Source organism: Trichosporon asahii (assembly GCF_000293215.1).
Source record: "Trichosporon asahii var. asahii CBS 2479 unplaced genomic scaffold scaffold00056, whole genome shotgun sequence".
Classification (NCBI taxonomy): Eukaryota; Fungi; Basidiomycota; class Tremellomycetes; order Trichosporonales; family Trichosporonaceae; genus Trichosporon; species Trichosporon asahii.
In genome coordinates, this window is record NW_014040868.1 from 41,691 (window position 1) to 158,484 (window position 116,794).

The following is a 116,794-nucleotide window of genomic DNA, read 5'->3' on the forward strand; positions in this document are numbered from 1 at the left end:
CCGAGGTCCACGGTCACAATCCGTTGGATGCCGATGTCGTGCCCTTGCGATGCGGTCATACTTTCTGTAATCGATCGTCCACATACCACCGCCATCCGTTTGCATCTTCGTCTGCGCATTCATTCAGTCAGCCTCAAGCACACACTCATCTCTTCTCCAATTCTCCACATTCTTTTCGACACATTGTTTCTCATCCTCACCCCTTTCTGCTTCACACGTCACTGCATATTACCCAAGGAACACTTTCGCTTTATCGTCAATCTCTCCGAGTCGTCTCCGTGAGGTGAGTATCACTTCGCCTCTCAGCTACGCAATCCATCTCGCTTCCAGCGGCGACGCGATTTTCGATTTTTGAGCACGTACAGCTGCCCGCCCATCACCCCACTATATCTTGCCAGATTCCGACCGGCGATCGACCGAGCATCTCGGCAGCCCTGTGTGCACGCCTGAGGTGGCCTGCTACAGATGCACAGTCGTCGTCATCCGAGGACTGCTTGGCACTGGAGACCATTCCTCTGGCTACCAGCCTGTCCCCCTGCCTTTCGCTTGACTGAATGCCTCGGCTGGCGCCGCCTCTGGATCTTCCAGACTCGGAAATCGTTAGCGATGGCGGGAAGCGTTTGAGTCGTCGCCACAAAATCTCAAAAGTCGATCTCGGACACACGCCGATGTGGACAGATCCCCCGCTAACCGCCTCCAGACTCTGCTCACACAGTCACTTCGACCTCGCATTCCCATCTCTCAAAGACACACTCCACCGCACACTGAGACTCGACACTGCCCACCGTCTTAACGATGGCGGCCCCGACAGCCGAAGTCAACCGCACTCCTGTGAGCAGCTTCCGCCGAACTGCAGCTGATAAGCTAGCTTCCCCACCCTAAGGGCGTTGTGTACATTGACTCGGACATCGCCTCGCCCACTGGAAATGGTGGTGGCGACGCACCTCAGGTCCGGGCGGTCAACGCCGAAGCCGCCGAGTACTATGGTGGACAGCCTGTGCACAGCCGTGCCCGCACGCTCAGCACAGTGGGTACTCCCGGGTCGGCGCAACAATTGTTGACTAGCAGGCCGGGCTCAGAGCTTCGAAGCCTCTGACTATGGACGGCGAGGTCATTCCCCGCAGCCGCCGTCTCTCGCACGGTGGGTGCGACAGGCTCAGACGATCCGCTGATTGTGACAGATGAGGTCGGCTCCACTCCCCGCAGGTTCCTTGTCGATGTGGAGGAAACGATGCGCATCGTACTTGCGCAGGAAGACACGGACAACAAGTGAGCTGCCAAGACTATGTTCTCAGAAGCTGACAGACAGCTGTCAGATCTCCATCTTCGACTCGGGTCCCAAGGTTATCTCTCTCGGAACTGCGAGCTCCAATGCCTACCGGAAGTGGGATGTTCGCGTACGTGGTCTTGCGGTGTGCGTGGGCTGTCGGCTGATGTCCAGGGAAACTACATGCTCTCCAACCTCCTGCAGGAGCTGGCGCTCGCGCGCGACTACGGTCGCCGCTTCATTGTCCTCGACGAGGCGCGCCTCGCGGAGAACCCGCTCGACCGTCTGTTGCGCATGATCAAGCACTCGTACTGGAACACTCTCACTCGTCGCATGGATGCCCAGGGTATTGAGATTGCCTGCAACGACCCCAAGAACCGCTCTCGCCATAACACGGCTCGTCTCTACGTCCCGCACGGTGAGACTGAGATGCTCGAGTACTATGAGCAGATTGCCAAGGAGCGACCCCACCTCAAGTTGAAGGTCATTCAGTTGCCTAAGGAGTGCGATGACCCCGAGTACGTCAAGTCGCTCAACGAGAAGCCAGGAATTCTGGCCCTCGCGATGAAGAAGGGGACAGACGGAAAGCTGGAGGCTTTGCCGTTCGCCGTGCCGGGAGCTCGTTTCAACGAGATGTACAACTGGGACAGTGTAAGTTGCATCCAGGTCCTCCAAGCTGACGCCCAGTACTTCATGGCACTCGCTCTCCTCGTTGACGGACGGTTGGACCTCGCCAAGTCCATCGTTGACCACTATGCCTTCCAGATCAAGCACTACAACAAGGTTCTGAATGGCAATCGCACCTACTACCTCTGCCGATCACAGCCCTGCTTTGTGACCGACCTGGCGCTGCAGGTGTTCAACCAGCTGGACCGCACCAAGCCTGAGGAGAACAAGGAGTGGCTCCGTGGAGCCATCAGCGCAGCAATCAAGGAGTATCACCGCTACTGGATGCAGGAACCGTCGCTCGACGTTGAGACAGGACTGTCTCGCTACCGCCCCAAGGGATCTGGTATTCCCCCAGAGACCGAGGCCACGCACTTCACGCACATCCTTGAGCCGTACGCGGCTAAGCACCGAATGTCGATCAACGACTTCATCGAGCACTACAACGACGGCACGCTGAAGGAGCCGGAGCTCGACGACTACTTCCAGCACGACCGCGGAGTGCGTGAGTCGGGCCACGACACCTCGTACCGCCTGGAGAAGAAGTGTGCGGACCTTGCGACCGTCGACCTCAACTCGCTGCTGTACAAGTACGAGATCGACATCGCGTCTGCGATCGAGTGTGTGTTCGGCGACGAGTTCGTGCTCGAGGAGGAGTTCGAGCTCTCGCCGTGGCCCATCACTCACGAGAACTTCGAGGCAGGCGCACCCCGCGTCAAGTCGACCGACAAGCCGATGAAGAGCGCCGAGTGGTTCGAGCGCGCCCGTGCCCGCAAGGAGCGCATGGACGAGTACCTCTGGAACGAGGGACGCGGCATGTACTTCGATTATAACACGAAGAAGGAGCGCCAGACCAACTACGAGTGTGCCACGACGCTGTGGCCGCTGTGGGCGGGCTGCGCTAGCGAGGACCAGGCGCTTAAGCTTGTGTAAGTGCTGCGAAATGCCTCACGATTTAGCTGACGTCAGTCACCAAGGTCTCCCGAAGATCGAGGTTGCGGGTGGTGTCGTCGGCGGAACGGAGGAGTCGCGTGGTCCCATCTCGCTCGACAGGCCTAATCGGTGAGCCGCTGATTCATGACGGCGACACTAACCTGCAGTCAATGGGACTTCCCGTACCTCTGGGCTCCGCACCAGATCATGGCCTGGGTTGGTCTCGAACGCTACGGCTTCATGACGGAGGCGTCGCGCCTGGCGTACAGGTGGCTGTACATGGTCGTCCTGACGTACTGCGAGAAGGGTGGAGTCGTGGTGGAGAAGTACGATGGTGTCGGCCTCTCGCACCTTGTCGACGCGGAGTAGTAAGTTTTCTACCAGCTGTTGTTCCAATCCAGTAGCTGACCATCAGCGGCAACCAGGGCGTCGGATTCAAGTATCTCTCCCGCGAGGGCTTCGGATGGACGAACTCGAGTGTCTCGATCGGCGTCCAGTTCCTGACGACGGGCATGCGCCGCGCCGTGTCCAACCTGACCTCGCCGTGGGAGTACTTCGACCTGCCTGTGCCCGACGAGCCGGCGATCCGCTCCCGCGAAGATAGGGCCAAGTACGAGGCCGACGCCGAGCGCAACAAGGAGCGTCCCCGCCGCTCCTCGGGCGTCTTCACCAAGACGTTCGAGCAGGCCGTCCAGGACCTGAAGAGCATGAAGATGTAAGCACCGCGAGCGAGGGAGCGCGCGCTATACCCGTTAGGAGCCAGCCCCAACTATCGGTGCGCACTGCCAAGGACAGGCACCGGAGAACCGAAACGCAGTGAATGCGCGTCGAGCTAAGGCGGTAGAAGCAAATCGTGTAGTCATTGTAACTCGCAAACAATAACAACAACAACAGCAACAACTAGAAATGTGAGAGCATTGGAATAGACCGTGAGCATGGAGCGTCCATGGATCTTATGGATGGCACTAACCACTGACTGATGTGGAGGTGCCGGACGACGTACTAGCATGTCGCTACTAATAGATGAAACGCCGTCACAGTTCGCGTCGGAGCCGAGTTGTCGTCGAGCGGCACATGGTGCGGCACGGAAAGATCCTGCTTGTCGTCGAGCGGCACTGATGTCGGACTGGGGGGGTTCTGTCTGCCGATGAGTGGAACACGATCGGTCACGGTATGCTTTGCGACACCCGGCCGATGTGCCGTAAGTCGAGTGTCATCGTCAGTGCTCGCCAAGTCATCCTTCAGTTCTCTGTCGGCCGTCCGGCAGTCATCAGTCCCCAACGTTAGGCCAGTGTGGTGTTCGGAGAATTCGTGAAGGTCGATCGACCGTCAACCTACGACTCCCTCGGAGGTGAGAGGGGCCATCGGCATGCTTCCGCTATCCAACGAGCGGCCGCGAGTCGGACAACGTCGACCAATGTGGTGTTCAAGAGGGACCTTGTGGTGCTCAAACGACCGTGTGGTTATCATTCGCCGCGGCCGGCCCCCCGCAGCATGCACTGCCATTGCATTCAAATCATCAATCGCGAGATCAAGTATTCTATAGTCCACATGGGTTCCAGATGACCAGGTGGGCAAACCGGCCAGTCATCAACAAGCCACCAGCCACTCTATTACCATCGCTGCCATCACATTCAGATCTCCTCGTTAGCGTCGATAACGAGTGCGAAGGACGCGCCTCCTAATCACCCTCGTTATTACATTCAAAGTCTGCATGTTGACAAGCCTGGAAGTCAGTAACCACCCCAGGGTGGTAGAGTCCAGTGTCCTGTACGTATCCTGCACGCTATCCTGCAGGTTTCGAAGCAAGCGCCAACCGATCCGAAACCGTCACGCACCCGGCTTACGACGATCGCTCCTGGGCAGTCCTGGAGGTCAGGCAGGGAGATCTAAGGTGTCTCACACATCCGCGAAGCGCAACCCTGCAGTGTTGCAGGATCTGGAAGAGAACGAAGGACTGAAACAAGACGAGGCTGAGGAAGAGTACGACGACGACACCGAAAAGAGCTCGGTCGGGTTCGAACTGTCACTCCTTCCATTCCGGCGACGCCGAGGTGACTAGCAGCAGCAAGGAGTCTCGGGAGGCCTCGCCGCACTGCGGGCAGCGGATCACACTGCGGTTGTCACCAGACCATGGTGACTGATCGCCGAGTAAGCTTCCGAAGACTTGCGGCGGAGTTGGCAGGAGTCGTAGACTACAGTGGCACCGAAGTCGTCACCGAGCCAGGTGACCACGACCAGGCGTCGTACTTCCAGACGTAAGCCAGTCGTACTGCTAAACGTACGCCCGTCGTGGTCGCGTCGCACTCACTGTCGTACACCTACAAGTCAACCGCGCTACGTCCACTACATCCATGCAGCCGCTGTCGTAGGCGAAGCGGAATATGTGGCAAAGCTGCGTTCTAGCCTCCTCTGCAAATCGCTCTCCACTGAATCGCCCATAGTACAACCTCTATGACCACCACCGACAAGTCTGGGCACACGGGCCATAGAATATGCATGTCGCCGCAATGGGCAGTGACTAGACCACATGGGGTGACCCAGTTTTCTCCACCCCACTCTGTGGTTCCTAAACGGCGATCACAGCAGCCCACGGACGCAACTCTAGGAAGGACAGAAAGGACGTAAAGGACTTTGGAAGCAAAGGAAGCTTTCCTCGACGTCCCTGCTGGGGTCCTGCTGGGGTCCTGCTCCTGCTAATGTTAGCCTCGGCGCCCAGACAGCGATCGGGGAACGCAACGTCGGAGAACGAGGTCGTCGGAAATCGAGGCTCGAAGGTGCGCTATCGGGTTGGAACGACCGCATGACCACGAGTTCGAGCGGGCACGGTGTCAATGAGCATGTCCGCAAGCTCTGGGCTGCCACTGTAGTTGCTGTCGGAGAGTTACAGCACGTCGGTTCGGGCTTCGCGAAACTCCAGCCGAAGCCTGTTGTAAATCCGACATTCTCTCAGGCTACATGCAAAGAGTATTACGCGATGTTCACGCTAGTGCTTCACCAGGTGCGCTGACATGGTGTCAGGTTCAGTCGTCGCGTCGCGAGAGAGCGATGCTCTAGCGACCTCGTAAGTTGGCCAGCAGGGCTTGCAGGACGATTTATGCGTAATCGTCCCTCACCGATGTCCCGGGAGATTCTTGGAGACATGACAACCCGTCGCTCTCGTGTGCGCGTGCGGTGCGTGTGCAGTGTATCCTGACCGCTGCCCGTCGCCGTAAGTTGTACGTTGACGAGAACCCAAAGAAAGTTGTGCAAGGATGCAGAACGGTGCAAAGGGAGGACAGAGGCAAGGGTCCGTCGCGATAGGGACAAGGCGACCCTGGGTCGACAACTCGGCGTCCTGCAAGGTACAAGGCATGGACACGAGGGATCGCGAGGGACATTTGATCAGACGGGTACTCACCTCTTTTCGTTCGAAAACTTCCTTGACACTCCCTCAAGGACTCGAACAGCCGCGGCAGCGGCTCGATCAGTGTCAGTGCGAGCGCCGCGGCGCGGCAGATAAGCACATGTGGTACAATGCGCCGCCGGTCCCGTCCTTCGCTCGGCGAATCGAAGACGAGCCCGATCAAGGCTTCCAAGCCGTATCAACAATTCATTAGGGCCCGACAGGGCCGACAAGCTTACGAATGTCTAAATATATACAACTCATCGCGGGGAGGTACGTTAAAAGCAATGTGTAGAAGACAGATTGGGGTGTAGCGAGACAAGCAGATGGAAACGACGTCATTGTTGAGTTCGGCGTGCAGGAGAGATGTGAGCCGCGAGGCACGCGGCGCAAGAGGGTGTGGCGTGATGAGTCCCGGGCGCGGGAACGGCGCCGGGCAGTCACCCTCCCGCGGCTTACATGGCCACAGCGATGAGGGCGGCGACGGCGACACCAGCGACAGCGACAGAGGCAGTCAGCGCCGATGCGGTGCTGTTGGCGGCCGCAGGCGAGGTCTGAGGCTGGTTCTGGGCGGGGGACTGGGTCGCGTTGCCTTCGGGGGTGGGGCTTGCATGAGTCTGGTTCTGGCCAGGCTGGGCGTTCTGAGGCTGCTGCTGGGATCCATTCAGGTTACCCCCGTTCGAGCTCGGGGGCGCGTTGGTCTGGTTCTGTCCGTTCTGCCCGCCTGTCTGCCCGCTTCCAGAGCCGGACCTGTCGTCAGCCCTGTCTTCGTCATTAAGCGGGCTCCGGGTTGCCCTCCCTAGTTGGCGGAACTCAGGCGGCACCTCGCGTTACTTACGTCACGTTGACTGCCTCGGAGAGACACTTGTCGTCGAACCCGTCCTGGACCATGACAGGGGACGAGTAGGCGGTCGTGCCGGTTGCATCGGTGATGCGGATCGTAACGTCGGTCCCCGAGCGCAGGTTCACGACCCACGTGAATGCAGTTCCCTGCTGCGGGGGAAACTTGGCCAGCGGCGCAGCACTCGCCTGCCCCGCAGGAATGGCAGAGGGGTAATACGGCGCCTTACCGTTCGCCCACGAAAGCTGCACCGGCTGGCACTGCACGAGGGACGCCTAATGTTAGCTTCGATTTCTTGTGGATGGTAGCAGGTGAGAAAGAGGCGAGGACTTACGGGAGTGTTGATAGTGAGCGCCTGGCCGCTCGCGACGGCGGCCAGGGTAGTGACGACAGAGAAGACGAGCGAGAACATCATAGGAATGGATCTGAGCAAGACAAGTGAGCAAGGGCGTGTGGAATATGGAGGAAGAGGTGCCGGACGTCATGAGAGGTCTGATGAACAATGCCTTTTATGCTGTCACCGCCGTCATACACAGCGGTGGCGATGAGAGGGGCACTCTCCGATGAACAACGGCAGCTCCATTGGCTAACGACGTTTCCTGCTGTTGCACACTTCCAGGAGGGCGTCGTTCACCGCGTGCTGCGCATCCGGAAGGGGCAGGAAGAATGAGCAAGTGACCTGTCTGGCTCATCGCCTCGCACGGGGAGACCGTAAAGACAGATAGTCAGTCTGGCCATCGAGTCATGGTGAGAACGGCATCAGCCTCATCTTCACCGGTACGTCAGCCTGTTCGTCAGTCAAATCCACACAACTAGACACACACAACTAGAGGATCTGCCACACAGCGTGTCGCGGATGTCCCCTGGAATGGCTGCTCTTATCTTCATGACATCACCCTGCATACGCGAGCAAGCTCGAGTCAGCTGCCGCAGGGCGAGGCCAGCTGTAACCGTGCGCTCCGCGAAGGTCTAGGGGGAGTATGCCGTGCCTCTCGTGGCAATGGACACCGCATGGAAGCGATCGGGTCGGCTTCATCCTGCATCCCCATCAGTAGGTCGTCAGATGGCCCCAGACAATTGAGCGATGTCGAAGCACGAAACGATCGCGCCGCATAGCTGGTCGATCACGAGCGGCTGCTTGTCCCATGGCACCACCCTCAAAGTGAGGACCGACGTAGTCGACGCACGGGGCGCTTGGGCGCGTGGGTGTCTCGATCTCGTCAGCGAAGTTGTCAGCGCAGCACCCCATCGGACGGCAGAAGATGCTCTGATCGCCCGATCATCCGACACAGCGCCCTGGACCCAGTAGTGCTGCGCTATCTCAGTCGTAATGTGGTGGAACTGCTCGAAGCCTCCTGCCGAAGCACAGAAACCAGTGCGTAGCGCCCTTTGCGTCCTTCTGACGGGCCTATTTCCACGCTTGAGCTGCTGAGACGATTCAGAAGAGGGCGACGCGCTGTGTGGATGAGATGCATCGAATCTGATCTAGTGAGTTCCGAGCACTGAAGCAATACAACGCAAGTCCTTCCGAGAGACCTAGCGGCCGCCAAGCAGTTCTACACTCTTCTAAGCCCGCTGGCGGCCGCGTCCGAAACGCCGTCTGAGCTCGAGCACGAGCACACACCATCTGCTGCCAAGACAGCGAAGGCCCGCCTTCTGCGGCGTTCTCGACGTCTGCTGTCTTCTTCTCGTCCTCGTGCTTCGCAGATCTCACAGCCACTGAACGTGTTCGGTTGCTTCAACCAACAGAAGCATGTGTGCGGCGCCGACCGCCAGCCATGGCCCTTGCGCACGGTCCGCTTGGTCAGGTCTGTGGCACGGGTGGCGCCGGAGGCCGAGCGCCCAGCGCCGCCGGCGATAGGCTGAGCCGGCGGCGTGCCCTGCTCAGCGGACCGGCGCGTAGAAGACGGCATGAGACGGTGCGACGGCGGTGAGTACCCGACCGTTTCTCTACATTGTCATGGGGAAGAGCGATGCAAGATTCGGCCCGTTAGAAACTGGGCCAGCAGTGCCGCCGGAGAGTGACACACCCCAGATCTCACCGTGCGCCTTCTGAGGGGCGCGTGAGGGTGTGGATCTGGCAGAACACTGATGGTGGCGCTCTGCAGGGCACCGAGAAGACGCCTTCACCGTTTCACAATTTCACGTTCTGTGTCGCGAACTGGCGCTCCTACAGGCCAGCCTCGGTGGGGGATCGTGGGGAACTGATACCCCACCCACGCCGTACGAATGCCCGGACAGCGAGCGAGCAGGCGGACAGAAGGGTGTGCTCGAGCGCCTCAGCTGATTCTGTGGGGGCGTGGGGATGAGATAGTCCGCAACCCTCTCAAGGGATGAGGCGTGGACGCGTCGAACCTACCACTAGCAACATTGCTTGCATGGGCATTAGGCCGCCTTGGCATACTGATCCGTACATGTTGCGCCGTTAGACACTGTCGGAGTGTCGGCACCGTTGCCGCCGCCGAGGGCGAGCGCTACACCAGTGCTGCACGAGGTCGACAGGTTAGTGCCCGATCTCGATTGAGGCTGGCTCTTATCATGTGTGCATGAATCGGCACGAAAGGGGTCGCCAGGTTCCCGGCTGAATAGAGAGCTCACTAATGCAGCTAGACGCTCCAGCCTCGTAGCCTCGTGGTCGTACCCGCAGCAAATCGGCCATGCCATATCGCCATAATCACAGGGTCCCTGGGCCATGCGAGGGTGTGATTAGTCGATTAGGCTTGATCACGGCGCGTGAATACAGCACTACGCGCACTAGCGTGCGCTAGATCGCGCTAGAAAGCGAACCCAAAGTTGACAGAAGAACCGATATCCCCAAAAGTACTGATTCGCATTTGCGCTAAGTCTGGCTAGCTCCCGGCTGGCTTGATTGAGATGCCGAGAAACAACTCATCAACTAGTGCTGCAATGTACGCTTGCCGCTGCCAAGTTCGGTTCGCTGCGTGCCTCTTGGCTCTTCATACGTGATGGCGCTGCGCCAGCGTGCACCAGGCCGGACAAGCCGGGGGGCGAGACCGCGTAGGCGTAGACAGGTCCAGGCTTCTCCGCGGCCATCATTTTGAGTGATGGACCAGGATGCTCAGCAAGCCCAGTACGCCCAGCCGGCCCAGTCGCACCCGAGGCACCCATCGGCGTTCAAAATCACCAAAAACTCTGCAAGCAGCCTGGGCAGGGACCAAACGCAGCAATTAGAGGAGCAAGCCAGGACCGAGACCAGTGTCTTACCTGTCTGCATTCAACAAGGCGTGCCTGCAGCTAGCCCGGGTTGCCGGGAAGGATCGAAGGATGGAAGAGAAGAAAATCAATTCAGTGTGGCGTCGTCCTTTCGATCCTGCAATCCTGCAATTCCTGGCAGCGTCCTGGAGAGCACCGTGCACCGCAGGACGGGGAGGTCTGTCCCTGCGGCTTCAGAATGCAAGAATGCACAAAGCAGGCGAGCAAACACCACTCACGCTGCGGCATTCACTGCACGCGCTCACTGCATTCCGCTGCATCACGACTCAGGCACCGCTGAACTGTAGGTCCGCAATCCGCACCGCTGTACACATCAGCAGAATGCAGACACCGGACGCCGCCCGCCGGCACACTCTGAGTACACAGAGGGCAGAGTGTCGGATATCGCCATACCGCACCGCCGCCGGGTGCTCGCCGGGAGCTCCGGGCCGTGCCGAGCGACGGGGTGCGAGAGGTGACTGCGAAGTGATGCCATTCAATATTTTTCGAAGACCTTGACTCTTGCCGTGCCGCGGACATTCGGCACGCACGGCTGGGCACTAACAATCACTTTAATATAATGTGGCGCTTCCCTCCATTAACCCCATCAAACGCTGTGATCCTGTCAAGGACATTTGCGAGATGATATATGCACATGTTGCACGTCCGTCGGCCAATCCATTCCTTCCTCTTGGTCGGAGCAAAGGGCCAGCGTTGCGCAGCGCGGGTCCTCAAGGGGAAAGACGAACCCAGAGCCTGAAGGGTGCTTAGAATAGCAGCGCGGCAGTATCTGCACTCGTACTCAGTCGCAACAGACAGACTCAGACAAGAATCCGATTGCGTATCGACGTTCGGCCGCGCCGAAAGCGACGCACGTCCCTCCTCATCAGACCTCTCCGTCAACCGAAATACTGGGTGCAGCGGCATGCCGCTGCGCTAATCGCAAACTAACCTCCGGCATCCTTCAGGTGTTCGGGACGATTGCCTCAAGATTGTCGAGGAATCGAGGATCCGAGCGGCGCTTTCCCCAAAAACACTCGCGCGTAGCTCAGCATAGCGCGCAGCTCGCCTTTACAATCTCTCCTAATCATACCCTGGAGGGAAAGGTTATGCACACTTTTCTGAGGATCTGAACGTCTATCTAGACCGCCAGGGCCGTAGCCAAGGGAGAGTTACAACCCCCGTGAGGGAGTGAGGCGCGATGATGGTGGTTACGTTACCAACGGCGATTAGGTTTGAATTGCGATCGCTTTGCCCCTCATTCGCTGCGATCGATGTACGTACAGTGCTCTACGGGAATCAGCTCGCAGTAAATCCACGCCCTGCACCGGATCAGGTCTGGAACAGGTAGGAGCAGTTAGGTACTGGTAGCAGTTGCAGCGTAACATGGTACAGGTCAATTGATGAAATGGATGGGTGAGACATCGAGCTCGGACGACCGGGGTTCTGGGACGGGTCTGGGACGGGCCTGTGACGGGCCGGCGGGTCTGACTGGTCTGACTGGTCTGGAAGTACATCGGTGTCCGTCTACTCCGTGCGCTCCTTGCGAGCTCGTCAGATGTGCCGTGCTGGACCGCGTCACTCAATTGACACGAAAGCTGACACAAGGAGCATGACCACATGCGTCCAACTGATAGTGTCGGCTTGTACATTCCAGTGGTGCGGCGTCGCATCACGACATGACAAATGTAGAACACGGGAGCGACTCGGCATGTCGGCTCGAGGTGAATAATGATGGAGAAATCAAGGAGAAATCGGAGAATGTAAGATTGTAACACCACGAGTCCTGGTCCCACCAGTCCCTCGTGTCTGTCCCACTATGGCCACTAAGCCGCGCGACGACGGGATCATCATCAGGATTGTCAGGACGGCGACTAGGTCCGTCGTGCGAGAGTGATCTTCAAAGAATGCTGGGCGGCAGGAACAGGACTGGGGAGCAGGATAGGTTTGTAACGATCGCGGATGCACGATCCGCACACCTCGCGAGAGGCGGATGCCTAGAAGACGCTCAGCTGTTGGTCACCGGACACCATCGTTCGCATTCGCCCTGTCGGCGCGTCTATTACTGCATCCCAGGCTATAACGTTACGAGATACCGAAGCTGATCACGCATTGCGCGATTTCGAAACTGTCCAACCCAAAGTCGGTCAAAAACGAGCGGCCACTATCCCGATGCAGAGCCTGCAAGCCGAGACGCATCGGGCCAAGAGACGAAAAGGACGCAAACATCTAGGTAAAGGAGCAAGGTTTGGGCGGATATGCCGGCATGCGTGCAGCTGCAGACTGGAACGGGGACATGAATCGCTGGCGGCTCCTCCCCGTACGCCTCTAATGTGCGCAGGCGGCGGCGGAAGTGTGGGTCAGAGGCTGCAGAGTGACAAGCGGCTGACGTCGGTGGGTGCGGATTATCAGGCAGCGAAACGCAGACCGCAGACGAGCAAATCAGGCGGCCTACTATGCTTACTTGCCGACGGCTACCCATACCGGTCATATGGATCGGAATGATCAAGGACCCGGATGCAGGATGCACGATTGATTGCATTGTGCGCACGCCCTCCCGCCTGGCGTGCCCGGCCCGCCCCTGGTAGTGGGCGGTTCGATTCTGCATTGCGTCTTGTGCGGCTACCTCTTGTTGACTGTCGATGTCACCGGCCCCAAGCTCCGGCCCTATCGTTGACAGCACAGTGCTTCCTCTGCTCTTCCTTGGGTGAGGATGACCCTGTGCGCGCGATGCAGTAACGGGCTGGGCGGCTCTGCGCGAAGAACATAAGCGCGAACAAGGCACTGCCTGCGACCCCAATATTACAAGACAAAGGTCCCAGGTCCTGAGCGCGTCCTGACGCTCCTGGCCGTGTAGGGTTACCCCAGCTTTCCCAGCCCATTCGGGACCTCGACCAGAGCGCAGCACATCGCATGGCAGCAGTCATGGTGACCAGGGCCAGGGCCGGGCATCTTGACAGCGCGAGTCAGCTCTGACCAGAGACCCGACGAACCAAGCCACGGCCATGAACCCTTAACTCCTCTGCTGACCCTTGGCATCCCTTGCTCCTGACTCCTGGCTCCTTCCTAGCTCCGTCCTGACTCCTGGCAGAATGATACCCGAGCCTTTTGAGCCTTTCCAGCCTAGTCAGCCCGCACGCTGCATGTGCTGCGCCTGCACTGCCGGCGCTACGCTACCGCGCTACCGGCCATAGCCATGTTGCCTCCTTAGCTCCTAGATAGCTCAGATGCCGCAAAGACAACCCAGGACACAGGACCAGGCCGGCGTCATCGAGACCTGAGGGTAGAACCTAGAGCACCTGCAGCCCGTGGCCTCTCCGACCCGGGTGGTCGTCGAGCGTTTGCTCGCGCGCGCGACACCTCTGCCTCTGCCGTGAAAAGCAGAGAAGGATATAGTCCAGAGTGGGTGTCGCATCGCAGTGCACAGGCCATCGACTCTTCTTTTCATCTCTTCGATCCTCCATCTCATCTCCAGTCTCTCCCTCATGCTTCACCCCTTTCCATGACAGACAGGTACGCAGCCGGTCGATAGCTCCAAGCCGCCAGAACCCATCATCGCCTTGGCCTCCGCTCACCAACTCTCCAGTCGTCGTCATCATAAGCCCGCCGCCTACTCGACTTCTGTCACTCGACGCTACAATCATTAAACTCGGGACCGACCCTCTAGAAGCCAGGTCGCCCTCTATCGACTTTCACATTGAGCGCTTTCCAATATAGACTCACCACACTCCCTTCTCGCCTTGCAAGTCACCCCTACCCCTCGAACTCATCTCTCACCTACTCAATATCCTGTTTCGATCTCCTCAACGTGACAGCGTCGTCTACCCACCTCCCCTGAGTATAGGCCTGAGTAGTCAACCTTGTTGGCCGTAGGTCCTTAATACTCTCCGCCTGTCGCCGCCCGCCCGTCACCGACCACCAACACAGATTATCGATCGAGCTCCGACGTCTCCCCTCAGCGAGTCTCGGCCTCGAACCCCTTACCCTCTCGGAGACAGCACATGCAGTTCACACTTGCCCCTTCCAAAATGGCGCCAATCAACGCAAAGGTCAACTCGACCAACTCGCACAACATGCACCAAACCTTCAAGTTCAACTCGATCCCCAAGGCGGTCAAGACCAACGTCACGAAGAAGGGCAGTATAAATACGACAGTGGTCATGGGCCCGGACGGAATGCCGCACCACCGATCAGTCGTCTCTGTCTCCTCTACCACGCCGCGGTCACCGCCGATTACCGCCTCTCCGACCACTGCCAGCTTTGAGAAAGTCCTTGCCGAGTCCCGAGAAGAGAGGATGCGAAGAGTCTCCGGCAGCACGAGCAGTGACGACCGGGGCTCTCGGAAGTCGTTCCGTCTCGACACCAAGGCCGCCCGCCGACAGACGATCCGCGACTTCACCTCCAGTATGCGACGAAAGGCTTCAGAAGCTGTGTCCGTCTCTGTCTCGCAGAGGAGCGACAGTATGAGCCTCGCGAGTGCTTCTGGACCAATGTGCACATCCCCCATCGAAGCGTCCGACTTCGGAGAATGGGTCTACCCGACGTCCCCCTCATTAGCCAAGACAGCCGGAACCTGGGGCCCGGGATCGTCGTCGCCCGTTTCGCCCACAAGCCCTGCGCTGAAGCGGGCTCCGCCAGTGTCTGTCGCTTCCCCGACGTCTCCCTTCCACAATCTGCGGGGGAGCACGGGCACTCTGGATGACATTGCCCCTTTCGCAGCGCCTTCTGGACCGCCACCGGCTCCTTCTGACCTTCCGCAACCGAAGAGTCCTAGGAGCCCCGTACTTGGAATCAGCCGCGTAGTCTCTGGCAGCAGCGCTAGCTCGACCCCGAGCGGGGCCAGCATGCCTCAAACCCCAACAGTTCCGGGATGGCACGACCTTGCTCGCCCGACTGGCGCTGTGGGAGCGAAGCGCGTCTTCTTTGATGACAATGGAGAGGTGCGCTCGGTGTACAAGGTCGGATGGGAGAGCCCTGTGCTCGACCTGGAAGCGCGACTGCACGAGACCATGTACGACATTGCCGGCGGACGCCACACTTTCATCGACCTCGACGAGAACAGCGACGCCCCCGCCACTGTGCTTGATGTGAGTATCTGTCTGTGCGGCAATGGTGCCCCATGCGCGTCCCACACCCGCCCACATGAACATTCCTGCGCCATGTCGCGCACGAGCACCACCCTTGGAATGTCCTCGGCTAACATGCCCAGCTTGGAACCGGCAGCGGTCTCTGGCCCATCTCGCAAGCGCTTGCATGGCCAAAGGCCCAGTTCGTCGCCGCCGACCTCGTTCCGTGCCACATCGACCTGCAGACGCTCGCCGCCGCGACGGCATGCATTGACGACGGCACATGGGAGAGTGTGGCCGACCGGATTGATTTCCAGCAATACAATTTGTGAGTGGCGCAACGCGCTCATTACTCCCCGGCTGGCTCCCCGACGGCTAGCTTGAAGCTGTTGTTCGGCATGCCACGCTAAAACGTGCCGTCTTCGGCGCCTTGCGGCAAGCCTAAGCCCCATAGGCACAGTAGCGCAATTCATTCATTGCTAGCCAACATGCTGACGTACTCCAGCCTGAATGGCCTCCCCTACGACACTGGCTCCTTTGACATGGTCCACCTGCGATTCGTTGGCCTCGGTGTCCCCGAGCATCAGTGGACGGCGCTCCTGGACGAGGCTGTCCGCGTGCTTCGCCCGGGTGGTGTCCTCGAGGTCGTCGAGATGTCAGCTGAGCCACCGACTAGCACGCCGGGCGCCGTCAAGGCCGCGTGGTCTTCGATGCTCCAGTCCGACTACATTCATTCCAACCCCGTCTCTGTGCTCCAGAGCTATCTCCCCTCGACCCCGCACCTCGTCAAGTCGACCCGACCTGTTCTCAATGTCTCGTGGGACATGGAGTCGCCCAGCAACGCGCCTGGAGCGCTTGCCGATGCTTCCATGACGTGGATTCGGTCTGCGCTCGCGTACCGTGACGCCCGGCTAGGCATGGACGAGACTGGAGCTCGCGCCATCAAGGCCTTCGCCAAGGCTGCGCCTGGCAAGTGGATCAGTGTCCGGCCGCACGGCGAGCAGCCAGAGGAGGACGAGGAGCGGAGCCCGCGGACACCCGTCAACCTCGCCGCTTGGGTCGTCGTCAAGGAGAGCCGGACGATCGCCAAGGAGAAGCCGTTGATCACCTCACCACCGGCCACGGCTGCCATCTAAAAGCCTAAACCAGCACCATCAGCACCCGCCAGCACTGCCTTCATCTTTTTACCACCATCATTTCGAAATCCTCAGCGCGACACGGAGCAGTAGCGGAGGTGCCAGTGCAAGAGCGGAGAGAGTGTAGAGCGCGTGCGCAAAATTAGAAATCCCAGCTATCCATACCAGTCTTCTTGGCCGCCAGTTATCTCTCCCTCACCCAACTTTCTTTTCCAAACTCCCACATTCTTGTCATTGTGTTGTCTCATAGTTCAAATTCATTGTAGTGTATTGTATCAGCATAGACTTCGTCAACTATGTCATCTAATCAAATCTGAAAGATGGGTGGGTCGGGCCCACTCGTTGCCCGTCCCTTGTCGCATTGTGAGAACAGGCGACGTAATGGGCGGAAATAGTGGGAGGCCGTTGGTCGCGCTGAAACGAACATTGCGAGGCGTGTCAGGCATCAGACAGGCGCCAGGCAGGCGTCGCAGACATGGAGCAAGCTCATTACGTCTATTAGTGGGCGGTCATTACCCCCGCCCTCCTCGACATGAGCGGCCCCTGGCGCTCTGGCATGCTGGCACACGCGTAGCTCTGGCGTACCTGTACCTATTCTGTGCCTAGTGTGAATCTGAGCATCAAGCTCAGCAGAATGGACGCCGTCCCGGTATTAAACTCAACGGAGGCGTGCCTTGGTCCGAGCTTGTTGCGCCTCGGCGAGCGCAGCGAGCCCATCGAGCGCCGAGCCAGGTGCATGGCGAGTAGAGAGCCCAACGAAGTTAGTGTCCGTCACCGAGAGCCAAGCGTGCTGGAGCGGGCACACCGAGAGATGGGCTCTGCACCGCTTTCGATCTCCATATCTAGACGCACGAAGCGTGCGACGTGACGTTTCGAGGCGGTATGCTTGCGCGCATGGAGCTTAACATCAATTCACAGTTTCGAAACCACAAGCTCGTGGGCGGTGCTTTGGAACTCTGAAAGACTGGGAGAGCCACACGTCCAAGCGGGCATGTGGCTCAAAGCCCCTCACTCGCCGTTATGCACAGAGCGAGCGCCGAAGCACGGTGGGCGGGGGTGAGGCAGTCCCCGCGTTCGTCGCGCGCCGTAACGAAGACCGGAGCGACGTTGATTTCCACGGCCCGTTCGGATCTTTCGGTGATCTCAACTCTCTCCCATTCGGCGAGGGCACGATGAGAGAACGGCGAAGCGGCCCATTTCGACCGCCATGTCATGTCCATGCGCGGCGTCGGGCCGTTTCGAACATCTCCACCCCCCACGCCATTGAATTCAGAGATGGGAGAGATCTTCTGCGCCACTCGGCCCATGTTCTGATCGCACGACCGGTCTCGCATTCACACGACCGCGCCACGCAGTGCTTAGCGCGACGGCCACGGCGCACCACCGATGTGCACCGAGCACCCCCGAGGAGGATCGAGACGCTGGGGCAGACTAGTCGAGATTCTGCGAAACAGGTCTACTCATGGGTTGAGAACGAGATGGGGACTGGAGGGGACCGGGTATCGACCTCGACTGGACCGGTCGCGGGTCGAGTGCTCGCTGAAGAGAATCAGCGTCGGTTGGCGTCGCCGGCGCCACCGCCACGCCGCAGGCCGGGCTCCGGTCTGACCGGAGCGTCCGCGACAGGTGACAGGACGGTGAATTCAGAACTGAGGGTAGCGACATGGGCGGCTGCCTGACACACCATTCCTCGCTTCTGCTGGAGCTCCCCCGAGACTTCCTCCCCCACGCGCCCCACGCGTGCTTGAATAGGCCGACTTCGAAGTTTTGGGTCTGGAGACGCACACGACGGAGGCACGTAGGAGTATGGCTTGCTCTTCGACGCCATCGTCGGTGTTGGGTCCCATTCTAGGGCCGTGGATACCAGAGAGAGGAACGTGAGGAACGAGGCACGGCGCAAGGACGTTGTCATTTTCGAGGTTTCGAGGGTTTGACTTGTGAGGGATTTTCTGCGCAGGCACGCACCCAGGGCTGTCGGCGATGTACGCACTTCGTCCTGCACATCGCACACGCGGCTTGGGCTTGTGTTCGGTTGCTAGGTGGGTCAGTTCGTCGGCGTTGGCTGTCAGTTGGTTGTGAGTTCGGCTGGACCATCATTCACTCTCTCCCAGACTAGTAAAAGAGGGGATGGTGTTGAAAGAAGGGGTCTGTTGCGAGTGAAGAGCTGGTGGATGAAAGAGTCACGCGACGTCGCACGAGATCAAGTGGGTTCTGACAGAAGGGGTGTCTCGCTTGCTTAGCCCTTTGGGATCGGCGTTTCATGTTGCGAGCCAAGAGGGTTCGATGTGGGCGTCGACATCAACGAAGTCCGGCCCCAACCAACATTTGTCCAGTTGACGTTTGCGGTTTCAGCTCAAGAAGGAGGTGCAGTTGTAGCCGCCTAGTGTCGGTCCACACTCTATACGCGTTACCATCGGCGTCGCCATCCCGGGGCTGGATGAGCACCGTCAAGCGAACTGTTGAGACATGATACGTCCAAAGGACCCCCCAGTCGAACACATGAGCACCGAGCGGACACTAACTGGACCGAACACCGCTGTACGTTATGCATGTCATAGAAGTGGGTTGTGGGGCGGTCCAGAGTTGCTGCGGCCGCATTCCAGGGTGATCCTTTGCCCTGGCAGGCAGAGCATGTCACCAAGTCACCGAATCTCCAAGTACGGCAGAAAGAGACAGGTACGAAGCAGCCTCGATGGACGGTGCGGTTAGGGAAGTGATAAGCGGAGCGGCTACGAGAGCGGCAGCGTTTCTTCACCGCCGCAGCGTCACTTCATCGTCACTCGGCGTCGCACGTCGACCCGCACGATGAGTGCTGGCTCTTCGGTTCGCTGTGTTGTGCCCCTTGTGATTTCGTAAACCCGCACCGCCAGTCAAACAGTCGTCGGAGCTGCCAGTGCGCCGAGATGAGGTCCCAGGCTCAACGGAATCCTTCTCTGGTTCCGAGATCTCCCACGGAAGCGCGGAGCGAGGTGTCCAGCGTAGCTTGCCATATCTATGCGCAGACCCCATAATCCATGGCCGTGATGATGACTGCAACACCGCAGTCGATTAACCTGTACAGTGATATTCCATCACAATCACTCGCTGGCAGAACGCGTCGTCCATAACGGCTGGGTGACGGGGTGATCGGCAGTGACGGGTGGTCACGAGAATGCGAGTGATCCTCGACAAAGGAGTAGAAAGTTGCACAGGCGGTCGTCATTGCTCCGCGACCTCTGTGCGGGCAGAGGCTGGGCACAGTCTTCCCTGTAAGCTGGGTGCTCAAGATTCGTGTTCGATACGTGACCTGCACGTTGTTGACATACATTAGATCAAGTTTACCATGAGCTGAGTCAGGTCGACGGGAGGGACCAGTGAACAATGCTAGCAGCGCGCTAAGGTGTGCAGCCTAGGTTATCAGGATGGCAGGTTTGTTTATCAGTAGATGAGATTTGCGCAAGAACGCCCTCATCATTTCTCTCATCACTCTTCTCCAAGATCTCGTTCGCTATCCTTGCCTTCAGCATCACCCTCCCTATTATGTCCCAGGACGTATCCCAACCCTCAACGCGACCGCCGCTCACCTATTCCGAGTGCATCTACGCCTTCCCCACCTGCCAATGGGACGGATTCAAATTCCCCTACCCACCCGTGCCGAACCGTGACATCACACGCAAAGCCCTGTGGGCAATGCGCGCCGCCAGCGAACGCTGGACAGTAGCGATCAGCCGGCGGAGTACGGTCGGCCTTGACAAGGTTGACTTCGGTGTCGCTGTTTTCGCAAAAGCGTTGGAAGTGTGAGTATTGCCCGCGCTCCATAGGGCGCTCCCTTGCATAGCGCTATTGATCGCTCCTCCGCTAACTCGCAGAGAACGATGTGCTCGTCTCCACTGGCGGGCCAAGGGGAAGGTGATCAGAGACACCGCAGCATGGCTCGAACTCACAGACGGGATCATCGACTGGTCTTTGGATCAGGTAGGCGGCGTCGATCCAGTTCATTGACTGACGATGACTGACGAGCAGGCTGTACGGAAAATGAAACCCCGCTTCCCTACCCAAGAGTTTGCACGGTTCGAGACAGAAGAAGTGCGCAGGGTAGCTCGCCAGTTCGTTCGAAACTCACTCAACTGGCAATGGAGTCGTGGCACGCACAGTATGGACCAAAGTCCTCCTTTGTTGCACATCGAGGAAGGCGTTTGGTTCGATCGATACATGCCCGATCTCAAAGACATTCCACCGCGCGCTTTCACCCGCATTGGGACGGACTCAGTGGAGAGTGACCGGGATGAGCCTCCACAGACGCTGTGGATCGACTACACTGGGAGGGAAGTCGCGCCTCCCAAGGTGCGGCGGGAGTTGCCTCACGACAGACCTTGGGGTCCTGGTTTTGAACTTGAAGCGGAGAGCCCGTCATGCCGTAGGGGGTCGTCTCGAAACGGTTGAGGGCTCTGCAGTGGGCAACTTCTTTCCAGCGGTTCGGGTGCAGGGAGCGACTTGCTCGCTTGGAATCAGTCCTAGTAAGGGTATCGTCGTAATCTCAGTTAGTCTTTGTAAGCTGGAAATGACATGAGTGTGTTCGCCTGTGAGAGGTCGAGACAGCCATCCCCACCTTAACGAACGCCCTATACCCGGCCCAGGCCCGTTTGCGAAGGCTCAGCCCCTCTCAAACCGACCATAGCATTCTAGAGGAGGGAGCCATGGCGCAGGACACAGAAATGAAGTAGCTTAACGGGCGAGATCGTCGACGGTGCGTTTGTAGAATGGTGGGCTGAGGAGTGTCAGATCCCGGACAATTGAGCGGGACCAAACAAGCGTGTTTGCCTTGTTTACACTTTCAGGTCGCTCAGGCGCAAAACTCAAAAAAGCAGTCGCGGAATTCCCCGCCCTGGCGCCGCTTGGCTTGCGTGCAGAGGTGCACCGGGATGCAACGTGAACAAAGTTTGCTGGACGAGATCATGAGATCAGGAATGGGATGAGACTGCGTACATTGCTCGTGAGACAGGCGATCATCCGGGCTGCCATGAGGCGTATTCCGCGTACATCACATGCCGGGATGACGAGATAGATAAGATCAAGCCGGGCCTTGACCGGCGCTCTCACGCTCCCATGTCCCACTGCTTGCAAAGGTCGCTGGAAAGTGAAGAGAAGCATACATGGGTACGCGGCCATCTGGATGCTGCCCAGCGAGTCAGAGAACGAGCCCAGCTACATTATAACCCAAAGCAGGCAGTTTATCAGCCAAGCAGCAACCAGCCATCCTGAGCTGATGGCTCCAAAGCCCCAAATGGTCAAGACCCCGCACCGACCGGTAAATGGAAAAGGTAAACAAACGCCACGGCGAAAACGACTGGTCTCTGGCGATTTTCCTCTGCATGCTCGCACAAAGTTATGGTTATGTTATGCCTGTCACTCTTGCTTGTGCCTCTGTCACTCCTAGTGCACGAACCGACAAATCGACATTCCCGCTCACCGACCCACCATCACGCTTCTTCCCTGCAGTGCCTGCGTCAACATCCTGGTGTGATTCCGCGCACCGTCCTCAACGCACGCCCGGGCGCCCAACCGTAGCCGTGCAGCCTTCAGCCGTGCGCGAGCCGTAGAGGTGCTTCGGGCCGAGAACCGTGAGCCCTGCGAACGACAGCCCACAGCAGCCCACCCCGGCACGGCAGATCATCCGGAGTGCGACTCTTGTGACGCTTCGATCAACGGAAGCTGTAGCAACAAGCTCGACGTACGATTCCCAGACTGAACCCGGACCCGAAGCTGCAGGAAGCTAGACGTCACCCGAACCCGAACGAAGCTGAAAGGACATACAAGATGAGGGGGCCAGGTCTTGACACGATCCACTCTGCCCTCCGCTTGACGGCGTTCGACCTCCCTGTTGACGATAGTGATCTCGCACGAGCTTGTCTCCTCGGCGCTGAAGTGCTTGGAATACAGGACCCTATAGGTGCGTTGGACAGCGTTGGCTGCTCGTCCTTTATCCCCTCGATCTGCACCCCCGGTGCCCCTTCCCTCAATCTTTCGCTCCTCGTTCCTTCATCTCGCTCGGGCTTTCGATGATGGGGGCTCGGACTCTGCACTGACGGAATGGAGAATGAGGGTGCTCATGTCAGATCGAGGGTGACGACAGATCGAGGTCTGGGCAACAAATGAGCTAATGCACAGACGAAATGCAGCTCGGACACTTGCGAGCCCCCGACCAACCCTCAGCAGCGAGGAGGCGGCTCGCGTCTCGCCCCTCCTCTGGTTTGTGGACGGATCCGCCCCCGCCGTCTGGAGCCAAATCGGCTCCAGTGACGCCTAGAAAGTCGCCTCTGAGGAGCGTTCCGAGCCCTCCACGGCGGGAGGCGTCGACGGCTGAGAAGGAGAAGGCTGAGGAGATAGCGAGGGTCGTGACCCCGCCTCCGCAAGCACAGACAACGCCTCGTCGGTCCTCTGGCCCACGCAAAGCGCGGCCCTCGTACCCGCCCCAGTCACCTTCTCAGCGCGCGCGGTCTACGTCCGTCTCCATCTCCCCTCCGCGGACTCTGTCGCCCGCCCAGTCTCTACCTCCTCCCCGGGCACCTTCACCACGGCCAAAATCAACGTCGCCCACACCTTCACCAGCATTCACATCGATTCTTGACCGCCCCCACCCCCGATCCCAGCAACGCCCAAGGAGCGTGTCTCCTCCCAGCAGCATCCTCGTTACACCGACCGAAACCACGTTCATTCTCCCCACACAGGTCGCGCCCATCCCGTTCCCTGTACCAAAGCCCACACCCCCAACATCTCCCACAAGTGTCTCCTTTGCGGACCAGCAAAGCCAGCCCCGGACACCTACCAAGCCTCCCTCGAAGACAGACGAGAGCCAACGAACCCCGACACAGAAGAGTGTGACGCAACTGAAGCAGAAGCAGCAAAAGCAGCGCCCAGTCACTCTCCACTCGATCCAGTACCACGACCTAGCGGACCTTGCCCGTCTATCTCTCGACGAGCCCACAGAACCCTCAGAGATGAAGCCTCCACCCCTCCTCAAACTCGCGACACAGGGCAAGCGCCCAGTGTACGGCAGCGCGAACGCGCAGTTCAGTGCCCTCGTGCTCGTCAAGTCGAACACGCCGAGCATCTACGGCTGTGCGGCGGGGAGCGCGAGCTGCTCCTCCCTCGTCTCGCATAGCGCCTCGATTCACCACGCCTCCATCTCCTCAAGGGGACATGGACATATGCGGACACAGTCCCACGGCGCGCCGCGCACCCCCACCTCTCCGCGAACACCACGCACACCGCATACACCGGGACACGCGCCGGCGAACGCTCCAGGGACAGCGTTCCCGGGCGAAGTATGCGAAGTACCCAGCATCAGCGTGACGGCGCCGACGCCGAGTTCTCCCCGGTTCTCGTTCAGCTCGCTCTTCCCGCCCAAGGCGCCCAAGAGCCCGCTGTCTCCCCAGAAACGGCCACAGAGGCAGCGCAGAGTCAGCGCCGAGGCGAGTCAGTGGGCGTGGGGGGCCAAGCGGGGTTCGAGGCAGAGTTCGGCGCAGGGCGGACCGGAGAGTGGCTGAGTGGCTGAGCAGCTGAGCGCAGCGAAGCAAAAACCAAGCGCCTCTCTTCACTCTCGTCCTGGCCCCTACACACCAAACCACATCCTGTCAAAACCGGCCCTCGTGTCAAAACCGGCCCTCGGTTGGCCTTCTTCTCTCTCCTACTCTCTCCAGGTCCTCTTTAGCTTGTTCTGGTATCTCAGTCGTTCCATCTGTCGCATCGGTATCCCACCATCGTCCCTCATTACTCTCGATAGATTTACATTAGCATCGGCGCAACGTCCGCGCCTGTTATATCAATAGATGTAAGCAATCGTATACTCCCGTCGCACATCCTCGCATGCGCCGGACCTTGGTGTTGCTTCCCGCTGTGGGTGGCCCAGTTCACTGGTCCTTCATGTCCGCCGTGGTGCCACCCTTGCATTCGAGAGTGGGACACCGGGGCAGCCCCGCGCTGCCCTGCAGCATTGCAGCATTGAACGGGACAGCGCGGTGGTGAGGATAATGCGTACATACAGTGTGAAAGTCTACTTGACATTCTCTACTTCTCCCTTCCTCTCTCTCTTAAAATTCACTGGCGAGGCCCCACAGCCCTACTTCCTACGCAGGCTGCGGATCGGCCTCTCCCCCGTACTACCGGGCGCGGGGGCGCCAAAGCTGAACCCGCCGCTCGCGTCGCTCGACGGCGCGGCGCCGAAACTGAACCCTCCAGCAGCCGCACCACCCGTGCCGGTCGCACCGCTCGAGGGCGCGCCGAATGAGAACCCACCAGACGCCGGCTGGTTTCCACCAGCAGCAGGAGTACTAGAGCCAAAAGTGAACGTCGACGCGGACTTAGCTGCCCCGGTTCCAGCTCCTCCAGAGGGGGCGCCAAAGCTGAAGCCTCCCGGTGCAGCAGCGGGCGTACTCGAGCCCGAGCCCGGGTTCGAGCCAAAGCTGAAGCTACCCCCGGCTGCTCCGTTGGCAGTACCGAAGCCGGAACCGAAGGCGGGCGTATCCTTCTTCTCACCTCCGGTCGAAACGCCTGAGCCGAAAGAGAACGTGGGAGCAGACTTCGGAGCATCCGCCTTCACAGCCGAGGCGAAGGAGGGCTTGTCGCTGCCGAAGGCCGGCTTGTCCGTAGTGGAGCCGAAGGAGAAGAACGAAGAGGAGGCGGCGGCGGGCTTGTCCGCGGGGCCCGAACCAAAGGAGAAACTCGAGGCAGGCTTGTCGGCTGACTTCTCGGCAGCCGGGGCTGAGCCGAACCCGCCGAATCCGGAGGGCTTGGCCGCAGAAGACGAGCCGAACGAGAACGAAGACGCGGAAGAGGCAGGCTTGGGCGCCTCGTCCTTCTTCTCGGCAGCCGGAGTGGAGCCGAACCCGCCAAAGCCTGCGGTGGCCGGCTCGTCGTCGGCGGGAGCGGTGGATCCGAACGAGAAGCTCGACGTTGGCTTGGGCGCCTCGTCGGCCTTGGGAGCCGAGGAGCCGAACGAGAACGAGCTTGAAGAGGCAGGCTTGGCGGGTTCGTCCTTCTTCTCGGCGGCACCGAAGCCGCCAAAGCTCGATGTGGCTGGCTTGTCCGTGACGGGAGCGGGGGAGCCGAAGGAGAACGAGGCCGGCTTGTCGGCAGCCTTGGCTGCGCCGAAGGAGAAGCTGGATGCGGGCTTGGGCGCCTCGTCCTTCTTCTCGTCAGTCTTGGCGGGGGCGCCGAACGAGAACCCTCCCGTGGCGGGCTTAGACGCTTCGTCCTTCTTCGCGGCGGCAGGGGCACCGAAGGAGAAGGAAGACACAGGCTTGTCGGCGGGCTTGTCGGTGGCAGAGGCGGTCGAACCGAAGGAGAACGAGGCAGCGGGCTTGGGCGCCTCGTCCTTCTTCTCTTCCGCCTTGGCCGTAGCACCGAATGAGAAGCCATCAGAGACAGGCTTGGGAGCCTCATCCTTCTTCGCCGGAACGCCGAACGAAAATCCACCAGCACCAGCGGCAGGCTTGGGGGTCTCCTCCTTCTTCTCTTCCGGCTTGGCGGGGGCAACGGGGGCGCCAAAGGAGACTGCCGGCTTGTCGGCGGGCTTGTCGGCAGGCTTGTCGTCCTTCTTGGCCGGCGCGCCAAATGAGAATCCACCAGCTGCAGGCTTGGGTGCCTCGTCCTTCTTCTCCTCCGTCTTCGCCGGGGCCGCCGGAGCTCCGAAGCTAAACCCGCCCGCGGCAGGCTGGGCGTCATCCCTCTTCACCTCCGCCTTGGCCGCAGCGGCCGGAGCGCCGAAGCTGAACCCACCCGCGGCCTTGGGCTCCTCCTTCTTCTCGCCCGCGGCGGAAGCAGTCGACGCCGACCCAAACGAGAACGCGGGCTTCTCGCCCGCACCGGCTGCAGAAATAGAGCTCTTCGCGAGCGGACTCGATGCCTCGACCTTTGCGCTCTGGCTCAGTGCCCCTCCAGTAGGCGAGAGGGGTGTCTTGGGCACAGCAGCCGAGACGCTTCGGTTCAGCTTGGCGATGAGCTCGTCGTGGCGTTTCGTCCGGCCAGCCTCTGAGAGTTGACGGGGCTGGAAGCGGATCGCCGATGAGGTGGAGCGGTTCTTGCGAGCCGGACTGCCCAGGTTCGCACCGGCGTACAGGCCCTTGCCCTTGTCGAGCTGGGGCGGGACGGAGACCTTGCGACTCATGCCGATACGCCCGTAGTGCCTCACTTTCGGCAGCTCCTTGACTGCCGGCGAGGTGTTGGCCGTCCGAGGCGCAGAGGGCGAGTCGGGCTGCCAGCCCAGCCGTCCTGCCGCCTTGAGCTCGTCGTACTCGCCCTCCTGAACCCAGGCGCGCACGAGCTCGCCGGCCTCCTCTAGCGTGTCCGGGTGCGCGGAGTCGAGGGGCATGTTGTACTTCCGTGCCGAGATGCGAAGATCCTCGGCGCGGTAGACCTCGCCGCTGTTGGCCTCGAACCACTTGACGCCAGAGGCGTCCGTGAACACCTTGCCGCGCAGTGTGCCCGGCACGTCGCCATAGATGGGCAGTCCCTCGGGTCCATCGACGCGGTGCAGCTTCGGGTCGATGAGGGGGAGTTGCTGCACGGGTGTCCCGGTCTGGCTCTTCTCCTCTGGCGAGACTTCGGGGGTGACGCGCTCCTCCTTGACGGATACATCGTCGTCCTCGTCCATCTTCTCCCCACCCTCTTCCTCGTCGGTGTGGAAGTCGGAATCGGACAGATCGAAAATCTTGCGTCGCCGCTTGCGGGGTTCAGCACTGTCGGCTGCTGAACGCTTGGCCGCTGCGCGCTTCTCGGAGAGCCCATGCTTGATCACGTCGACGTCCATATCCTCCAGTTCGTGGATGTAGTTCATTTCCTCGTCCTCCTCCTCGTCTTCTTCTTCCAGCATGGCCTCCTTGCCCTTCCGGCGGCGCTGGGAGGGCGCCTCCTCTTCACTGTCCGATGAATCTCCGCGTCCGCGCTTCTTCTGCGCCAGCTTGGCGCTGGAAACGTTCCGTGACACGGCACGCGACGCCTGTCGCGACCCCTTGCGAGAGTTGGGACCCGCAGGGCGTGACGGTGCCCGGAACGAGAGCGGATACTTCTGCATCGCCCTGAGAGTTAGCATCACTCATCTGGAAAACTCACGGTTCCTCATCCACCTCAGGCGGATCGAAGGGTTTCCGTCTGCGGGGCGACTGATACTGTCCTGCGAGCTGGTCGAGGTCGCTCCTGCTCATGCGCCTGAGCTCGTGAACGGCTCGCGATCCCCACTCGTGGATCTCGCGCTCGCGGTCGGCCTGTTCCTTCCGCTCCTTCTCCTCGCGCTCCTTCTGTTGCTTCGCGAGGATCTCCTCACGCCGCCGAAGCTCCGCCGCGGGGCGCGCGATGATCCACGGCCGCTTGTCGCTGTCGGGGATGCCGGCGCGGCGGCGCTGTTCCCTGTTGGTCAGCTTTGGTGTGGTCCTGGCAGCTTGCTTGCGCGAATCGACGACAAAGGGTGACAGAAAGTGGACAACTGTTGCGCGGGTGGAGATCACTCACAGCCTGTACTTCTGGATCGCGCAGCGCTGGTTGTACCGCCTCAGCGCATACTTGTACCCGACCCATAATCCGCTCAGGATGCCGAGGAAAATAACAGGGTGAGCCCAGGCAAACTTAATGACAGCGGCAAGCGCCGAGAAGGCGAGACCGATGAGGCCGAGCATCTTTGGTCCTATTGTGCGATGATCGTCGCAGAGCTCGCTCTAGGTGCGTCGTCCCCACTAGGGAAAGGAGTGTCAAGTCGTGTCGAGAGCTGGAGTAGAAGGCAGGTGACAACTCTCACGACGAACGACACACGACAAAGAATGGATGAAGGGGTATCGAAGCTAAGAGGTCAGTTGGCTGGAGAAGGTCGCTCGGTTCTGAAATTCATGAACGGGGTGCTTGGTGCGGGATAGCGCATCAGCGGTGGCAAAATCAGCGCGCGTCATTCGCCACGTGGCACTTCTTCTCGATGTGGAGGTCGTCTGTGCGACGATCGTAGCGGTGGGTGAGTCAGTCTGTGTCTGTGCACACAGCAACAGTCTCAAGGGGATGCAAATCTGGGCAGGACGTGTGCAGCAGCAACTGTGTGAAACTTCTTATCTATGCATTGCTTTGGTTTTCTAATGTACATAATAGTGCAGATGTTTCTGCGAGAGGAGAACGTCTATAGTGGGGTATCGAGTCGTGAAAGTTGGCTTTTAGTCGCCGCGGAGAGGAGCGCCGAGCTTGGACTTCCAGCGGGGGGCGTTCTCGAATCCGTTGCGGCCGGTCTGGTAGTCGACCATGGCCTGGAGCACCTCGCGCTGGGAGGTGACGACGAAGGGGCCGTGCTGGACGCAGGGTTGGTCGAGGGGCTCGCCGGCGATGACGAGGAGGCGGGTCTCCTCAGTCGTACCCTCGGGGCGGGTGATCTGGACACCGTTCTGTCCCGGCTCGGCCGAGAAGACGACCGTGTTGAACTTGTTCGTGGGCGTGGCCTCCTCGCCGAACTGAGCAGAGCCCGAAATGATGTACGCGAATCCGGTCCAGCCCTCGGGGATCTCCTGGAAGACAGTGGCGCCGGGCTTCTCGAGGCGGACGTCAAGGAACCAGCATCCGCCAACGGGGCGGACGAAGCCCTCCACGCCGTGCGACTTGCCCGAGATGACCTTGATCGTGACGCCGTCGGCGGGCTTGGCCGTGTCAATGTCGGCAGCCTTCTTCTCCTGGTACGACGGCTCGATCATCTTCTTGTCGGCGGGCAGGTCGACCCAGAGCTGCATGCCCTCGACCTCATCGTAGTCTCCGTCGAAGACGGGCATCTCAGAGTGAACAATGCCGCGGCCGGCAGTCATCCACTGCACGTCTCCCGGCTCAAGAGTGCCGGCGGCGCCGGTGAAGTCCTCGTGGCCCATTTTGCCCTTCAGGCAGTAGGTGACGGTGGACTGGCCACGGTGCGGGTGGTCCGGGAATCCGGAGCCCTTCTGGATCTTGGCGTGGTCGAGCATGAGGAAGGGAGAGAGGTTGCGCAGGGCATAAGTGCCGATCGAGCGGCGGACGGTGGCGCCGACACCCTCAGGAGTCTCCTGAGCGTAGACGGTCTTGGTGGGGGTACGAGTGACCTGGGCAGACATGGTGGACTTGTTACGAGTCGCTGTGGTGGTGAGGTTGCGAGCGATGTTGTTAATGCGGTTGATAGCGGTAGAGCGAGACAGCATAGGCTGATTCGTTGTGTTGTGGATGAGTTGGTTGTTTTTTTGTGGAGAAAACCAAGTTCGACAACAACTCGTCTCCTTTTATACCTTTGTGGGAACCTGGAACTTTGCGATGTCTCTCGTAGCAAACCAGCGCCGTGCAGTGGTTGTCCCCTCTGCTCTGTGCATTCCACGGCGTCGCTGTTATCTAAGGTCTGGGTCGCATTAGTCACCGCGCAGTGAGACCTGACACATGCCTGGGAACCTCTTTCCCAATCCGGTAATTTTCAGCATCATCTCCGGCCAATCCCCGCATTCCCCCTTACAGCGCCGCCGATCATCCCCCGCGACGCACCCCGTGCCTGAGACTCGCACCTCGGCTTCGGCCTTGCTCAGCATTCTCAGTGCTGAGTTCTCTCTCACCACTGCCTTGTTGCTCCGCTGCCGCCGCCTTGAACGCTTGCCAGATCTCTCCACAAGCCACGAGTGATCGACGATCTTGGGACGGCGACTGGGCGCTGATGCCAGGACTGACGGGTTGACGCTCAGGGAACGACAGCTTATGCGAGCCATGGGAGCTGTGACGTACGGACCTGGGAGCTCGCATCAGATTCGACCCTCGTTGACAAGGTCCCGACTCGCGGCCAACTGTGGAGGATCGTAACAGGCGAAGGACACAGATCAAGTTAGTGATTCCAGCGTCAGTCATGTGACAACGACAGTTATCTGCTCAGCTCCAGCTCGCCTCCGCCTCGGATCTGGAGCAAAGAGCAGACATGGCGACTGTCCAGATCTCCATTCCCAGCTACGACGCACAGAGAGGATACTCGAAGCCTGTGGAGCTCCACACTCCTTTCTCCTTCTCCCTCTACCCCCTAGTCGTCTCTCCTTCCCTGTTGATCTCCTGCTGTCCTTCCTTCCACTTCGAATTCACGAGGGTCACGAGCCTACGAGACTCGCGAAGACTCACGAGGCTCGCACGTGCTTCTCGCTCCTCACATGCTCACCGCCTCACTGGAGATTGAACTAATCCTCAGCCAGCGCCATGATCATCTCCATGATCTTGGGCTGGAGCCTGGCCCACTGACATCAGCTTGCGACATCACTATAGCTCACCTTGTTGTTACACGACTTTGCGTCGCGGCCGGGGATGGCGCGCGCGACCTCGTCCCACTTGACGCCGGTCTGTGGTCAGCTACATCGAAGTCACTCAGCTGGAGTGCGTGTGGTGTCATCGAGCCTTGCAGTCACTGATCCCTTCTGTTACTCTGACACTTATCTCACGGGACCTCTCGCACGTAGTTCTCGCTCTCAGAGCCGGCGCTGAAGGGCATGCTGTACATCCAAGGCAACGGTGAAGGGCACCGCCATCCCCTCAACTGCCGCACGGAGGACGGACAATACAAGAGGCTGGTGGATGGACGTCTGTGTCCAGACAGGATGAGGAAACACACTCACGCGCTTAGGACACATAACATCGTACAGCGCCTTGAGCTCGTCAGAGCTCCAGGCCCCTTGCTTCTTGTTGGTGGGGTTCTTCGACTTCTTCTTGGCACCGGCAGCGGGCGCGGGGGACTTGCCCTTGCTGCTACTGCTGGGCTTGGAGTAGGGCTTGCCCTTGGACTCGGGGGCGGCAGAGGTGGATTTGGCGCGGGGCATTGTGCTCGTTGGCTGGGGGTGGGGTATGGATTTGGGTGTGAGTGTGATTGTGGCTGTGCGTGGTTGGGTGAGTGGGTGAGATTTGGTTGTGGCTGTGGGTAAGAGGCAGAGGACGAAGGGGTAAGAGTGGATGGGAAGAAGGAGTGGATGCAGTGGGGACGAGAAGAATGAGTAAAGGAGAAGAGACGATGAGATGAGAAGGAGGTGAGGACGAGAAGAGGACGGGCCCCCCTTTACGCAGCCAGACTTGCGCCCCTCCTCCTTGTTCGCCTCCTCGCGCTCATCACTCATCCTCCTCGTCCCGTCGGATGACTGGACTCGACTCATTTTGCACATCCGCAACGGCGACAGCCCATGCAACCTCGCCTTGGAGGATCTGAGAGAAGGGGCTTGGCGCTGCTTAACGGTGAGCACCGCCGGCAGGCTGACGTGTATCCCGAGCAAGCTGCCAGGAAGCGCGGACCCAAGAGGTTGTGTTAGCAGAGCGGGGGGGGTCTAGCTGCTCCGAAGCTTACACTTCCTCCACCAAATGTTCAGTGGAGCTCAGTCGACAACGAGTGGAGACCAAGCTGCCTCTGGTGGAGTGTGGAGACCAAGCTGCCTCTGGCGAGTCGAGCTCCACCAGAGGCAGCTTGGTCTCCACTCGTTGTGCACTTGTCGGGGTATCGATCGGCCACCGTCAGCGCATTGTCGCCTGCACACGCCATTGTCTCGACCCAATCCATCACTTCATATACCTATGCAAATCTTCTGATACTCTACAACCTCTGATCCTTCGGCATGCTCCTCATGAGCTGCTTCACGCCCAAGTTGGCCATGATCTCCTCACTTCCCCCTCCGACAGCCTCAAACTTCCTCGACCGATGGTACTGCTCGATGTACCTCCCCACGCCCGTCGTCGTGAGTCCTCGGCCACCAAAGATCTGGACCGCGTCGTCGGTAATCTCGCTCGTCCACCTCGTGCTCATGACCTTGAGGAACGCAAGGGGACCCGCCAGATGTGTCGCCTGGGTACGATAGTCCATCGTCGTCATCTGGTGCGTGACGTGCTCGAGCCAGGCCTGGATCGCCTCCACTTTCCCAATCATGCCCGCGAGCTTGTACCGGATCACGGGCTGGGTGATGAGGGGTTTGCCGAATGTACTCCTCTGCGCGGCCCAGAGGAGACACTCCTCGACGATCGTGCGTGCCGTGCGCGCGGTGCCGGCGACGAGGGACCAGCGCTCATGGTTAAAGTTGGAGAAGACGATGAAGAGGCCCTTGCCCTCCTCCCCGATCAGATTCTCGGGCGGCACGTTCACATTGTCAAAGGTGACGTACGCCGTGCCCGCGGCGGGGGAGTACATGGTCGGAATGCGCGTGGTCTCCAGCCCAGGCTGCCGCTCGACGAGGAAACACGAGATGGACCCGTCGGGGGCGCTCCCGCCATACGTCCGCGCAGCAACCATGAAGTAGTCGGCGTACATGCCGGCCGTGATCCACTTCTTGGTCCCGTCGAGCCGCCAGCTGCCGTCGGGTTGTTTCGTGGCCCTAGACCTAATCGCAGACACATCGGAGCCAGCAAAAGCCTCCGTGATCGCGAGACAGGCTACCTTTTCGCCGCGCAGAATCTCCCCAAGCACGCGCGAGCGCAGAGGCTCCTTGGCAAAGTTCTTGACGGGCGGCGTGCCGATGGCCAAGCTCGCGCCCATGCCTGACCCGTATCCCTTTGCCATCTGCCGGCTCAGCTCTTGGATCACGATGAGTTCGTGGAAGTAGTCGAACTCCTCGCCCTTGACGCCCATCAGCGTCTTGCCGTGCAGGTGCGGCCCGGGGCCGAGACGCATATAATTCAGACCAACATCGGCGCAAGCCTTGGTGACTCTGTCGCTGGCCTTTTCGCCGCTGATCTCGTTCGCCCGCGCCTCGGGCGTGATCACCTCGTCGACGAATTTGCGCAGATTCTTCCGCAACAGACGGTGCGAGTCTTTGTAGTACGGCGAGCTGAATTGGGGCACGAGCCACGCCGGCTCCGCGTACGGCACCCGCGAGAGGTCGCCGGGCTGCAGTGGCTTGATCGTCGGCGTTTCGCCGCGGATACGCCCGATGATGAGCTTGGGATACTTCTGCAGCACGTCCATGCGGTGCAAGCTGAAGAAGACCGTCGTCGCGTCCTTGCCCGCTACGTCGGGGTCGGTGAGGACCGAGAGGCCGCCGGGGTGCAGCTTGGCAAACTTGGAGAGGTCGTACACGTTCGAGTCGATTATGACCCAGAGGTCACCCTGCTTGTTGTGCTGGAGTCAGCTATTGAGCGCCTCCTAGCTTGTGGGAAGGACCGCCCAGCCAGATCTTCGGCGGCCAAGGCTGGGTGTGGAGGTTCGGACCCACCTTTGCGACCTCATCGCGCGTGAACTCTTTCGTCGTAGCCATAGTGTCGACCAGTCAGTGCAGGAACAAGTATCGTAGAGCGGAAGCGGCCCGCACCGTCCACCCCTGCGTTTATATTGTTTTGTGGTGGGAGTGACGCGTTAGAGCTGGGAGGTTGTGAGCGAAGCACAAGCGCAAGCACATGCCGACACACCGAAATGCGGGGTAATGTGGGTGGGTGTGTCAAGTAACCGGTCTCACGGCCATATGCGACGCTGCGTATTGGCCAAGACCCGGGCGCCGCAGAGTTCACCGAGTGGGGTCGCACTGAACACCGAGAAACGATGCTCCGTCGGAAACGAAGCACCATGTGCATGCGCTGGTGGGCATTCGGCCAGCGATCACGAACGTCGCTTTACGTGTGCACCACCCAAAGCATAGAGATGACTTCTGATTCATACTTGAATTATGGTTTTGCTGCTACGAGACACCGGAAATGGAGCACCGGAAAGGGAAGAAACTACGAACTCGAGGAGATACCGAGAGACATAGGCCTCGGCAGCGGCACTCCTACGGAGCTACTGCGCAGGCAACCTACTGCAGACCGTCGTACAGCGCCCGCTCGAGCTGGTTGTACACCTTCTCCTGGGGGTCGGTCGGGTCGCCAAAGTTGAAGCACTGCGTCGAGAACGTGCCCGCGATGCCCGTCTTGGGGTCCATCCAGTAGAACGTCTTGTAGATGCCTGTGTGTCAGCGTGTACCAAGTTGTAGATGCCATCGCAACAACCGACGCAACGGCGGCAGACTCACCCTCCCAGAAATCAGAACCCGCCTTGCGGCCCCACTTGCTGTCCTGTGTCGTGAGGTATCCGCCGAGCGAGTGGCTCAGGCCGCCATTGGCAACGAGCGCGGGGTCAATGTGCGGGATGAGAGCGGCAAACTCGTACTGTCCCTTGAACGTTCCCTCGGGCGCCTTGGGGAGCTGGTTGCTGAAGATGAGCTCGGTGTACTCCGGGGGCAGGATGCCTCCGGGCTGAGCGGAACGGAGGATGCCCTGGAGGAAGCGGAGGTAGTCGCGCGCGGTGCCGTAGAGGCCCGCACCGCCCGACGCCTGGCCCTTGACTTTTTCGGGCGCGGTCTCGCGGATGCCGGGGAATACGGTGAGCTTCTTCTCCGCGTCGCGCGTCACGACCTGCTGCAGGCGCTCGTAGTGCTTCTCGGTCGGCACGAAGGTGAGGCTGTCCGCGCCGAGGGGCTTGAAGATGTTCTCTTTGAAGTAGCTGTCGAGCGACTGGCCCGTCACACGCTCGATGAGGATACCACCCCAGTCGAGACCGAGGGAGTAGTTCCACGCCGTGCCCGGCTCGAAGATGAGGGGCAGCTCAAAGGTCTGCACGGTCGCGTTGGAGGCGAAGACACCTGGGTGACTGTGCTTCTTCGCCCACTCGCCGAGTAGGGGCACCATGACGTCGTAGCCCGTTCCGTTCGTGTGCGTCAGGAGGTGACGGAGGGTGATGGGCTTGGTGCGGTCGGTGCCTGCGTCGTCGGCCGACTTGATGATCTTGAGCGACGTGAGCTCGGGGAGGTGCTTGTTGATGATCTCGGGGTCGTCGAGGGTGAGCTTGCCCGCCGCAACGAGCTGGAGGGCCGCAACAGTCACGACCAGCTTGGTCATGGACATGAGCTGGAGGACGGTATCCTCGTTGATCTGGCCCTTGTCCGGGGAGCCAAACACGCGCTCGCCACTCGCCTTGAAGTAGACCGGCTCGGCGTTGAGGTCGGCCGTCGCGACCGCAAAGGTCGAGGCGGGGATCTCCTTCGAGTCCACGGCGGACTGGAGGATCTGGTCGATCTTGGTTTTCGCGTCGGCGGAGAGGGTGGGCGTCGTGACGGTCATGGTGGTCGTGGTGGTGTGTGAAGCAGGGAGGGATGACCAAGGTCAACTTATGAGCGACGAGGGGACAAGCCTCGTCGCCCGTTGCGCCATGTCTCCGGCTGGGGACGTGATTGCTATTGCCATAGTGCGGATCGGATGCTCCGGTGGACGCCGAGTGCGGGGTAAAGGGTGAGTCATGTGATCTGGGGCTACGCAGGCGGACTGCCCTCCGCCCACCAGCGTATCGGCTATTGCAGGCAGCAGCTAGCCGTCGGGTGCCGAGATATCACACACCATGAATGCCGGAGCGACCTCGGGACTCTCAGCCATTCATTCCACCCTCCCCACTCCTTCGAGTGCACCAGGACACCATGCCTCCCACGCCTTGGAGGGGTTGTTACCATGCAGAAACATTACTATACGGCCACTGTCGTTGTCGCGGCCACGTCTGAGCCTAGTTAGAGACCCCGCAGCCAAGACTTGATGGTCTAGCTGACACTCCAAGTCGCCGACGGGACCTCCGTCGACGGCGGCGGGGTCGTACTCCGCCGCCAGCTAGACTGCCATATGAGTGACTGTCAACAACCAACTCGGCCAGCCGATGGGCGGGGATGCACCCCGCCCTTCCCCGCCTTCCATGCTGCACATCACCTGACCATCCATTCTGTCGGGCCCGAAGAGCACATAAAACCGCTGTCCGAAGTCCCGATTCGGCTTTGTCATATTCGCAGGTATAATGCGAGAGGGCAGCGATAGAGGACAGATCGCAATGCGCGATCGACGGATCTGACGGCACGTCACTCCATTGAGTTGGATTGGGAACTGAGTCTTATTCCCAGCCTGTCCGGACAGGGGACGGGAGACGAGTCACAAGGGTACGCGGGCACTATAGAACACCAGCAAAGGGGAAGGGGCGGGGCCTCGCAGCATTAATGGTTTCTTGTGGGGAAGCTTGAACTGAGCATGTGCTGTCGACAACTGTGGGCCGCGCGGCACCACATAGTTGTGCCTTCCACAGCCGCTGGCATCCGCGTGAAGCTCTCGCTAGGCTCTTGGAACATGGGACCTGGCCACTTGTGATAGTGGGGGAACCTCATCTCGGTCCGCCTGGCATTGTCTTGGGTCTGCAGATAGTCCGCCTGACACTGTTGTGCCCCTCCTCCCTCAAGTCCAGAACCACAGGCCAAGAGCACGGGTGACTCGCCGCTCGAACTGCGGGAGTGTTGTGATGATGCAGTGGCTTCAGACTGCGGCTTTGAGGAGGCCCAGATACCGACGGGCTAGGGCCTTGGGCCCCAGCTTTGCAGAATAACAGACGATGTCATGGGACCACCGAACCCAAAGCTGGACAAGCTACTAGCTCTTGTCTGTCAGGTGACGCTCACTTCGGTAGAGATAGGCACACCACCTGCCAATGCAGACCGCGGGAGACGTGCACGTTCTCACGAGGCACAGCTACGTGCCGCCGTGAACGGCAGGAGACAAGGACGGGTGGGCGCGCGGTCTGGAGCTCTCTATCTTGGTGGGGGGCGGTCAGAAGCGACCTCAGGCGATGCAGGACGCAGCTATAAAGCCCTTCACCGAGGAGAAGCGGACAGCTCTTCCCCACGAGTACACACCACTATGACTATCGACACGACTCCCCAGGTGCTCGACGCGGTCGTGCTCGGCGCAGGCGTCTCAGGCCTGTACCAGCTGTACCAACTGCGCGAGGCTGGACTCAAGGTGCGCGCCTTCGAGGCTGGCGGCGACGTCGGCGGCACATGGTACTGGAACCGCTATCCCGGCGCGCGGTTCGACAGCGAGGCGTCCATCTACCAGCTCTTCTTCTCCGAGGACCTCTACAAGGGATGGAGCTGGAGCGAGCGCTTCCCGGGCCAGCCCGAGGTCGAGCGCTGGCTGCAGTACGTCACCGACAAGCTCGATCTTCGCAAGGATATCAGCTTTAACAGTCGCATAGAGAGCGCTGTCTGGGACGACGACCGCCAGCGGTGGACGATCAAGACGAGCGACGGCCAGGTCCTCGACGCCCAGTACTTTATCAGCTGTGGCGGCATGCTGAGCGCCCCGCTCACCAACGTATTCGAGGGCATGGACGACTTCAAGGGCCAGATCGAGTACACCTCGCTGTATCCCGCCGAGGGCGTCGATGTCAAGGGCAAGCGGGTCGGTGTCATCGGCGTCGGCGCGACGGGCATCCAGGTGATCCAAACAATAGCGCCAGACTGCAAGGAGCTCAAGGTCTTCGCCCGCACGCCGCAGTACACCCTCCCGATGAAGAACCCCAAGTGGGGCCAGGCCGACGTGGACGCGTACCACTCGCGCTTTGACGAATACAAGTCACGCCTGCCACACACATTCTCCGGCTTCGAGTACGACTGGGACCCCGAAAAGAACTGGGACAGCATGTCCAAGGAAGAGCGCGACAAACACCTGCAGGAAGTGTACGACCACGGCTCGCTCAAGATGTGGCTCGCGTCCACCCCCGACATCTTCTTCAAGGAGGACGTGTCGGCGTACGTCTCCAACTTTGTCGCAGACAAGATGAAGGCGAGGCTCCAGAACGACCCGCACCTGCTCGACGTGCTCGTGCCCTCCCCCGACCTATACGGCTTCGGCACACACCGCGTCCCCCTCGAGCGTGGATACCTGGAGACGTTCCTGCGACCCAATGTCGAGGCCATCAGCGTCCGCAAGGACCGGAACCCGATCAAGCGCTTCGTCGAGAACGGCATTGAGCTTCAGGACGGCCGGGTGGTGGAGCTCGACACGGTCATCCTCGCCATTGGCTTTGACGCGGGCAGTGGATGTCTCTCCCGCGTCGACGTGCGCGGCAAGGGCGGCCGCTCCCTCTCCGAGGAGTGGGGGCGGGACATCCGCACCACAATCGGCCTGGGCAAGCACGGCTTCCCGAACCTGCTCATGACGGCTGTGCCGCTCGCCCCCTCCGCGGCGCTGTGTAACATGACGACGTGCCTCGCCCAGCAGACCGAGTGGATTACGCGCCTCGTGAAGCAGATGAAGGAGAAGGGCGAGACGGTCGTCGAGCCCAGCGAAGAGGCGGAGAACAAGTGGGTCGAACACCACGACTCACTCGTCAACGCTACGCTCTTCCCCAAGTCCGACTCGTGGTACATGGGCTCAAACGTTGAGGGGAAGCAGAGGCGCATGCTCTCTTACGTCGGTGGGGTGGGTACGTACAGGGCCAAGTGCGAGGAGGAGGCGAATGCCAACTACCCCTCGTTCGTGCGTGCGTAGTTTGGGATCTGTTTCAGAAGTCAGAAGTCCATATAAGATTGTAGTTTCCGTTTGGTTATGTCAAGGATACGCCCTATCGCCCGCTTGCCTTGGGGAAGCACTGACCTAGAGGGCTCAGTGGGGCGCAGAGATGACCGGCCACGTAACTGGTTCGCATTCGGTCGCAGCCCTTGAGCCAAGTCTCTCAAGCTGCGCGTGTGACATGACGTGAGACTGATTGATCGGTGGAAGACGCTGCTGCCTGTGGTCTGTGAACCGCTGTATAACATGGCTTCCGACTACTTCTGCTGACTACTTATAAGAACTTAGGTTTTAGACTATTCTGCAACATCCCCACCTAGGCAGCAAGCTCGAGGGCGAACGCGATAGCGAGCTTGGAGAAGTTGAGGAGGTGCTTGAAGCTGAACCCGGGCTGGTCGATAGTGTCAGCCGAGGTGTGAATGGCGGGCGAGTGCTTGCCAAACTCGGTCTCGAACGAGAAGGCGGCGGGGTATCCCGAGGTGTTCCAGGACGCGTGGTCAGAGCACGCGTATCCGCAGTTGGTGTCGCGCGCCGGAATGCCAAGGTACGTCGTGACGGAGGCGGCGACAAAGTCGGCGAGGTTCTTGTTGACGTTGTCGCGGACGATGCCAACGTGCTCGTCCCCGGGCGGGAAGTAACCAGTCATGTCGCAGTTGAGGTAGGCCTTGACGTCGACGCCCTGGCGCTTGTACTCCTCCGCGACGACCTGGGAGCCGAGCAGACCCGCCTCCTCGCCCGCGTACCAGTGGAACTCGACCTGGTTCTTGAACTTGATGCCGTTCTCAACAAGGACGCGGAACGCCTCCAGCAGCGTCGTGGTGCCCGAGCCGTCGTCGTCAGCGCCAGGGGAGCGGCTGTACGGGTCGCGTCCGGCAACAGAGTCGAGGTGCGCACCGAGGATCACACGCGGCTTGTTCTTGTTTCCGGGGAGGGTGGCGATGATGCTGTCCTGGCCCCAGGGGTGCGAGACGGAACGAACCGACACCTCCTTGCGGTTGTGCGGGACGCCCTCGGAGATCTTGTTGACCTGGTCGAGGAGCCACTTCTGCGACTCGCTGCCGGTCTGCGACTTGTAGTAGCGGGTCTCGTAGGCCGAGAACTGCGTCAGGAAGTCGCGGGCGCGGCCCTCGTCCAGCTTGGCGGCGAGCTGGTCAACCTGGCCCTTGTACTTGCCGGGCGAGGGGTACTCTGGTGGGTCAGCGAGTGCTGGGGATGAAGAAAGGGGAACTCACGCTGCTCATGGGCCTTCTTGCCGCCAGCAGCCTTCCAGCCGCGCCAAGCCTTGCGGTCCTCCTTGTTGTTCGTCACGTCAAAGTAGTTGCGGCCCTTGCCCTTCTCGGCGTAGAGCTCAGCCTCGGTGAGCAGGACGGGCTCCTCGTTCTCGCCGAAGACGGCGAGGCGCTTGCCGTCGTCGCGGGCGACGGGCGAGGCAGCAACGAGGAGGGGCAGGAGAGTGAGGAGGGTGAGCTTCATGTGGGCTGGAGGCTGTTTGTCCGGATTTCTGTGGGCTTCATGTCTCAACAGCCCACCTTATATAGGTTATCGAGGGTGCGGTGTTTCCGGACATGACTGCGATGAGCGTGGGTGACGCTAACCTGACGAACTCTCACGTCGCACGCTATGGCCGTGCGCTGCTCCTACCCTCAATCGCCCATGTGCTCGCAGTCTTCTCCGGGCTTCCGTTGCCCGCGCGGCGTTCGCGGGGCCTGACGTCGTGCTCGGCTCGTGCTTGGAGTGGTCTGCCCCACCTGCAACATCGCCATGTCCCTGCCGGGCAGACAAGCTTCCATTGAGCGATCCTGTAGGATCCTGGGGATCTCTCACGGCGCCAAGCAAGCGCCGCTAGCGAGGGTAGAGAGAGCGAGGGTCCCATCGCACGGAGTGTTACTCCGTCCATGGATTCCCCAGGACGTGTGCGAGAACACGGGGGATGCGGGCCAGAGCTACCCAATTCAATTAGTCTGATAAGATTATCCACTAAGGCGATTTGGCCGAGCATCGGCAGGTCAAGCTCTCGTGCTGCCCACCCGCAAAAGCGCGCACCCTCGGCTTCTTCCCGAGCAGTGTAAGGGTCCGAGTGCGCCCTGGTCTTGGTACTGCACATGCTCTCGTCTGGACCTTCTGAAGGAGATGAGCGGATGTGAGTGTGCAGGGCTCGTTCGACTGGAACGCGCGGTTGGGTTGACGTTAGGGCCCCATTCTCGCTGGCCGGCGAGCGCGGCGTCGCGCGGCTTCTGTCGTCATTATTTCGCGCATTACGCTCACCCCCCGAGCGATCGAAACAGAACCGTCTACGGCCTTGGCAGGGTCACGCCTGCAAAGGCCGCGAAACCGTCAGGGCACCCTGCCCAGCGCCGGCCATTTCTCAGTGGTCCAGAGGACAGGAGTCGCGTATACCCCGAGCGGATGCAGGTCGAGAATGAACATGAGATGAAATGTGGGGCTCAACCTCCACGCCTGGCCATGCGCCATTAACGTACCTCTCACACCGACAACACGTTGGCTTTAGGCTTGGCGTTCCTGGGCCCCCATTCGGTGGGTCGGTGGGCCGCATTCATGAATTCCATGCATTCGCGCGTGACCTCTTCCACAGAATTGTTTGCAATCAGAAGCCAGACCCACGCACACCTCAGCTTACGTTCCAGACGTATCTCCGACCTCCGGAACGCCCGGAACTTGAAGGTTGGCGTCGGATCATCGCCTGGTTCGGCCAAGAACATCAATGAGGTTTTCGGGGGCACACAAACGAGCTTCTGAGCGAAATGAAGTCGGGGTGTAGAGTAGCTCAGGATCACGGGGGGTAAGACCCCCGAATCACACCATCTCCTCCAGTCCACACGCAAACCTTGCTCTACTAGTCTCATTCCTGGCGGTCGGGGCTCGCTCCCGGTGAGAGGGGACTACGGCACGGCCCGCTCAACACAGCCTGCCCGGCTGTAATCAACTACTTATAGCGCCGAGCTAAGGCACGACCTTGCAGAGGCACCGAGGAACAACGATAGTGCGATAGCGATACGATTCCGAGCTTCAGAGCCCAATCCGAATGACTGGAGGCGCACGTTGTTCCGCTCCACTGGACTGGACTGGGTGCGGGGGCCTCGCCTCGGCGGGCTCGGCGCCTGCCTTACGCTTGGCCAGTCTAGGTTCGGGCGGCGGCATGGGCGGCGCATGCAGTGCAGACCACGGAGCTAGCGAAGCTTCTGATTCTTATCGGGCAAGGGCAAGGCACGGGGCACGAGTCCAACAGACCTAATCTCGCAAGTCCGAGGCGAAAGGAACGCTCACGATGCGGTGGGACGAAACCACTCGGCGTGAGCGGACTATGACGATGCACCGTTGACCTTCGTACGTCTACGCCGTGTGCTTTGAGGCCCTGGGTTCAGTGTTTACGCTGCAAGCGAGCTGGATGGGGTTATGCGGGACCGGAATGAGCAAGGGATTACGGGCATAGGCGATGCGGCGGGTAATGTGATGTGAAGGGCGGAGGGGAAGGCCAATCGGAGCTTGATCAAGATGGAAGGTGACGGGGCTCGGTCCGTTACGACATCGGTCTAATATAGGGAGTGTGAGCCCCCACTACAACTGTCTAGCACTGTTGCGTAGCCTGCATTGCCGGGAGTTGCAAGTAGCAGCCGTTGGGTCAATGGGCACCACGCTGTAGCTAACTGTGGGCATCCTGGATACACTCCGATAGTTGGATACCCCTACCACTGGCTGGAGAGCCTTTGGAACAGCCTGAGTCTGTCGTTGGGTTGACGACTTTTGCATACGAGTGTCGCATTGAGGAGAGGAGACTGCGGAAGCGTGGTGGAGGGGCAGCGCTTGAACAATGTCTCTGTCGGCTAAAGGTCCGGGAGGAAAAGCAACTATCTGCATCAACGACAGCTGCATTCAGTTGATGCAAAGGAATGGCACAACTCACCATCAGCACTCCCTCATCAAAGAAGCAGCTGAAAGCTGCTCGTACCCCTTGGTTGGCAGACCGCCTTACGACTTCCACTCCACTGTAAAGTCACTGGCTGCGGGCGTATCAGCTAGGGCTCCGGCAACGAAAGCTTACAATCGTCCACCGTATCCATGTCCCCGAGCGCGGATCCAGCAAGTCATTACTCCGCTGGTCAAGTGGGAGCCTACGGTGGTTCGAAACTAACCGACCAGCTGTGAGAAAGGAAGGCGGAACCAGAGAGACAATTGGAACTGTCGACTGCAGGAGCATCGAGGTGAGAGTGGTTTTGGGGAGAGGTATTCAGCTAAAGCTCCCGAGATATGAAAGCTCCAACTATTCTACGTGGAGTCGTCTTCCTGCCTGCAGGTCAGTTCGGAAGAGCGGCTGAGAACTTACCCCTCTCCTTCTCAGTCGAATTTTATCACCCCTCCGCTGCAATGGTTTTCAGGTACGATCACAAGCCAGCGGAAGCTTGCACTTCCAGTCTGTAGGAAACAGAGTTGCTCTGTAAAGGCGCCAATATCGTTTACCGGTCGTAATGAGTGAGTAAGACTTAGTATTCTGCAAGTCAGCTCTCAACACGCCAGCGTAGCTCACCTCCTTCTTGTCAATCTCCCCTTTGTCTGTCGTTAGCACAGATAGTCAACGACCACAGTCTGAATTGCAACTCTAAAGGTAGCCGTGACTTGAGGAGGTGGAGAGCGTATTGCACACGAGCAAGTGGAGAAGGAAGGAAGACGAGCTGTCGACTGAGCGACGAGGGAAGTGAACGTGCAGTCGTGGTGGAGGTCGCTACTTACGTCAGCTTCCAGGCACCGATAACGAGCGATAACCACGCTATTTGAACCTGACACGTTGCCCAGTCCCTCACTGCTTGGTCGTGTGATCGTGTTACACTAGCTTGACGGGCCACGACATCAGCTCTCGGCCACTACCGACTTCAGAGTCGCGAGACTATCAAGCAGGCAGCCGGTCAATGCAGAGACTGTGGTGACAGGATGCTGTCTCCTCGCCCGAGGGCATAGCTACCGAGGGGTTCAGATGCTCCCGCTGCGCCCTGAGCCTTGCCGCTGCACTGACCTCCTCTGACGTTGGTGGGGGGGGTTGCAGATCGTGTCCGAGCTCGACGCTTCCACGTCAAAGCGTTCGCACGGCTTCAGTAGCACCAATGGCTGACGCAAAACAAACAAGGGAGGCATCGTGAATGACGTTAGGTACATCGAGAACTGCTACTACTACTATCACTCATAAAGGTTTCTACAACACGGCAAGCGGTGCGGGTTTTGGGTCGGAATAGAGCTTAACCCCAGCGGCGGTCCTGCTCCTTCTGGGCCTCATCCTGGCGGCGCTGCTCCTCGTCCATCTGGCGCTGCTTCTCCTCGAGACCCTCACCGCCGCGCTCCCACTCCTTGTCGAGCTCAGCCTGGCGGCGGTCGAGATCGGCCTGCTTGCTATCCAGGTCGTTCTGGCGGTCCTCATTCGAGCGGTTGTCGTTGTCGTTGTTGTTGTTGTTCTGGTTCTGGTTGTTGTTGTTGTTGTCGTTGTTCCAGTTGTTGTGCTGGTTGTTGTTGTTGTCGTTGTACTCCTTCTTCTCTGCGGAGAGTTAGTACCGGCAGGCTTTAGCTCAACTCACCCTCCTGCTGCTGGTTGCGGTTGCGCTCCTCCTCCTCACGCTTCTTGCGCTCCTCCTCCCCGCGCTTGTTCTTCTCCTCCTCGTCGCGCTGGCGGTTCTCGTTCTCCTCCTCCTGGCGCTTCTCCTCCTTGTGCTCCTTGTACTGGAGGGTCAGCTGGGCAGCCAAGACACTAGCAGCGGAGGACTCACCTCGTGGACACCGTAAGCGGTGGCACCGGCGGCCGCACCGGCGGCCAAGAGACCACCGACACCAGCGGCGATCTGAAGTCAGCTATAGGCGCAAACAACGTTGAAGCTGAGCAGAACTCACCTTCTGCTTGGTGGACCAGCCCTCCTTCTCCTCCTGCTGAGCCTGCTGCTGGCTCTGCTGGCCGTACTGCTGCTGCTGGCCGTACGAGGTGTTGGAGTTCTGCTGCTGGAAGGGCTGCTGCTGCTGGCCGTAGCCGTCGGTCTTGCCGTACTGCTGCTGCTGCTGCTGCTGGGCAACGTTCTCCTTGTCGCCGCCGGTGAACTTGTCGAGGAGACCCATGATGAAGAGTGTTAGAGTGTGTGTGTGAAAGAGGGAAGAGGGAGAAAAGAGAGCGAGGTGATGAGAAGAGAACGGAAGGAGGAGTGAGCGAAGACGAGGTCGCTTTATGTACACGACGAAAGGAGGTGCAGGTCTAACTTGCTGTTGCCTTCCCCCGGCTTCCGATCCCGAAGTGACCGCAGGGACGCAGGAGCATGGGAGCACTGTCGTGCTGGAATGCAGTGTGCATTATGCGTGCCAGCGAGTCAGACAGGCGCAATCGCGGCCAACGGTAGCGAGCTAGAGGGGCTGGAGAGGGAGGCTAAGCCAGGGGCGAGGCTGCGATTGCCGCAGGTCGGTAAGGGGGAGGGTCGTGCGGATCGCCAGCCAGTGCGGTTACCGTGGAGAACGGGTGAGGTGGAGGCGGGCCTGCGGGCGCGCTGGCGTAGGGCGTGTAGGGGTTAATTGGGACAGCGAGGCAAAACGAGGCTCGTCGGTTGTGATGATCTACGCGAGCTGTGCGAGAGCGAGCAGAGTGCGCTTGGGCCGGTTCATGGCGTCGTTGGCCTGCAATCTGGCGCAGACTGGCGTACCGCCCAGCGTGACGCTTTGTCGCCTCGCCCTCCCCTGCACTTGTGCACTCGCGGCCCCTCCCGGTTGCGCTCGTGCATCCGCTGCTGCATGCTGCTGCGTCGATCTCTGCGACAGTGCGACGGGCTACAGTGGGTCGAGCGTTAGATTAGCGGGGCCACTGACTTCAGCGGCAGCGTTTAGAGCGTGCCTCTAGGGGCTAACGTTGTCAGGAGTCGCAGTTTAGAAGCCGTGTAGCGTCCTATTCTACCGTACCCCTAAGCACTGCGGCGTCTATCGCGAGCTAGACTTTGCGGACAACGTGCAGACGAGGCATGTCGACGAGGCATGCGCACTGATCAGTGTACCACCACTACTGCAAAGAGCGATGTCGTTTCCTGCGAGCGAGCTGCTAGCTGTAAACATGGCCCAGCAAGGCCACTGTCATGACAGCGAAGTAACAGCGCCCGGCGCCTGTGCAACGATCGTCGACCCACTCCAGTCTCTCACCCGCCGTCACTCACAAGCGATAAGGGGACGAGGAGATCTCCTGCACCCTTGTACCCGTCCCGTGAGCTATGTCCCTCAGCCCTCAGGTGATCGCACACAATTCGTCAACCCAGTGCGCGAAATACGATCAATGGCGCCAAGAGGTGCAAGAGTGCAAAGGGGAGGTAGGGACGAGGGATCGAGGGGAGGCGTCACGGACGTCGTACGGTTCTTTCACATCAAATGCGACGACAGCCGGTCCAACCAAACGTTGCGGTGCAAGAAGTCTGGAACGCACACCAGGCGTACACCGGGCGGGCCGGGTTCCTCGGCTCAGATCCCAAAGACAGGCGCGTCCCTCGCTCCCGCAGCCAATCGGCAGTAAGGGCTTCGGGACGATCGGGCGTCGAGTGTTCGAGCCCCGGGCAGCTCTCGCATCTCGCGCAGCATTCCTCGTTACACGAGGCTCGGTATCTGATCCACGTGTTGCAAGTGTGCCTGCAGATCACTGATCATCACTCGAGTCTTCGTACGTGCTGCGATCGCTGCAACGCACGGTATGCACGGCATGCCCCCGGCCAGGACACATGTTATTCTCTGCATGGACTTCTATACATCTTCTGTCACCTGTCACCCTGCGCTCAAATGTCCCTCTCGAGGTAGCTCTGGATGAAGCCAGGGAGCGTCGCCTCGTACTCCTTGATGCCGACCTTGTCCCCGTCCTTCGTCATGTTGGCTTGGAGGAGGAGCTTGCGCGGCTGCTTCTTGTCCAGCACAATGTTACGGTGCTTGCTGATCCACGCGTCCGGCACGGCCGTCATACGGTTGTACATCTCGTGACCGGCCTTGGCGTCGGCCGTCGACTTGTAAACTTGCTGCTGGAGGAGGAACTGGCCGACGGCAGGCTTGCCGACGGACAGAATCTTGCTGCGGTCCAGCGTGACGCGCAGGTCGTTGTCGCCGACCTCGTCGATCTTGACAAAGTCCTCCCCGGCGTCGAGGAAACACTTCAGGATCGCGTACCGCGCCTGCATGTGCGCCTGGCCCCACTTCTTCGCCGCCGGGTCGTAGTGCTCCAGCGCCAGAAGACCGGCACGGGCCATCATCAGGTACGAGACGTAGAGGACGTCGTCGGCCTTCTCCTCCGAGTCGTCCGTGTGGCCGAAGATTGCGAGCATGTCCTTGTCGCACGCGAGGTACATCGCAACACACTCGGCACGGCATTCCTCGTACGAGCTCGAGATCGTCTTGAAGACCGAACCCCACGTCTCGCCGGCCTTGTACCAGGACTCGATCGGCTTCTTCGTCAGAGGGTTGATGGGAGGGTTCTCCTTGTCAAAGTTCGCCTTGCCATCCGCGTCGACGATGAAGAGCTTGCCCGTTCCGTGGCCGAGAAGCTCGTGGATGCCGACCTGCACCTCGAATGCAGGGCCGCGCAGCTTGTCGTACAGCGCCGCGTCCTCGTCAGAAAGGAAGGTAATCTTCTCGTTGGGCGCCTTGGCGTTGAGCACGTTGCCGAGCGAAACCTGGAGTTAGTATCGGAACTGACGCTAAGCCGGTGGTGATTTGGAAGGGGCTCGTCGGTGGCACGTTCCCGTTACCTCCAACTACTCCCACCCCTCCCTCGCTCTCTACGCCTCCTACTCACGTTCTTGAAGCCGTCCTCCTGTCTGATGACATCCAGATTAGGAATGTTGATTCCTTTCCACGTGAGCAGACGAAAACAGTATTGAACTCACCTGCAGGGACACCACCAGTCGCGAAGGAGATGATCTCGAGCTGGAGGTCAGTGGAACCCTCAGAGTGTCAAGTGCCAAACTCATTACTCACCGAGGTGAAGTCCGGCTTCATGAACTTGTCCTTCTCGAAGTCCTTACCCCAGGGAAGCTTGGGAATGAACTCGGGGGAGCGAGAGACCATCTTCTCGAACTGTGAGGGGTGTCAGCAGACGATCTCGTGAGGAGACACAGAAAGGGTGACGGTGTAGGCTCACCTTGCGGGTCTGCTCCTGGTTGACGGCGGCAACGAAGCCCTCCCACTCGGCGCGGACTCCTGCAGGGTCACGGTAGGTCTCGACAAAACCGATGTTGGACTCGACGGTCGGGCCAACATCGCGAACCCACTCGCGCTGAGACGCCTCGTACTCGGGAATCGAACCGGTCTTGAAGTGCTTGACGTAGTGCTCGAGCATCTTCTTCTGGGTGTCGTTGGCAGCGTAGGGGATCGCGGCGGCGAGCTCATCAGCGACAGCCTTCATCTCATCCGCGTAGTCGCCGTGCACGATGTGCATCTTGCGTCCGCCATCGAGCTCGACCGTCTCCTCCGGCTTGGTCTCGGCGCTAGCAACGCGGAGCTCGAGGCTGCCGTCGTCGCGCTTCCAGAGACGGGTGTTCAGCTGGTCGACACCCTTCGCATCCGCCCAGCTCTGAACGGCCTTGATGTCGTCCTGCGTAACGTTTGACGAGTAGTAGTGCGTGACGTGGCCCTGGTCGGGGAAGCCGAGGAGGGTGCTAGCGGCAGGGGTGGTCGAGAAGATGTCCTCCTTGACCTTGTCGAAGAGCGGGGCGGCCTTGTCCTTGTTGGCGGAAGCATCGACGAGCTTCTTCAGGTCCGCCTCGGACACACGAGGAATGATCTTGATGTCACCAAAGCTCTTGAAGTTGGCCAGGTTGCCGAACACCTGGGCAGTGTACTCCTGGGCGTGAGTCCAAGCCTGCTCATCAAGCCCAGACGCCTTGCGAAGTGCGTCGAGATCGGCGAGCTTGCCGTCCTTGTCAGACCAGACGTAACGGAGCAGGTCATACAGGTCAGACGCATACGGCGTCGTCTGCTTGAGGATGACGCGAGCGCCGATCCAGCTGGCACGGCCGATGTGGTAGGCGTAGCGTTTCTCGTTGTCGGAGAGGGCGTCGAAGAACTCCTTGACGACGAGGGGGCAGATGGGGGCGTTCTCGTCCGCGTAGAAGCGGGCGTTGGCATTGGCGTCGACACTCATGGTTGCTTGTTGAGTGAGGGATAGGACGAGAAGGACAAAAGACGATGCGAGGAGGTGGCCACTGATATGACGCAGAGCTGCACGCGCTGCACTGGACGGTCCGGGGCAAGCGGCGACTGGCTGGAACTGGCCCCGCGTGGCGGATATCGGATCTAGCCGACGGTGACCTATTTCTGGGTTGCTTTCATCGTCCTACCCTACTTTCTGCGTACTCTCCACGCTGTTCATCCCACTCCATCGCATACGGAGTCACGCTGGTCACTGCTACCTGCAGGGCGTCATTCCGAACGCACCGGATCAAGCGATATCGCCGGCGACCACTGAAGATCCGCAGTTATCCCGGTCATCTCAACTTCCGATGTTCATCTATGCGCACACGACCAGAACTCGCGGATTGTCAAGAGAAACGGACCAGCAACTCACGACTGCATAACAGGTCATTGGCTCATCATTTGTCTACTGAATAAAACTCGTCCTCCCCAGGTGCTAGTGGATCACCTGCTGATATCCGGGTCCATTACTCATTACAGTCACGCACGCTGCACGGTCCCGTTCCTTCCCATCCCACACAAGCTCGAGATCATCATCACACTGCACAAGCTCAGCAATCCTCCTCCAGTCCTTGATGAGGATCTGAAAACGTTCTCGCAACTCCTCCCCGAACTCTTCCGAGTATTCCTCCCAGTCCTCCTCGTTGCTCTCGTACAGTCGGTCCGGAATGCAGTACCTCACTTCCCCCCAGTACAGCAGCTCAGGGACACCGCCGATGTCGAGCCCCCCTTCCCTCGCACTACCGCACAGGTCGAGTCCGCGCAATCTCTCCGCAGCAGTCTCCAGATCTGTTGGCTGGTCAGACCGGCTGTCCCTGCGCAGGGCGTCGAGCACCTCATCCGGACGGGTCTCGTAAACGGTACAGCTGTCCCAAGCTTTGGGTAGCGTAGACACGAAGGGAACACCGGAGTGTAAGGTGATGTCTTTGAAGCCGGCCGATGGCAGGTGCAGGAGGGCAGGATCAGAAGAGAGACCTCCGCTGCAGCAGCCCGGTGAGTTGAAGAGGAGCACCCCGTGACGCGGATCAATGTCGCATTGCTCATAGTCATCCAAGCGTCTTCCGATTGCGCGCCCCTGCGCGCTGTCGCAGATGCGCCGCTCTGTAACGTTGGGGAAGAGGGCTGTGTTTGGTCGGCACACAGACCACAGCAAGAGTAACGTCTTGGCGAGCAAGGGGCCTTGAATTGTCAACCTGCTCACCAGACCTAGCGACTCGCGCCATCGTTCGCTCGGGGCGGGGAGGTGGCCCCAGTCATCAGCTGCGCGGGCTTCCTTCGTAGAGCCTGGGTCTTCGGCGGCCATGAAGGCGGGATATTGAGAGTCATAGCAGGAGACGAGGCGGCCGCACGCGAGAAGGTCGAGGAGGCCTCGTTGTCGAGAATCAGCGCTTTGTACCTTTGTACAAGGTGGGCATGGCTAGGTCGTAGAGTGTGCGAGAGGAGCGGGCTACCAGCGCCAGCGTCCGGCGGTCGCTGGTATTGGCGGGATCTAGCTCTTTGCAGATCCATAGCAGGATTTCTGACGGTAGTGTCGGTGTCATGCCCCGGGGTACTGGGTGGTGATAGCGGCGGGTGGATGAAGAGAATGGACAAGAGCGAGAATGATTGATGTGTATAACCATGACACGACTGACACAACATCGTCACATGTGCTGCGCGCCCTCTCGTCGCCTCAACCACCCCATCCGTATCATGTCCACCTCACTTCGAGAGCATCTTCTGCAGCAGAACAACCCTCTCTGTCCCCCCTCTTTCGGTAGTACCTCTATTCAGCTGGGGCCCATTGTCCCACGTGCTGCTGTACAAGAGCGGCCCGCCGGGATTCACGTGCAGCCTGTAGGATAACCGATCCAACGCCCCTGCCCATGATCGTCCACGAGCGGCATCGATGCGATGCTCTAAACCGCTCAACACTCTCCGAACCAGACTTCTGAAGACTCTTGAGACTACCTTGCATCCTGGAGACACCGATAGTCTGTCAACCGACACTTCCGTGACTCTCTTTCGACAGGAGCAATCATAAGCCAGCCGGTGCGATCGCAAACATCAAGGCGAGATGGCCGAGCGGTCTAAGGCGCTGTGTTAAGGTTCTCCGTCTCTCGACCCCGAGAGCGGTTATCCTCCGCAGTCTTCGGACGTGGGTTCGAATCCCACTCTCGTCAAGCGAGTAGTAACATACTCCCTTACGCCTATCTTTTTCGAGTTCGTTTCGAGTTCGAGCTCTGGCCGGGCGGAGGAGGGTCGAAAAGTGTCCGGGGTGCGAGGAGAGAGATGGTCTCGTGATACTGCGGGGCTCCGGCCTCCACTTTGTCTGCTAACAGTAAAGGCAAGCCTTTGCCGCTGTTGGCGGCTCTCGTTTAGTACATTCAGCGCTGTCCCGAGGATTGTGCTCAGAGTCCGTATGCATGCAGCCTTTCAGCCGAGTAGTTTGCAGCCTGGACCTGATTCGGAGGTCTGGTAGACTACGTGGTGTGGCTGGGCTGGCTGCAGCGGAAGCAAAATGTCTGAAGCAGTAGATAAGACAGTTGATCACCGATCTCATGCTGTTATTGTTGCACACTTCACGACAGCACCATGAGCGCTCCTGAGACTGTCCCCGCTGCCGAACCCGTCGTCGTGACCTCTGAGGTCAAGGAGGAGCTGCCTTGCGATATCGCGACGCTCAAGACGTTCGAGTTCGACCGTATCCTTTCCGAGGGTGAGTCGCTTCAGTGTCCATCTCTTGTTCACTGGGGTTCTCTCAATGCCGAGGCATCTAGCGACGACAGAGCTTTCCAATCAAGTTCACAGCAGGCTAACTCCAGGCCCTACTTCGGTGTACCTGTACGGCACCTTGCACGGCGAGCCTGCCATCATCCACGTCGCGCGCACCTCGCTCGACACGAAACGCGCACCTCAGCTCGTGAAGGAGGGGCTCGAGAACCTCGACGTGTTCCTCGACAACCGTCCCGTGAGTGGTTTCAGGTGGATCTACGCCTTGCATTGGATCTGGATTTAGCAGTGCAATCGCTGCGCCCTTTGTGCGCCCCGCGGACAGCTCATTCTCCCCTGTGCTGGTCGCAGGGAGGTCCAGCTTTTCTCATCCTCTCGGTTCAAGCTGACAGCAGTACTTCTCCGCGCATGCCCTTCTGCAGCGCACGCCCGACTCACTCCCCGATCTGGCGCTGAAGCTCATCTGGCCCGCGACCTCCGTCCACGTGAAAAAGTACACGGCCCAGCCGCGCAAGATCCTGCACGAGACCCCTGAGACGTACAAGGCCGTCGTGGAGCCTTACATCGAGTCCTTCCCTCCCGAGCGTCTCGAGTGGGTCCGCGCCATCCTCCAGGGGCGCAAGGAGGCCGAGCGTGTCGTGTATCGCTCGCCCGAGCTGCCTCTCGTCGGCGCTGATGGTGCCAACGCCGCCGTCGAAGGCGACAAGAACGGCAACGAGGACGTCGACAACACCTTCGTTCTCGTCCCGGACCTCAAGTGGGACGGCACGACTGTGCGCCAGCTGTACCTCACTGCCATTACTGGTGACGGGCGTATCCGCTCCCTCCGTGATCTGCGTGCTGAACATCTGCCCCTGCTCAAGGCTATTCGCAAGCAGGCGTATATCAGCGCGAAGGAGAAGTACGGCGTTGAGAAGGGCGACCTTAGGATGTTCATCCATTACCAACCCAGCTACTGTGAGTGTGGTGATGCTGCAGTGCCGTGGCGCCAGGCCTGTCTGGAAGTTTCGCTGCCAGCTAGGAAATCCCCCATGAGCTAACCCCAGACCACTTCCATGTGCACATCGTGCACGTCGCTCACGACATGTTGGCTGGCATGGCAGTGGGACAGGCGCACCTCCTCGACGACGTGATCAACTGGGTAAGTCCACTATCTCATCCCATCACTTCGGTCGCATCAGTTTCACCGCATCTGCCAGTCCCGCCTCATCACTGCCACTTTGGCCGCATCAGTTGTACCAGTACCTCATACTGGGCCCATCAGTTCTGCCATCGGATCCGTTCTGGCAGCACTCCAAGCATCGAGCTCGGGCCGTCTCGGCTTGCGACAGTCTCAGCCCACGCCATCGGCACTGCCCGAGACAGCGCTTGTCACCCCGGACTGTCCAGTTACAGACTTCGTGCCCCGTGCCGGATCGCGACGGCGTGCCTGTGGCGCTGTGCACATTGGGGGTTGTCACCATGGCTCGCTGGTATCGAACGACGATGAGGGGGGCAGGGATAAGCTCCGGGGTAGCTCTGATCGGCATTGTCCTGATGGGGCCCTGTTTGTGATGTGTTCGAAGACGGCCGGTGTGACCGTGACGGGCGGTGACGGGCGGCTGAGACTGAGTCGGGCCCTCAATGCCGGTGTTGCAACGAGGTGGTATGATGGACAATGGACCGATGGCCCACCTCTTACTCGATGCTTCGCATGCGATGACATTAAGCTAATCCTCAGCTCGAGATCGCCCCCGACCTCCCCCAAAAGCTGACGCTGACCTACGCCCTCGGCGTCGAGCACGGGCTGTACGCCGCGCTCGCGCAGGCGCCCGAGAACCAGGCGGACCCCACTGCCTCGGGCGTCAATGCTGCCTCCGCTGGACCCGATGCCGATACCGATGTCGACGCCGACGGCGCCGAGACCGACGCTGCGGATGAAGATGGGGAGAGGGACGCGAAGCGCCGACGCGTCTAATCTGGCCCGCGGGTGACATCCTCCTTCCCTTTCATTCCCTTACGCTTGGCGGGTTCGTCTGGCTTTCTGGGCCCCCGTGTGGTTCTGGAGTTCTCAGAAAGCCATGAACCCAGGCTCAATGGTTCCTTGCGCACCTTGCGCACGAGGACAAAGTGCACAAGCCGCAACCTCGTGATGCCTTTCTCGCTTCCTTCCTCAACTCAAACTATAAGAGGAAAGGAACAAGCAAAGGCAGTCACCAGACCGCAAACAGCAGACGCGAGACGCGATGATGACGCAGGAGGAACAGGAGGGGACGTACGTCGAGCGGTCCGTGCGCAAGGGCCAGAGTGAACAAAGTTCACTCGGGCCAATCGAAGGAAGGGAAGGAAGGGAAGCTGGGAAGAGACACGCGCACCCTGTACATTGGGACCTTAGGAGTTTCCTCGGGTGAAACTATGGGTGATCGTAGGAACTGTACTGCAGGGATGATTGTCATATGCATACGCTGGCTTCTCTCGTGATCTCGCTAGTTCGCGCTCTGGTGAATGGAAGGGATTAGTCGATTAGGGGCGTGTTTCTCGTCATGGCGCTTGTAGCATGAAATGTTTCCAGCCACTCGGGTCGCCTTTGCTGCGTCACATTGGCCCTGTGATCAAGGATTTCGCATCGCGGTGATCTACGAGTATCATATAATGGGCCGAAACACGAGCCAAAGGCAGTCACGTCGTGCACGTTGTGGCTTATCTCGTTGGGATGGGGCTGTCACGCACCTCTTATCGTGGGGACGGCTAGACTCCCCATATTCTCGCTGATCGTACCATGTACATGTAGGTCAAGCTGCCCTCGACACAGAACCAGAGCACAGTGCAAGCGCGTCTGCCTAGTGAGAAAGCAAAGACGCGTCCTAAATTGCATGAGAGAGAGAGGTATGAAGACTACGTACGAACCCATGCCGGCATCGTGACTTGCGTTATGCGGTCGTACTCTCCCTCTCACTTCTCCAACTGCCTCCGAGCCGACGCATGAGGTGATGCCCGCAGGGAGCAGGGTAGGGGGCAAGTCTCCACACGTTCGCGAGCACAGATGGGCTTAAGCTTGCTCTGGGTTTGCATAGGGCTTGCGTAGGGCTTGCGAAGATGGGAGTGGGTGGGATCTGTGGGAATGCAGAAGTGGCACAGTCATGATCTCGCGGGAGGGGAGGACAGATGACAATCGCTTTGGCGTTGGAGCGTTCGCAGGCACTCGGAGCACTTGTCTCCTGCAGGACAGCGGAGCCGAGAGCATGTTTTGTGGAGTAATGTGTCAGGACAAAGTGATGGGATGACAGGACGTGCACGCGATTGTCACCTACACGCTCCAGCTCCCTTCCAGGACACAGGACACATCAGAAGAACTTTCTGCGCAGGAGCATACATCCCAAGTCACAGTAATGCCGGAGTCGCAGTCTGGCTCGATACGTGCTTCTTTAGACAAACTTGATTCGAGCCACGGACCCAGCGAGCCCCGGGGGATCCGAGAACTCTACACTTGCGAACGCCGAACTCTGAACTCTACTCTGACTCCACTCTGATCTTGATTCTGTGGCCTGTCTCGATCAGCCGTTGGGTTGCACAAGTGGGCTGAGTCACTGCACATGACACGAGGACATGAATCTTGCAGAGCGGCTCCATGATACCCTTGGGTGTCTAGGCCTCCTACTAAACAGACCTCACTAACACGGGTCCAGCACGGCCAGCACAGCCAGCACGCTGGGCAAGCACGTGCCCAAGTTTCGCAGCGCACGACCGGCACCGCACTGTCCGCACTGTCCACACAATGAACGGACGCGAGGCATCACCCGATGTCGCCGCGGCAAAGGGCACCTCAGCGCATGGACATTGGGGCAAGATTGGGTCTGTGTCCGAGACATTCGTCAACGTTCGCACTCCTGTGTTGTTGCAGCAGGCCCGAGGGTACGTCTGTACGTCTGCACATTTGCGTTGATCTCGGACATTAATGTCGACAAACAGCATAGAGGGCGTGACGGACGTCACGCTGCCCCATGTCCACATTCTGCCCTTATCGTGATCACATCGCAGGTATTGAGGAACAGCTGGACGGGACCTTGCCGCCGCGGCAGACGTCTGTGACGTTGAGGACTCGCCGAACCACCGACTAACGAACACTACGATACGCGGCATCCCGTTCCCCCGCGAGCTGGACTCGCCATCAACATCATCTGCCGCGTTCATGGGCGCCCCCGACTATAGCGCGTTCGCGTCGTCGTCGTCGTCGTCCCGCGACTTCCGCCGCCATCGCCGCTCGTTCCGTTGCGTCTGCGGCCGACGCGCCGACTCGGACTCTGGCATGTACTGCTCCCCGGACTGTGCTCGCCAGGATGCCTTCTCGTCATTAACGCATACGCGCAACAACTCGACGACGCATCCCGACCACTCGTTTGAGATGGACGACTATGACACGACTGGATCCCGCCATCGACGAGCGGTCCGCGCGGACCCGTACCGCACCGACCTCACGCGCGAGGAGCGGCGGCGAAAGCAGCGAGCCGACGGCAACGACAGCATCTCGCCAATGTCTGCGCGCAACCTCATGCTGTCCCCAAGCGTACCCGAGCTCGTCTCGTCGCATTCTCGCAACACGTCAACCGCGTCATCCGTCTTTTCGCTGTCTTCCATGTCGAGCTCGATGAGCCTGAGCCGCAATCCGTCGACTTCGTCGCGTAATGTCGCCCTGAACAGCGTCATTCTCGAGGATGCACGCGAGAACCTGTCGACCGACCGATCGACCCTCAAGGCGTCAAGACGGACGCACTCGATCGACAATGACGCCCCGCCATCCAAGCGGCTAGCGGTCAACGACATGCTCGATGAGATCATCAGCATGGAGAATGAGTTTGGCGACGATATGGAGAACGTGGGGGATGACGCGATGGTTGACGCTCCGTCTGTCGAGAACTACGACGTAAGCGTGGAGCTTCCACGCGCCAGAAACACCCCTCTACGTCAGCCTCGCGTCAACCTTTACGCTTTCCTTGAGCAAAGTCAGCCATGCATGTCTGCGATTAGTGACGACCTGCAGGGCGGCTGTCAGTAGGGCCATCAGCAGGGATGCACGGGGGTGATGAGCAAGGGGAAGAAAGGAGGGGGAAGGGAGAGTTTCCCCGAGTGCCCCGAACGACCCTTCTGCCGTCGACGCGTCCGTTTCACTTTGACCTTTGGGCCAATAATGACGCAAAAGGTCAGGCGCGTGGAGTGGTCCGCTTGTCGTGTGCCGATGTTGACTGTCTTTCGAGATGGCGCATTGGACGCGATGTGCTTGGAGCTTGGAGGGGGGTCTAAGTAACTCCGACTGCTCGTGGGCTCCATACGCGCTGCCAGCTGGAGTCGTATACACCACTCAAGCACAAAGTGCAGCGGGACGAATAGAGATTGCATTTGCGGAATTTGCGGCGGTGGGTTTGAATGAGTCCAGTCTGAAGCCAAGTCTGACCAAGGTGTGGGAGAGATACTCCGCGCAGAGCATGCAGAGCAAAAGGGGAGGGGAGGCGGTGCGCAGGAATCAGCGCGGGAATCGAGGTGTGTGAGTGGGCGGGTGGATGAATTACTGACTACATACGCTTGTTCTGTGATCTTTTGATGTAATGATAGACGAACAGGCAGGTGTCAGCCAACGCAAGCCAGTCATGTATTGCGCGCATCAGCCAGTCAATGTACATGGCAGACGCAGTGTTGATTTTCAGGGGGACAATTGGCCATTCCTTCTGCTCTGATGCCCCGGTGCCCACGCGCAGTCAGCCAGTTTGAAGCCAGTCTGAAGCCAGCTGGATCGACTCAAATTCAAACGCCCATTACGCCCCGAACGCCCCGAGTCTAAGCCTGTCCTAGTCAGCTTTAGCGGATTACAGACACAACACGCGGGATCAAAAATTTGAGGGACAGACTCGTCAGGGACACAACGTCAGCCTCGAGGGAGACTTGCTCGACAGGCATCAGGCCCCAGCCTAGGATGGACCTGGGACCTGGACAGGGTCTTGGCTGCTGGACCCTATGCAGGGCTGGGGAAGGGAGGGACGCGTCTTGAGCCATCAGACGCCCCCTTGGACGCCCCTTGGCTGCAGAGCCCACAGGACACAAGAAACCAAACAAGGCAGGTCCATGACTGTTCCTCGGGTCTGATGCCTTCGTTGAGGGGCTCAGACGACGCGTCGGTTTTGTTTTGACAGTCTGCCGCGCTGCCGCTCTCCAAGAGGGGCCGAGGCAGGATTCCCAAGGACTCAACCCACCCAGGAGAGGGGGCCAGAGGCAGACGACATACATGGCCACTCCACTCATCTCGTCCCTCCCCCCCTCTCCTCATCTCCTCGTCCTTCCTCCTGCATCCTTTTCAGATCTCCTCATCCTCCTCTTCACCACCTTACCAACCACCCCATCCACTCCTCTCTCCTCACCATCCATCCACCTCTTGCGACTACCCACCACCGCCGCATCCGAACCGACTCGCGCGCCACCACCCCCGCGACACCCCCGAGCTAGCACTAAACGCGCTACAGGTCACCCTCTGTTTCACGTTCCTCGAACACGCGCCTGCTCTCTTTTCGCAATCTTGTCACCTTAACTCCCCTCCCCATTTCGTCACTTGTCATATACACCTACTCTTCTTCTTGTGTGCAGACACACCCGCGATCCCCCTTCTAATCCCCCTCTCGGCCCCTCGCACCCGCATCGACGCGCACACAACCGCCCCCTTGCTGCGATCAGACAACGGTCTCAAAGCGAGGTTCCCTTGTCACCGACGACGATCCCATAACGCGACGCACCCAGCGCATCGCATCCCCCTCATCTCTTCTCGTCACACCCTACCTCGCATCGCTCATGTGCGCGTAGACCCGGTCTACTTCTTCTCTCTTCTCGTGTCTTGTTTCTCGCGGTCCTTCTCTCCGGCTAGAAGTCAACGAGCGCCAGACCTCCTGGCTTAGCTCCCTGTCTCATAATACCGTGACGGCCTCCACCCCCAACGCCAACCCATAGCCGTACCCCATCCGCAAACACGCCACTGCCGGCAACACGTGTATAACCCGAGTAACCCCTCTCGTCGCACCCCCATCACTTGCCTTCCATCATGTCTTTCCTCCCCTCGACGACTTCGGTTCGCAACCTCAACCTTGCCGCCGCGGCAGACGTCTGTGACGTTGAGGACTCGCCGAACCACCGACTAACGAACACTACGATACGCGGCATCCCGTTCCCCCGCGAGCTGGACTCGCCATCAACATCATCTGCCGCGTTCATGGGCGCCCCCGACTATAGCGCGTTCGCGTCGTCGTCGTCGTCGTCCCGCGACTTCCGCCGCCATCGCCGCTCGTTCCGTTGCGTCTGCGGCCGACGCGCCGACTCGGACTCTGGCATGTACTGCTCCCCGGACTGTGCTCGCCAGGATGCCTTCTCGTCATTAACGCATACGCGCAACAACTCGACGACGCATCCCGACCACTCGTTTGAGATGGACGACTATGACACGACTGGATCCCGCCATCGACGAGCGGTCCGCGCGGACCCGTACCGCACCGACCTCACGCGCGAGGAGCGGCGGCGAAAGCAGCGAGCCGACGGCAACGACAGCATCTCGCCAATGTCTGCGCGCAACCTCATGCTGTCCCCAAGCGTACCCGAGCTCGTCTCGTCGCATTCTCGCAACACGTCAACCGCGTCATCCGTCTTTTCGCTGTCTTCCATGTCGAGCTCGATGAGCCTGAGCCGCAATCCGTCGACTTCGTCGCGTAATGTCGCCCTGAACAGCGTCATTCTCGAGGATGCACGCGAGAACCTGTCGACCGACCGATCGACCCTCAAGGCGTCAAGACGGACGCACTCGATCGACAATGACGCCCCGCCATCCAAGCGGCTAGCGGTCAACGACATGCTCGATGAGATCATCAGCATGGAGAATGAGTTTGGCGACGATATGGACACGGCCGACATCCACGCGGACTTTGAGATGCCCTCTACCCCCGAGCACGTCGCGTTCAACCCCGTCATCCGCCCGCCCCGTACACCCTCGCCCCCGCCAGTTGCGGTCGCGAGGTCACCGCCAGGAGCGCCGGCAGCGCCGGATCGACGACGGGGCTCGCTCGTCCGTTCGCGTCCCATGTCCAACCTCGCTGCTCACGCGTCGTCGTTGTCCGAGTCCCACACCGCCCTCTACCTCGCGACTGCGTCGCCGGCCGCGTCTCCGCCGCCATCGTTATCCAAGAAGGATCTGCGCCGATCTGCCTCGCCCAAGCTGCACATCCGGCGTAGCATCAGCTTCACCCCGCAGGCTGCTGGCCCGGCCCTCGCTGCCCCGCCGCGCAGTCGCTACAACGACTCTCCCGGATTGACTCCGGTGCGCCGCACCAAGACGGACGCTCTCCGCGCCACGATTGACGCGTGGCGCTTCCCCACGTCGTCGTCCTCTCCAGCTGTGCTCGAGATTGAGGGGACGACGCCGACGGCCGCGAGTCGCCTCGCCGCCGAGCCTCAGACGCCGATCCACTTCCGCCCGTCGCTGCTCTGGCCGCAGTCCCACCAGGTGCCCGAGGAGACCGAAGAGGAGGCTACTTCTGTTTCGCCCAGCTCGCCCAGCTTTGGCATGAATCTGCCGCGGCACCAGCGCTCGGCGTCGAACAGGAGCATGTCGCCTCCGCGGTCTTCGATGCGCCTCGGTGCGCTCCTCGGTCTCAGCGGCAGCGCATCCGACATGGACACGGACGAGCCCGACGACGCGAGCACGATCCGCGGCCGCCCCCTCCGCCTCCAGGCCCCCGCTGCCCCATGGTGAACCCCCGCAGCGCCGGCCGCAAAGCATTCCATCCATCCATCTGAACATTGACCTCATATCGCAATCTTGTACCAACTACGTTCATGCCTTCTGTTGTGAACCATACACCAATACGCATACTGTAATCATCATGCATACATTGTACTACCAGCGAGCGCGCGAGCGCAGTGAGCATGTGGGGGTCGAGTGAGAGTGGTGCTTCTGGTGAGCGGGCGCCACGAACGTCATGATGTGAGGCTGCGCGCTTAGTGTCCGTGGGTATGTGGGAACAGGCAGTCACCAACCAACGAGCCAGAGTTCTGGACGCGATGGATGGAAGCATGGGCGCTGATGTTCGTGGGAGTCGGGAAACAGAACAGAGGGAAGACAGAGAGGGAAGACAGAGGGAACAGAGGGAACAGAGGGAATCTGGAAGGGAATCTCGGTCAGAAGGGTTCACGAGAGCTGGACGAGGTACCGTAGGAACCGGGGTGAAGACTGGACAGGTACGGGAGGTCCGAGAGGTACGGGAGGTACGCGGTTCCAGCGGGTTGCCCTTGTGCTTGTGCTTGTGCCTGTGCTCGTGGTGCTGAGTCTGGGTCACTATACGACGGGTGTGTGCGGTCAGAGCTCGATGCGACCGAGACGGCCGAGACAAGTCTGGGCTAATTGGCAGAACTGTGGAGAGGACTGCATTTGAGCGTGTGTATGGTATGGTACGGTAACTTGGATGGTAAGGTCTGAGCCTCCCGTCCTCCGGACGCCTTCCGTGCTCATTCTCGGTAGATCTAGCTCCACAATTAGTGTAGTTCGCGGAGTGGCAATCACACAAGCTCCACACAAGCTCCGGGCCTGAGGCTAGAGGCTGAAGTAATAGTCGTGTATCCAAGGTTGCTTCGTTGCTTCGTTGCTTCGTTGCTTCGTTGCTTCGTTGCTTCGGTCAGATCGGTCAGATCGGTCGGTCCCAGCAGCTCCAGAGGATTAGGAGTGACCGGATCAATCTCGATCCACCCTCACGAGATGAATGAACATCCAGCCATCTCGTCCAGTACCCACACAGAGTCGTTCGATCCAGGCACTGCTTGCACAACCGGGTCATGGTCTAAGGCTCGGACGTGAGACTCTGAGTACTGGAGTGAAGAGAGGAGGGCAGGTGACTGACTGACTGACTCGCTGCGCGCTGCGAGTAAACGGGGATAGAGATGGGAGATGAGATGGGCCGAGTCCCGGAGATCTACATAGCAGCGCAGATGACGCTGAGTACCCTGCGGGTGACTCGTATGACCAGGACCCGGGATCTGGACGCGTCTGCTGTGTCCTGTGTCCTGTGTCCTCTGCTCTCCGCCTCAAATGGCAGACGCGAGGCAGTTCAGTGTTCAGTTACCAGGGAGCGCGCCGCGACATTGTGGAGTCGCGCTCGACGCTACGCAATCTGCAAAGCATGCAAAGCGCACCGAGCTCACCGAGCGAGATAGTCACCATGCCCCATTCCCCATTCCCCAGCCCGGGACAAGGCTCCGCGCAGTCGTTCGGAGCATTAAAGACAGCGAGAGAGAAATAGTACGTTATCCAGGACCCGGGTAGGACCTGAGGTCTCGGAGCGATGATTGATAATGGGACTATCTTGCCGGCAGAGAGTATTCACTCTGTGCTGCGCGCTGCGCGGGACAATCTCCTCCCTAGGTTCTAGCCTCCCTCTGTCCATAGCCTCAAGTCCGGTGGTCCGCATGGTTCGGGCCACAGACCAGGAGACCAGGAGGCCAGGACAGCGGCGTCCACTTTCACTTTCTCCTTCGCCGACGCTTCGCCAACGGCCAACGGCCAGTGTATACGAGGAACGCCCGAACGCCCGAACGCCCGAACAGCCGAACGGCTGGATGGGAGACTTACAGACTCGTTACGATACAGAACACCGTCCATCGCGACGCCTCTCTCGTTAGCGCTAACGGTCAGTCATGACCGTGCTTGCACGTCTGTGCATCTGATCACCTGTCATGTCCAGAGTGCCCGTCATGATCCGCTGCGCTCCGGGGCACAGGGGAATACATTAGCAGATGGGAGATCAAACAAGTGGGCTTTAGACTGGGAACGACCGCAACCTCGCAGCCTCGCAGCCAGCCGCAATCTGCGCGCAGCCCGGGGCGGGCCTTCAGACTAGACACTGGGGCCACTGGGGCTCAGCGGGGCAAGAAAGTCTAACTAGTCTAAGCTGCTCTCTCTCCCCTAAGATCGGTCGGAGTAAGTTCTAACCCTTGAGTGGTGGTGGCTCGAGACGAGCCCATCTTCCTAGACGTTGACGAGATCCGCGAAATGAAAGATGGCAGCTGACGCCGGCACAACTGTGGAGCCCTCAATTCATTCATCGAGGTGGGCAGCCCTCTTCAGCGCGGCAGACAGAGAGTGTACGGCAGGTACCGGCAGGTCGCGGAGGCGCCGAGACGCGGGTGGAGTAGATGAACTCCCCGATCGTGTGCCTCAGCGCTCTCGACGCGTGCTTGCCTGGTTGTAGCAAGGCTTTCCGGTGTTCTCGAGAAACTCTCGTCCGACTTAGTGAATCCTCAAACCTCAAATGCAGTGCGAATTGGAGCATCGCCCAAATCGCCCAATTTGGGAGACATGTTGGTTTGAGGCTGATTGAATCACCGTCCATCTCAATGAGTGCTCAATGACTAAATGTGGTCGTGCAGATGATTGAATGACCTGAATGTGGTGGGCAAACCCCAATACCGCCTCCAACTCGTCAAAGTTATGGCGCAGTAGTCGATCTCGCGAGACTCTCAGTCTCGGTGCTCGGAGGTGGGATCTCCTACCCCCGCGCTGCTATGTAAGCTCGATGGTGGTGGCAGGACAGTTAGATCGGTTCGGCGCCGGAGTACGCCGGAGTACGCCAGAGTACGCCAGAGTACGCCGGAGTACGCCGGAGTACGTTTTCTCCGCTTCCTGCGAGCTGCGCTGGACTGCGCCGGTTTGGTCTCGTGAACACCGAGTGTGGTCTCGTGAGCACCCCTCCAGCCTTCCAGCCTCCACTCCCAGCTCTCAGATCTGGACGCAGGTCAGTCTCATGCGAATGACATTCACAACCCGTTCGGACTTCTCTTTCGGACTCCATGCCCACCTGCATGGTCCAGTGCCGTGCCCGGCGTGTGTCGCTGGGACCTAGCTGGACCCAGCTGGACCTAGCGGCGGACCTGGCAATTGACATCTCGCATTCTGCAGAGCTTGTAGAGCTTCATGTGTGCTTCTGGGAACGACCGAAAGCGAGAGAAAAAAGCCATTCGCCAAACTTGTCCTATTCACCCGCACACCTCTCTGCCTCAGCTGATCCAATTCAACCACGTCTATTCTGCGAACCCAGATCTTGGACCGAAGCCCGCTCGTTCCACTTCACACTTCCCACTCACGTCCAGGCCCCGGTTCCGAGCGCCAAAGAGTTGCGATTCCGGCTCCATTCCAGTACTCTGACCCACTTCTGCAGGGCGAGGGCTCAATACCCGCTCCCACTCCCACTCCAGTCAATTCAGAGCAGACTCTGGCCAAGCCCCGGACTCACACTCGCACTGACACCGATGAATAGTCACACGGACACGCTGACCCGCATGTAAGGAAAGCACGCGCGTTCACCCTCTTACCCACGCTCACTCACACTCACTCGCTCTGCTCGTTTGCTGGTTCGCGCGGGGCGTGGGAATCGTTGCCAAGTGAGTACATGCATGCTTGCTGGTGGGACGCACGACGCGTCCCCCGTTCCGTAATGTATGACGTTGACGCGTGTCGCGCCTGCCCTTTTTCGTGTCGCTCATTAAGCTCGGTCGTTACGTCACTGTCTCAGACCCGATGTGGGAATCTCCTCGCAGTCGTCCAGCGGTGGGTGCCGCCCCATGACTCATGACTCATGCCTCGGCGTCGTCCATAGCAACGTCCGGGTCCGATTCCGGTTCTGGCGGTGCACGCAGCAGAGCCTCCGCCGTCAGCACGTCGCGGCCCCGCACGAGAATGTTGGCCGTGTTCGTCGTGCTCGAGTACAGCATTCGCACCCCGTTCGAGTGCAGCAGGTCCGAAAACTTGGTCACGAGACCGGATTTGTCTGCAAGTTAGCTGATCGCAAGCATATTCCAGCTCGTGATTTCACCTCTATACTCACCCAGATGATACGTGCTACTATCCAGCGACCGGAGATCTAACTGCAGGCAGCGCATCGTGCGGCTCGACTCGACCGGGTCGTTCTTGAAGTCGGGCGTCGGCATGCCGCTGTCGTCGGGCTCGTCCCAGTCCTGCGCCTGCTGAATGCGCTCGAGCGCCGGGCCCAACTTGCCAATCTCGCTCTCGACAGCCTCCAAGCCCATTGAGCTCCTGCCCCAGGTCCAATTGCGAAGCGATGCGCCAGCGCCCTCGCTGCAGCGCCGCATCATAGGCGGCGGGCGGCGCACACCGTCACTCTGCGTACGGCTGTGCCCTGAGGAGGAGCGTGACATGCCCGTCATTGCAAAGTTGGGCCGCAGCGGGGAAGACACGGCTGAGCGCACTGGTGTGATCACGTATGACTTGTTCGTCGGAGTCGAGCTCTGGCTCCATTGCAGCGGAATCGTCCCCGGAAGGCTGACTCGCCGGCTCTCTTGCGACATTGATGACGAAGAGCTCTCCGAGTCACTGTCGTCGAGCTCACCGGCAGCGCTCAGCAGCTCCTCCTCTTGGTCAAACAGCGACTTGAGCACGCGGATCTCGGTCGAGATGGAGATGCCGTCCTCTGTCCGCGTATAGCTGATGAATGGGCGGGTGCCGTGACCTGCCGACCGCGATCGGGATCGCCCAGAGGAGCTCGAGCTCGACCGCAAGGCCTCCTTCACTCTGGTCGGCCACACAAGAAACTTGCGCAGACGCTCGCACGACCGCTCCTCGACGTCTAGCGGTAGGCCTATGCACGCAAGAGGGGACGAGAGCACGGTGATCTCGGCAATGGGCGATTCCGGAGGTGACGGGGGCGAGTGGCTACTTCGGCGCGCGTGCGGAATAGGTGCGACAGCATCGACGTGCCCTGTGAGGAGTCAGCCACTAGCTCTGCACAGTGACAAAGCACACCCTACTTTGGGGTCTTCGTCACGACCAATTGATCCGTGTGTGCCTTGCGCGGCGACGTCGCCGGGACCACAGGACCAGGGTTACTCACATCCACGACCTCGGAAGATCTCTGCGGCACGCTCGAAGTCTTCTGCCTTCACCAGGAGGAAATCCGTGAAGTAGCTCGACTGGTAGAGGATCGAGACGTTGCCTTCGGCGAGAGCGGCGGACACGTGCCGGAGATGCGGGCTGTCTGATGGTCAGCTTTCTTTCTGTCATGGATATTTCACTCTGTGCTGCGCGCTGCGCGGGACAATCTCCTCCCTAGGTTCTAGCCTCCCTCTGTCCATAGCCTCAAGTCCGGTGGTCCGCATGGTTCGGGCCACAGACCAGGAGACCAGGAGGCCAGGACAGCGGCGTCCACTTTCACTTTCTCCTTCGCCGACGCTTCGCCAACGGCCAACGGCCAGTGTATACGAGGAACGCCCGAACGCCCGAACGCCCGAACAGCCGAACGGCTGGATGGGAGACTTACAGACTCGTTACGATACAGAACACCGTCCATCGCGACGCCTCTCTCGTTAGCGCTAACGGTCAGTCATGACCGTGCTTGCACGTCTGTGCATCTGATCACCTGTCATGTCCAGAGTGCCCGTAACTCAGGGTGGCTTATTCCCAAACTCCAGAGTCCATTCCAACGCCACGGCACAACAACAACGTAGACTCACCATAGTTGGCCTCAGCTTCCTCGCAGTCTCCGGACGAGATCTCGAATACACCCCACGGCCCGTCAATCTGGACATGCTCGTCAGGCGTCCATTCCGAGTTGATCAGCGACGTCGAGGCGAACAGGGCGATCTGCGATTAGCTCGAGGAATGCGACAGTGAGAGCAAAGATAAGGAACAAAGCGATAGGGGCTATGCGTCCCGATACCCCGATGGCGAATGTCACGGCGGCGTGGACACACAATGAGCACCGACAAGAGCGCATGAGACATGTCTGAGCCGCCGCGGCGCTGGCGGCGCTGGCTGGAGCTAAAAAGATCCAATCTGCGTATTTCCGAGTCGCGGTAACGGCGTGTGCTCCGTGCTCTATGGCGTGCTGCTGCCGGCACACGCGGCACACTCCACGTCGTCGGGCACGCTGCCCACGCCTGCCTGCCCATGCGCGATCATGGACGCCAGTCACAGAAGGAACGCCAGTGAGGAGATCACACGCCGCCGACCACGCTTCCCCCGATCCGATCTCCCCCGCTTCTGGACGGGTTCGGTTGACTCACTTCAATGCGGTTCGCGGTGAGGTTGAAGAACTCGCACTCCCTCGCGCGCTCTAGCGTCCAGTACAGCTCGTTCGTGTAGTTTTGCGCAAGGTGGACGGGTATATGAACGATGGACACTGAGGTTTCGAGGGGGCTGGGTGTCAGCTAACAGCGGAGATCAGTGAGCGGGAGCAGTGACAGCCAGCCGCGAGTGCAGCATGCAGCATGCAGTATGCAGCGCCGGGGCAGCGGTAGCTTCACGCCGTAACGGCATGGAGCAACTACGTACACCACACGGAGTGTGCGTGTGGGTGTCTTCCTCGCAGACGATGCGGTGGGAGACTCACTCGATAGTGATACTGGACATCGCCCAGCGCGCGGGGGAAGCGAGGAAGAGGGAGCGGCCGAAAGATAGCGGACGGCGGGAAGTCGGAAATGCTACACGGTTTAGCGATGCAGTGACAGAAAAACGAATGCGAAAAAGAAAGTAAATAGAGAAGAGAGGAGTGCAGGAGTGCGATGCATTGGTCGTCGTGCATCGTCGTGTGGAATTGAGTCACGCTGGTGTGCTTGGCCCATGTCGCCCGGCTGGTCTGGCTGGTCTGTGCGGTGTGCGATCGCGCGGCCTGCCGTCTGCCAGTGTCTCCCGGCGGAGCTCACTAGTGCGCTCACCCGCTTCGACGCCACCGCCGCGCTACATGCGCTACTGCAATCGAGGCACGCTCGGTGCTCCGCAGTCTGTCTCAAGTAGTCCTTACTGACAAGCTGACAAGCTGACTACCAATGCAGTGGGCCGTTCGTTCCGAGGCGAATGCACGAATGTTTGTGTACCGGTGGCCTTGCGCCGAGACGCCGCCGAGCTCTCGGCACCAGACGCAGGGGCCCATTGGCCATCTGGCCGGGATATGACGAAATCCATCCCCTCTCGTGTCGGGTCCGGTGGCCGTCGCCGCGCGTCGTTCTGGCCTCACTGCAATGCTGCTGCGGGTCGACCGACCGACGCATGCCCGATTGCACTGCACTGCACTCGCGCACTGCGCATGTTGTGAGGTACAATGCTGAAGCAAGCAAGCGGGAGGGAGGAAGGGACCAGAGCCGGCGGCCCGAAAACGCCGAGATTCGCGTAGGGCTAGGAACCAAACAACCCCTCGCCACCGCTACCCCGGTGCCGTTGCGACGGAACCAATTCACCTCCACCCCGCGCTCACTGTCTGTGCTGCGAGACTCGGACTCGTAAACAAAACCAAACCAACTGGACGTCGCCTATCTCGACATCCTAGAACTCGACAGCAACCCATGGCGACAAGACAATCCCTCTTCCCTGCCCCGCGGCAGTCGCTCCATCCGAGCGCCCATGCTCGGCAGAGCTACGCCCCCAACGCCCTCCGACAGAGTCTGCAAGTGCCTTCGTCCGACTTTCTCTCCTCGCTCGAGGACTGCGTCGCGAGCACCGAGGCGTGTGTCGCGAGGTTGGACGCAACGAACAAGGCCTTCGAACCGGGCATAAAGGATCTGCCAAGGATCAAGCGGATCTTTGACCACAATGTGGTGAGTACTGGGAGTTGGATGGAAGTGGGGTGACAGTGGTGGTTGGTTAATGGAATGAGTATGCTGACAGAATAGTGGTTCCTAGTCCTCCCCGAACCCACCGTCACAAAGCGGCGACACGAGTACGCCTCCTCGCTCCGTCCCCAGATCGACTCGCTCGTCGAGCGCGCCGAAACGCTCGTCTCCTCCGAATCCTCCCAACTCTTGCATGCGCGCGCAAGGCTGCAACAACTCGAGTCCGCCCTCCGCCCAGCCCTCCCCGCCGCACCGCGATATGCCAACACCTTTTTGAGTAGCGAGGAGGAAAAGGTTGGGTGCAAACTTGAGAACAACCTCGAGGGGAGGAAGGACCTGACGATGGCGCAGAGACGCAAGATTGGCATGTTGAGGAATAAACGGGAGAGGCTTGAGAGGGAACGCGCAAAATTGCTTGCTGCCCGCGCGTAGGGGCGTAGGGGATTGCGTAGGAGAGGGAGTATCGATGAGTAGAGACAAGCTGGAGCTCTGTTGTACGATAACTTAGTGTACACAAGGAATTACATCGAGAAGTTACATAGTCTACCCATTCACCTGCTGACATAACTGACCAAGACTCTCACGCACCCCTTTCCTCTGTCATGCCATTGCTACAGCCCCACACGCCTGCGCTTCTACTGACCGCCCCCAAGGGGACTGGGCTGTCCCCATCCCGCCAGGTTCCTGCTCCCATCGACGAGACTCGCGCTCCTGCTCCGAATCCGGTCGGCGAGGGATCCGCTTCTGCTCCTGTTCCCTCCCCCGCTGGGCGCCGAGCTACCCGGCGACGGCAACAGCCCCAGTCCATTCGCAATGGCGAGCTGGACACGGCACTGGTCGCAGAACCGCGCGCCGCCCAGCGTGTCGACGGCCACGGCGTGCGTGGAGCAGAAGGCGCCGCCGCACCCGCTACAGATCCTCCGGGGCTCGAGCAGGCCGAAGGACCGCGTGCAGTCTGGCGACATACACGAGGAAATGGCGTCCGAGACGGGCCGAACGGGCCCCTCCGGCAGCGTCCACTGGTATAGACCGTACTTCTTCCGCAGGGGAGCAGAGGAGGGGGCGCTGCTCTCGGTTGAGGATGGCTCGAAGGCAGCGTACAGCACCTCGCCGACGAAGCGGACTGCCGTCACGGGTCCTTCCTCGGTGGAGAGCACGCCCTTCTTGACCAGCTTCCAGGGCTCGGTCGGCTCGCCCTCGGCGCCAGATGCCGCACTGTTCCCGGGCACGACCTGATACAGGCCGATACCGTTATCGATGCCAACGGCGAAGAAGTCGCCGAGTGTCAGGAACTCGCGAGGAAGGAACGAGATGCCGCCCGTGAACATTGACCCGGACTCGAGCGTCGTGCTGGCGATGGCGTGTCCGTTCAGGCTGTACACGTACAGGCTCGTCTGCGACGCCAGCGCGACATGCCCGTTCGACTCGTTGATACCGACCAGCTGTACGGAGGTAGTGCTGGGCGTCTGCAAAGTGCGCGTGTAGCGTAGCTGCGACGTGTCCCAGACCATCGCGTTGCCGTCGGGCGTGCCAGTCACAAGAATGTTCCACGCAGTGCTGACTGCCATGCAGGTGACAGGCTGGTCGTGGCCGCGCAGAGTCGCCTCGCGAGAGAGCTGGACGTCGCCACGCCGAGAACCGGAGCCCTTAACGATGAGACGCCACGCCGTAATGACGCCGAGAGGCGAGACGGTGATCAGCAGCGTCGGCGATGCGAACGCCGCATGCTGCACGGGCACGCCCTCGACGATGAACACGAGCTGACGTTAGTTTCTCTCCACACGGAGACAACTCACCTTCTGGCCCGTCTCCTGGCAGTACACGCGCACCGAGTCGTCCGCAAAGCCAAATTGCACCGACAGGTTCGTGTGCTCTGGCACAATAAGCCTATGCTTCTGCTGCACGCTCGGCTTGTCGTTGCCCCTGGGGTCAATGTGGTCGATGCGGTTCTTGCTCTCGACGACGGGCAGAGCGCTGCGGAACAGGAGCTGCCAGTGTTCGGCGACACCATACTTGGTTCCGACGGGGTAGACGGTCCGCACCTGGCGTGTACGCGCCAACGACGCGCTGGGGATGCGGCGTCTTGAAAATCTGGCGCGGCGTCTGGCCAAAGTTGTGGATGATCGCGGTTGACGCCGCCTTCTCGCTCTCGTCCGTCATGGCGTCCAGGTCGACGGCGCCGCGGTACGACAGCGGGTGGAAGCAGTTGAACGCTGACGGGTCGCGCTGCTTGTATCCGAATGTGAGGTCGATCCATGCCGGCAGGTGCCGTGACACATAGTCAGACTCGAGCGCCTCGCGATTCCAGTGGACGAAGAGCATGGGATCCTCCATCGCCCACGGCGGGAGCTGAACGTCGTCCACGTCCTCACCCGACACCTGCTTCTTGCCGAGATCGAGACGGTTGACGTTCTTCAGGAACGAGGGACTGTAGAAGAACTCGGGGATGAGTTCGCGCACATCGCCGCGATTCTCGCGCGAGGCGCTGTCCCAGGCTCGTGGGATGGACGAGAAGAGTCGGTCTGCCAGGTCAAAGTTGCCGCCCTGCAGAGCTAAGAAGATCTCGGTGAAGGGTGACATGCGGATCATGTAGCCGCACACAATCATTGAGGATGAGTAGTGCGTGCCGTAGTGGAATGGCGGCTCACCAACGCCCTCCGTCGCCTGGTACCTCTCGACAGCGGCCTCGCGCCGCGCCTCGGACAGCGCGCCCATGGGCAGCGAGAGATCGCGGAACGTGGCCGGATTCGTGAGGTCGAGCACCTTGCTCTCATAGTCGGCAAGAACCCACGGGAATACGGGGTACTGCGTGACGTCGTTTGGTGTGCGGTTTGCGTGCTGATTCAGCATCTGGAGGTATGCAAAGTTGGAGATCTCGCGATTCTGCCACCGTCTCGTGAACACCTCGAGATGCTGCGTGTCCATCGCCTTGGCGACGTTGGCAACCGTGTCGAGGAGCAGCGAGCCGAGCACAGACTTGGCGAAACCCTCGCGGCTGTCAATCTTGGCGTTCAAGCGCGACGTGACCGTCGAGCGCTGCTTCTTGTCCTTGAACACGACGAGGAAGTTTTGCTTGTCTTGGAAGTACAGCTCGAGCGCGACGTCGCGGAACAAGAAAGCGCGCTTGTTGATCTCGACGACCTCGGCGTACGGCCACCGGTGCGAGCGCTGGTCGTTCGGGTCAAAGTCGGCCAGCGTGCCGGACGGAATCGTCAGGACGTCACGGGGGGCTTGGTCGGCCTCGACAACCTGGCCGTCGGCGGTCTGCACAAGGCCGTCGATGAGGTACAGGTTGCGCCGTCCGAGGATGAGCAGGCCAGGGAGGGCGTCCACGCCGACGATGCGCACAATGTTGTGCGCCGACTCAATGACGTCGCCAGCCTGGAGAGACCGCGCGATCAAGCGCATCTTGTCGTCACCCTCATCTTCGTCGTGGCCGTCTTCCTCGTCATCGCTATCCAGTCTGTCCTTGTGGATTGAGGAGCCAAACGCCTGCCTCGTCGGCGTGCCAGCATTGCTGCCAGATCCGGTTTCTGCTGTCAGCTGCAACACAGGTGACGTGAAGCTCACCTTCCTCGATTGGCGCCTCTCCCTGAACGAGCGCGAACGGATCGTCCCATGGCGCATCGTTGATCCTGGAGATAGCCGACGACAGCTCGTCGGGCTCGGGGATCGCATCACGGACCTTGCCCCGACGCTTGTGGTCGACGCGGTGCGTGTTCTGAATCCTCTCCAGGCGCCCGCGCATACGTAATGGGCCCTCGCTGCCGTCGAGGCGCCACTTGACGGGCCCTTGCTCGTCCGCCCAGATCCCGTTCTCGGTGCGGAGGCTCGCAACATAGCGCGGCCACTCGACCTGGGCGACGCGGTGCCAGTGCTCCTTCCTGTCTAGTGTCATGGCCGAGTGACGCTGCATGTCGGTCGCGAGGATAATCTGGCGCCAGGCGGCGTTTTTGTCCTTTTCCTCCTCGAGAAGCGATTCGCCCGTGAGGACGCGCTTCAGGACTGGCTTCTCGCGGCGCGAGCTTGTACGGCGCGGGGAGCCTATACGCTGCAGCAGAGAGGAGGAACGAGACAGCGGCGAAGACGTGGCCGAGGCGCTCGGGCTGGTCGGGCTCCTGATGCTACCAACGGACGCCGACATATCCCCGTTAGAAGCAGCCTTCAGTTGCTCGACGCATAATTGCATCTGGTTGATGGCAGTCGAGGGCGCCTTTGATAGCTTGATGAGCGCCTCCAGGAAGCCCGTGATTGCCCGGCGCTGGCGCTCGACGCCGCTGCCTTCGGCGCTCGCCGAGACAGTGGCAAAGTCGACAATGCTGGGGAGCAGGCTGTCTAAGCGCTTCGAGTTCAGCGCCTTCCGGAACCCGGCCGAGCTGCGGTACGTCACTGTCATCTTGGTGACGAGGTTCTCGAGGCGACCGTCGCACTCGTCTCCGCGCTCCGGCTCGTCGCCTTCAGCAGTCAAAGCCAACGAGCTGACCGAGGCTGCGATGCCAGCGACAGAGTCCTGAGGCTGTTGTAACAGCAAATCCAGCGCGGCCATGATAATGGCCATGACACCGGGGCACGCCAACGAGTCCTCGGGGCCAAGCATCTTGAACACCTGCTTCTGCACGGCGTCGTCCCAAAGCGGGGCAAGGGCGCGAGCGAGCGTGATGAATCCGCCCTCCTGCTCAAACTTGTGCTGGAACGACGAGTCCAGGCGCGGTGTAGCAAGGCACTTCTGGACGATCGTGAGGCAGGGCAGGACGACAAAGGGCGCCTGGTTGCTCTGCAGGAAGATGACAAGAAGGCGCGGCAGCGAGATCGCCTTGGCGAGCTTCATGGTACGCTTCGGCATGAGGATCTCGCCGATCATCGTGAGGATCAACGCCGCGGGCAGCTGCGAGGGGTTGGCCTCCGCGAAAGCCGCAAGCTCAGGCGGTGGTGCGTCTGTCGTTAGCTTGGCTTGACGCGGTGGGCAGCTACGTACTTTGACACAAAGCTGACACAGCGTATGCGAAAATCGGCTTGAGGGCATCCTCCGCGCTCCACCTTGCGATGAGGGCAGTCTTGAGAGCGTCGACTGCCATGGGAAGTGTCTCGACGTCGTAAAGCCCCGAGCGCATGGCGTACAGCAGCTTGCGAACAATGTTGCTCCTCTGGAACGTGCGCAGGAGGTTGTACCGCTTGTGCTGCGACGTGGCGAGCAGCATCTCAAAGTGGTCGAAGTACAGCTCCTGCACTTCCTTGCTGGCCAGGGCCCAGAGCTCAAACTCAAGCCCGAGGGCGCGGTACGCTGTCGTGTTGTTGACGACGGCGTCTTCCGACTTGCTGTAGTCCACGCCACAGATGAGGAGCAGGGTTCGCGCACACTCGACAGTGACGAGCTTCATCTTCGGGCGCAGAATCGCCGCCAGCAGCTCGTACCCGTGGATACGCTCCATTTCCTCGCTCGTCTGCCAGCAGTCCTTCGTCATGTCGTACAGGATCTGGACAGTCTGCGCGAGCTCCTGGGACGTGCGCGCAATGTCAATCATCTTGAGCGCGACGACCGCGCCGCCAACGGTCGTGATACCGACATCGAGATCGACAGTCGAGAAGGGGAACACGGCGCCATGCAGCTCGGCGCGGCCAAATTTGAAGTCTCGTGCACGAGCTGCGTGCGGGATCGCGGCATTCAGGACATGGTCGTAGTCGCCGTCAAAGGTGTCCTTGGCGTTCAGGCTGAAGGCAATGCTGTCCTCGGCGATCGCGGGGCCAGTTCTAACGGCGCGCACGACGGCGGAATTGGACGGCAGCAGCGCCAGCGTCTTCTGCTTGGCCGCCTGCGCCATGGTGTGCAGGTGCACGTTGATCGCAGTCGCGTTCTCGTACGTCAGGAACTTGCCCAGAGCCTCCTGGTAATTGCCGTGGTAGCGCGGACCGAGGCGATGCATCAGCATCACGAGATCTTCGTTAACGACCTCGTCGAGCATGAGCGCACGACCGAGCAGCCACTCGTTATCCTCGGCACGGGCAAAGGAGGTGTCCGCCTCCGGCACCTCGTTGTCTTGTATCGGCGCTCGGCCAACGTTGACCTGGATACCCTCGAAGCGCCTCTGATGCTCCAGCTTCAGCCCCGGTTTCGGCACGGGGTACGCTACACGGACAGCACCGACGCGGACACCGTTGATGTAGAAGCGCGCCTCACCACCTCCACCCGTCGTCGAGCGGCCCTTCCTGCATCCCGCGGCGAAGTAGACCCACTCATTGTGCGGCACTAGGGCATCAGGAGAGCCACACACGACCTCCTCCGGCGCCGTCGTGTCCGAGTAACCGCTGGTCGTGATACCTATTTGCGAATTCTCGAGCACGCGAATCTGCAGCAGCGGATACGGCTGGTCCTTCTGGCTGAGGTGGAGGAGGGTGATGGCCTCGTTCAGTTTCGAGATCCGCAGCCAGCAGGAGAAGAAGAATCCTTTCGTCGACGATGGCCACGGCTTGCCCAACTCAGGCACGTGGATGCCCGACGCATTGTTTTGGCTCGAACGGAACACAAACGAGTCTGGGTTGCGCTGCGTCATGGCGTTGTGGATGAGATTGAGTACCTCCTCATCGAGCGTCTCACCCTCCACCGGCGTATCTGTTGCGATTCGTAGAGGCGCCTTGCCACGGAACGGCTTTTGCTTCTCGGACTTCTCGGTCGCGTCTGGCGTTTCAGGCTGGGGGGTCGTCTCCCTCGCCTGTGACGGAACCTTGCGCATGAGCGAGAACAGGCGCCACGTCTCCTCCGTGCTGGTTCCAGCCTCGAGAACCCGTTTCAGCAGCAACAGGTACACTTCTCGCAACTCTGGCGTCGGCGCGGACCATTCCGGCGCAGTCTCCTTGCTCTCGACGGCATCGGCGAACCACTCTTCTCGCGGCGGAAACGTGTCGTCAAAGTGCCGCGGGGCTCTCCAGCCGTACAGCCGTGTGATGAGGAAGTCACCGAGCTCGGGTAGAAAGCTCTTAATAAGGTAGAGGTTTGGCGTCGACTTGGCGGCAAGCAGAAGAACCCGGAACAGGACCAGGATCAGCTTCTGCTGCACTGGCGAGGCATTCTTCTCGACCTGCCCCGATCGCGCAGCATCGTGCAGCACTGCCCGCTCCTTGCCCTTGCCACTTGGCGGTGGGCCGAGGACGTACGCCCAGAGCGATGGGATCGCAGCCGGCCAACGGAGACGTACGTCGCCGACCTTGTCGAGCGCCTCGGCGTCGATTTCGCCACCGCCCTTGAATAAGCTCAGTAAGGCGTAGTTGTTATCAAGGATATGCGCGAGGAGAAGGCTGAACACGCGCGGGTTGGGGCTGGTCTCGTCCAGTCTGTTGACTGCGGGGAGGAGGGATGCGTAGCCAAAGTGGTCCTGCTCGTTAGCTGACACGATCTCGAGAACCAGCATCGGGTGCCACAGTGATGGCTAGCACTCACCCTGAAGTGCGCCTCGCCACCCCTGTCCATGGCCCACGCAAGCACCTCGAACCACAGTCTCTGGCCTTCAGCGAGCTGCACCTCGTGTACTAGCCACTCGTCGGGGGAGATTTCGTCTGGACGGGATTTCCACGCCAGCGCGTCCAGCGAATTGACGAGCGCCTCGAACCCGGACTGCTTGCGGAACGCCCGTCGAGTGCTGGCAGTGGCTGGCATCGAGAGGAGCTGGGAGAACGTCTGGGCGTCAGCTAAAGCGGTCAGAGGCACAAAGCTATCAAAGGAGACATACCTCGACATACTGCATCAGACCCTCGTCGTGCTGCAGCGCATGCACTAGCCCGACGACCTGCAGTGCCTCGTGGTCGTCTTCCTCCGCCGGCGGCAAGGAAGGCACGCTGTCGCCCGTCGGAGCCGGGGACGGAGCCGCGGGCGTAGCGAGTCTACTGCTGTTGACTGGGGCTGCTGGACCCTCGCCGCTGTTCGGCACAGCCGGCTGCCCAGTCTGCCCAGCCTGTCCTGCGGGCGGGGTCGGCTCGCGTGCCAGGTCCTTGAAGATCTTGAACATGGCTGGGATACGATACTGCTCAGAGCATAACCAGGGGACACGGCGGGGGGAACGGCGACAGTCGCTATCGCTTCGTCCTTCGTTCGGCTTTGGTCTTTGGCTGATCTGATGTTGTGCGTGTGAGCGGGAGGCGAAGCGTGTGTGATGAAAGCAGTCAGTACCGTGCTTGTCGCTGGCCTGTGATCTGGTGACGCAAGTACGGTGGCCAGTGCGATGCGGGGTTGTCGGTTGGCACGTGAGCTGATCTCCCACGGTAACAAAGGCCACTGTGCCTGGAACCAAGGGGCTGGGCGCGTGTGTGATGTGTGATTCGAAAGGCGAGACTCGCCATAGAAAACCAACTGCGCACAGAACTCCGGTGCAGGGGCGGTGTTCCTGACGTGCGGTTTGTTGGTAGGCCTGGTATTGGTAGGACTGACATAGGATCCATAGGATCCGTAGGAACGCGGGGCGGGCACAACAGTCAGACGCGATCAGAATTAGCAGCGGGCACGCGGGGGCGACGGGGTCCCTCTCCCCTTTCTGTCCTGTCTGGCAAGTTCGAAACAACAGTTGTTGGAGTCACCCGAACGCCTGTCAGCTGCGACACGGTGCAGAATGCACAGAATGCACCGCAGCAATGTCTTGGTCTTGGCGTGTCGTGTTAGCAAGTCACAATGAGGCAGTGCCCGCAACCCTTGGCGGCAACAGCAGCCGGCTCCATGGACGCGACGTACGCGACGCAGCGACGCAATCATCGGGTCAGTTACCTTCGGGGACGAATAGCTAGACGATACACGGGATATGCATCACTTTAAACAGTGTAGAGGAAAAGCGAATAGTTCTACTGCTACTAATTACCTAGGAGAGATGAAGGGGGTATCGGGTCGAGCGGTCGAGGTTGAGTCGCTGGCCGTTTAGAGGAAGACAGCGGCCATACCGGCAGCAACACCGGCGACGGCGGCGCCCATAGCGACCGAGTTGTGGGCCGCGGCTCCGGCATCCTTGACACCGCTGGCAGCCGCGTTACCCGCGCTACCGGCGGCGCTGGTAGCCTTCTCGCCACCACCGCTAAACAAAGTCAGCATGCAATGTTGAGACACGGGGAAATTGAAATACTCACGCAACACCAGAGGTGAGGCCGTCCCATCCGCCCTTGACGCCCGAGGTGAGGCCGTCCCAAGCGCCCTTGGCACCCGAGGTGGCGGTCTCCCAAGCGCCGGCGCCGCCAGAGGTGACAGTGCCGAAGACGCCCTCGGCGCCAGAGGTAACAGTGCCCCAGACGCCGCCGGCGCCAGAGGTGGCAGTGTTCCAGGCGCCCTCGGCGCCGTTACCGACCTTGGAGCCGACAGACTCGGCACCGTTCTGGTTGTCTGTGGGTCAGCGGGAGAACATAAGACGGTGGTGAGCGCAATGGAGCTTGGCGAGCCGGCGGCGTGAAATGGCAACGCGAAGCAGCGAACACTTGTGCGGTGCTCAGGTCTACTCACCCTGACGGGCGACGATGATCTCGCCAGCAGCGACGAGGGGGACGAGGACGAGAGCGGCGGAGAACTTCATTGTGGATGTATGTGGGGTTGAGTATGGGGGGAAAGACAGGAGGGTTGCAGCGGCCCAAGATTATTTATACGAGAGATGAACGGACAGTGGACTAGAGAGGGGGGCAAGGGTGCGGGGGAAGTGCATCGGAGGGGGAGAGGGCACCGGAGGCGCGAGGCGTTGAGCGTGCCAATACGCAATGTCCAGGGTGGGCGAGCCGCGAGTCCCGAGAGAGGAGGCCGAGCGAGCCACAGCCCCAGGTACGTACCTGTGGTGCGGGCGACTGGAGCAAAGACGCACACAAACAGCCAGGTTTGGCCGTGAGGGAACGGCAGACGAGCAAAAGTGAAAGAACGGGTGCATGAAACCTGGACGGCGGAGGATGCCTGCAGGGTCGGAGCTGCGTGGTGCAGGAGCAATGCAGGGGCTGGGCGATTAGCGCATGATCGCCAAACCTACGCCTAAAACGTCAGTGGCCACTTGTCGGCCAGTTACATAATATCTGGAGCCTGGCATACCTGAGCCCCACTGCACACCCGCCCGACAGCGAATGACGACGTCATAACCTTTTGTGTTCTTGTGCTGATCGATCTCGGCGCATCCTGGGCTGAGAGCTGGGCTGACAGCCTTGTCGCAGCCCTGCATTACTCTCTCTCTCTCAATTGCACACGAGCTTCCACTTGTTTTGGCCATTTCACTTGCTGTTTGTATTCTGGCATTGCGCAGCATGGCGGCAACCCTATTGCGCTATTTCGGCTTATCCTGTTCATCACCCTCCCACACAACTGGCTCGTCGGGCCCGGCAGTCTGATCCCGCCACCATCGCCCTGGCCGCAACCCCGCTAGGCAACCCCGCTAGCCCGCTGCACGACGCCGAACCCGCAACTCCGATTCGCTCACCGAACGGGGGTCGCGACCGAGTGAGACACCCGAAAGCGGGGTGCTCACTCACTGCTGAAGTGCTGAGAGGCCTCGTGTGTTTACTCTTCACTCTTCCGATCGGAGCCGTGCGGTAGCGGTGCGCAAAAGTCAGCTTCTACCAGTGCAGAACGTCAGCTTCTGTGCACGCGCTCGCATTCCAGCATTGCATCACGCCGCAGTACGCTGACGAGAGTGCATTGCCCGCAGGACCGCCAGGACGCTCGGAGATGCGCGACTTTCGAACTCTTCGATGCAAATGTTGGGTGGCAAAAGCTTGGATTCCAAGGGCAGTTGCACGCATGCACCGCCTCATCAGCGGCCGGCAACCGCCGCGCAGAACGCTGATGCAAGCTTCCTCCGGTGCCCGTGTGCCCGCCGGGATACTGGAAATCGGGCTGGATATCGCCAAGCCCCAACCCGGCGGCAAGGCCAGGCAAGGCGGTGCAGGAACGTTCTGGCCACGCTCGATCGGCATGCAGACGGCGGCCGCCAGATCTCTCTGCGCACCGCGCACCAACTGCATGCACCATGCACATTGCACTGCTTGTCACCTCGATCTCGATCGTTACTATGCACAGGTGTCAGCCACCCGGTGCGAGCACCGATCGCCTGCGGATCTCTGCTCCGCAGGGACTGACTAACACACCGTCGGCATATTGGTCACGAGGTTTTCCAAGTGAACGGTGCACCACCACGAAGAGGAGGTATATAGAGCCAGGTCCAAGGTCCCGAGTTTCCCCAGACCTGGTGAAACGCGAAACGTACGTACGAGCTGAGTTGCAGATGCGCAGTGCGAATGACTGCGCGATGTCAGCTTGAGCAAGGTGATCGACGGATGAAGGCATGACGACACAGCATGTGTGCCTCCACCGAAAACGACAGCTTAACATTCGTAAGCTTCTTGATCCTCAACTTTTTCAATCTCCTCCACCCATGGCATCCACTCCGTCCATCACAAGTCTACACTTCCACTCAACAGTCGCTTCAGTAGGACCCGGCGCTGGAAACGCCGGCCGAATGCCGCATTAACCACGTTCTTCTTTTAGCACGCTCGGCGAACCCTTATCGCTTATCAAGCCCGATCGCCCGCACTCCGGACGCACGTTCGTCCGACATTTTCCCCCCACGCGCCAATCACCCTCCAGACAATTCACCATCGCTCACCAACGTGAGCACGAGTTGGGCTACCTAGGACCACTCCGGGGTCCTCGTTTGCGGTATGACGCCCCTAACTAACGTTACCTCCTGCTGATCGTGCGCGCGCATCGTGCGAGCAGCAGAGCGGCGTTCACGCCCGATGTGGAGCTGCAACCGAACAGGCCAGACTCTGCGCCCTGGGGCTTAGCGCAAGGAGGGCTCGTACTTATACTCGAACGACGACTTTTTCTCACTGAAACCACCCCACTGACGACCCAAAATGCCCTCGACGACCGCGAGCTTGCTGCTCGCGCTGGTCGGCGCTGCCGCCGTGAATGCTGCGGTGAGTAATAGCTAGCAGCCTTCCACGACAGCTGACATCAGCCTGTGAACCAAACGACTTCAGCGTCCAACGGCACCGCGCCCTCGAACGGCTCCGCCAACGCCGTCCCTGGCAAGTCGGAGTACCCCCTCGTCACTGCGCCCGGCGAGGAGCCGTACAACCTGTACGAGCCGCTGCAGCAGCGTGTCGCGATCGTGAATGCGACGACGATGGCGGTGTCGTGGAACACGTACCGCCCGCTCGACACCGACGCCGTGATCCACTACGGCCTGGACCCGCTGAACCTCGACCGCATCGCGACGACGGAGCAGACGACGTTCGAGACGTCGCGCACGTGGAGCCACCACGGCGTGCTGACAGGCCTCCAGCCCAAGACCGAGTACCACTACCGGGTAGCGTACACGAACTGCTTTGCGTGCAACACGCTGCCGACGTACACGTTCACGACGCCGCGCGAGCGCGGGGACGAGAGCGCGTACTCGGTCGCCGTGGTCGCCGACATGGGCCTCATGGGTCCCGAGGGTCTTAGCGATACTGCCGGGACGGGGGCAGGGGGGGCCCTGGGGCCGAATGAGACGAACACGATCCAGTCCCTCGTTCAGAACCTAGACGCGTACGAGCACCTGATCCACATCGGCGACCTGGCCTATGCCGACTACTTCCTCAAGGAGAGTGTGGGCGGCTACTTTGGCCTGTCGGCGCAGGACGTGCAGCCCACCCGCGAGAGGGTAGTGGACAAGTACGAGGAGCTGAACGAGATCTTCTACGACCAGATCCAGCCCATCTCCGCCCAGAAGGCGTACATGGTCGCGGTGGGCAACCACGAGAGCAACTGCGACAACGGCGGCGTGAAAGACAAAGCCAACAACATCACCTACACCGCCGACTACTGCCTTCCGGGGCAGGTCAACTTTACGGCCTACAACGAGCACTGGCGCATGCCGGGCAAACCGGGGGACACGCGGAACTTCTGGTACTCGTACGACGACGGGATGGTGCACTACATCATCCTCAATTTCGAGACCGACTTTGGTGCGGGGATCTACGGTCCCGACGAGGTGGGTGGGGACGGGAAGCAAATGTCCGGCCCTCGGGGGGCGGTGAACGAGCAGATCGACTGGCTGAAAGCCGACCTGGCGGCTGTGGACCGGAGCAAGACGCCGTGGGTGCTCGCCTTCGGGCACCGACCGTGGTACGTCGGCATCGACGATGCGCGCTGCAAGCCGTGCCAGGCAGCCTTCGAGCAGATCCTGTACGACGGCAACGTCGACGTCGTGCTCACAGGCCACGACCACGTGTACTCCCGCTCCTGGCCCGTGTACAACTACACAACCGACCCGAACGGGTACGACAACCCGCGCGCGCCGGTTTACATCACGAACGGGCTCGGGGGCCACTACGACGGTGTCGACGCACTCAGCAACCCCCTCCCGGGCGACATTGCGCACGGCATCGAGGCTGTGTATGGCTGGAGCAGGCTCACGTTCGCGAACCGCACCCATCTCAGGCAGGAGTTTGTCGCCGCCCGCAACTCGAGTGTGCTCGATAGCTTCTGGCTGTATCGCGAGCACGCCGAGGGCGCCCCCAACAACGGTAGTGGTCACGGCCACGGGCACGACAATGGGAACCACAACGGTCACAATAACGGCAAGGGTAACGGCGGGCACGACAATGGCAACCACAACGGCCAGAACAAGGGTAACAACGGAAATGGGCACGGGAACAAGTGGTAGAATCACATCGGCTTCCATTTGGGCAGCTACGATAAGAGCGGGCAGTGGTAGAATCTGATCGGATGCAGTGCAAATCTTGCTACGCGGGGAGACAGTAGGAGCAGGGCCGGCACGTACACCTCACAACAGTCGACCGCTTCACTAGATCTGGGTGGTGGGTCTCGCTCGGGGCTGCTGTTGAGTGTGGCGCTGAGCTCCGAATTTGTTCAGATTTTACGCCTGAGTTTCGGAGAACCGATCCGCGCTCGCCACACGCCGCGAGCGATGCATGCGGACCTTGACGAGCTGGATGACTGATAGGGATACATGCAATGACGACAAGAAAGTAGCTGCAGATTGATGCGAGGGAGAGATATGGGCGAGCACGCTGCTTTCCAGATGCAGCAAGCCTTTGGTAGTTTCAAAACCCAGCTCTGACCATCTCCCTGACTTAGTTGGTAGGTTTGGCAGGTACAAACATGGATATCCAGGTACCTGAGGGCTCCGCTAAAGGCGTGGCTGAAGATCGCTGTCGCGAAGGCGGCGGTGTATGCTTCGCTGAAGTGCTGGAGGTCGGCGTGGCTAACGCTTTGGCGGAAACTCGGGTACCGGAGGAGCGCAAAGAAGAAGTCGTTGAGGCTCCAGAGGACTTCGACGCCGATGAAGGACGTGTCTCGTCAACAGAGTGCTGCGATGTGGACCTTGCAGACCTTGAATGGGATGTCGAGGTAGAGCTAGAACCGGCTTTGACGGACTGCCATGTGCCCTGGACTTTGAAGGAGGAATAGGAAGCGGACGAAATGGTGGACGCCCCCGACTTGCTTGATGCAGAAGTGCTATTCGTCCCCACCGTTACTGTGGGCCGGGGCGGCATGTGAGTTGTTGACGCCGCTCGAGAGTGGGAAGAAGGTGGCGTCGGGTTTTTGGACTTGGGGGTGGAGGCAGAGGACGATGTCGTCCGCACAGCTGAGGACAGCCCTTGGCCTCCGGACTGGTGGGATGACTGCGACTTTGACATGGAGGTGGAGGCCGAGGAGGACATCGACTGCGAGGAGGAAGTCAGAGGTGGCGGCGGCAAGTCTTTGATCTTGGTAGACCGCGAAGCAGACGCGGCGGCCGAAGAGAAGGGCTTGGCTGTAACCTTGGTGGCGTCACTCTTGTGGCCTTGATTTTGGGGAGCTTTTGGACAGGAAGGGCCAACGCAGGGAGGAGGAGGAGGAGGAACGATGCCAGCCGCGCCGGGGCCGGCTCCAGCTCCGGTGCCCGCTCCTGGTCCTGGTCTTCCCGTGTCGGTGGCTGTATGTGCCGGTGTGGCAGGTTTAGCAGATGAGGGAGTGAGGCCTGACTTGTGGCTACTGGGTGTTATGGACGGCACAGCCGTAGAGGAAGGAGAGGAGCCCTTTGCGCTGTGCGGCGCCGGTTCTTTGGAGGATGCCGTGACGGCTTTCGAGCTTGAAGCAGAGGCGGCCGAGCTAAGGTCTGCCGATGATGCGCCAGTCGACTTCGACGTGCCAGACGCTGAAGTCAAGGAAGATGATGAGGATCTCGTCCTACTCTGGCTATGGGAGCCGGACGAGCTCGATTGTTTCGACGCGGGAGGGGGCTCCGGGACACACTTCGCCGGAGCTGGGTTCGAGCCGTGGCTCGGTCCCTGCTCCTGGGAGCCGAGTGTGCTGGTCTGAGCATACTCCATTACAAGCTTTGCTGTCTGACTGAGAGTCCGTCGCTGAGTTGTGGATGACTTGCCGTCAACAGCCTGGTCCGCGTCCATGAGTGCGACCGTGCTCGCCGAGTACCCCCACAGCCCGTACAGCTTGTTGTCGTTCAGCTTCACGAGTGTCACGTAGTTTGGACGGAGGAACGCCTCTTTCAGCTCTGCCTCCCACTCAGCCTCACCGCGACCGTCCCGTTTGATCAGAGCGACTGGCCGGCCATAGATGTATTGGAGTGCCTGGAGTCAGTGGCCAGGAAGCGCGGTCAAGCCCACCTCGTGAGGATGCGATACCATGTCACACACCGAGCCACCGCCGCCGACCATCTCGCTGATGCCGTGCACGAGGGCAGCTGGCCACCTGACGGTCAGTGTTAAATCCAGCGTTGCCCGACTGCAAGCCACACCCTACTCACCATGGCCCCTGCTTTACACCTGCCCTAGCAATGCTCGGAAGATCGACTTTGCCAGCGACATCGCTCCAGCCAACCCACCGAGACAAAAGTGTGCATTTAGAGGAGAAAGTGCGCGGGTCTACAACCGTCACCTTCACTTTAGGTTCCTGACCTGGTTTCGAAGGCTCCTTGGTGATCATGGAGGGCAGCTGCTTCTTGTCCTTGATCGCAACTATCTTGATTGCTACCGTGAGCCCACAAACTCGGCCGTCGGTCTGGAATACGTGACTGGGAGATATCGGGTCTTTGGCGGAACCGAAAGGCGCAACGTATAGAGCTGGCAACGCTACGACGGTGCCAAGGACTTCACGTCAGCCTTTAGGTCACGCCTCGGAATGCTCACGTTGCAACCACACCCCTATCAATAAGACCGCACCAGGTAACTTGATGCTAGGCATGTTTGGGATCGACTTGCGGTGTTGGGCATCCCTCGCCGCGTCATCTTATATATGTTTTGCAATAGATGCCATGTCGTCCAGCCGTCTGTTCCGATCAATGTTCATGACTTCGTTTCAGGTTGAATGCGGTGTAGGATGGTTTCACTCCCGGCGCCACTCGTCTCAGCAGGAAGGGCGGAGCAAAATGCCCGTAAGACATTGCGTGTTGCGGTTCCACCCCTAATAGACTGTAGAAGCTCTCCGGGAATGGCAAACAAATGCTCAGTGCTTGATTTACGTTTCGCACCACCGATGCCTCCAGATCCGAAATGACTTGGGGGGCAGGGAAAGCTTCCGTACAGCTTTGACGCGATTACGATACAGACCTAACTGCCACGAGAGCAGAGAGTCGCCCTTATGATAACGGAGCGGTACAGTGGCATTCCTGGGATGATCTATGCACAAACGGTCGGGCAGGGCTGCGAGCAGGAATGCTCTGAAGAGGGGGCGGGTTGGCCGTGTCACCACCACCAGTCGACCATCCTGGGCATCCGCCGCCACAAACAGTACGGTGTCGCAGTCCGTCGGCCACGTCGACACAGTCAACCACGCGCATGAACAGCTTCCCAGCCTCCGCGAGGCATGTACAAGACTGCGGAGGCTGCCGCGACTGAACCTTGCGCAGACGATGCTGCGCTGACCTCACGTGACCGGTGCGCTGTCTCAAACGTCAGGCCGTCTCACACCGTCGTGACTGCGTTTCATCACTCCGTTTCCCCTAGCATCTCAAGTAGCTGGCAGAATCAAGATGCTGACCGAAGTCCTTAATCTTTCTCTTCTGATGACCATATCACTGCACGATGCCGCCAAGGCTTCCACCCGAGCTGCTCCCACGCGTTCTCAGCACGGTGGACCCTGCCCAAATTGTCGACCGGCGACTTCTTGCCAGGGTGGCCCGATCATCGCGAGAACTTTACGACCTAGCAATGCTTCTGCTGTACCGGGAACTTGAGTTTGACGACCTGCGCCTTCTCGACTTCCTGGCGTGCGGGCGCCAGTTGACTCGTCGAGACCCCGAGTGGGGGCTCTTCACTGCCAAGGAGGAGAGTGAATATCCAGAGGAAGAGATGGCCCTCGGTCTTCTAGCCTAGCCTTCCCCCAGCGGGCGATGGCGCCGTTCGTTGAGGTTGGTGAGCTCCCTCTCAATACACACACCAGTCTGGGCGAAGACCCTATTTCTTCTGTGGAGTGTGAGCATACCGGGCGATCCACTTTTTCCGAACGTGAGCACGCTGCGCATTTGGGACGCTCCTCGTACACCGGGACAGCCGCCGGTCCATGCGCACATGACTATGTTGTGCGTTCACCCCGATCGGGGGTGTTGCTTTTCAACAACCCTAATTTCTGCGGCCAAGGGATCTTCGCGGCGCCGCTCCTTGTTCTACTCCCGGCCAGAGCTCACAAGAACATAACCTTTCACACGTATCCCTACCCCATGGGGTTCCAACCACAGCGCTGGGATACACGTCGCATGTTCGAATACGACGCAGCGGCCGGGATGAGGGCCCGTCGTGCCATGCGCACGCGCCAGAATCAAGACGCCCAGAGCAGCTGAGCCTTGAAGTTGTCGCGAGATCCCTCGAGCGTGGTATAGAGAGAATGGCAAAGGATGGGCCCGTAGACCTTTGCCTTGCGCTGTGGGAGTACGAGGCGGATGGCGAGCTGGACGAGCATTGGAATGAGGTCTGGCGCCAAAGAGATGAGCAGGCCATGGAAGACTGGCGGAAAGTCGCAGAGCTCTCGAAGAACCACTACGACGGAAACCTCAGGTTAGTGTTCGGGGACGTGAACGACCCTAGCCCTCCCCGCTGCCCTTCATGCGTTGTGTGCGGTGAGTTGAGAACGACGATCCGTGCTGACAGGCAGGTCAAACGTGGGTAATCCCCGAGAGAAGACGCTGGTAAGCGGCCGTCCTGCACAATGACGTCCGCCGATGTGCTCAAGGCAGCCTCAACACCAGCCGGCATGATAGCAGGTATTGGCCTTGCGCGTTTCCTTATGTCGACTTCCGCGACATAGCCACCATCCTCCCACCGTCTGCCAGTCATGCTCTTTCTCTGGATCGGCCAAGGCCGCTGGTCAGCGGTGCGCGCATCAGTAGAAAACCAGGCAGATGCTTGATTGAGTGCCACCATGCAAATTACCATACTTTCCGCACCTTGGGCCTGGACCAGATGCGAGCGCACGCGCGACCGGAGCAAAGCGTGTGCCGAGCGCCAACCCCCACGACATGCCGAATGTCAGTGCGCCGGACACACGGGGCCAAGTGGTTCGTCCACCCCGCCCCGAAACGCCTCATCTCGTCGTGTCTGTCGTGTCTTGTAGTGTCATGGTGTTCTTGCCGCCAGGTATGAAGTGTGGATCGAATCTGAGCCTGAAGTTGGTTCGGAAACGGGCCGAAGCGAGGGCCCCCAGCTTGCGGATGATGTAAGAAGACTAGCAGAGCACGTGACCCCAGTGCGGGGGGTGCGGGGTACGGCGCCCACTTCGCCGCGCCCTGTAGCGCCAGGCGCCCGCTCGCACACGGTTGGGGGGTCGACATCTCATCTCGAGCTCTCGACTTGCATCCCATCGCATCGAACACCTCCGGCTGCTTCTCGCGTCCGCATTCCCCACCCAGACACGGCCTTAGACCAAATTCCCATCCCGATCACTCACGACCTTAATCGGGCTCTCTACATTCCCGTCCGCTGGTCCCCCGATCACGATCTTATCCCGATCAGACGACCGCCCCCGCCGACCCCATCGACCAGCCAGTCAGCCGCTACGACGATAAGACCGCCAGGCATCAGCAACGATGGAGCTCTACATCCCTCCCCCAACGCACTACCTTCCGCGGATGGTTGTGCCGCCGCGCCCCGTCGTGCCTACTGTTCCCGTTGTGCCGTGCCCGCCGCTGCCGGAGGAACTCATCGCACCGGAGGGCACGTACCACCTCGCGAAGGGATGGTTCCCGGACGTTGAGGTTCCGGGACCGCTCCCGACGGAACAGCGGCCTCAGCAGATGCCTCTCGCGAGCGCGGCGCTGATCGGCGCCGGTGGCTTCTCGATGGGTACCCCGGCGTACATGCCTCTCCCGCCTCTCGCCTCTCCGAACATCTTCGCAGTCTCTTCCGGCTCGACGCTCGTCAACGGGCAATGGCAGCCGGGTCACCCGACGAAGATGTCGTTCGCGGATGTGTGGTTCCCCTCGCGCGAGACGGGCAAGGAGTCGTCGTTCGGCGCGCTCGTCCGCCGCGGCCTTGGCAAGCGCACCGAGTCCACCCCCGCGCCGCCCAAGGACGAAGGTCCCCCGCCGGACGAGTACGAGTTCAGCGACACCGAGTCCGAGTCGTCTTTCCAGTCTCCCGCCCCCGTGGCTCAGCACCAGGCGCTGACTCCCGAAGTGTCCGCCCCGGCCGCCAAGGGCAAGTTTGGCAGCAAGGCGCCAAAGACGCGCAAGGAGGAGAAGCGGCTGAGCGCCAACCGTGGCGGGTTCATCACGCGCGTGTCGCCGAACCTGAACCTAGGCTCGATCATGGATGACAAGGGGAAGAACGGTGGTGAGCGCGTGCGCTGGGCGTTCTGGAACATGGGCCGCCTCTTCTGCTGGGCAGAGGAGGGCGGCGCGGTGCTGGAGAATCTGGCGACGGTGGTGTTCCAGAACGCGCCGACGACGCACGCGCTGAGCACGCTCACAACGACGCCGGGGCGGCAGGACATTGTGGTCGGGTTCGAGACGGGCGACCTCGTCTACCTCGACTTCATCAACGACCGGACCGAGCGCTTCAACGTGGGCGGCAAGCTGATCAAGTCGGCCGTGACGGCGATCCACTTCGACCCGCGGGGCGGGGACCGGTTCCTGGCCTCGTTTGCGGACAACACGGTCGCCGTCTTTCACCTCTTCGCCGAGGACCCGAGCGAGGCGGGCATGGCCGTCATCAACTCGGTCCCCCGGCCGTGGGACAGTGTGTTCGAGGAGGCCGAGCTGCTCGCGGCCGCCAAGGCGAGCGCGAATCCCGCGGCGGCGGGCGAGCGCTCCGCGTTCCAGGACCGCGTCATCGAGTGGAAGAACACGGAGTGGGCCGTGCCCGCCGACCAGCGCGACAAGCGCGGCGAAAAGTACCCCTGGGCGGGCAAGAACCCGCTCAGCGTCGCCCGGCTCGGAACAGACTCAACGTTGACCGGCATGGCCTATTCCCCCGATGGACGCTATCTCGCGCTCATTACGCGCGACGGCCTGCTGCGCCTCCTCGACACAGAGGAGACGCGGGTCACGGACGTCTTCCAGTCCTACTTTGGAGGACTGCGGTGTGTCGCGTGGTCGCCTGACAGCCGTTTCGTCGCCGTCGGCGGGCAAGACGACCTGATTACGATCTACTCGCCGCGCGAGTCGCGCGTCGTCGCCAGGTGTCAGGGCCACACCGCCAATGTAACGGGCATCGCGTTCGACCCCACCATGCGCTCCGCAGGACGCGGGTACCGCTTCGGCAGTGTTGGCGAGGACGGCAAGCTCCTCCTGTGGGACTTTTCGGCCGCTGCGCTCCGCAAGCCGAGACACCACCACCATCCTGGCGGACATGGGGGACACCACCGCCACGGCTCCATCGGGATCGGCAGCAGCGTCAGCCTCGAAAAGACGGCGGAGGACGATGGAAGACCCAATTTCCACCCGCCTCCTAGTAAGGCGGACGTCGCCATGCTCCAGCCCGTGCTGGCCCGCCAGGTCGAGGGGAACCTCATGAGCTCACTCTACATGGGCCCGAAGACTATCTGTACAGTCAGTCGCGCGGGTAGCATGAAGTTCTGGATCAGGCCGCCGAGGCAGCCGCGCAAGAAGTCGACCAAGAAGCAGCAGGCGTAGACCGTCATCTTCAACTACCACTCATCCATATCCCGTTGTATCTCCGTTATATCACCACTGTTCTTGAGTTCTGGATTGGATGCACTAGATTCGATTGACACTGGAGGGCAAGGCAATATTGGGCCTGTTGTACACTTCAGCTGCATCAACAATAGTAGGTATTCGAATATGTATGTACAACAAGACAGGGACGATGAACCGGCGCTCTGCGCGGCGGCCGGGGAGTCTGCCTCGTCTTGCACTCCGCTTCTCTGACTGCATGCTCTTCCTCGTCTTTTGCTCTGCCTGCGCCTCCGATCCGGTGCCGTCTTCCTCCACATGCTCGCCTTCTCTCTACGCCAGGTAGTTGTACTGGTCCTTCTCCTCTCCACGCTCGAGGTACTCCTTGTCGATGAGGTGGTCGATCGCCTTCTTGATCTCGGACACCTTGGGGGTGAACTTCTGCGAGATCTGGGCGGTGACCTCTTGAATAAGCTGCTGGTGCTTCATCGTCTGTGACTGTCAGCTCTGCATCGACTGGGATGGAGCTCACCTTTCGCGCCTTCATGAGACGGACAATGTTGGCCTGGTACACAAACTTCCTGTCCTCGTCGACGCTCTGCAGGACCTCCTTTGCCTCAGCCTTCTGCTCGGCGCGCACAGGCTGGTTGAGCTGCACGCGAATCTTCTTGCTCTTGAAGTGCATGTTGAGGTCGTACGTGTCGCCGTCGTTCGTGAGCACCTTGAGCTTGGTGAGGAGGTTGAGCTGTGACTTGAGGATGCCCTCAGCAAGACCAGTGCCAGTCTGGATCTCCTTGAACGTGAGGGAGTCGTTTTCGTTGAACTGACACAGGATGACGAGCTGGTACGCGCTGACCATGAAGATGTACTTCTGGCCGAGGTACGTAGGGCGCATCTCACCCTTGGACACGTGCCAGAGCCAAGTGAGCTTACGACCCGAGTGGACGTCGTTGTAGAAGCGGGTGAAGCGGTCGTAGACACCACGGATCTCGCGCGGGACGTTGTACTCGGTGTTCTGCGGCGTGAGGGGCCAGAAGTTGGTACCGAGCACCATGATGGTGAAGTCGATGTCGTCGGGCGAGTTGTCGCGGCGCTCCTTCTCCTTGAACTTCTCCGTAATGTCGCGTCCGACACTGACGTCGCTGAACATGCGCGTGAGCTTGTTCGTGTAGTCGTATCCGGAGAGCTCCTTGAGCTTGGAGATCATGCTGCTCTCGCTGTCCTCAGACGCCGACGTGCCGTTCACGAGACGCGAGGCGAGCCTGCGCTGGTAGAACTTCTGGAAGACGTCCTTGTCATCGATGAACTTGAAGATGACCATTGACTGGTTGAGCGCGTTCTCGAGCGCGTCCGGGTCCAAGTCGCGGTTCGACTTCTTCAGCAGCTGGTCGCAGTAGCTCGCGAGGAGCTCGGGCGACTTGGTCGGGGTAGTAGCCGCCGCGTTCGAGTTGACAAACTCGCGGCACGCCTTGTCGAGCGACGCATTGAAGCCAAGCTCCGAGTTGAAGGGACCGTTGACAATGTCGCCAAACTTGGAGTGCACACTAAGCAGGGCCTCAATATACGCCTTGGGGTCGAGCGTCTCGGGCTTGCCCTGCTCGTTGACGGCGCCGGGGGCAGGAACCACACGTTCAACAGCAGCAAGACCGGCGCGCTTGACGTGGTCCTCGAACTTCTTGCGGAGCGGGTCGAGGCCGCGGACGCGGGAGAGAAGACCATACATGCGGGCAAGGTCGGCCTCGCGATCGGCGTCGAGGAGGGGCTGGAACTCGTTCCACATGATCTCGCGGTGCTGGTTGATGAGGACCTCCTCGCACGTGTCCTTGAGCTGAACACGCGTGCTGTCGTGCAGGTAGAGGTTTATCCGGTCCGCCTCCTCGGCGAGACGCTCCTCTGCCTTCTTCATGTAGTCGGGGACCGAGTTGGAAGCGACAAACGCAGACGACTCGGCAGTGTAGTACTTCTCGGTCGCGTCGATGAAGAACTTCTGGAAGCAGTCCTGGTACACCTCGAGGTTCTGGCGCTGGGCGTCGGCGTCGTCAATGCCGAGCGCGACGTAAGACTCGATGACCTTCTTGAGCAGCGAGTTGTCAATGATCTCGCCGTTGCGCTGGAGCTCGATCTGCCTGAGCACGGCGAGCGTCAGGCGCGAGGGCGTCGTGTCCGACTCCTGCTTGATGTAGGTGAAGAACTGACGCTTCCACATGACGAGCGCGAGGGTGTAGACCGTGTAGACGTCCTTACGGCCCTCGTCCTTCTCTCGCTTCACCCAGTGCTTGTTCAGGTAGTTGAACAGCTTGTTCACGTAGCGCGCACCCATCGTGTACCTGTCCCACTGGCGGGCGTAGTACTTGAGCAGCTCGAGGTCGTTGAGCTTCTCGCCCTCCTGTCCTGTCAGCTAACGTCAAACCAAGTAACTCACCTCACGCATCGACTTGCAGTGCTCAGCAAGGAACTGGCTCAGCTTCTTGTACAGCTCAGCGCCCTGGAGACTAGCTCCGGCACCGCGCGGCATCTGGGGCAGATTGAGTCCACCGCGCGCCGAGTTTGTGCAGTAATCGTAGATGCTCGTGTACAGCAGAATGTAGTACTGGTACGACATGCCGAGCTTCTGCATCCTGTCAAGGTCAGTTGACAAACACTCAGGTCTATTCAACTTACCGCGACATGATGTGGTCGACACCGACCTCGAGGAAGGCCCATGATGTCTGTCGTCAGTGTACCCCTTCGTCAGTCACACACCGCAAGGTCGGCGTCCCTGGAGATGTCAGCATGTCTCGCACACAAGCACACAAGCACACAAGCACAGCACGTTGGGGAAGAGTCGCAATGTCCGTTGCCTCTTCCTATGACCTCTGCCCCATCTGTTGACAGACGACCAAGTGGACGGCCAAGAGGCAGCGGCGGCGGCAGCTGGCACCGCCCGTCAACGAGCGATGCACAACGCCCCGCCGCGCTTAGCGAGCAGCAGGATCGGCGCTGTCGACCACGACGACGCGTGTTCTTGCTCCCAGTCGTGGCGTCCCTTCCATCATAGACCTGTCCGCATCACAGCGTCGCACAGACAGCGGCGTCCCATCCCAGCGCGCGGGCGACTCACTTCGAGGGCTTCTGCTTCATGGTCGGCTCACGCCAAACGGCGCCGTCGGCACCAGTGGCGGAGGCCATTGTACTTGTCGGTTCTTGATGCAGGCGGGAGAGGAGTTGGGTGGTGCGCGCGGACCTCTACTTTGGTGCTTTGACTGAAGGGTGTAAGAGAGAAGGACTGATGTGGAAAAGGACGAGGCAGGAATCTGTTGATGAGTGACTGGACTTGATCGTGAGCGCGCGAGCGAGCGCAGCGCGGTGGGTGGGTGGACTGTCTGCCTGGCCGACACACGTCAGAGCGGCGGTATCAGAATACACGTCATGCCTGCGCCCCTCCGTCCCAGATCTCTGCCTCTGGGTGGTGATGCACATGCATGCATGGCATCATCGGAGCTGGGGATGAGCATATGCTCCAAAGGGGATGCATGAGACAGGCCATGGTGCATGCACCGTTGGTCCGCGGTAGTGAAGGCCAACTGGGACGCTCGGTGGCAAAAAGTTACAAGTGCTGCATAACCCTCTACTTCTAACACACGGTCTAACAAACGGGGGACAATGGGGCGAGCAAGCGCTTCGAGTGCGCATGAGCTCGAAGAGCAATCGAAAAGTCTACTTGATGTACCTGGGTTGTCAGCTTCACGATCCCCACCCAACAGCTATGGACTCACTTCTGCATGAACTTCTTGTGGAACTCGGACCGGAGCAGGTCATTGACAAACTCGCCCTTCTTCGGCTTGTCGAGCGTCACGGCCTGATTCTTGAAGATGAGGTCGTCGTCCCAGCGCCGCTTAACTGCGAAGCCGCCTCCTCCGGCACTGCTCGACTCTGCAGGGCCCTGTCCCAGCGCAGCCTGCAGGTTCAGTAGCGGGTTGCCCGAGGCGATCTCTGCGTCCCGGTCGGCTGCGTTCGCCGCATCCGCCTCGGCGGCCAGCCGCGCCTTCTCCTCTGCGCGCTCGCGCTTGATCTTGGCCAGCTCCGCCATCAGGGCCGCCGTGTCGTCGTCGCTGTCGTCGTCCGAGCTGCGGTCAGCTGCAGTGCTCGAAGGTAGGAAGCTGTGGGCAAGGGTATCAAGGTGTCACTCACTCATCATCGTCGTCGTCGTCATCGTCCTCATCCTCATCCTCGTCAGACGAGTCGTCCCGATCCAGCTCCGCCGCCTCCTCGAGGATCTTTCTCCGCTTGGCCGCGGCCTCGTCCTCCTCATCTACCTTCTCCCCTTCTCCATTCCCAATCTCTTTCGCCCCACCCACTGGCGGCAGCGGCGGGAGGGGCGGGAGACCCTGCGCCTTCCGCTTCTTGTCCTGAGCCGCGCGCTCGGCGGCGGCAAGCTCGGCGCGCAGATCGCGCCGCGCGACGTCCGACACGGACGTCTGCCCGACTTGTCGGAACTTGAGCTTGGTGTGCGACGCCATCCCGTGCTTCGACACCTGGGCCGTGCCCATCTTGCTGTCCTGGCCCTGCTTCGGGTTCCATGTTGGGCGGTGCGCGTTCGACATGGTGCTGGCGGTGGTGAAGGATGAGGTGAGGTGGTTGTTGTGAGGTTGATCGCCCTCCACCCTTGAGGGCAGGAGTGATCAGCGAGATTGCGAAATTTGCTTCCGCTCGATCATCACCACCCTCAGCAAGGGGAAGACGATCGTAATGCACAAGCACTATGCCTGATTGCTCTGCATGCACCAAGGTGTTGCGAGAGATGCAAGTTGCCAGTGCAGCCCGTGTCAGTCCTCCATGAGCCAACCGCTCCCGGATTCGATGCCAGTGAATGCCTATGCTATTGATCTACGTAACCGTATGTCCTAAAACCATCCCCTCTTCTTCTTCTTCTGCTCCTCCTCCTCCTTTTCCCTGATCTCCTGGAGCCTCTTCTCCTCCGCGTCGCGCGCGGCCTGGATCTCAGCCCGGTGCGCCTCCGCCTTTGCCTGTGCGGCCGCCGTCCTCTTTGCGCGCTTCAGCGCCATCTGCGCCAGCTTCTCCTTCTTGGCCGCTTCTGCTGCCGCCGCGTCCTCCCCCTCCGTCGACTCCTCGCGCACCTCCTCGGTCTCCTGGGGCTTGTCGGCCTGGGCCTTAGCCTGCGCCTCGGCAATGGCGGCGAGCTTGGCCTCCCGCTGCTCGGCGACAATCTCCGCGAAGGTCTTGCGCGGCCCCGTCTCCTTCGGCTCCTCCTTCACGGGAGGCTGGGGCGCCTCAGCGTCAGCAGAGGCAGAAGAAGCCTCCGCCGCCTCGCGCTTAGCCTTGTCCGCCTTCTTGACGCGGGGCGCATTGACGGGCGGCTCGGCCTCGGCGGGCATCTCGAGCTCCTTGAACTTGTCCGCGAGCCCGGCGAACCCGCCAAAGAAGCCGCCATCGAGCTGGCGCAGCGCGGCGACAATCTGGCTGTCCTCGCGCTGCTGCGCCATTGTCGGGCGCGGCGCGCGACAGGCCTGCCCCCGGCGCCCCTGGCTCTGCCTCCCAAAGCTGCGCACCGGGCCCTGCCGCTCGTTGATCTGGTACTGGAGCCGGCGGACGGGCTTGGTGCTGCGCGGGCTGCGCTGCGCGGACCCAAGCGCTTCCATAATGTCCGTCATCGAGACGCCGCCCTGGTCCGCGTTCTGGTCCACGTAGCTTGCGCCTAGCTCCCCCTTGATCGGTTCCGGGAGAGAGGCCGGGCGCAGCGTCTGCACCGACATGAACTTGTAGCCGCGCCGCATGTCTTGATCCTTCGGCATGTCGATGCGGATCACGGGCCCGAGCTCCTTCTCCACCGCGCGCACTAGGCGAAGGGCCGTCGCCGGGTTGTCAATCACATTGTCGCAGCGCACGACAAAGTTCGTCGTCTCGCCCTCCTTCGGCGCCAGCTCTGGGGCCGGGATCGTGATCTTGCGAGAGCTCGAGGGGAAGGCCCGCGGAAGAGAGAGCGCGGGGCGCGCAGCGGTCTGTAGAGCGAACCGCATTTTTGTTGTCGTTCTGTTTGCTCCGGAGAGTGCCGGAGTCGAGGTCGAGAACGGAGTAGTAGGGGTGCGGGTTGTGCAGCGATCACAACGGCCCGTCTGCCCGGAGCAAAAGTCGGGGCTGATCTCCCAACTTTCAGGCCCGGACTGATACGGCAACCGTTTATTCGTGTACTTACACCCGAGCAGTCTCAGGCACTCGACGCGGGACCAATTCAACAACACCCAGGTTGGCACTCTTCGACTATCTTGTCCCGACCTGTAAGCTGCATGACGGAGGCAGGAAGCAGCACCAGCGACGCCCGTCGACGTGATATTCATGCATGATGTGACATAAACTACATCCTACAGTTTACGAAAACTCTACCCAAGGAGCCCGACAAGAATGAGGCAGTGAATGTAAGCCGCTGTCCAAGGGCAAGAAACTGTCTAAGGTGGTGGGATATGAGGTATGGAGGTATGGAGTGTGTGCAGACAGATCCAGTGTCCCTGTAGCAGCTTATGAGCTGGAGCGGTTCGCGCGCGGCGTCGACTGGTCATCCGTGCCGGTCTGTGACGGCGGCGGCGTAGCGTTGCGCGACGGGATCTGGGGCACTTCGGGCGCGTTCTGGCCGTCAAAGTTAAAGACAAAGTCTCCAAGCCCAGAGACGTTGCTCATGCCCAGCGTCAGACGGCCGGGGTTGCGCTCGCCCTCGGCCTGCTCCGTCGAGGACTGCGCGGCGCCGCCCGATGCAGCGTCCGGCGACTCTCCCGGCGGGACGAAGGGGAAGCGTCCGAGGAACGAGTCAGCGACGCTATGCGAGGATGTCGCCGTCACTGGCCGCCGGTTGCTGCCAGCTACTGGCGGGTGGCTCGCTGTCCGGTGCGGCTGGTGGTCGCCCGTCTGCTCAATCGTGGCTGTGGACGAGTTGAACGGCAGACCGGTGGAGGGGATCCGCGTCGCCTGCCCCGGTGCGGGAGGGACGATGGGGAAAGAGCCGAGGAGCGAATCGCTGCCGGTCGACTTGAACGACGAGATCGACTGGAAACGCGGGCGGTCGTACTCTGATGGAATGCTCGGCACGGGCGGCTGGTCGTTGGGCGACAGGAAGTGACCGTGCTTGCCCGAACCGTGCGTGGAGACGGACGCACGGTCGTAGGCGAGAGATCCCATGGAGAAGCGCAGATCAGTGGGGCTGGGCTGTGCGGTCGTGTTGCCATCGTCGTCGAAGCGGCGAGATCCGAGAGACGTCGTGCTCGCCGCAGCGCGACCACCGCTGTGAACGTTGCCGCCTCCAAAGGTCGTCGCGGATCCAGCGCCAGGGGAAGCCCCTGCGGCCTGCGGGTCGAGAAGCTCAGACTGGTTCGTGAAGGGGTCGGGAGCCGATTCGTAAGTTCCCGATTCATCCGTGTCCGCGTCGTTCTCAGGGATCGGGCGAACGCCACCAGCACCAAACTGCACGACCTCGGCAGCCTGGAGACGGCCGACGTGCACCTGCTGGCGCGTGATGATCTTGGGCGCGTCGAGATGAAGATCGGCAGTTTGACCAGACATGAACGAAGGGGCGGCAGAAGTCATGGAGTGAATCGAGTCGCGCGAGTTGATCGAGGTAGCGGAAGAACCACCATCGGCAATCGCACCCAAAGGCTGGCGCACGGGGTTGAGACGAAGGTCGAGGTCGGGTGAACGGGCAGGGCGGGGCGGAGGGACAATGCCAGGCTGGCCAGGGCGCGGTCGCCAGAGGTTCTGACGGGCGAGATCGAGCGTACGAGCCGCTGCAGCCTGCTGAGCGGCCGGGTCGGCAGGCTCGTTGCTGCCGCCACGGTGGCTTGCGAGAACCTGCGCAAGCGACTCGTCCATCTGACCAGCAGGGACGTAGTGGATGGGAATGACGTTCGTGGAGTGGCTGGAGTCGCCGCCGTTGGTGGACATGGAGCGCGAATCCGCGAAGGGGTCGCCGGAACCACCGTTGTCTGGGTGATTCGGATCGGCGTTGATGACGCCCCGCTTGCCCGCGTAGACACGGATGGTCGTCCCGTTTGCGTCGTAGTACTCGGCATCGGCGGGAACATTGGGAAGCGGGCCAGCCTGGCGCGTCGCCTCGCGAGCTTCCTTGCCGCCGGCACCGGCAGCTGCGGCAGCAGCAACGGCAACGCCTCCGCCCGACGTCTGGCTCATGGGCGCCGACTGCCGACGCGTCGACGTAACGGGTGATGACGGGCCCGAAGATCCGGTCGCGATGTGGAACGCCGACGACTCGCCCTTGCGCGCGCGCTCGGCGAGGTCCTCAAGACGTGCGAGGTCGCGTCTCTGTGAAGTGGTCAGCTGCGGTTCCCTAACAGGAATGCTGGCGCGGTCGAATTCCCCGCCGCCACTGCCGCCGCCGCATGACGGGAGAGGCGATGAACGGCCACCTGTTACGCACCTTCTTGCGCCTCAGCCACCAAAACAGCAACACACTGGAGACGATCACCAATGCACCGATGATGGGCCCAGCAATGACACCGGGGTTGACACCGCCGTCGCTCGCGCCCTCAATCGCCACACAGTGCTGGTAGGGACAGGTAGAGCATGTTCTGTAGGTGTCAGTATACCGCAGTACGCGATGTCTCCTAAGCTCAACTCACCGAATGACGACCTGACAGCTCTCCTTCTTGGTGCACTTCTGGCACATGTCTTTCGGTGGTCCGTTACACTGGACACACTGGTCTCCGAAGGATTCATCATCCTGTCTTCGGAACAGCTCTTCGAGCGAAGTTGGCGGCGGGAAGTCGTGCTGAAACGCAACCATGGCGTGAGGGGGAAGAAGAGAAGGGAGGACGTGAGGGAGGGCGCGGGATTCAAGAGTAGACGAGGTTGTCGGATTGTCGAGTTGAGGAGGAGGGAGTCAACCGTACGGAGCGGTAACAGGACGCGATCACTCGAAGTCGAGAGTCAAGCCTTGTCACCGCCTGTGCTCAGAGATCTCGAAAGAGAAGGTAGCCGATGCGTTCCCAACAAAGGTTACTTCGGGCCTTACGTGAAAGGTTGCCTCAGCCGTGACAGTCGAGTCTTAGATGCACAAGCTGATGCTGAAGAGTCTGCCGGACACTCGAGGGTGGATGACTGACAGTGCCGTTAAACGCAAAGGGCCGCGAACGTTACGCCGTCGGGAGGGGCTTGGCAATCGGCGGGGCGTGGAAGTGAGATCGAAGGGGAATGCGTGGGATGTGATGGGGACGTCGAGAGGAGGTCGAATGAACGTGGTGGTGATGGTGAGTGAGTGTAAGAAGAATGCTGCAGGTGGGGATGGGCTAGCAAGAGTTCGACGGCCCTGGTGTTTGCAGTCCGGGATCGCAGTCGTTCGAAGTTGCACGGGTGTCGTAGCCCGCTCTACCGTTATACCGATGTCGTTAAGTTAAGAGGCAACCGAGACCAGGGCGCGAATGGAAGTCGTGCGCGAGCGGTGTGCGGTGCGTGATGGCCGGTGTGCCGGTGCGAGTGTATGCGAGAAGGTGTGTGAGATATGTGTGTAATACAAAAACGGATCGGTGGTAACAAACCGCAGGCGCAGGCTGCAGTGAGGGCGAACTCGAGGGCAGTCGGGGCGGCGGCCGGGACAGTCGAGGGCGGGGCCTGGCCGGTACGGCGGTGTGTCGGGTGTGCGGGAGATAAAGAGGCCAACGTGCGCGCACCGGGCGTAAACGTTACGAGAGAAAAAGAAGTTTAATGGCGGGGAGAGGGAGGAAGAGAGGATGGGAGAGTGAGAGTGCGGTGCAGAGGGCGATCAAGAACGCAATGCACTACGAGCACTGCAGGTGTGTGTGTGTTGAGGGGTCGTGAGTGGTCGAAGTCGAGGAACTGGTGTAGCAAGAGTGGTTGGGTAGCGTGAGCTTAGCAAGTCGAGGAGGAAGGACGATGGACAGGACCTCGACTGTTCGGATGCTTGCAGGGACGAAGGGCCGGGGGTGGTAGGGCACGCAGCACAGCAGGGCTGGCAGGGCTGGCAGGGCTCAAGAAGAGGATGGTGTATCGAGTGATGAATGGATAGTCTGCGAGATGCAAGCAGGAGATGCAGGAAGGCAAGAGGGAGGAAGGCTAAGGATGAGCCAGGGCTGCTTAGGGCTCCCCTGACACTCAAACAGTAGTCCCGGCTTTGCAGGCGGTATGTTGCGATGGACGGTGCTTCTTGTCCTTTAAGCTGTACTCGCTGGCGTCTGCTGGGCCTGCTGGGCCTGCTGGGCGCGTCGAGTCCTGAGTTTGCTTTTCCTGGATCTGGCTGCGTGTGTCGCTCGCTGTAAACGCAGGAGCAAGTGGTGGGTCGGGGTTGTGGGATGGAGGAAGCCAGATGGGTCCGAGTGGTCGAATTGGGCTATGGGACAAGTTGGACGCGTTAGCTGCGGTGTCGTTTCGTTTCCTGCTTCGGGTCGTCGTTTCAGAGCAGGCGATCGTGCAACAAGTAACAATCGACAAGAGGTGAAGAGGAAGGAGTAACGATGTGGGCAGCAGCACGAAAAAGCAAAGAATCGAGGTCGTTGACACCCCCGACCGACCACCCACTAAAGATAGAACTGGATGTGTACGGTACATGGACTCGAAGCGGCACACGGCATACGGCTGCATACGGCATGCTTGCTCATGGGCCATGGGCGACACAGGTACAAGACAAGGTACGTCGAGTGGGCCGGGGGCATGCCAGCCAAGCCTTGCAATGACCCGGGAGCAGTCAGGATTTCAACTCATCGTTCCCTGCTCCAGCCGGCCAGCTGCGCGCCCGGAGGATCCGGGGGCAACCGAGAGAATCAAGAGGGCGAGGGCCTCGTCCGGGTCTGTTGATCACTTCTCCACTACAAGCATGCAGAGCAAGCAGAGAGCGACAAGCACCCACCAGATCGTGGCCTGTGGTGGCCACCCTCGTCCCTCGAAGTGTCCCTTCTCTGGGATCCGTTGGAATGGACGACAAGTGGTGCATGAGCGCCAGAGAGAGCGGTGCAAGAGGGCGCAACAGGGCGCAAGAGGGCGCAGAGGGCGGTCGCTCGGCGTGCAATTGAACCCTGCAGAAGCCCTGCACCGGGTTCGCAAATGTTCTGGGCCCTGCGAGCCCTATCGGCCCCAGAAGGTGGACGAGCAGACGGTGGGAGCGTGCAGGACCCTTTTTCACCACCCTGTCCTCGCAAGGGACGCGCAGGGTGCCTCCAGGGATTGTCCTTCTCACCACGGCTGGTTCCTCTGCATCCCCGATCCTCGAATGCATTGGCAGAACTGTGTCCGACTTTGCATACTCTCCAAGCACGGCGGGCCTCGACCTCCCCGCTCATGTCATCAGCGACGGTAACGAGGGTGCAGCCGTATGCATACTCGACCAACAAACGCCACATGCACATGGAAGAGACGTGCGACATCCTCGCTCCAACTGACAGCATCGTTACTCAACAGGTACAGCACCTCATGGAGCCGTGACTTCTGCTGGAGCAAGGATCCAGGCCCAGTTAAGCATTAAGCACGCCTGCGTGCGTCGCTTTTTGCAGAGCTGACGCGGCGTGACAAGGTTTGCCCCCAGGAAATCCTCTTCTGAGGCAGTCTTGGACAAGTCCGACGGAGTGTCACCCCGGAGATCGAGGGCGACCGGAAAGCTCACGAGGGAGGAGGAATGCCGTGAGCTTGCTACTTTGCTACCCTCACGCGAACATCAACTTGAGGGTGAAGGCAGGCGAACCAGCACTGTGTCCCCAATGCCTCATTGGCAGATTCGTTCTGGGGATCACGAAAGCTTGCAATTAACTCGGGGCCGCAGCGAGTCACCGCGAGGCGTTGGGCTCTTTGAGAGCAGCAAGGGCAACTCTATCGCGACTGCGCTGCTGTTGGCGTTCACATTTGCTGGGACTGGACTCGGCGCGAGTCACCTCACCGACTGTGAGGGCTGCGAAGCTTTCCTCTGAATTGGCAGTATGGCTTTATGCTCTACTCCGGCGCTCACTCACTGTCACCATTTTGCGTGGCTCGTGGCTCGGTGACAATACACCAAACTCTGTACATCTTCATGCCTCGACAAGGGCATGGACATTCCATAGCCAACTCCGAGCTCGCCCATGTCGGGATCGTGCTGATTCCCACTGACTTGCCAGATGCTGGTCTGGAATCTGACAGAGCGTAGAGGAAGGCCTGTCGCCAAGCTCTGAGGGTCATCCCCGCGATGCCGCGATGCTGTAAGGCGGGCCGGCGGCATCGGGCTTGCCCGCCGTGGTCTGGGCCATTGCCCAACCTCAATCTCAAGTTCTCTCCCATACATCTGCAGTGGTTTGGAGGCTTGGCCGGGATTGCGAGATGTGGTATTGGCCGACGTGACCAGCCCAGAAATCACACACGCCCAGAAGAAAGGTATGGATGGCCAAGCATATAACGTACGTTCTAGACTCGGTGGATGGCCACAATTCAATTCTCGTCATGGTCTTATGCTTGTTCGTCCCGAGGATTGATCTCTAGCCGGGTCCGTACTCGGGTCATGGCCGGGTACTACATTACTCTGCTTTAGTCTATCGCGACATGGCGCAGCCGGTAGCGAGCAGAGCCACTGTGGATATCCCAACTCCGTCGTGTTTGGTTTCTGGCGTGGATTTCGCTGGTCGGCCACACGGCCAGGAATAGCCACTGTGGACGTCATACTCGCAAGGTGTGGGCGGAAGTGGCTTGTCATTTCTATTCCTCTCTCTCTGCAGTGCAGGTGTGCACTAGGTAGTGTCACTCGTTGCGCCTCGTACATGACATGAGACGATGAGACGATCTCTCAGACTCACACTATGAGAGGCAACCACAGACGAACAGACGCTCTCTGGTCATGAAACGAGGTTCGTGAAACTCTCCCCCTTCGTGTCCGCCCTTATCTCGTCCAGCAGGACAGTTCGACTGTAACTGCGAGATAGAGCTCTGCTGCGAATCTATTTCGTAAAGAGATTTGTACCGGATACACCACGCTGTCGTAAGAACGGCCATCGGACGGTATAGTTGGCTGCGCGTACCTCTCACCCTCTCGGCCCCTCGGTCCGTCCTCGATCCAAAGCAGCTCACAGCATTGCACTCCTCATGGAATCCTCTCGTTCCTGTCAGTACGGTCTCGCTTCCTCATCGACCGCGATCTCGCCTCAACTGAAAGCCAGAGTGCCGGAGAGTTAGAGAACCGGACAGCCAGTGGCGATCGGCCCAGTGCATATCTCGGTCTCCTCCGTTGAATGCGATGAATGCTGAATACACCAGTCACGCTACCATGATTGCAACTTTAGCTCCAACAATTCACCAGAGCATAAAACAATTAGACCTTCTTCTTGCTCTTTGCGTACCTTTCATCAGTTGATCTGAATAGGACAATATAAGGCGGCCAGGAGGAATGTCTCCAGCTGGGTCATCTGGTTGCTTTGAATACTGACCATTTCTTTGCCCCATGCTGGCTGGACGATCCATATCACGGCTGTATCCGGCAGAGCTGGCAGAGAGCTGGACGGCTCACAGACACTGACGGCTGACGGTTTCGTGTCTGGTGCATATGGCATTCCTCCCAGTCCGCGGCATTTCACAATCGAAAAGTAGGTTCGGACCCAACTCCCCACCTCTCTCTGATCGATCACTCGCGGTCTAGAGCACCGCTGATCGCCGGACCCACTCTCTTAAGCATGCGCTTTTGTGCTAGGTCTGCTCACTCTGCTGCCTACTGACCGAGGGGTGGGTTCGTTTCTCCCCGCCGGTTTCTCTAACCCCAAAGTACAGACGCTACCGTAAGGCAGGCACACACGACACGGTGAGTTCGTACAAATGCATCCGCGGACGCGGACTCTTCATGCTATTACTATTTCATCATTATGAGGGGGAGGGAGATGGGACTGTTGCGTTTTATGAGGGACAAGCCAGAGGTACGTTTAGGTGATGACCGAGGGCTTCTCGCGCTTGGTGTACTCCTTGAGCTTGGAGAGGTCGAGGGCGACCTCGATGAGGGGCTTGAGGCCGACCTGGGCGTCCTCGGCAAACTCGTCCGCGTTCTTGGAGTACTTCTCGACATAGAGGCGGACGGTGGCGCCCGACGAGCCAGTGCCCGACAGACGGAAGATAATGCGCGAGCCGTCGGTGAACTTGATGTACAGGCCCTGCTTGGTCGAGACGGAGCCGTCGATCGGGTCCGTGTACGCAAAGTCGGCGGCGGACTCGACCGTGAACGACGTGTCCGAGCTCGTCGCCTTGAGCGTCTTGCCGACAAAGTCGGGCGAGTCGAACAGCTCGCGCAGGTGCGCCATCATCGCCTCAGCACCCTCCGACTCGACCTCCTCGTAGTCGTAGCGAGAGAAGAAGCTGCGGCCGTACTTCTTGTAGTGCGCGAGCAGGATGTCGTTGATCGTCGTGCCGGGCTTCTCCTCGGAAGCCTTGGCGAGGATCGAGAGCCAAGCTGGGCGTCAGTTGATGTGTGGCCAATTGTAAACTCACCAATAACGGCCCAGACACCGTCCTTCTCACGGATGTGGTCCGAACCAGTACCGAATGACTCCTCACCACAGATCGAGAGGCGACCGGCGTCCATGAGGTTACCAAAGAACTTCCCTGTACTCGTTAGCTTCCAGATCCAGGCCGTAGTTGCGCCCTTCTGCGCCACTCACATCCGGTGGGAACCTCGAAGCACTCGACGCCCTGGGCCTTCGCAACAAGGTCGATAGCGCCCGAGGTAGGCATGGAACGGGCGAGACCCTTGACACCGTTCTTGAAGTAGGGGATGGCCTTCTCGGCCCAGTCGGCAATGATGGCGACCGAGTCCGAGGGGGTGACGAAGGCACCCTTGCCGTAGATCATGTTGCGGTCACCGTCACCGTCCGAGGCGGCACCGAAGAGAATGTTGTTCTTCTCAACGGCCTCAACGAGGGTGTGGGCGTAGGTGAGGTTGGGGTCGGGGTGGAGACCACCAAAGTCGGGGAGGGGAGTGCAGTTCTGCACGGAGGACTCGGGGAGGCCGAGCTCCTTGACGAAGATGGCCTTGCCGTAGGGGCCAGTGACACCGTTCAGGGCATCGAAGAGGACAGAGGGCTTGGGGTTGCTCTCGTGGAGGTACTTCTTGATCATGTCAAAGTCGAAGATCTCCTTGAGGAGGTTGACGTAGTTCTCGACAGAGTCGACGATGGTGACCTTGAGAGGGCCGTGGGTGTACTCGCCGAGCTTGGAGAGGTCAAGCTGAGAAGGAGTTAGCTCATCCAGGCAGCTGTTCACTCACGTTAGGGAGCTCAACCTGCTTGTAGCTCGAGATGTCCTCAGTGATCTTGTAGATCTTGTTGGTGACCTCCTCGGGGGCGGGTCCACCGTTCGAGATGTTGAACTTGATACCGAAGTCGTTGTCGGGGCCACCGGGGTTGTGCGAAGCAGTCAGGAGGATACCGCCGTCAGCCTTGGAGCTGCGGATGAGGGCGGAAACGGCGGGGGTGGAAAGGATGCCGTTCTGTCCGACGATGACATGCTTGACGCCGTTGCCGGCGGCAAGGCGCAGAATGATCTGCACGACCTCAGGGGAGTAGTAGCGGCCGTCACCGCCGACGACGAGGGTCGAGCCCTCGCTGCCACCGGGCATGGCGGTCAGCGTAGCCTGAACGAAGTTCTCGGTGTAGTTGGGCTGCTGGAAAACCTTGACCTGTGCCGTGTCAGTAGACGTTCCAGAAGACAGTCACTCACCTTCTTGCGAAGACCCGAGGTGCCGGGCTTCTGGCCCTGGAAGGGGGTGGTCTTGACCTCGACAACAGACCTGCGGGATGTCAGCACTGCGTAGGAGGAGTTAGCCGTGGGTCAGCTCACATAGCTTCAACCGGATCGATGGAGAGAGCAATTGAGAGGAGGGGGGGATGGGAGAGAAGGAAAGGAAGGGGGATGGGGGTGTGGTTAAATGCAGCAGCGTGTGATGATGACAGGGCCAGGCAGGCAGGGGTGTGGTGGACATGGACTGCCCAGCGTGTCTGCTGCGAGAACGGACGCGCTCGATTCGGCCCGACGAGCGAGGGGGGGTGCGTGCCTGGATGACGATGATTGCCCCAAGTGGTCCCATGCGGAGAGGGCATGCCGCGCACTACTGCGGCACTGCGATCGCCCCCTCTGCCCTGCATGCTCCTGCCCTCCACTTTGCCCGAGGCTAATCAAGCTGGGTAAACCGACCATTGGGCGGCATTCTAATCCGCTCGTCCCCAGTCCTAATCAATTCAGCCCAGCACGTGGGCACCATCCACGGCGATATAGCGTGTGGCACTCGGAACTTAAGGTACAGATAACATGACTCGTAACCGGATTTTTTGGATTTCGGTCTTCAACCAGCCCAAGAGGAAGCCTCGAGCCTCCAAGCTTACCCAGCTACCACCCCCAACCAAACATGGCTGAGCCCACCACCTTCCCGGCCCCCAAGTCCGACCTCACCGTCCTCCTTCTTGGTTCTGGCGGCCGTGAGCATGCTCTCGCTTTCAAGCTTGCTCAGTCCCCCCGTGTGAAGCGGGTTCTCATTGCTCCGGGCAACGGAGGCACCTCCAAGCTCGGAGGCAAGATTGAGAACGTCAACGCTCCCTGGGGCGGAAAGGACGGTTACGAGGGTGTCGTCAAGTTTGCTCAGGACAACAAGGTCGACCTCGTTGTCCCCGGTCCCGAGCAGCCGCTCGTCGACGGCGCCGAGCGCGAGTTCCGCAAGGGTGAGTTACCGACTCGATTTTCACCGGCCAGTGGCTGACCTCCAGTCGGCATCCCCGTCTTCGGTCCTTCCCCGGCTGCCGCCATGCTCGAGGGATCCAAGGCGCTCTCCAAGGAGTTCATGCAGCGCCACAACATCCCCACGGCGCAGTTCCGCAACTTCAACGCCTCGCAGTACGACGACGCCGTTGCGTACATCAAGTCGAACCCCTTCTCGTCTGGCCGTTGCGTCATCAAGGCCTCTGGTCTTGCTGCCGGCAAGGGTGTCCTGATCCCGACCAACAACGAGGAGGCTCTCGCTGCCCTCAAGTCGGTCATGGTCGACAAGGAGTTCGGCTCGGCCGGTGACGAGGTCGTTATTGAGGAGTACCTTGAGGGCCCCGAGATTTCGGTCCTCGCCTTCTCCGACGGATACACTGTCGTTCCGATGCCCGCCGCTCAGGACCACAAGCGTATTGGCGAGGGCGACACTGGCCTCAACACTGGTGGCATGGGTGCTTACGCCCCTGCCCCCGCCGCCACCGCCGAGGTCATGGAGCGCGTTCTCAAGGAGTCGCTCGAGCCGACTATCCGCGGCATGCGCCAGGACGGCTACCCCTTCGTCGGCATGCTCTTCACCGGCTTCATGCTTACTGCCGATGGTCCCAAGGTCCTCGAGTACAACGTCCGCTTTGGTGACCCTGAGACTCAGGCCCTCATGCTCCTCCTCGACGACGAGACCGACCTCGCCGAGGTCATGCTCGCGTGCACCCAGGGCCGCCTCGACTCTGTCAAGCTCGGCTACCGCGACGGCTACGCCGTTTCCGTCGTCTGCGCGTCCAAGGGCTACCCCGGCTCGTACCCCAAGGGTGACGTCATGACGTTCGGCGAGACGCCCAACGGTGTCGAGGTCTTCCACGCTGGTACCGCTGAGAAGGACGGCCAGATTGTCACTGCCGGTGGCCGTGTCGTCGCTGTCGCCGCCTTTGCCCCTACTCTCCGTGGCGCCGTCGACCTCGCCTACGCTGGTGTCGAGAAGGTCAACTTCGAGGGCAAGACCATCCGTCGCGACATTGCTTACCGCGCCCTCCGTGCCGACGGTGTCCAGTCGTCGGCCAAGCCCGCCGAGGGCCTCACCTACGCCGCGGCCGGTGTCGATGTTGACGCCGGTAACGCGCTCGTTGACGCCATCAAGCCTGTCGTCAAGGCCACCCGTCGCCCGGGTGCCAACGGTGAGATCGGTGGCTTCGGTGGTGCGTTCGACCTCAAGTCGGCTGGCTTCCGCGACCCCGTTCTCGTTTCCGGAACCGACGGTGTCGGAACCAAGCTCCGCGTTGCCCTCAACCACGGCAAGCACAACACTGTCGGCATCGACCTCGTCGCCATGAGCGTCAACGACCTGATCGTCCAAGGTGCCGAGCCGCTGTACTTCCTCGACTACTATGCGTGCTCTAAGCTCGACGTCCCCGTCGCCGCCGACGTCATCACCGGTATTGCGCAGGGCTGTCTCGAGGCCGGCTGTGCCCTCATCGGTGGCGAGACCGCCGAGATGCCGGGCATGTACCACGGCGACGACTACGACCTTGCCGGTTTCGCCGTCGGAGCCGTTGAGCGCGACCAGATGCTCCCCACGAAGGACATGGGTGCCGGCGACGTTCTGATCGGTCTCCCCTCCTCGGGCGCGCACTCGAACGGCTTCTCGCTCATCCGCAAGATCTGCTCCCTCTCCGGCCTCGACCTCAAGAGCCCCGCTCCGTGGGACGAGACGCAGTCTGTCGGCGACGCCCTCCTGACCCCGACAAGGCTGTACATCAAGCAGCTCCTCCCCGGCATCCGCACCGGCCTCTTCAAGGGCATGTCGCACATCACCGGCGGCGGTTTCACGGAGAACATCCCCCGTGTCTTTGTCGAGCAGCCCGACCTCGGCGTCACCATCGACCTCAAGACCTGGGAGCTCCCCGCCATGTGGCGCTGGCTCATGAAGACGGGCAACGTCGCCCCCGCCGAGATGGCGCGCACCTTCAACTGCGGTGTGGGCATGGTCATCATCGTCGGTGCCGACAAGGCCGACGCCGCCCTCAAGTCGCTCCACGAGAACGGCGAGCCCAAGGCCTTCGTCATGGGCAAGGTCGTCAGCAAGCCCGGCGTCCAGTACGAGGGCATGGAGACTTGGTCCCAGTAAGCGCCCATGCGAGCGTCGGCGAGCACGCGAGCACGCGCTGCGAGGTGTGTGCGCGAGCGCAGCTGTGCGTCGGGCCCGCGCGCATCACGGCACAGCGGAGGAGAGGAGGAAGAACACATCCCGCATTTCAAGGCATAGCATCGGAAAACGTAACGACGTAGTAAAAGTAAGAAAAGGGGATTTCCAGCAGCCACATCACGGTTGTGGATCCCCATTGGCACTGTCACCGGATAGTGCTGTGTAAGGCCCCCTCGCTCGGCCACAAGCCCGGCCATGCCCAGTGAGGGGTGGGGTGGGAGTGGGAGGAGGGAGGGGCATAGGTTTTTGGTTAGATCATCATTTTCGCGTGTTAGATTTGTTTATGGTTAAAAATGATCATTTAGACTCGGACATTGTGTTGCAGGCGGTGTTGCAGGCTGTGTTGCAGGCTGGAGACACTCTTCAATTACCGATCCCACTAAATGTGTGGTCCGGGCAAGAGTTGGAGTGTGCAGAGGCACGCCTGGTTGGTCATTTGGAGAGGCGGTCATGTGAGTGGGGAAACAAGGTTATCACCGGCTTCGTGCGACGACGGTTTAGCCGTGTCCTCTATGCTCGTCCAGTATGTGGGGCTCGGAGCACATACGGCCGGTGTATGCCGTATGCCGTCTGTCGTACGCGCACGCCGCCGACGCAGACGTGCGTAGCCAACTCCGTGAGTTCCGCGGGGGTACCGCATCCCCGGATCGAGTCGTACGCGATCGTACGCCTGGCGAGCTGATCGTCGCTCGGACAAGGCTGATCCCAACAATCCCAGCTATGTCAACGCCGATCGTACCTTCAGGAGCAGGCAGAATAGACAGAGCAGGGGATCTCGCTAGGACCGGACTTGGTCTCGGAGACCAGGTTATCGGAGCACCTGAGCCCTCCCACGACCCCGGCTTGAGCTTCTCTCGAGCCCTACTCGAGCCCGACTTGGGACTTGGCACAGAGTTTCAGCATAGGTTCTGCCCGCTTGTGGTGCCCGAGATACAGAAGGTGCCCGAAGAAGTGTGCGTGACGCCTCGCTTGTCAGCTGGTCCGGAGTGAGGGTGGATCCACTGGTACCTTCGCGTGCAGATCCGCGGTCAAGTGACACTTGCATCAGTGCCGAAACGCTCGTCTGACAATCAGGCAAAACTACTTCTCAATGGTCAGGAGCGTGCAAGAATTCATGCAATGAAACGCACCCTGTGTATCTCGAGCCATCTCGAGTGGGGGGTCGAGACCCACCCAGGCAAGGATGGAGGCGAATGTGGCTGGAGCTTAAACGTGATCGAAAGAAAAAGTCTACACGGAGCTGGGAGAAGATGACAGCCATTATTCTTGAGTCTCCTTGTCCTCTTAGGTGTACGCAGCCGTGGATTGCGTCGCGGAGCCCCCGCGGAGCGCTCGGAGTGACGCTGTGGCGGGGCCGCTTTGTCTTGCACTCCGAGAGTGAGTGGAAGCCATTGAGGGGGGGGTCTGTAGCGTTCCAGACCGCCGAAACAGCGTCAGTGGCGCCGGAAGGCTGAAGCTTCGTATTGAGTCTCGGCGAATGAGTATTGCTGGTCTCTGGCGCCGTCTTTGCCGACTCTGACTGTCATCGTAACGAGCGGCGATGGCACTCGGAGCTTTGCTTGACGCCGAGTCGCCGAGCGCATTTGAACGCGCGACCGTTCTGCTGGCGAGCATGGCGAAGGTACCCGGCGTGGCTTGAACTCTGCAGCTAGGCTGGGGTTGCCTGGACCTGCTTTCGATGCTGAATACTGTGGCATTCCTTTCTGCGCCGCAGTTGGTGGCGCCGAAGCCAACCCACTGATTGAGTGACGGCGAATGAACGTTGGAGGTATCAACGCCAATTTTGCCGACGGCATGGCTCCAACGGCGTCGAGAATGCCTTGACAAAGATGACTCGTGACGAGGTGTTTCAACGATGTTCAGCCCTCCTCTAGTGAGCATGGCGAAGACACCGGGGTGGCTTCATTTCTAGGCCACGACAGCTTTGAATGCAACTGCACCTGGCCTCTGAATGCTGTACAGAGTTCGAGTGTGAGGCACCAGCTCGTGCTGCGCCGCAGTCGTGTGTGGCACCGCCCGGCACTCCGTTCATCCACGATTGACTCTCCGTGGCAGTCTCACGTCTAGATTAGCCGACTTTACTGCTGGCGTTTGGGACAGTCCTCTCTGGATATTCTTGAGGTGACACTGCGTGAGTTAGGAGGGTGGACTGGAGCAGGGTAGTATGCCTTGAGGACTTCTGCGGTTTCTGACGAGCGAAAAGGAGGCCACCCCTGGTGGCTTCCGCTTGCCTGGCGTACAGACTGTCTACTTGTGGCTCTGCGAGTCTAGCAAGGTCGCTCAGGACTCAGGTAGTTAGTGGACGTGAGCATTCTGGGTCAATGAATGTGGAAAAGGTGGCGAGAGGCACCCGGACTGGCGTCCGGTCCGGTGCTTGGCGTCGCCGGTGGGCTATTGGCCCCGGACTATTGGCTTGCACTCGCCCTTCCACTTCGCCATCAGCGACCAACGCTCGGTAGGAGCTCCAATGACGAACGAGGGCCCCAGAAAATGGCCTGGACATCGTGTCGGCCCCGGCGCCTGAAGAGGGAGGTGTGAACTCGGAACGACCTCTAAGCGTTATCGACGACCTTGTCGCAGATCTCGGAGAGCCGCAGAGCAGCCACCTCCGCAGTAACATAGGGCCGAGACAGAGGTGCCCCAGACAACACGCAGCATACGACCAAGGGCTACGCTTGACAGAGGACCTCATCCATAACGGCAAACAACGGCCCAACCAGCCTACAACCCCAGAATGCCCCAATGGCACGTCCGCAAGTCTAGACCACTCTCGGGTTACTGGGGACAGATTCCCCGTACCTATTCACATGACCTGTGCAACTAGGCATCGTTCCAGATGAGGCTGTAAAAACACTAGAACATGGATCTGACCGCAACACCAGCTGCCACGGGGCCAACACCGAGTTAGTGCACTGAGTCACTTGATGACACCAGTGTGGCTGTAGGACCCAACAGGTCCATGGTGGCTGAGACAGGTTGCACCGACAATCTGCGTTGGGCTGCCTGACAGCGGAATGTCGCCTGCAGTCCAGAGGCCGCTGTTCGGCACGCGGTGTGTGGCGCGGCGTTGTCTCGCTCGGAACGTGGGATCGATCTCGGGCAGAGGTCAATCCGGTGTTCTGCTCATGCCATCGACCTCTGTGCCTCCGGTATGAAAGGTTGCTTCGTCCCCAACCATCGAACGTAAACAAAGCAATCGTACCGCCTTCTAGTAGGGCCAGAAGCGGCCAAGGCTACCGAACACCTCTGAATTCGAATACAGCTTGAAACGGTCGTGGGGGCGGGCAAGCGCTGGCCGCTGAATTGACCTGATCCACCCACTCTCGGAGCCTGCTCCAGACCGTACTCCGGACTGCTTCACCGAACGCCGTGACGAGAAAGCATTCATTTTGAGAAAGGCGCAGAAGTTGAGGGGTACAAGGTTGAGCGGTGTGGTCTCAAGCAGCGCCGCTGACGCTACTGATACTGTGAGGCCTCGCTTGGACATGCAGGATCCAGTAAACTCTGAGGCTCGTACGGACAGCAAAGTCGTACACACGAGAAGTTACTCACCCAGTGAGTCCGTCAATTGTAATGCATTTCAATATCCGACGATCGCGTTGCCCTCTGCTTCATGGAAGAGACGGAGAGCGTCGTCAAGCTCCTACTGAGAGAATATAGTTGCTCCCTGATGCCATTGTGGGCGCGTTCGGTCCATGCACTACATCTGCGCGATCGTAGTACGGCGTCGAGTTTATCCCTGTACAGGGAGGTAGGATATTCGGGTCAAGCTCGGAAAATGTTCGATTAAAACTGACCTCGTTTAGCGATCGAACCCTCGTGAGGGCGACGGAACGCCTCCATGCCAGAAGAACGCTGACGCAGCGCAATGGGGGCTCCTGAGGGCTGGCGCATGTCTTGTGACTGCAGTGTCCGTGTCTCGGATTCCTAGATCCATGGGCGTCGACAACCAGCGGCTATGGAACATCCTCCTACAGCGACATCATCTTGCGTCCGCTGCCCGCATCGACAAGCGAACTCAGGTGCGTGCAAGTGCGGGCAGCGGAGCGGGTGCGAGGAGGTCCTGCCAAGGTGTGGAGGTTTGGAGTGGGGTGAGCAAGCGCAAATCCGGTCCGATCGGAGGCAAAAGTGCGATACGGAAACGAGTAACGTGTCGTGAGGAGCTCCAAACTTGGTGGGTTCCGAGTGGCACCCGCCGCCGTGGCAGTTGTGGGGAAGGCAAGCGAGCAAGTGCTGCGAGATTCGCGACCAGTACATGTGAGCCCCGCAGTACTGTTGTCCTGTGCGCACCGAGTGGGTTGCGTCAGATCGACGCAATTCAGCACATCCGAGACAGTGGGCAACTCGTCGTCGCGGAACCACGATGGCGCAAGAGTCCAGAATTTCTGTTGCTCGACGTCCGCACAAGCACACCATGGCACCTGCGACTCGCAATAAGTACGTCGAGGCACTGGTTGCGAGGAGCTTACCGTGCGCGCTGTGTTTGTTCCATGCCGACGAGGCAGGAATCCAATCGGGTTCCAATCTGCACTGAGTTCGAGTCTCGACCTGGGGACATTCTTGGCCGAACTGTAAAATGTTCGTGAAACGTCAGAATGTGAACCGAACAGCATGATGGGCCGGGGCTGTCACGGAACATGTCTGCAGGTCGTCCCCTACTTGCATTTCCAGCGAACATGCAGACGAGGTTGACGACCGTCTACCTCGCTCCCTCGACGTATCAGCGTGGACCCCCATCCAGCAGACTCCTTAGGGGTGGTTCTCCGCCCGTCCGATGTTACGTTATCTCTGACGAATGCTGGGAATCACCCTAAGATTCCATAGCCGCACGCTATAGATCTGCCAACGTCCGCAGGGGCCAGTAGGATATGATAGGAAACTCTGAGAACCCACGCTTTTTCGCGATACGCGATAACGTGATGGACTAAAGAAGAACTGGACAAAGATTAGAGCATGAGAGGAGAAGGGCCGCTACACGATAAGCGGAGACCTCGTGTTTCCAGCGGTGTGCCTGGAGTGCCTGAATTGTCCTGAACTGCAAGTGGTCGAGCCCAAGGGGAGACTTCCGTTAGCAGCAGTGTCATCCTAGGCCCTCAGGCACTCTCCAGTTACAAGTTCCTCGTTGAAGTGTACCTCGCTCTACCCTCGCAGGGGCCAGAAAGGTTCGACTAGATCAGGTGGAGCCAGGCAGACGGGCAAGGCACACTCGTGGCCCACGAGGGGAGCTAGGAAAAAGCAAGATAGGTTGCTGCAGCAAAAAGTTTGCACTCAACGTCCTGAAGGGCTCGGCACCATGTCTTCCTGAGCAGCCAGGAAAGCAGGCAAACCGACCGGCAAACTTGGCATAACGTGGGGGAGACATCATAGCTTCCGTGCGGGGTAGGGGTTGCAGGGATGATAGGCGTCGTTTGTCCGATATCAACGTTAGCGCAGGGGGCCAGCACCCGGTGACGGATTGCGCAGTGCTTGATTGGCGGGAGCTCGATAATACATGTCGCAGCTCACGGCAACGGCCCTTCGGAGGTTACCACAGTTGGGGAGAATACCCACCGAGGGGTCCAAAGGGACGCTGGATAAACTCTTCGACACGGGTTACGACAAGGAAATCTTTATCCCCAAGCCACAAAGGCACCGAGGCGTTGGACCAGCTGAACCTCAACACGATCACCACAGCAAGCAATGGCGCAATCACATGAGCGAGCGATGCACGTGCGGAACCCACGGTCCGCTCTGTGCTCGATCTCGCGATCTGCTGGCTGCGGCATTTACAGGTTTCTCGATCTCTCTAGGAAAGGAGGAGGGGCCCTCAACCCCGTTGGATCAGACTTTTTTCGCGGCTCTGGGTGATGTCACGGATGAAGCAAAGACTGGAGACGACCCAACAACCTGCCTGGTCGACCCCAGCGCTTCCCACATGTACTCGAGGCGCAGGTACTCTGCGCAGCCCGCTGTCCGTTCAGGCAACTGCCCCTCTCAGGACTATAGCATTTCACTCAAATCACAAGGTGCGCCAGACTTCGGCTTCCGTTGGAACGTGGTTCAACTAGTGCGAACTTTTGTCCAGCGTCCTGAACTAAGCTGTCGCTCGTGCGCACGTTTTCCGAGTGCGACCTCTCACTTGCTCGACGCCGCGACACCACTAGAATGCAGAGTCAAGAAAATTTCACGATCGCAATGTACGGACTGAAGCAAAGGATGCTTGCATGACCAAAAGAGGATACTGGAGGAGCACAGTGGCCTGGGAAAGCGCTTCAGCGTGCTGGTGTCCCACTCTATTTGCTGGAATGTTGTCTTGTTTTGAATTCGCTGAAATTCAACAAATTTCTGACACCGAGAAGGGGGCTGAAAGACGGGCCCTTCATGGCCTGACCGGATGAAGCCGAGATGAGACATGGGCCGGCGCCGAGATCCGAGAATCGCTGTTGCCGCGTCGTTACGGAGCATCCAGAACACCTCACTCGTGCGTCACGCGGTAGGGGCTGGGGCATGTGGTCGCGCGACAGATCCACGGAACTCGGCACCCACTTTTGCCAGATGCTGGATGCATTTGCTAAGGTGCTTGACAACACGCAAATTTCCGAGGTTGGCCCGGCCCGTGCCGGCGCAACGCGGTTCACAACGGTACTGCGCTCATGTTCTTACTTCAGAAAACGAAGCCCGCGATCCCGTCGCTGTACTGATCGCTTCCGGTCCACTACGCCGGTACGGGGCTTGACCGCGGCGCCACCGCTACCACTCATTCGGGTAGTCACCATGGCTTGCGCCAGCGTTCATCTCGCCGCGCTGCGCTGGGCAGGCAAGCGCCGCCTCCTCGTGCGACACGGCGACCGCCGCACCGGAGTTGCCACGGAGCTTGCACTCGATGCTAGGAAGGCTATCACGGGCTATCAGCTGCCATCCGCTGGACTTGGCAAGCATGCCATGCTGCCCCACCTTGCTAACGAGTTTGGCGAAACTTCCGATAAGGCAGCAGTAGCCTGAAGTCCTTTGGTGCGATATGTGATCCTCGACTAGTCATGGCGAGCGAAGAGCATTGGCTGATAACATTGCAAAGGGAACTCGTGATAGCGTGATGGCTTCCAGTGAGAGGGGTACAGACGATGCACAGGTCCAATACCGTCCGCACATGTTGGCACGTCCGAGGACAGGGGTTGCATTCAGTGCACAAGGATGTTATGCACCCACAACCTTCTTCCGAGCCCTGCAGGAGGCACAGGCTGTTTATCCGTGTGTCCTTTCGACTTCCGTGCCCCGCGCCCACGTTCCTTGTCCTCATGAAGTCAGTATCAGTTGCATGTGCCTTGTACGCCTTCTGAGCTGGTGGCTGCGGTGGCTGAGGGGCGCTGAGGGGCCATGAGGGGAGGGAGGACTGCTGAGGATATTCGAGCAGCCACGTCGGTCCCCATCCGACGAGGACCTCAAACACCTCACGGGTGTGGCTCGTAGCTGGGAACGACGGCTGGAATCAGCGCGGAGAGAGTGCGACGTGAGTATGTGAGGAACACCCGTAACCGTGCGTGGACCGTGTGGGGACTAGATGAGGATTCATGGCCCCGACCGGACCCAGGTCGTAATTTTCGCGGCCCAAACCGAGCCGAGCCCTCACGTCAGCTGACCGACCGCCCGGGTGCACCACAACATGCAACCGACCGAGAGATAGCATCGGTCAGACATGCTGCAGGCGATAGTCGAAACCGAGCGCAGCGACAAACTCAGGAGTTATAGCGTCGTGAGGCGTTAGGAGGCGCAACGGGGCAGAAGGCAGCCAGTTAAGGTAGAGGACTAATTGAGACAAATGCATGATTTTATGATACAACGGGAGCACCGGCGAATGCGATGATTCACTGGCGTCCAAAATGCGCGATGGTGTATGTGTGGTGGCTTATGCCCTAAGTTGCGTGGATAACTGTCGTTGCGGGGAATGTCCATGTATCTGAGTGTAACCGTTGAAGGAACCGAGTGCCCAAAAGGAAAAATGCTGAATGCTGATTGCTGTTTGAGTGCGGGACAGCGTGCTGCTGGTGGCGACATGTGGGGGAGGTGGGGAGGAGCGAGATGCCTAGGGAAAACGCTCTTGAGTGGTACGCGATCGCACTTGTTCTGCGCTAGGCGCCCTCTGCACAGAGTTGGATCCGAGTCAGGGAGAACACTTTAGGCATCGATCGGTGCTTAGAAGCGGCGTCCGGAGGGGAGGTTGAGCGCACGGCCGCGCGAGCGTCCAATGCGGGCCGACCAGGGATCAAGCTCCTCGCTGATAGCACGAACGTGTAAAGACGAGCGGGAGAGCGAGTCCATGTCGGTTGGGTGGGCGAGCTCCATGGTCGAGGGGTTAGGCAGCGTCGTGGAGACAGTCGTAGCGGCAGCGACCTCGCCGCGCCACATAGCGACGCGCAACTGCAAGTCGGACTGGTGGTGCTCGGAGCAAGCGCGTCGCGGCTCGGGGCGGCCTGAGCGCTCGCGGTGCTCGGCCTCGAGCTCGGGGGCGGGGGTGCGCGTCCT

General features: G+C 60.1%; 35 protein-coding genes and 1 non-coding gene across 36 annotated transcripts; 16 read left to right on the forward strand and 20 right to left on the reverse strand.

The window, feature by feature from the left end:
- Nucleotides 1-795: 795 nt before the first annotated feature.
- A1Q1_03328 (alpha,alpha-trehalase) lies at nt 796-3,585 on the forward strand (the record flags this gene model as incomplete). Its single annotated transcript, XM_014323160.1, has 6 exons — nt 796-831; nt 884-1,027; nt 1,317-1,397; nt 1,442-2,862; nt 3,034-3,234; nt 3,282-3,585. The coding sequence occupies 6 exons, from the start codon at nt 796-798 to the stop codon at nt 3,583-3,585; spliced, it is 2,187 nt and encodes a 728-aa protein (XP_014178635.1).
- A 3,121-nt stretch (nt 3,586-6,706) lies between these two features.
- Nucleotides 6,707-7,504, reverse strand: A1Q1_03329 (uncharacterized protein; the record flags this gene model as incomplete). Its single annotated transcript, XM_014323161.1, has 3 exons — nt 6,707-7,013; nt 7,090-7,352; nt 7,427-7,504. 3 exons carry the CDS (start codon nt 7,502-7,504, stop codon nt 6,707-6,709), a joined length of 648 nt encoding a protein of 215 aa, XP_014178636.1.
- Nucleotides 7,505-14,333: 6,829 nt separating this feature from the next.
- Nucleotides 14,334-16,507, forward strand: A1Q1_03330 (uncharacterized protein; the record flags this gene model as incomplete). The annotated part of the gene is made up of 3 exons (XM_014323162.1): nt 14,334-15,392; nt 15,515-15,699; nt 15,877-16,507. The coding sequence occupies 3 exons, from the start codon at nt 14,334-14,336 to the stop codon at nt 16,505-16,507; spliced, it is 1,875 nt and encodes a 624-aa protein (XP_014178637.1).
- A 3,519-nt stretch (nt 16,508-20,026) lies between these two features.
- Nucleotides 20,027-20,929, forward strand: A1Q1_03331 (uncharacterized protein; the record flags this gene model as incomplete). Its single annotated transcript, XM_014323163.1, has 3 exons — nt 20,027-20,283; nt 20,356-20,461; nt 20,510-20,929. 3 exons carry the CDS (start codon nt 20,027-20,029, stop codon nt 20,927-20,929), a joined length of 783 nt encoding a protein of 260 aa, XP_014178638.1.
- A 1,374-nt stretch (nt 20,930-22,303) lies between these two features.
- A1Q1_03332 (F5/8 type C domain protein) lies at nt 22,304-24,033 on the forward strand (the record flags this gene model as incomplete). Its single annotated transcript, XM_014323164.1, has 2 exons — nt 22,304-22,436; nt 22,655-24,033. The coding sequence occupies 2 exons, from the start codon at nt 22,304-22,306 to the stop codon at nt 24,031-24,033; spliced, it is 1,512 nt and encodes a 503-aa protein (XP_014178639.1).
- A 572-nt stretch (nt 24,034-24,605) lies between these two features.
- A1Q1_03333 (uncharacterized protein) lies at nt 24,606-28,155 on the reverse strand (the record flags this gene model as incomplete). Its single annotated transcript, XM_014323165.1, has 3 exons — nt 24,606-27,450; nt 27,596-27,889; nt 27,992-28,155. 3 exons carry the CDS (start codon nt 28,153-28,155, stop codon nt 24,606-24,608), a joined length of 3,303 nt encoding a protein of 1,100 aa, XP_014178640.1.
- Nucleotides 28,156-28,674: 519 nt separating this feature from the next.
- A1Q1_03334 (uncharacterized protein) lies at nt 28,675-29,673 on the reverse strand (the record flags this gene model as incomplete). Its single annotated transcript, XM_014323166.1, has 1 exon — nt 28,675-29,673. One exon carries the CDS (start codon nt 29,671-29,673, stop codon nt 28,675-28,677), a length of 999 nt encoding a protein of 332 aa, XP_014178641.1.
- Nucleotides 29,674-30,675: 1,002 nt separating this feature from the next.
- Nucleotides 30,676-31,308, reverse strand: A1Q1_03335 (uncharacterized protein; the record flags this gene model as incomplete). Its single annotated transcript, XM_014323167.1, has 3 exons — nt 30,676-30,717; nt 30,766-30,834; nt 31,108-31,308. The coding sequence occupies 3 exons, from the start codon at nt 31,306-31,308 to the stop codon at nt 30,676-30,678; spliced, it is 312 nt and encodes a 103-aa protein (XP_014178642.1).
- A 758-nt stretch (nt 31,309-32,066) lies between these two features.
- Nucleotides 32,067-33,717, reverse strand: A1Q1_03336 (acyl-CoA dehydrogenase, long-chain specific precursor; the record flags this gene model as incomplete). The annotated part of the gene is made up of 2 exons (XM_014323168.1): nt 32,067-33,581; nt 33,676-33,717. 2 exons carry the CDS (start codon nt 33,715-33,717, stop codon nt 32,067-32,069), a joined length of 1,557 nt encoding a protein of 518 aa, XP_014178643.1.
- Nucleotides 33,718-34,248: 531 nt separating this feature from the next.
- On the reverse strand, nt 34,249-35,551 carry A1Q1_03337 (beta-lactamase; the record flags this gene model as incomplete). Its single annotated transcript, XM_014323169.1, has 2 exons — nt 34,249-34,397; nt 34,465-35,551. The coding sequence occupies 2 exons, from the start codon at nt 35,549-35,551 to the stop codon at nt 34,249-34,251; spliced, it is 1,236 nt and encodes a 411-aa protein (XP_014178644.1).
- A 1,602-nt stretch (nt 35,552-37,153) lies between these two features.
- On the forward strand, nt 37,154-38,788 carry A1Q1_03338 (FAD dependent oxidoreductase; the record flags this gene model as incomplete). The annotated part of the gene is made up of 1 exon (XM_014323170.1): nt 37,154-38,788. The coding sequence occupies one exon, from the start codon at nt 37,154-37,156 to the stop codon at nt 38,786-38,788; it is 1,635 nt and encodes a 544-aa protein (XP_014178645.1).
- Nucleotides 38,789-39,125: 337 nt separating this feature from the next.
- Nucleotides 39,126-40,282, reverse strand: A1Q1_03339 (aminopeptidase; the record flags this gene model as incomplete). The annotated part of the gene is made up of 2 exons (XM_014323171.1): nt 39,126-39,997; nt 40,042-40,282. 2 exons carry the CDS (start codon nt 40,280-40,282, stop codon nt 39,126-39,128), a joined length of 1,113 nt encoding a protein of 370 aa, XP_014178646.1.
- A 3,773-nt stretch (nt 40,283-44,055) lies between these two features.
- A1Q1_03340 (uncharacterized protein) lies at nt 44,056-44,917 on the reverse strand (the record flags this gene model as incomplete). Its single annotated transcript, XM_014323172.1, has 3 exons — nt 44,056-44,220; nt 44,578-44,649; nt 44,699-44,917. The coding sequence occupies 3 exons, from the start codon at nt 44,915-44,917 to the stop codon at nt 44,056-44,058; spliced, it is 456 nt and encodes a 151-aa protein (XP_014178647.1).
- Nucleotides 44,918-46,596: 1,679 nt separating this feature from the next.
- Nucleotides 46,597-48,950, reverse strand: A1Q1_03341 (dipeptidyl-peptidase; the record flags this gene model as incomplete). The annotated part of the gene is made up of 5 exons (XM_014323173.1): nt 46,597-47,481; nt 47,604-47,621; nt 47,675-47,734; nt 47,786-47,884; nt 47,949-48,950. The coding sequence occupies 5 exons, from the start codon at nt 48,948-48,950 to the stop codon at nt 46,597-46,599; spliced, it is 2,064 nt and encodes a 687-aa protein (XP_014178648.1).
- A 486-nt stretch (nt 48,951-49,436) lies between these two features.
- Nucleotides 49,437-50,303, reverse strand: A1Q1_03342 (uncharacterized protein; the record flags this gene model as incomplete). The annotated part of the gene is made up of 1 exon (XM_014323174.1): nt 49,437-50,303. The coding sequence occupies one exon, from the start codon at nt 50,301-50,303 to the stop codon at nt 49,437-49,439; it is 867 nt and encodes a 288-aa protein (XP_014178649.1).
- Nucleotides 50,304-51,050: 747 nt separating this feature from the next.
- Nucleotides 51,051-51,162, forward strand: A1Q1_t249. Its single transcript has one exon. It is a non-coding gene; the product is annotated as a tRNA-Leu (tRNA).
- Nucleotides 51,163-51,574: 412 nt separating this feature from the next.
- On the forward strand, nt 51,575-53,669 carry A1Q1_03343 (hydrolase; the record flags this gene model as incomplete). Its single annotated transcript, XM_014323175.1, has 5 exons — nt 51,575-51,698; nt 51,760-51,950; nt 52,108-52,669; nt 52,759-52,853; nt 53,433-53,669. The coding sequence occupies 5 exons, from the start codon at nt 51,575-51,577 to the stop codon at nt 53,667-53,669; spliced, it is 1,209 nt and encodes a 402-aa protein (XP_014178650.1).
- Nucleotides 53,670-55,466: 1,797 nt separating this feature from the next.
- On the forward strand, nt 55,467-56,744 carry A1Q1_03344 (uncharacterized protein; the record flags this gene model as incomplete). Its single annotated transcript, XM_014323176.1, has 2 exons — nt 55,467-55,611; nt 55,744-56,744. 2 exons carry the CDS (start codon nt 55,467-55,469, stop codon nt 56,742-56,744), a joined length of 1,146 nt encoding a protein of 381 aa, XP_014178651.1.
- Nucleotides 56,745-58,769: 2,025 nt separating this feature from the next.
- A1Q1_03345 (uncharacterized protein) lies at nt 58,770-60,467 on the forward strand (the record flags this gene model as incomplete). The annotated part of the gene is made up of 1 exon (XM_014323177.1): nt 58,770-60,467. The coding sequence occupies one exon, from the start codon at nt 58,770-58,772 to the stop codon at nt 60,465-60,467; it is 1,698 nt and encodes a 565-aa protein (XP_014178652.1).
- A 3,869-nt stretch (nt 60,468-64,336) lies between these two features.
- A1Q1_03346 (uncharacterized protein) lies at nt 64,337-67,127 on the reverse strand (the record flags this gene model as incomplete). Its single annotated transcript, XM_014323178.1, has 7 exons — nt 64,337-64,530; nt 64,588-65,478; nt 65,611-65,750; nt 66,037-66,088; nt 66,230-66,359; nt 66,782-66,914; nt 67,108-67,127. 7 exons carry the CDS (start codon nt 67,125-67,127, stop codon nt 64,337-64,339), a joined length of 1,560 nt encoding a protein of 519 aa, XP_014178653.1.
- A 929-nt stretch (nt 67,128-68,056) lies between these two features.
- On the forward strand, nt 68,057-68,755 carry A1Q1_03347 (uncharacterized protein; the record flags this gene model as incomplete). Its single annotated transcript, XM_014323179.1, has 2 exons — nt 68,057-68,308; nt 68,384-68,755. The coding sequence occupies 2 exons, from the start codon at nt 68,057-68,059 to the stop codon at nt 68,753-68,755; spliced, it is 624 nt and encodes a 207-aa protein (XP_014178654.1).
- Nucleotides 68,756-68,958: 203 nt separating this feature from the next.
- A1Q1_03348 (uncharacterized protein) lies at nt 68,959-76,320 on the reverse strand (the record flags this gene model as incomplete). Its single annotated transcript, XM_014323180.1, has 7 exons — nt 68,959-70,065; nt 70,120-70,246; nt 70,332-71,856; nt 71,894-73,258; nt 73,299-75,690; nt 75,756-75,992; nt 76,045-76,320. The coding sequence occupies 7 exons, from the start codon at nt 76,318-76,320 to the stop codon at nt 68,959-68,961; spliced, it is 7,029 nt and encodes a 2,342-aa protein (XP_014178655.1).
- Nucleotides 76,321-77,216: 896 nt separating this feature from the next.
- On the reverse strand, nt 77,217-77,859 carry A1Q1_03349 (uncharacterized protein; the record flags this gene model as incomplete). Its single annotated transcript, XM_014323181.1, has 3 exons — nt 77,217-77,370; nt 77,423-77,672; nt 77,790-77,859. 3 exons carry the CDS (start codon nt 77,857-77,859, stop codon nt 77,217-77,219), a joined length of 474 nt encoding a protein of 157 aa, XP_014178656.1.
- Nucleotides 77,860-80,176: 2,317 nt separating this feature from the next.
- A1Q1_03350 (uncharacterized protein) lies at nt 80,177-81,972 on the forward strand (the record flags this gene model as incomplete). The annotated part of the gene is made up of 2 exons (XM_014323182.1): nt 80,177-80,239; nt 80,281-81,972. The coding sequence occupies 2 exons, from the start codon at nt 80,177-80,179 to the stop codon at nt 81,970-81,972; spliced, it is 1,755 nt and encodes a 584-aa protein (XP_014178657.1).
- Nucleotides 81,973-82,402: 430 nt separating this feature from the next.
- A1Q1_03351 (uncharacterized protein) lies at nt 82,403-84,515 on the reverse strand (the record flags this gene model as incomplete). The annotated part of the gene is made up of 4 exons (XM_014323183.1): nt 82,403-83,902; nt 83,969-84,023; nt 84,079-84,403; nt 84,461-84,515. The coding sequence occupies 4 exons, from the start codon at nt 84,513-84,515 to the stop codon at nt 82,403-82,405; spliced, it is 1,935 nt and encodes a 644-aa protein (XP_014178658.1).
- An 839-nt stretch (nt 84,516-85,354) lies between these two features.
- On the forward strand, nt 85,355-85,645 carry A1Q1_03352 (uncharacterized protein; the record flags this gene model as incomplete). Its single annotated transcript, XM_014323184.1, has 1 exon — nt 85,355-85,645. The coding sequence occupies one exon, from the start codon at nt 85,355-85,357 to the stop codon at nt 85,643-85,645; it is 291 nt and encodes a 96-aa protein (XP_014178659.1).
- Nucleotides 85,646-87,351: 1,706 nt separating this feature from the next.
- A1Q1_03353 (WD-repeat protein) lies at nt 87,352-89,397 on the forward strand (the record flags this gene model as incomplete). The annotated part of the gene is made up of 1 exon (XM_014323185.1): nt 87,352-89,397. One exon carries the CDS (start codon nt 87,352-87,354, stop codon nt 89,395-89,397), a length of 2,046 nt encoding a protein of 681 aa, XP_014178660.1.
- A 333-nt stretch (nt 89,398-89,730) lies between these two features.
- Nucleotides 89,731-92,100, reverse strand: A1Q1_03354 (ubiquitin-protein ligase; the record flags this gene model as incomplete). The annotated part of the gene is made up of 4 exons (XM_014323186.1): nt 89,731-89,880; nt 89,930-91,771; nt 91,820-92,008; nt 92,059-92,100. The coding sequence occupies 4 exons, from the start codon at nt 92,098-92,100 to the stop codon at nt 89,731-89,733; spliced, it is 2,223 nt and encodes a 740-aa protein (XP_014178661.1).
- Nucleotides 92,101-93,093: 993 nt separating this feature from the next.
- A1Q1_03355 (uncharacterized protein) lies at nt 93,094-93,466 on the reverse strand (the record flags this gene model as incomplete). Its single annotated transcript, XM_014323187.1, has 2 exons — nt 93,094-93,106; nt 93,153-93,466. The coding sequence occupies 2 exons, from the start codon at nt 93,464-93,466 to the stop codon at nt 93,094-93,096; spliced, it is 327 nt and encodes a 108-aa protein (XP_014178662.1).
- A 97-nt stretch (nt 93,467-93,563) lies between these two features.
- A1Q1_03356 (uncharacterized protein) lies at nt 93,564-93,980 on the reverse strand (the record flags this gene model as incomplete). Its single annotated transcript, XM_014323188.1, has 1 exon — nt 93,564-93,980. The coding sequence occupies one exon, from the start codon at nt 93,978-93,980 to the stop codon at nt 93,564-93,566; it is 417 nt and encodes a 138-aa protein (XP_014178663.1).
- Nucleotides 93,981-94,280: 300 nt separating this feature from the next.
- A1Q1_03357 (uncharacterized protein) lies at nt 94,281-95,414 on the reverse strand (the record flags this gene model as incomplete). Its single annotated transcript, XM_014323189.1, has 1 exon — nt 94,281-95,414. One exon carries the CDS (start codon nt 95,412-95,414, stop codon nt 94,281-94,283), a length of 1,134 nt encoding a protein of 377 aa, XP_014178664.1.
- A 496-nt stretch (nt 95,415-95,910) lies between these two features.
- Nucleotides 95,911-98,182, reverse strand: A1Q1_03358 (uncharacterized protein; the record flags this gene model as incomplete). Its single annotated transcript, XM_014323190.1, has 3 exons — nt 95,911-97,701; nt 97,817-97,967; nt 98,019-98,182. The coding sequence occupies 3 exons, from the start codon at nt 98,180-98,182 to the stop codon at nt 95,911-95,913; spliced, it is 2,106 nt and encodes a 701-aa protein (XP_014178665.1).
- Nucleotides 98,183-103,277: 5,095 nt separating this feature from the next.
- A1Q1_03359 (phosphoglucomutase) lies at nt 103,278-105,443 on the reverse strand (the record flags this gene model as incomplete). Its single annotated transcript, XM_014323191.1, has 6 exons — nt 103,278-103,798; nt 103,867-103,950; nt 104,007-104,571; nt 104,612-105,022; nt 105,064-105,133; nt 105,184-105,443. The coding sequence occupies 6 exons, from the start codon at nt 105,441-105,443 to the stop codon at nt 103,278-103,280; spliced, it is 1,911 nt and encodes a 636-aa protein (XP_014178666.1).
- Nucleotides 105,444-105,748: 305 nt separating this feature from the next.
- Nucleotides 105,749-108,217, forward strand: A1Q1_03360 (phosphoribosylformylglycinamidine cyclo-ligase; the record flags this gene model as incomplete). Its single annotated transcript, XM_014323192.1, has 2 exons — nt 105,749-106,058; nt 106,104-108,217. The coding sequence occupies 2 exons, from the start codon at nt 105,749-105,751 to the stop codon at nt 108,215-108,217; spliced, it is 2,424 nt and encodes an 807-aa protein (XP_014178667.1).
- A 603-nt stretch (nt 108,218-108,820) lies between these two features.
- On the forward strand, nt 108,821-109,285 carry A1Q1_03361 (uncharacterized protein; the record flags this gene model as incomplete). Its single annotated transcript, XM_014323193.1, has 1 exon — nt 108,821-109,285. One exon carries the CDS (start codon nt 108,821-108,823, stop codon nt 109,283-109,285), a length of 465 nt encoding a protein of 154 aa, XP_014178668.1.
- Nucleotides 109,286-115,048: 5,763 nt separating this feature from the next.
- A1Q1_03362 (uncharacterized protein) lies at nt 115,049-115,276 on the forward strand (the record flags this gene model as incomplete). The annotated part of the gene is made up of 1 exon (XM_014323194.1): nt 115,049-115,276. The coding sequence occupies one exon, from the start codon at nt 115,049-115,051 to the stop codon at nt 115,274-115,276; it is 228 nt and encodes a 75-aa protein (XP_014178669.1).
- Between the last annotated feature and the right edge of the window lie 1,518 nt (nt 115,277-116,794).